Source organism: Gobio gobio (assembly GCF_949357685.1).
Source record: "Gobio gobio genome assembly, chromosome: 24".
Taxonomy (NCBI): domain Eukaryota; kingdom Metazoa; phylum Chordata; class Actinopteri; order Cypriniformes; family Gobionidae; genus Gobio; species Gobio gobio.
In genome coordinates, this window is record NC_137120.1 from 10,985,858 (window position 1) to 11,130,036 (window position 144,179).

Here is a 144,179-nt window from a genome sequence, read left to right on the forward strand (position 1 = left end):
CTGTCTGCTGAGTGTGTGTCCACATCCACAAACTTTTCTGTCTGAGTAGTTCGTACAGCGGCTGGCTGACTGTGGAGAGGTTGGGAATGAACCATCCCAAGTAATTCACCATGCCTAGCACCCTTTTCAGTTCCTGCACGTTTAGTGGTGGTGGCAGCTGTCTGATGGCATCCACCTTTTCTGGATCTGGCCGCACCCCAGTCTCATCACTAAGGTGACCCAGGAACCGAAGTTGGCTTTGTCTGTATGTGCATTTCTCAGGATTCTGTTTTAACCCTGTAGACTCGTGGGGCACACCTACGTGGCTCTGTAGGTGTGATAAAGGTGGTAAGTCTGCAGCTATTGGGTGGAGAGGGATCTGCCAGAATCCGCTGGCTGCGTCCAAGGAAGAGAAAACTTTTGCACCGCTCAGTTTGGCAATTATCTCGTCTGCAGTAGGCAACACGAAATGTTCTCGTTTTACTGCTTCATTCAGTCTTTTGAGATCCACGCATATGCGTGCTTTGCCGTTTTTCTTCAGAACAGGAACCATCGGCGCACACCATTCAGTTGGTTGTCACCTGCTCTATGACGTCATTTTTCTCCATCCTCTGCAACTCCTCTTTCACCTTTTGCAGCATTGGAATTGGAGCACGCCTCACAGTGTGTACTGCACATGGCTGCGCTGAGTCTTTTAACTGAATTTTGACAGGGTCGGTTTGTAGCGTGCCATGCTCACCAAACGCATCATAATTTTCAAGGGCCACTCTGTTCGCCTCCTCCACTCTCCTTACAAGGTTCATGTCAGCAGAGTAAGACTCAGCAGGTTATTTAAATTGTATCCACGGACCACATATGCAGAAAATGGGTATGACTGTCCTTTGTACACTACAGTGGTTTGGAACTGACCCAGGCAGGCTAGCTTCCCCCCAGGGCTATCCAGTGTAACATTAGTTGGCTCTAGTGCATTTGCTGGGACTAATTTTGTGAAAGTCTCCTCTGCCACAATGTTTACATCGGCCCCTGTGTCTATTTTGAATTTTACAGGGGTCGCTCCAATCAGGAGCTGCACCATCCACTGCTCTTCCAGTTTATTTACATTATAAACGGAGCCCAGAAAATATGATGGTTGGTCTAGACATTCTGTGACTTCTCTCACTGACCTGTTACTGTGGCAAACTCTGGCCCAGTGTCCGGTTTTGTGGCATTTGTGGCATTTACCTTTATTTGCAGGGCAGCGCTCATCACTTGCATGCGCAGCATTTCCACAATAGCCACATTTTCCATGACTGTCAGCTCGGATTTTGTCTTTAGGCTTGCGCTGTCCTTTCGCAAGTTGCTTACTTGTGTTGACAACTGCTCTGACCATGCTCACCGTCTCGCCTTGCATGCTGACTTGTGTGGCCACTTCCTCCGATTGACGAACAGTCTGGATTGTTTGTGCTAATGTGAGATCAGTGATTAACTGCAGCCTCCGAGAGAGATCTTTATCCAAGATGCCGTCCACGATGCGAAAGCGAACCTCAGGAATCCCCCGTGACACAGAAGGATGGAACATGGAAGTATGTGTCCTCTTTAGATCCACCGTGACAGACCAGTCCTCAGACTGGATCTGAATCACGACACTCGAGCATCTTGAATCTGAATCTCCTTGGAGAAAGATCCAAGTTCCTCCGATCTAAAGTTGGACGCAACTGGCCATCCTTCTTAGGAACTATGAAGTACCGGCTGTAGAACCCGGACTCCCTGACTGGCGGAGGAATACGTTCAAAGCCTCCTTAACCCACAGGGAGTGTACTTCCTGTTCCATTACCCACACCTGCTCTGGGCCGACCACAATCCAGACCGCCCCGTTAGACTTCGGGGGAGGGAACTGAACTGCGGCCTGTAACCCCGTTCTACAGTACGCAGGGCCCATGCAGATATATTCGGAGGCATAACCATGCGCCGAGATAATCTGCTAAGGGAATCGGCCTCTCGAGGCCGGCCTCGGGTGTCAACCGAGCCTCCTCCCCGACCCCCTGAAGCGGATAACCGGCAGGGCAAAATCGAGGAAGATTTTCGGTGTGCGTGCGCGTTTGCTGGACCGCAGGTCTTGCTAGAGGCGGCTGGTGCAGCACACGTGCGCTGAGAAACGATGTGGCCCGAAGCGTACTAGATGGTAGGAGCACAACATCGATTCCCAAAAGCTCCACAGGGGAGGCAACCTCGATCGCTCCAATCCCGGGAGAGGGGGCCGGCCAGCAGGGGCCTCATCTAAGGGAGCAGCTCGACAGGGCCGCAACCTCCAATCTTAGATGATATCCAGACGAGTCAAACACGCTTGGGCGACAGACTGATTAAAGTATCTAACTTAACACAGTCAGATAACATGACACTCGATTCCTCAGAATTAAATGTCATCATAATCACCCAACCCGTGCAACCTGGTCTGAATGATAGGCTGTATATCTAACTCCTCAAAGTCAGATTTTATTTAATTCCTCAGAATTAAATGCAGCCATAATCATCAGATGATACTGTTTTATTGTATTATATACGGCTAGAAATCACACGTTGCCTCAGCACCGTGGCTTAAGCAGTTATAATGCAATTGGCCTTCATCCCTCGAGAAGAAAGCCAAACAGTATCACATTCCACAAATACGGTGAAACATGGTCTGAATGATACGCTGAATATCTAACTCCTCAAAGTCAGATCATATTTCATTTAATTCCTCAGAATAAAACGCAGCCACAATCATCAGATGATACTGCTTTATTGTATTATATACGGCTTGTAAACCACACGTTGCCTCAACAACGTGGCTCAAGCCGTTATAATACAATTGGCTTTCACCACTCGAGAAGAAAGCCAAACAGTATCACATTTCACAAATATGGTAAAACATGATCTGAATGATAGGCTGAATGTCTAACTCCTCAAAGTCAGATCATATTTCATTTAATTCCTCAGAATTAAATGCAGCCACAATCATCAGACGATACTGTTTTATTGTATTTAAACGAACTCATAAACCACACGTTGCCTCAGCAACACGTAATACAACTGGCTTTCATCCCTCGAGAAAAAAGCCAAACAGGCGCGAGGCTGAAACACCCGAAAGGCGCACGGCAGTACGCGTCGAGATATTTCTGAATGAAAAACAGCCCACCCCATCAGGACCTGACTGCATGCCTCGCACCCACAGTATCCCTTCTCACCGTGTCACGTTGTATAACTCTAATAACAGAACCAAACCTGCGCGCCGCCTCGGCAGCGCGAGGTTGAAAACTGCATTAGAAAAGGCGAGCCTCGATATGGAGCCCATCCAATTCCTCAGAATTAGACAGCTCACGCATCGGGTCCTCCACTCCGGGGGAAGAAGCCGCAGCGCGGGCTTCCACGCGGGGAAGGAGAACAATGGAGCTGTCACCAGGAAGGAGACGATGCCTTAAGCACTCTCAAGTTCCCTTGACAGACCCATCTGCGAGTCCATGATAGATCAACCGTGCTGCCTCAACAGCACGGGATCGGCCATGGAATTCGCAAGCCCTGCATGCTTGAGAAAACAACGTTGGTAGATAACAACACCAAATACTCACAGACTGGTAACACAGAGCGCTAACGCTGAAGAGCAAAAAGCTATCTCTGTTGTGTTCAGGACGTCTCTTTGTATCTTCCGGGTATGCCGTCACATACTACGTCATCATGCAACACCAATCGGATTGGGCTGATTCTACTGTTTCTTCAGACGCTTGACGCGAAGGGGCGTTCCCCAAAGTGTCATCACGATGACGCAGTTCGAGTTCCCTCGAAGGGGAACAAAATATATGCACACATGTATACAACTAAATTAACGATCTCTTAAATATTTCCTAATTTCACTAAACATTTTCATTTAGTTTTGTGATTTTTTTGTCTATTTTTTCTACAAGCGTTCATTCTTGTGGTTGCTAGATGTGAAGCCTTTAAATCCACCCAATTATGCATTTTTTGCTCTGTTTTACTTAATCTTTGCAATCTGGCAACCATGTGCACATACTCTCTACACTGTAGAAGAAGCACTGATTATCATAAAAAACTGGCAAACATGTACAGTAAGTAGAAGTATAGTAATCTCCATTGAGATATTCTGCTTTAATGATAATGTCATACAGTAATCTATTTCTTCACAAGCTACTTGTGCCTTTTGCTGCGACTAAATCTGCCATCAAACGTGATCAATCCAAAAACTTACTGTAAAGGATTTTTTTGAAATTTCAGCTTGAATTGGGTGCTTACTACGGGACGTTAATTAATAAAAGGGTTGATCTTTTTCCCACTTTGCCTTTCTTTATATTTAGAGGCCTGCCAAAAGATCCACCCGACAACTCTGCAAAAAACAATTGAAAACCGTGTAGCTGATACACTGAGATATGCTCCTCACAGAGTGACTCAGGTCAGTGTTAAAGGGTTAGTTCACCCAAAAATGAAAATTCTGTCATTAATTACTCACCCTCATGTCGTTGGACACCCGTAAGACCTCCGTTCATATTCGGAACACAAATGAAGATATTTTAGTTGAAAGCTGATGGCTGAGAAAGGCTTCACACAGGCCTCCATTGGCATTCAGTACATTGACACTTCCAAGATCCATGAAAGGCACTTAAAACGTCGTTACAAAGTCTATCTCACCACAGTGGCTCTACAATAATCATACAATGCGACGACAATAGTTTTTGTGCGCAAAAAAAAATCAAAATAACACCTTTATCCAACTTGTTCTCGACTTCCGTGTATGCCTCCACGACGCATGCGCGAGAATATGACGCAGATCCGGCGTTCGGACATATGACCCAGAAGCGATTTGTTTACGAGCAGAGGAAGACGCGCGTGTCTAAGCTGTTGGATTCTACATTGATCGTGCTTTAGGTCTCGGCGTAGTGCTCAAAATGGGGCTTAAGTGTTTATTTCATCGATTCCCGAACACCGGCGCTACGTCATATTCTCGCGCATGCGTCGTGGAGGCACACACAGAAGTCGAGAACAAGTTGGATAAAGGTGTTATTTTGATTTTTTTTTTGCGCACAAAAACTATTGTCGTCGCATTGTATGATTATTGTAGAGCCACTGTGGTGAGATAGACTTTGTAACGACGTTTTAAGTGCCTTTCATGGATCTTGGAAGTGTCAATGTACTGAATGCCAATGGAGGCCTGTGTGAAGCCTTTCTCAGCCATCAGCTTTCAACTAAAATATCTTCATTTGTGTTCCGAATATGAACGGAGGTCTTACGGGTGTCCAACGACATGAGGGTGAGTAATTAATGACAGAATTTTCATTTTTGGGTGAACTAACCCTTTAAGCGTTTGTTCAAAAGACAAGGATGTAAAGTATTCGCTATTCAACGAATTATGCTTTTTTCACATACTTTAGGTGACTTTATTTTTTATAAGCATTATATAGAAATTAGTAATTCCACTATCGTGACAACACTAACTTGATTAGATCAAAGATGAAAATGTATTAGCTTTAAGGCCTGTTCACACCGGGACAATTTTCGCACGCGTTTATCGCCAATGTTTAACGCCTCGTGACTAAACAAAGGGCGCCAATGTGAGTGTGCACACCGACGCGCAAAACGCCAGACGTAAAAGCGTAATTTAAAAAAAAACACCCTGGGTTCGTTTTTTTATTTTGACGCGGCGCGTTAAAAACTGGCCAATGAGAAACCAATGAGATCGGCGCTTTTGTTCACGTGCCTGGAGCTGCTGAAGTGACATTAAAACACGACTTGTAGGAGCTCAATCACAAAACAGTCTTGCCGAGCACGCATTGATACGACGAAGAAGAAGTAAATAGACAAAGAAGAAGATGAGCTTGCCATTTAGCAAAAAGTGTGTGTGAATGGTTTTGGCCATAGACATAATATGTCTATGTTTTGGCAAGCACATAAATACTGTCTCTCTTCTTCTTCTGTGTGACAAGCGAGTGTCAGAAGCACAAAGTGCCGCAGCACCACCTTGTGTACCGGTAGTGCATCTACTGAATGTGCACGTTCACTCGGCGCATCGCCAGTGGAAATCGATTGGGTTTGAACACTCAAGACGCGCCAAAAAAGGTCACGAAAAACGCTGGCGATAAGCGCGTGCGATATTCGTCCTGGTGTGTACAGGCCTTTAGAGGGTAGGCATAGCAACATTTTCTGGCTAAGCAAGAAAGCCATGTTCGGTGAACTTGAAAAAAGTAACTGACACACTGCATTACAGTTTACGGTGTCATTGTAGCTGACATGTAGCTAGATTTTAGTGACAGGGTGGTTTGAGAAGGTAATGCAAATTTCCAAATCACGTTTTTGTCGTTACCTGTTTTTAGTAGTTTAGTTCATTTATCCATCTTTGTTTTATAAATCAATTAATTTCATAATAGGAAAATATATGAATATAAATAAACAAATGATAAATGATTTGCAAAAAAAAAAAAAAAAAAGTTGTATCTAACTATTGTTTTACTTTATTTTTTATTTCTATATTTACTTAATTGTAATGCATTAATTTGTATTCATTTCCCTATTTATTTTTACATGCATGAAAGACAAGAGCATCTACTTTTTAAGAAATCCTAAATTATTCTGATTTTAATTCATGCAATTAATGCGTAAAGAACATGCAGCAGCACCAGAGGGGAGTGACCTGTTTGAATCTGCTGACTAAAGAACCGTTAACAAATACAAAATGTATAAAAATGTAAATTTTTGTTATTTAATCATAGTTGTTTCTTGAACAGTTTTTTTTTGTGAATGTGTAAAGAGAACACAGCTTAACCACTTTCTTTCTGTTAAAGCTAATGAAGTTTAAAATGTTACACAACATTTGCATGTTATTGAAGCATGAAGTTCGACTCTAAATAAAACTGTCTGAGAACATTTAACAAACTAGAAAAAAAAACTTTATAACAATGTTAGGGCATAATGTTCCAACAATGTTATCACTAAAAACGTGTTTTTAAAGTACATTATTGTATCTTTTAGGAGAACATTCTGGAAACGTTTTAAGACTGTTGGGGTAGACAATGTTCTAAAAATATTATCACTTAACATTTTAACAAGGATATTCCCAAACCGTTTAAGAATATATTTTATAGAACGTTATCATACATCTTAGGAGAACATTCTGTGAACTACAATAAAACTTACCACTTTATAAAATGTTAGAGGATAATGTTCTAAAAAATGTTATGTCTAAACATTTAAGGAATATCAAAAAACATCACAAAACAAAACTTATATAGAATGTTATCCTAACTTTCAAAAGAACATTCTAAGAACAAGACTAAAACTACCCACTGAAAACGTTATAAGAACGTTAGGGAATAATGTTATAAGAATGTTACTACTAAAATTTTTTAGAATGTTTTCAAAAGAATGTTATCCTAACTTTTAAAAGAATATTCTGGGAACAAAAATAAAACTACCCGCTCAAAACGTTATAAGAACGTTAGGGAATAATGTTATAAGAATGTTACTACTAAACATTTTTAGAATGTTTTCAAAAGAATGTTATCCTAACTTTTAAAAGAACATTCTGGGAACAAAAATAAAACTACCCGCTCAAAACGCTATAAGAACGTTAGGGAATAATGTTATAAGAATGTTACTACTAAACATTTTTAGAATGTTTTCAAAAGAATGTTATCCTAACTTTTAAAAGAATATTCTGGGAACAAAAATAAAACTGCCCGCTGAAAACATTTATAGAACAATGCATGGTAATGTTCTCAGAACATTCTTATAACAAAAAAAATTATAGCTGGGTTGGCCCTGCAATATGATAATTTCCCCTCAAACAACTGAAAATAACATCCTTTCTCTCGCAGAAAGACAGGAAAGGAAGGAAGGAAGATTTTAGCTTTAATCACATGATAATAAAACTTTAGAAGAGGCCATATGGCTAACTTTTAATTGTTTGATATGCGGCAACACATCGTAAACCAGGATACATTTTCTATGACGCTCTGGTCTTCCTTTGATGTTATTGGCCATGCAAGGAGTTCTGCCTGGCAACAAGAGAACTATTGCACTGATTGGTGGATATTTGCAAAAGGCAGTCCTTTTCGCCTCGTAGTCTGTTGCTGCTGTTTCTAATCAAGATGGGTCTGTTCCATCGTGTGAATCTTAAGCTTGGTAAGTAAAAATATGAAGATATAAAGATATTTGGGTGTGATTTTTAATAGTGAAATGTTTGTTTAAATCTTAATGGTGCGTTGCTATAGTAAAACACATTGCTGCCATGATTACAAATGTGAAACGTTGCTAGCGTAGCCATTAATTAACAATATTTTTATTGATGGGTTTGTGATGGTATAACTAAGATTTCAAATGATTCTTTATTTGATTTGTAATATTGAAACATGTTAGTTAATACACTTAACCATAGTGTAATCGTGCATTTCTGTGAGAAAGGACATTGGACTATTTCTGAGGCCAGTTAGTGATGTTGTGCCTTCAAAATAACAACGATATTTTCATGATTTTGTTGACTTTATGATTGAGAAATCAATGTGTACTGATGTCAATGGGGCAGAATGCCCTCAAGCTGAAAGTACAGTCTTTGGCAAACTTATTGTTGCAGACTTGGTGTAAATAATTAGTATATTTTTCTTACTCCATTATCCATTAATGAAGGATAAAAGTACGTTAATTAAGTGCACAGAGTCAATTGATATAGTTAGTAGTTGTGGTTGAACCCAGTTACATTACCATTAGAGTAAAGTGTGTACTGTAATTTTTGTCAAAGACATAGAAAATGTTGTTCAGTATGTTTTATTTCAGCTCAGTATGATGAGCCCGGCCACACAAAAATACGTCTAACGTGTGCAATGTAGTGGAATGTATACAGCAAAATGAGTTTTGCCGTGCATATGGTACGTAAAAGAATATGAAAAGAGTTGAAAAAGTATGAAAGAGTTGATAAGCTCAAATTTGCAGACAGCATTATGACACCAGTATTGAGAAAAATTGTGTGCTTTTGGATGCATTTTATTTTACAGCATGTGCACTTTATAGTGTACTTGCGCATGAAAGTACTTAAATATTGTAAGGTAACTACATGAGTTAAGGTTAGGTTCATTGTTTACCCAGTTACTGTCATTACTACAATAAGTACTAGTATGTACATGCGAAACAGGACTGTATAGTGAAGTGCTACAGTGCATTTTTTTTAATGATGACTCACTTGATTACAATCAAATCAACATTTATTGCAGCTTACAATAACATCCACATAAATATTAGCAGAGGGCCGGCAAGTTTTGATTGGAGTAGGACCTCACACAGTAGGATTGGTAATCTTGCCCATGAAGAGGATGCTCTTGGTGCTACTCTCTACAATCAGTACCATGAAAGGCCGGTTGAGCGTCACCTCTTCTGAGAAGGACCTAATACCAATTTCTACCGTGGTTACAGCTACTGCCTCTGTGCCCTTCTCGTCCACGCTGAGGACTGCCTGATGGTCAACCTGGAGATTGGGTTCAAAATGTGAACATGACTGTATAGAGTTTTCAAATTCTTTAGGTCTATCAACCATTGGTGGTGCTTCAAAAGGTAAAAACAAGTCCACATTTACCCGTGACACCTTGACTTCGTCCTCTTCTGTGATCCCGGAGAAATCTGCTGTGTCACTGAATGCATCGGTTATTCCCATCTCCTGCAGAATGCCGTCCAGGTTGAATTTTGCAGAGATGGAGAACTTGGGCAGACACAGGTCCACAGGTCTGAAGGATAGAAATGTAAGATATGATATATCAGCTACTATGGCCATTTTCAAGTTCCCACATTTCTGTGCAACTAAACAACCATCAAATGTCAGGTCAGAAGTCAACTAGTACATGAAAAAAAAATCTGGAGGTATTGACGGTATTACGTTTCGAAGAGTTTCTCGTGCCAGTTCTTAATATGTTTACTGGAGATGTATTCTTCAACCTCCTCCATCTTTCCATCAGCAGGAAGAACGATCATCATGGAAGTAGTTCCTTTGTACGGTACCATCATGACCGTAGTTTGGTTGACAGGGTCTTGATAGATCTTATAGGAGCCGGTTCTTTGCATCATGTCAACTTTCACGGTAGTGTCCTTGTCCACTTGGAAGTCAGCTTTGTGGGTCAGGTTTGCATTAAACTGCTCTACCCAATTCCCTATAAAGACAAATTGCAAAAATTTCAGGTCAGATCAAAGAAATTATTATTACAGGAATATCGCTGAATGAAACAGAAAGTTTATTTAGTACCTATGAAGTACATATAGGTAATCAGCATCATCACTGTATCTTTATCCAGGTCCTTCACCATGTCGGTTATCTTGTTATGGGTTTTCTTGGCAATATACTTGTTAATCTCCTCTGCAGCAATTTCAGGCTTGGAGAAGTCAACACTGAAGGCTTCACTGTTGTAGTAGTGCTTAGAATCATTCAGGAACTTGTCCACCACTTTGAGGCCTTCTCCGATGGCCACACCAGATCCTGCCTCCAGCTGCATGGCTCCCTGGCTGTGATTCAGCATGTGGAACAAGTGTTCATAACCCTCATTGACCTGCCCTGGCGGCAACTCACCATAACCCAGAGTGCTGTATATCTGTGAATGAGTGCTGCCCTTGGCACCTAGAGCCAGCATGCTCAAAGCCATTGAGATCCCGATCGGGGAGAAGAAAATGTTCTTGCCCTGGGCTTTAGGATGGGATGCAAGTTTCTTGTAGAGAGAGAAGGCGAAGTCAGCGTTGGGTAGAGCAATGTCCCTGGCCTCCTTGTGGCTGGGGTGGGGTTCGTCCTTCCCATGGTGGAGATGGTGGTGGTGCTCGACTGTGTGACCACCGTGGTCGTGACCTTCGTGGGGTGCGGCCCAGGCCGTTGCTACCAGCAGGGCAGCAATCACACAGCAATAAATCTTTGCCAACATTTTATCACCTGTTTTATGACCAGAGGGCACAGCATTGTACAAACTTTGTGATTTTGCACTAATCCCAGCTAGCAATTTTGCATTTAAAAGACGTCTAATAGCCATCCAAACACAGCCCTGACATCTAGGCTAAAACAAGGCAAAATTTGAGCTGTCAATGAAAATGTATTAGATTTCTAACCATAGCCCTAGAATAGACTAGTCATTTAGAACATATGTCAAAGAAATGAAGCCAAATGCCTTGTAATCACTGTTGACTTTGCTTACATGATGGAATATCATACATCTTGCAAGTTATTTTGGCAAAAAATGGGTTACTCATAGCTGAACTATATCAGGTATGTAGTTAACTGAGATGGCTAACAGAGTAGATATTTAAAATTTAGTTAAATCATCATTTAGCAAAACAATTGTAACTTACCATCAAAGTCCTCTTGACTGTTCAGATGGAGTGGCGTCAATTTATAGTCCTTCAAGCATCGGCAGAGTAACATTTTTAAACATTAACCTGTTTCCACCCCCATTCTGTGAACAGAATCACTCATGATGAACTGTTGCTCTGTATTTAGTGATGCAACACAGTTTTAGACTTCAGTGTCAGGGGTTTTCAGTACTTAAAGTGTGTGTGTGTGTGTGTGTGTGTGTGTGTGTGTGTGTGTGTGTGTGTGTGTGTGTGTGTGTGTGTGTGTGTGTGTGTGTGTGTGTGTGTGTGTGTGTGTGTGTGTGTGTGTGTGTGTGTGTGTGTGTGTGTGTGTGTGCGCGCATGTTTTTGTGAAATATCAGGACAAAAATGTGTATAATGACATGGGTATGACATAGGTATTACAAAAAAAGGGTGAAATATGAGGACATTCCCCATGTCTTCCCTTTTCAAAATGCTTATAAATCATACAGGATTAGGTTTTTTTCACAGAAAGTAAACTGCGCAGTCTCCTGTGATGGGTAGGTTTAGGGGCAGGGGCAGTGTAAGGGGATAGAAAATACGGTTTGTACGGTATAAAAACCATTACGCCTATGGAATGTCCCCACATTTCACAAAAAAACCCTAAGTGTGTGTGTGTTAGGGTGACCAGACGTCCCCATTTTCCGGGGACAGTCCCGGTTTTTGGTGTTCTGTCCCCTACTGGAGCTGTCCCCAGAAATGTTCCCGTTTTACATCGCGTTCAAAAAAACCCGCAGATATATTGCAAAAAAGCGCCCAACAAACATACAGCAGCTGCTGGTTATAGGAGCAGTTGTGTAGTGATTGTTTTCACCAGCAGATGGAGCTGTGAGCTACGCTGACTCTACTTGGTCGCGCACACGCTGCTAGCCAGCTACTACTTCATGAAGAACGTAACCGAGGGCAGTGTGCCATTATCGTCAAATATCAAAAGAAACATCATTATCGCTTTCAAGGTAGTAACATACTAACTATTCATGTTAAACTAAAGTAAAACTGTTTGTATGCAGTGTTGGGGGTAACGAGTTACAAAATAACGGATTACAGTAACGATATTACTTTTTTGGGTAACAAACTAAAGTAACGCATTACACTAAAATGACTGGTATTCGAACATACTGCAGCACTATATGCATTGAACAAAGTTTACAAAGAGAGAATTTGAAGGACTTTTACACGGCACTCCTGCTCTTGTCAGACGGCACCTCGGTTGGGAAACACTGCTCTATGGCAACGGTGCACGCAGCACTTAAACATATCGGATCTTTACACACAGGCAAACACGGCTTGAGTAACGCAGGAAAGCGCGTTCCTATAAGTAGTGTAGTTACCAATATTTTTAGTGTAATGCGTTACTTTAGTTTGTGTGTATTGTCCCCGTTTTTTAATTAAAATATAATACATGAGATTTGAGTGGTGTTTTGACTACTCAAATAGGAAATGTCCCCTGTTTCCATTTCAGAAATCTGGTCACCTTTGTGTGTGTTGTGTGTGTTTATGTTTGTGTTTGTGTGTGTGTTTGTGTTTGTGTGTGTCTTTGTGTGTGGATTGAATTTAGTTTTTAAAAGTAGGCAATCAGTAATTTAGGATTGATGACTGTCTTCACATCTTAAGATACCGTGGTAGCTTGTGCCTTTTTTCTGTGATGGTCAATTGAAGCACAGCTATAATTCTCTAAATCTTAGCAGTCCCTAATTAGTAGTTAGTTTAAAATTAAGGTTATTTAAGGTTAATTTACTGTTTACACTCCATTTATTCATAAATCCTATAACGGACTCAGTAATTGTTTACTTATTCATTATTATTATTATTATTATTATTATTATTATTATTATTATTATTATTATGATTATTATTATGATTATTATTATTATTATTATTATTATTATTATTATTATTATTATTATTATTATTATTATTATTATTATTATTATTATTATTATACACCTTTTTTATATTAGGCTTGCATCCACAATCAGTTCATTACATACAGAGCTTGCAGAGAGAGACACTATCAATCAACCAGTGATATACTGTACTGTTAGCCTGGTTAAAACCAGACCATTCTCAGTTGTAACTGAGTTATGGTCTGGCAAAGCTTCATAGACAAATCATTTCCAAAGGGGCGTCACCAACGGACGACGCTCAAATGCCTCTCGGCGCAATTGGATAGACCTCAAACCAATCAGAGCGATGAGGGAGATGACGTATGCAGAGCGACGGAGAAACATCTGACTGGCCGTTTCTCAATATGCGTTCTTGTCTGTACTTGTGTTCTCAAATAGGAAATGTCCCCGGTTTCCATTTCAGAAATCTGGTCACCTTACCTAAACCACATATTAATGTTTAATATATTATTTTTAAAATGTAAACAAAAAGAGGCAGAGTGTTTTATACTTCGTTTTATTATAAATATATAAGATAACCAATGTAGGCCTAGCTACGCGTTGCCTGAACCACATTCGTGTGGCTATTATTATTATGTTTAATTTTTATTTTATTTTTTTTATGAAATGAGGCAGTGGTGTTTTATGACATATTTCGTACGCGAACTTCTGACTTGCGTCCGTGACTTCCCAAGTTTGACTCCGGAGAACGAACTCCCGAGGACGGGAGGACACTAGTCCGCCTACTATGCTCTTGACAGCATCACTCAGTATATATTTGTATATGTAGTGCAAGCAATGCATATTATCTTCAATGCATGTTTATAACAAAACGAAATATAAAAAACCCAGCCTCGTTTCGTTTACATTAAAAAAAACACATACACATAATATAGGCTATTATTATCACTGTAATAAATTAAATATGACACAAAACACAACCCAGTCTCTTTTTGTTAAATGTCAGTTTATGTGTGATCATCAATAGCAATTATACAAGTATAAGTAAAAGGTATAAGAAGCTATACAATAAATAAAGCAATTCAGTCAAAGTCAGCGCCAGGAGACTAACGGTTAAGTTTAATATCTTAAAAATATAAAGTTGTGAAACTTCACTTTGCCCTCAGATAAAACGATCTGTCTAGGAACAAATTATAGATTAATGAGAGCAAAGATCAGCCGTTAGATCTACACAAGACGAGACGGTTTAACCACTACAGAGACATCAGAGCCAGCGGCAGACGGCAGAAGGACTGGCCGAGGAAAGGCGCCTCTCGACGGGCTCAATAATCGTTTGAGCGCCGCTGAACCACTGGAGCTCACAACTCCGAAAACGGCAGATCAAATTTTAAAAAAGGCGCTCTCTTTATAAATAAACCACAGATTTGAGCTTTAAACAACTTCATTCACTCCTGAAAAGGACTTAAAACTATATTTTGTAAAACATTAACACTACCAGAGGACTCTTGCTAAGACCCATTCGTTTTTCCACACGACTTTTGCCGAATCCAGTCGGTAAAACAGCGATAACATCTTTTTTAGATATAAAGGCTTCGAGTGTTGTTCTTTGCTCGGGTTTTAACGAAAAGGAGAAGTTTAAATCGCTTAAAACAGACGCGATAGCTGATTCGAACGAGTGCTGCTCCACAGCAGCTGCAAATCTGCTTCAACGTCGCTGCGCTGTCGTCATCGTGTAAAGCCCGCCCCAACGTTTCTGATTGGTGCCCCGATTTCTGGGGTTTAGAAATGGGTTTGAATGTGCTCTTTGCCAGACTACTTGCAGAGCAAATCTAAATTTGCCGGAAGTTGTCTGGGTTTTCCCAGGCTACTGTACTGTGATAGATTTTTATAATTAATACCATCACAAGAGTCAACACCAGATCGTACACCTTTGAGGGCTTTGTACAACTGGCTGATCTGGAGAACATAGACTGAACACCGTACCGTCTCTGAAGTATGTTTTTTCCAAAGCAAACTTTGGGAGTCGGATCTCTGCAAACCTGTCGAAGGCGGAAAGAAAATCAATGTTTTAGACAGTGTGAAATGTCACTTTCTCTCCATTTTATTGGCATATTTACAAATTCAGAATGACGCTTGTTGTTTAGAGCTGCAGTTGGCCACAAACAGAATGTCTGGCTTAAATCTCTCAAGATCTCAGCAGAGGAGAATTTAGTGTTGGGTCCGAGTCCACCTTTGTCGAGTTCGAGTCAAGTCCAAGTCTTAAACAATCAAGTCCGAGTCCAAGTCCGAGTCGAGTCCGCCCGAGTCCAGAGTGTAAATAAATTGAAAAAAGATTAGAAATTGCTATTGAAAATTTGTATCTTCTATTAATATTTTAACCTTTCAACCCATTAAACCAATGGCAATATAAAATGTAACAAAAAATACCACTATTACAGCCATTGCCATTTAACATTTTTATTTTGTCAACAGATCAACTAGTTTCCAATCAAAAATGGTTTCAAACCATTAGAATGGACATAGATATACTGTATGTAGAACTTTTATAATTACAAGTGCAAGAAAAACACAAATTAACCTGTTTTATTGTATTTAAATTGTTTAATGCCTCTGGTATCACCAAATTCTTATGTTTAGGGGTGGGCGATATTAAAATCTTATTTCACGATAATGATATATTTTCTCAAGTAGGATTATTCAAGTAAGAATAAATACTATAGAAATTGAATAAAACAATTACATGTAAAATAAAACAAACTTCACTGTATTACATGTACAGTGATTCTTATTAAATTTACTAAAGTTAGTCAGGAGTGAGTGAGTGAGTGAGTGAGTGATTTTCTCTTTGTCTTTTGTTGTTTTATTAACATTAAAGGGATAGTTAACTCAAAAATGTAAATTCTGTCATCGATTACTCGCGCTCAAGTTGTTTTACACCTGAATAAAGTTCTTTCTTCAGTTGGACATAAAATATATTTTGGAGAATGTCGGAAACCAACCAGTTGGTCCCATTGTAGGAAATAATAATATGGATGTCAATGGCTACCATTCAACTGTTTGTGTTAAACAGAAGAAATTAATACAGGTTTGGAACAAAATTAGAGTGAGTAAATAATGACATAATTTTAGAGGTGAACTGTCCCTTTAAGGACAAGCGGCAGCGTGTTCACTATAGGCTGCGCTGCTGTCAATTTAAGACCTCTACACATCTAATATACAGACACACGCTGATTTTACTTAACTGACTGTGTTTATGTTAACCTTGTGTGTATTTGACAGTATTAGTGCAGTAAGACTACTTAGTCCAGTAATCACGTGTGTTTGACAGGCTTTTAGTGCGCGCGCTCAGCGCATGTTAACACAGTGCACAAGCATGCGCATGAAACGTTTAACCAGCAGGCTCATATCAGCGCGTAGACTCACAGGCAAACTCAAACAGAGCCAAAATAAACTGAGAGAAATATTTCAAACGGAAAAAAAATTAAAAATAATTCATTAAATGCAAAAACGAAAAGAAAAAAAACGCTATTCCCAAGCGTGTATTCAAGATATTCAACCATGCCGAACGGTTCAATATTATATTAAGAATTGTGACGTCCATAGTATGCACACAAAAATCCCATATATATCGTCATATCACCCAGCCCTAAGTTATTTGGATTTAAGTTGGTATTAAAATTTATAATAAGCAACTTACATTTCTCTAGGTTTTCTTTGAACATGTCGGTAGAAAGTCGTGCCAGACACATCAGTTGATTTGCAATCCGCAGAGTGCTTCTTTTTACTGGATTTCTTGCAAAAAAATTCTTTATGATTTTCAAAAGCAAAACAAATTATTGCTGACTCTGAAGACATTGTCCTAGCCACACATTGCATCTGTGTGATGTGTGTATTGTCTGCAAGCATAAGATGATGCTACTGCTGCCTGCCGGTGTGGTGCAGTAAAATCACAAGCGGGGAGACGTTCATTCATTTCTTATCTTAGTTTTATGGCGGTTTTGTTGTTACACATGACTCGGACTCGACTGCACTCGGGATATTTTCCGAGTCCAAAATGTCCAAGTCAGTGTCAAGTCCGAGTACAAATTCACCCGAGTGCGTGACAAGTCCGAGTTCATTCAAAATTGGACTCAAGTCCGAGTCCAAGTCCGAGTACCCCAACTCTAGGAGAATTAAACAACTCCACAAACAGCATTACCATTACGTTACTCATTTTGTAGTATTCATAATAATAGCAATGTGATTCTACAGCACAAGATCCAGGACGGTTGTGGTAATATAATAATATGCAGATTATGCAGATTTAAAAAAAAGTGCACAAAGATTTTAATCTACAGCATTCCTTAGATACACACAGACGTTAAGAATCAATGTATGAATCTCAACAATGGTGACAATAGATGAAAAGCTTCATGCTGCAGTGCTGGGTACCACCAATCTGCATAATCTGCATATTATTTGATTACCACAACCGTCCTGGATATTGTGCTGTAGAATCACATGACTATTATTATAAATACTACAAAATTAATAACACATTATCTCTATAACCAGAGCATTAGACTCAGCAGTGATTCAGGCCACTACAAATAGTCAACATCCCCTGATAATATTTTCTCTTAGCTTACCTTGCCATATCAAACATGCTTTATAAACACAGATAAAGCAGCCAGAGAAAAACTAAAGTTAAAGAGTAAAGGGTCAAGAGCCCAACTAAAGCAGACACTGATCTCCAGCATGGTGACGAAACTATTATTGACAGAAATAAAGTCAGTCTGGTTAGTAATGTGTGAAGCTGGTAATGCTGTGTGTGGAGTTTTTTAATTCTCCTCTGCTGAGATCTTGAGAGATTTAATGTCTTATTTTATCTTCAGTTGGTTTCATCTAAGGCAGGGGTCTCCACACTCGGTCCTGGAGGGCCGCTGTCCTGCAGAGTTTAGCTCCAACCCCAATTAAACACACCTGAACCAGCTAATCAATGTCTAACTAGGGCCTTGTAAGACACTGATTAGCAGGTTCAGGTGTGTTTATTTGAGGTTGGAGCTAAACTCTGCAGGACAGCGGCCCTCCAGGACCGAGTGTGGAGACCCCTGATCTAAGGCTTTGGCTGAAGTCAGTTGTAGTTCTTGTGTTTCTCTTTCCTTCAGTGATTCTTCTCATTATCATCATCAGGTGTTCATCATTAATGCTCAATCATCCCTCAATTATCCCATTCACTTCAACACTGCTTCAATGGTACTTTAACTCAGTAGTGAGCACACACATGAACACTAGGACGTGTTAATGACACATTCAGTTTATCAATACAATTACATAAATCATACATTTATGTATGACTTACGTATATGAATCACATTAAGTTGATTAATTTGTTTATGTTAAAATTATGTAATCCAAATGCATGGAAAATGTATATGTAATTCAAATACATAAATCTTATGTTTAGACATGAAATTAGTTTTTGAGTGCAACAGGCTGAGCTTCATCGTCCGAGCTACGTATGATGTATTGCCCTCTCCCACAAACCTGAAGCTATGGTTTGGAAAGGACCCATCCTGCCCCCTGTGTACAATCCCTGCAACACTCAAGCACATCCTGGTTTAAAATAAATAAAATGTAAATATTTGTTATAAATTGCAACATGTTTATACATCTGATAAAGTGTTAAACATTTGAACTACTGTTCAAATGAGATTATTACTGCAAATAGGCCTCTCCATTATATTAAAGGTGGGGTAGGTAAGAATGATCTAAAACACTTTTGTCCAAATTTGTTTAAACTTTCTTTATATGTCAATACATAATTCAAATTGAAGTACTCTGAAAAAGAGAGTATACAAATCAAGTGACTCTAGACGTTTTAATCTGCAATAAACACTGCTCATTATTTTCGTTCGGGCCGAAACAAGTGATTGGCTTGGGCGACTGTCACTCTCTCTCGCTACCATGGCTACCGCCGCTTTTGCTCCAGGATCTGCCCACATGCGCGCGCCCCAGTGTTGCCAAGACGGGCTACTTCAAACACTGTTGCCGCGGGATGTTTTTCATGTCCGCGGGTTGAAGCGACCCCAATTGTGTGATATTTTGCCCCGGGATTTGTGAATTTTAGCAGGCAGCCCTACCAAAAAGACACATATTTAACCCCCCAAACGTGATTTTTACCGGAGAAACACGATTGGGCTTGTTTTGGGCTAGTTTTGAGTAGCAATTGAGCGGATTTTGTTGTGAAAACCTGGCAACCCTGGCGCACCCGTTTGATTTGAGTTCAAGAGGCTGTATTTCTGCTGGACAGGTAATCTTTCATTTTGATTATACATTTTTTTGGTTTATGTTTTCATGAAGCATGTCTCACTAGCACACGTAGCTGCCTAATATAGCTAACATAACATTACTTAGCATAAAGTTACAATGTTATACACTAAGCGAGCCATTAGTAGAGATGATAAATACTCAATATGCCTAGCTCAAGTTGATCGCTGTCGTGTTGAATTTCGCAAAATGTAACTTTAGATAAAATGCATGTGTAAAAGCTAGTAGACCGCATCCAGGAACTTTTTTTAGAACTAAGTTAGCTTTAGCTACTACCCTCTGTCTAAACTCTTTTACCATGTTCACCGGGAACTTTACCTGCACGTTTATTTCGGCCCTTGGTTTGTTTTTATATACTCTACCAATGTTTATGTTGATGTTTTTATCTTGTATCTGTGTGTGTTGTAGACACTGTGTTGTGTGTGTATTTTAAACTTTACCAGTATCGTTATTCTAGCTTGATAGTGAGTACTAAAAGGCATCTTATTTGTTTATATTCATAATGATAAAGTTAGATTTTTTATTACATGTGATTCTGACATGATGTCACTACATGCACTTCTTCTCCGCTCGCCTCAGGTAAATAATGCGTCTTTCAGCTGAGCTGATCGTGGTCGGCGTAGCGCGTTCATGTGTTTTGGGGGCGTGGCTTTGGAAAGAGCCCAGAAGGGAGAAGGTGGAGTGAATGGTAATAATGAGCTGTCTTTAGGTCTACAGACACTCAATTTTTATACTTTCTTTTTCTGAGTACTAACATTTTAATTATGTGTTGATATATAAAGAAAGTTTCAACAAATTTGGAAAAAAAGTTTTTTAACCAAATCCTACCTACCCAACCTGATCTCACAGAAATACGTGAAATGAACACGACCCCTTAACCCCGATCAGGTTGACCTACCCTACCTTTAAGCTTCAATAATGAAGCATTCAGCTTTCAAGTGACAAAATATTTCTATTAAATTACCATCTTGGGGTTGACAATGAGTGTCAAAATAAATAGTTTTATTATGTTATTCTTTAATGTTTTTCAATATTGTGCAACATTATGCATGTGAGACTAAGGTTGTATTATTTGCTATTGTAGTTAATGAAACTGTGACAAAGAGGCTGAGGCATTCGGATCCATCTGCAGTAATTTATTAACACAGGTAAGCCAACAGAGATAGGCAGTCATACAGATTAAACAGAACACATGAAGGGCAATCCAGGAAACGTAAGTCAAACAGGCATGGGTCAGAGGCAGGCGGCTTAGGTACAAAAACGAGATCAGAGTCCAAGTCAGAAATACAAGAGCAAACACGAGTAAAAGGCTAGAGGCAGAGTATAGGTGAAACAAGACTTCACAAATGAACAATGAGCAGAGCAGTCCAGATAAAGGTGAGCTAAGGGTCCACAGGTGATAATGATGCAATGATAATGAGCAGAGGAGGAAAGAGGGGAAATGCAGTTCTAATACGCAGGAGAGAGGGATCTGGTGAAACCAGGAGGAGGCGTTGTCGAGCGTTCCGTGAGAGAAACAAAATAAATTAATAAACTTAATTCCCATTTTCTCAAAAAATCCAAAAGCCAAAGGTAAAAAAACCTATTGGCTTTTTGCTAAGAGAACCAGAATGATACTAACTGCTGGGATGGCCTACAAAATTATGTCATCCCTGAAGCATTCTATTTCTAAAAGTAATGTAAAAAAAAAAAAATGTTTTGGTAAAAGAAACCTAATAATATCAGTGAACCAAAACAAACAAAATCCATATACAATCGATATAACCTTTTTCAAAGTTTAAACACTCCTTAAGACCTTTGACATTCTCTCGCAATGTGATACTGAAAATACACTGTCTACTGTAAGTCTGTAAAGGCCCTGATATACTTCAAACTTCAAACAAAATCAGGCCAAAATGAAGTTTGTTTGGAGTTCAAAACAGCCTGCCAAAGCGAACTTTCTGGAAACCTTCGGGATGTTCGCTAACAGGCTACCGCTGGACATGTATTTCGAACTTCGTTTTACCCCTAATCGAAGAACGAAAAATAACTTTGCCGTGAGTGTATCGGGGGCTTTACTCTTCAACGGGATTGCAATCTTCTACTCTTAAATACAGTATGTGATCTAAACCACTTTATTTAGAGGACAAGTTTTAGCACTGATCCTGAATTACAAACAGTGAGAAGGAGGGAGATAAACTGAATTTGCGTCACAGTATACTGTATACAGTAAACTTGTACAACTCTCCTTGTAATTATATAGCTCTAGTATTGCTAGTTATTACTTAATAGACTGAAGATATCCAGGTGAGGATATATAAGGCAGCAGTAGGCGATCATCCAGACTCTGGAGGAACAGAAGCACATGTAGCTCTTCCACCTCATAACTAGTTCGGCCACAACCCCCATTCCTAGAACACAGAAGAAGGCGGTTATTGGTTAGTTTCAAAGCAAACAGGCTCATTGGAAAAAACTTGCCTGCGCCAACATTTCTGCAGAATTATGTTACGCTTATTGCATGTTTCAAATGTAAATGTCCAGTGAGTGCCATTTAAAACATGTTCAGTTTTGTATCATGATTTGTGTTTCAACACCATCCTGGGAATCTGAGTAAATACATCTGAGTGAATACTCTCCTTCATTTTGAATGAACAGTCGAAGCACAAACATTAATCATCAGATGATCTGGCAGTCTTTTCTGTGTTGTCTATACCCGTTTGATTCATCATCATAGAGTCACAGTCCCTTTGGGACACATGGATGTCCTTGACTTGTCCCAGTGTGCTGTTGTCTGTACCTTTGCTGTCACCTGATATCAATACATCCGTGGGTTTTTAATGATTCTTTGTATCACACAGATGACTCAATGAGTTTATTTCACTTCCTTGAGATTGTGTACTGACAACATTTGAATCAAACTCTATTCCCTGTGCATCCATAACTGTTTTGAATTCAAAGTTGACATTTGACTCTATTCCAGCTTCTTTATGGTCCAGCTCTAAGATGTAGCTGTATATATTATTTATACACATAATAAAATGATTTATTTATTAAAAAATAAATAATTTTTAATAAAAATTAACTAGATATATCACACATTTTTCTGTGATTAATTATGAATAATCGCCACTAAAAACACTAAATATTTTAATATATTTTATAATGTTATAATTTCAGTTAATCCTCAAATTGATGTAGAAACAACATAAGGAAAGAATATTTTAAATACTTGTTTATATTTTTATGAATGAAGGCCAGTATCACTGATACTAATTCTGATGTCTCTATGAAAAAATTTAATAGACATTTCAATGAAATAACACATTAACATTTAACTGTGTTGACAGGTATGGATGGGAACCATGTGGAAAACAGGCTGCCAATCATAATGTGGTTTTGCGTTTTCAAGTGGACAGAGATTTTTTTTTTAACCATGCTTGTGTGGACGTGATTGTTTTTTTAAAACGGAGGAGGAAAAACTCTGGTTAGAAAAATACAGGTGTACGTGTGGACTAGGCCTTAATGCTGTTTATATAACAGAACAGGAAGAAGCCCTTCACCCTGTGCTCTGAATACCCATTTCAAATCACATGTCTGAAGAAAACCAACCACAGGAGGTTTCAGTTTGACTCAGATGAATGGTACTGTGAGATCATACGTAGTTTTAACTTTGTTCTTACTTATAAACACTAAAATTGAGAACTTAATAAATGTACACAAATTTTACATCAGTTACATTCGATTTTACCATGAATTGTAGTTTATACACAATTCACACAATATTCTTCAGGCAACTTTTAAAAAAGTAGTTTAAATGATAAGAATAAAGAATATGTTCACCCATTAAGACCAGTTAAACTCTTAAAAAGGGCCAGATCAACTATGACATATGATATGCAAATACAGCTTGTGAAACTAGGAGCGTGTCGGGGGAGGATTCACACCAGCTTGAGTGTATTCAGCAGATTCAGCAGTTTCATCCGACACCGAACAACTGAAGGAAATGTTTCACATGTTTGTTTTGTTCTGTTTGAGCCGCTGGAGTCTGATTGGTAAGTTATAAACACATTTTTTTTCCATTTGGGAGTAATAAAGTGGCTTCTATACTGTTTCAATGAGACTTTTATCTGCTGTAATGAAGTTTATCAAGCGTCAATCTAGATTAAATCAAGTTTTATGTGTAATAGTTACTGTGCACTTTCAACTCTGAAATAAGCAGACTTGAATTTAAAGCATTTTTTTTTCCTCTGAAAGTTTCTGGTAGACAGTGAAAAAGAGAAAATTGTATTTCCGTATTATCATATGTCACAGTTTCACTCAGTTTGGACTTTGTTTTCCTGTTTCCCGCCACTAATTTGTTGTGTAATTTGAGTCTTCATCACTGTCAGCTGTGTTGACATTAATCACACCATTTGCACCTGTATTTAAGTTCCATTGTGTCTTTTCATTGTTGTCGGGTCTTGTGTATGTTTGGATGTATGATATGCGACTTTCTTTATGTGGATTTTCCTGTGAATTTATTAAAGACTGCCTTATTACCTTCACCTTAGAGCGTGTTCTAGCTACACAATCTGTGACCCGACCTGAAAATGTGTTTAGCGGTGAAAGTTTTGTTTTTTCTCACCATGGACCTCCCTGCAGTTCGCCTCTTGTGCTTTGAGCAGGGAAACTGCTCCCTCGGGGAACACTTAAATAAGTTTTTCGACCTGGCCCATCAGACAACCTTCCTGGACAATTGCCTGTGCTCATTTCTGAACGCCACCCTGAACACCACCACAAAAGCACAGTTGTGGGGGGAGGGTCCTCGAGGGAGCTTCAGCGTGTTTGTGGAGTGGGTGCTGAGCTTAACAAAGGCGATGATGCCAGCCCCACTCCCAACCCAGTGCCCAGCCAAAAACCATCAGACTGCGAGGAGCTGCAGCATGAGCCCACCGCAGACTATGAGCCCATCAATCAAGGGAGTGTGTATGGAGTATGGAAGTGAGCCCACTCTCCCACCACTGGGAGTGAGTCTCTGGCCGTTTCCCAATATGCAGTTGTAGTTGTTTAAAGCTCAAATCTGTGGATTATTTATAAAGAGAGCGCCTATTTGAAAATTTTATCTGACGATTTTGGAGGTGTGAGATCCTGTCGATCAGCGGGCGCTCGTTAACCCCAACGAGAGCAGCCTTTCCTCGGCTAGTCCTTCTGGCGTTTGTAGGGTTACCAGAGGAGATTGGCTGAAATTCGGAATGGGGGGGCCCCGTCTGCGGTCTGGGGTGACGGGATGGAGGGCTTCTATGATATTAGACTGCGTGCCTATAATAAAAGATAATGAATTTCAAACCTGAACCAAACATATTTTTATTCAAAGATCAACAGTCAGATGCGAGGGGTACCAGGACATTTGTGACCAGTGCTTCAGCTTTTGTGCGACCGCAGGTGACGAGTTTAGCTATAGCCGAATCAGACTACAGTTTTGGTGTTAACTTCATCGCACAGTCAAGCGATCTGTATGATTGTTGGTGGGCCACACAGTGGAACACGGAGGTCAGCTCAGCAGCAGCTATTTTATTATACATGGAATCATCCTGCTTCTAAAAGAAGGACGAGACCAACGTGTTGGTCTGTACTATTGCGGTGTTGGTACAGTGTAGTTTGCTTCTAGCATGCAGCCTAACATCTGCCTCCCCTCCGTGAGAAACACCAAACTCTTTCCTACACACTTTGCAGAACGCTTAACTTTCATCGCTTAAGGCTGTGGCAACCCATGGATACTTCCCCACCCACTCCTCCTGGTACCTGCAGAGGAGTTTTTGCTTTTTAGCAGCGTGTTGGGGTTCCGGTACACCAGCCATGCCAACGAATGAATGAAAATTAGCTTATCAATGCATATCTAAATTCGTGCCTAGCCGTCTACGGTATTTTTTTAGAACTTAGAAAAAAGATGCTGCAGCCAAAGAGCAGCCGGCGGGGGCTGGTTGCAGGACGGCTCAACCTCCGCAGACAGTTTTTAATGTTTATCAGACAATAACTACTCAAGATTTTGCTTTACTATAATTTTGGGACAATTAGGGCCAGATTCGGGATTCTGGACAACAGTTTAGATTTCGGGACTGTCCCGAATTTTTCGGGACGTCTGGTCACCCTAGGCATTTGCAGCTGGCTCTGATGTCCTGTGGTGGATTTTTTATTATTTTTTTTTATGAAAATGAAAAGAGGCAGGGTAGTGTTTTATGACATCTTTTGTTTAATTGTAGCCCAAAATATACATGCAGAGATAACCAGAGTAACCAGAGTGAGCTGAGTGAGGCTATCAAGAACGCTGCTGTTCTATTTGCAGAATCACTGGACTCGCGTCCTCCCGTCCTCAGGAGTTCGTTCTTTGGAGGTGAACTTGGCAAGTATACGGCCAAGGCTCATTGATGCACGTGGGAGTGAAGACTGGCTCGTGTGGTCCGATCAAACAGACGAGCTACTGTAGCTCAAATTGCTCAAGAAGTTAATTCTGGTTCTGATAGAAAGGTGTCAGAATACACAGTGCATTGCAGTTTGTTGCATATGTGGCTGCGTAGCCGCAGACCAGTCAGCCCATGCTGACCCCTGTCCACAGCCGAAAGCGTCAACAGTGGGCACAGTAGGCTCCTCCCTCCAGCAACGTAGTCATGGCTGTGGCCTGGGTCAATTCCTGCCTGTCCATGCTAAAGGCCATTCCCTGGATCACACCTGCACCACCCTGGAGTTTGTTGTGCTTCATCACTGTCAGCTGTTTTATCACCTCATGTGCCCCTGTATATAAGTTCAATTGTGTCTTCAATTTTGTCTCTCTTTATGTGGATTTACCTGTGGATTTATTAAAGATTAAAGACTTATTAACTTCGTCTTTGTGTTTCTGCTGCTGCTCTGAATGTTCTCAACTTCAAGTCTAAAGCTTCAGCTGATTTTAAGCTTTGTAAACCATCAGAAACCTTCATCTATCTGTGTGTTCATCAGGTGTGTTTGGTGTGTCAGTGATGGAGGGAGATTCTGTCACTCTAAACACTGATGTTACTGAAATACGTGAAGATGACATAACGTGGACATTTGGAGCTGAAAAGTATCTCATAGCTAAAAAAAAGAAGCAAATCTTTTCCATATATAACGATACTGATGGGAGATTCAGAGACAGATTGAAGCTGGATCATCAAACTGGATCTCTGACCATCACAAACATCACAACTGAACATGAGGGACATTATGAACTACAGATACGGACACAACAAACAAGATCAAAAACATTCAATGTTTCTGTCTATGGTGAGTAGAGATGTAATTTGTCCAAATGTTCACATATTCTGTTTACATATTCAAATGTTTAATTTTTATACTTTGAAAGAGTGGCATGCACAGATCTTTGTGGGGCAGGGGCAATATTGTGGTCGTTTGAAATTACGATTGAAAAGGGAACTTTCTCTTTCAAGATTGCAGGTTAAGGGCTCAAGCAGCCCATCCACCAGACCCCCCATCACCCCCTGTGCACGCCACTGGTTTGAGATGACAGACACATTCAGTGACCATCAACACACTAAGCCCTCACTAAACACACAAGATATTAGACTGATTCACTACAATTCACAACACTGAAAATAGGCAGATTGTTGTTCATATTTCTGTTTATTCACGCATGTTTTCCAGTTCGCCTGCCTGTTCCTGTCATCAGCAGTAACTCTTCACAATGTTCTTCGTCATCATCATCAAATTGTTCACTGGTGTGTTCAGTGTTGAATGTGGGTCATGTGACTCTCTCCTGGTACAAAAGAAACAGTTTATTGTCCAGCATCAGTGTGTCTGATCTCAGCATCAGTCTCTCTCTACCTCTGGAGGTGGAAAATCAGGATAAAAACACCTACAGCTGTGTGCTCAACAATCCCATCAGCAACCAGACCAGACATCCCAACATCACTCAACTCTGTCACACATGTGCAGGTACAGCCGTGGTTTATTCATTGAGCTGATCTTCTGATGAAGATCGGACTGAGTCAATCACTCACACTAAAGACTGTCTCTCTTTTCCTCTCCTTCTCCTCCTCCAGTCTCAGTCTCTCTGATAGTCTCGCTGATCTCTGCTGGATCTCTGTTGATTGTAGCAGGATTTGGGATATTCTGTATCTGCAGGAAATGTACAAAAATTTACAAAGAAAGTGAGTGTTACCTAAACTGTTACTGATAAACACTCTTTTAGGAAATTTTGTGTGTGGAAAAAGTTATAGGCCTAATGGCAAATTAAGATTATAAATGCAATTTTTAAAAACTACTGTGTTGACTTCGAAAGGCCTAAAAAGCCCTTGTGAAGAACCAGATCTAGTTAAGTTAAAATCTTGCAGTTTTAATGCATTTATTATCATTGAAACAGATGAGACTCGTGCAGAAGAGGTCACTTACGCTGAGACGACATTCTACAAAAGAAACACACAGGAATCGGTAAGGCAATTTATTGTTCATTTGTTAAGTATTTGCATAATTTCAGCAGTGATTCAGATGTAGATCAGTGTGCGCTTGTGTTTTTGTCTGTATAATATGGAAGCCCATTTCTACCAGATAAGAGAAAAAAAATAATGCTTTGGTAAATCATAATCAAATCATAATCAAAATTTTTTTCGAAATTGTGAGATTATAAAGTCAAAATTATGACTTAAAAAGTAATCAATATCACATACAATGTTGAAATTATGAGAATAAAAAGTTGAAATTGTGACTGTAGATGCAGAAATTATTATTCCATAACATCCAGAGCATAACTTCCATATTATAATGATCTATCACATAAATCACAAACACAACAACACCATCAGATGTTTATAAAAGCTTTTTTTTTTTTAACTATATCACATCACATTTAGCCTATTATTATTATTACTATTTCATCTCGTGCATTTTTTACAGAAAGCTGAAGAGGTGGATTGTGTGGATTATGCATCAATCACAATGAGAAGATGATCAAACCTCAAACTCTTTCTGAGTACAAGATTGAGTGATCATTTTCACTATGAAACCCCTGCAACGACCTCAGACTCATAGTCAGTTGTTGAGTTTTGGGATTGTGAGAACCGCCCGTTTCATCAGGAAATCACAGCGGACATAGAGCAGGATCATCCTGAGAGGGTTTAAAGGTCCCGTTTTCCCTCTGTTTTTTAAGCTTTGATTGTGTTTACAGTGTGCAATATAACATGTGTTCATGTTTCGCAAGTAAAAAAACAGTATTTTTCACACAATTTACTTATCTATATACCGCTGTTTTCACGGTCCTAAAAACGGCCTGATGATTTCCTTGTTGAAGTCCCTCCTTCAGAAATACGTAACGAGTTCTGATTGTGTGTGTATAGTTCTGATTGTAATTCCCAAATTATTCAGAAACTTTCAAATTAATAAAACATACATCAACTGTAGCAAATATCTTTGAATCTTTTAATTCTGAGTTGCAAGAACGTTTAATAATGCATAGCAGGGCTTTATTCCTTGAGTGTGTACATTAATACAGTAACAATGCATGACTTTAAACCTCTTGTTGAAACAACAGTCAAAATGGATGGCATGCAACATGAGTGTTTTGAAAGAATTACAGTAGGAATGGTAAGGTCAAGGTACTGGTTGTCTCTGCAACTTCATACATCATCTGTCTTGTAAATCTGAAACAATAAAACTGTATACATGCAGTTTAAAACAAAGCATAGATGAAACGTACATGGTCTCCAATGTATGCACTTCATTCCATAAATGATCATCATCAGTTGAATGTGTGGTGGACATGACATTCAGGTACAAACACACTGCTGTGACTATATCTATTTATATACACCATCTCTCATCATTCAAACCATTGTTATGCTTTCTATGGAGACAATCCTAGCATTGTATGGTATGCATATGAATAATTCTTTATTAAGTAAACATAAGAATCCATCAATAGGCTACATAAATGTTTATTTTCACACAGCAGTTAATAAACTATCACTTCAACTGATCTGTAATTTCTTCGTTTCAGTAAACACAGAAATGAACCGATCACACTGCACATAGCCTACCTCTGCTTGTGGTCGAAAGCTAATGACGTAATAGCAGGTGGGCCCGGGCCCGCCCCCACGCGATAATGATTGGCCGATTGATAAGCTTAAATCTGATTGGCTAAAGCGTTCGACTGATCCGGGTGGGAGGAGAGTCCTGCCAGGAAAGTCTCAAAAACACACACGCACAAATCCAAAGCAATTCACACGTGAATGACGATTTGCACATTCGCATTACAGGATGAACGTGTACATTTTAAACATTCAGAAGTTTTTGTGCACAGTTGTAAATCTACGAATTGTGTTTTGAATTTGTGAAATGTATTTTATGAATGTATAATTTTAATTTGCGCACGTGAATTTTGTTTTATGCATGTGAAATTGGCTACACATGTGTGCATCTTGTTTTTTGCGTGAATTATTAATGAGACTAATCTGTCTCCATAGAGGTTAGTCAACAAACTGTTCAATTGACGTCATTAAAGCAGGAAGTACAGGGATGTAGTACAAACCGGCCGTTCGCTGTAGGCTTTGAAAGGGAACTTCTGTTAAATAAAATATCTCGCTTGGCATTGAACCAAGAGCTTTATTATTTTACAGGTATTATTTATTCTCTAACAGCAACATTACACACTAACTAAAGTTTGAAAAATGGGATCACAAAGAACAGGACCTGATGATAACAGATAGAATGATAACAATGGATTAATGAAAAGATCTCCTAAAAAGGTCATTTTACTGCTCCTAATCAAGCGTGCCACACGAGTCATGAAAAGTGAAGCCAAAGCGTCTCGATCGCCCCCAGGTGACTGGATGCAGTATAGGTCATAAGCTCCGCCCCTCCATGTAATGTAATGGGGCCAAACCTGCAGCACTCCTCTCAGAAACTGCCAGCCCCCTGGTGGTTGGTCCCAGTATAGGTCATAACTACCGCCCCCCCTGTATTGAAATGGACGTGATACAAACTAAACAATCAAATTACCCGTCAAATAATTTTTTCACAAAGTTGGTTTCTGTCATTGTAGGCAGTTTTTATCACGCTGATTTCATTTCAAGTGTTAGTTTTTTAAATAAGTTTAGTCTTAGTTAGTTATTTGATGCTATAAAAATGGGGTGTGTGACATTATGATTGACAGCTGTGATTGACGGCTAATCTGAGTGAAGTATTCACTGAGGCATCAACTGACTTTTTTCGGGAACTTCGGGAGGAGAGTTTTAACTTTAATTTCTACATTTCCATAACTGTTTATTTCACAAAAAGTTCAGGGGCGTGTGATTGATTAGGCGGGAGTGTGGGCGGGACCTTGATATCGCGGCTTCACTTCACACTCACTACTGCATAGACTCGAGACCCAAGATATTTGGACACTGGTGGGGTCACTTACAGCAAGAGAGTGAATATGTGCGTCTGTGTGTCATCTAGCTTTTTTTAAAGTCTATGCTCCTAAACCACGGAACTCACTACCCCTCACTCTCCATAACTTTCATGACCCAGCTATGTCTGTTTGATATGTGTGTTCAATAATGTGGCTGCATGTGGCCTTATGAGTGTGTGATATATATGCAATATGCATATTTATAATGTACTATGTAAAGTGACCTTGAGCAAGGGAAAGGCACTATATACTGTAAATAAAATTCTTCAAGAGACAAATTTTGTAAGTCTTATAGTCCATTGGAGCATTTAAGAGAGAAAAGTGTAGATGCAAACTACTCAGAACAGAAATGTGGTTTGCTGAACATCTTGTGCGTGTGCACATGTCTGCTGCTGGACGCTTGTAGTTTGATGTCTGTTTGTGATTGCGTCTGAGGTGTGAAAAGTGTGTCTGCGTCAATAGCGTGTGGTTGAAGGTGTTTTTTCCATTCCTGCTCACACGGAAACATTTGACTTCTGCTCAACAGAGAAACCACTTTACAACACAACATCTGAACCCATCAATGCTGATGTTTGACAAAAGGTCTCAAATCAAGCAGAGATATTATTGTGAAATATGAAAATGTATACTGTAGCTTTCCGCGACTATAATAACCAGGCTTGTTCGATATTGTTCAAATACATTATTAATGAACTGCTGGGTTACTGTTCTGGCCGCAAACCCACGCCGTACACAACATGAGTTATCACGCAGCGCTCTCAGTCCGAACTACCCGCTTCCTCCCTCAACTCTCCTTCTAGCCCCCCCAACCTGACTTTAACTCCACCCCTTAAAGTGAACAAGCACTAACAGTTAGAACCCCTTCTTACTAAATTAACAATGTGAACATCAACACTTTAACTAATGTCTTTCAGCATTTGAAATGACATTACAATACTTTGTGTGCAAATGCATTATGATTCTGTATACATCGATCAGGCATAACATTATGGCCTAATATTGGGTTGGTCCCCCTTTTGCTGCCAAAACAGCCCTGACCGGTCGAGATGATTCAATGTTTTTTTCTATTATCAGATCCAGCTGTCCTGCTACGAGTCTATGGTATTAATATTAAGATTGATATTCAAGGGAATATGCATGTGATCTTATACATTTACATTTATGCATTTGGCAGACGCTTTTATCCAAAGCGACTTACGAGGTGACCACTGGGATTGAACCAGCAACCTTCTGTGTATCAGTTCCATGGTTTAACATGGTTTAACCCACTGGACCACCATCTCACTTATAGCCACTCATGCTTTGATACGCAGTGCTGGTTTCAGTTGTTATTTCCAGCAAGAGTATAGAAGAATTATTCACACCGTATTTTTATAAAGATCATATCCTGTTTTGGTCAATTTTAGAATTAAATCAATGTATAAACTCTGTCATTTATAGATTCAACGATTCACTGTTGTAATATGGTATCATGCAAATGTCATGTGACGGATGACGTAATTTTAAACCTCCAGCCAGCAGCAAAAAACACAAGTCCATTTAAAAGGCTCCAAAAAGTCCCTATAGTGCTTTAGTGTTCAATCTAGTGTTCAAAATCAGTCTTCACGTCTGGAACAATAATACTAGGGCGCTTTCAGTGACTGTTTACAGGACAAAAGAGCCCATCTCAAGTATCTGTGATCTTCTGCTCTTGGATATGGCTTGGGTTGCTCCTTCAATGCAAGTGTGTGGGATTTTTCACCTGTTTGTCGTCCAGCAAGTGGAAATGGTGCGTCTGAGATGTACACAATCAATGATAATATAGTGTGCATACTACAGCATCTAGTATCATAAGCAGGAATCAGCTCCACCATCTAATATAAGCATATAATAAATGTTATTTACACACTGGGTTCATGTTAAGGACTGAATTGAACTGCTAGTTGGCTTGAGTAAAGGTCAGAAGTTGAATCCTTTGATTTTTACACATCATCAGTGGTATGATATTAATTGAACTGATAAATGGCTCCATCTGGTGGCTCCATCTCATCACTTTGAGCTCAACAGGAAACAGACTATTATCCTGCCGGTGTTTTGACTATATTACAGTTGTGACCCATCAGTTTTACCTGGGCGTAGCAGTTAATTTCACATTCACAATGCACTAAAACTACCACAACACTTCATTCATGTCTCAAATCAACTCATGTTTTCATAACACTAGCAAAGGTTTTCAACCAACAAACACACTGTCCATCATGAAACACAGACCTAAAAAACGCAAATCAAGAATGAATTTATAATTTACTGCAGTAACATAGTCTGTGCTTACATTATTTGTTTGTTTTTTTGTATACATTTCAATATGTTATTACTGTATAAATGTTTTGCATTTAATTTATTGTTTTACTCATCTATTATTTGTAATTGGCCCAATGACGTGACGTGCAATTTTGATGTCCAAACCCCTTTATGAAGTCAAAATAAGGAAATGTTTAATAAAAAGCACATTTATTGAATATATTGGTCTCTGTTTATCAAATGATATGAACATATATTGAGGGTATTACAAAGTGTAAGACGTATTAGATATTATTAGACACAGGTCGCCTACTTTAACCCTTTACATTATTTATGAATATTGATGTAGATGAATACTATGATCATCTATAAAATGGTTCAAGGTACTTTTCAGTACTAAATTAAACCTAATGTTGAAAAGTTGTGCTGTTTTGATATTCATAAACATAAAAAAAGGGAAGAAACCACACTGAGTTTGTGTGTAACAGTTTACACACTGAAAACCACATCAGTATTTATTTACAGTGGAGCCTAATTAATTTCCTTGGGAAAAAATTGCATAACATAAACATTAATTATTTATGAACATTATTATGTGTAAGTGTTGTAAAAATGACAATTCATGTGTTAACTCATATGGTGTCATACCGAGTAACAATTTAAGTCAGACGGGATAACGCTGTTTTGTTCCATTGAAATGCATAATTTCACTTCATGGAGTTGAGGAAACAATAATAACGTGATACCAAGTCCTGTAAAATATTTTCAGACATTTTGCATTTTAAATCACATTGCAGTGTTAAAATGTGAGTAAAGAACTTGAACAAGTAGGGTCACGTTTAGAGAAATCTCAATATAATGAGGAAAAAAATATATTTTTCTGAGCTCTACATATTGTTTACTGCATCACTTTATATATTCGTTAAGTATTATTGATTTAAAAAGTTTTAATATCATAATATTTAGAAAATGCATTAACGTTATCCCCTTAGACATTTTGACTGGTGTCGTCACATGATTCTCAGTTAAACTGCTTAAAATACATTGTTTAAAATTTAGATTTTAGTAATAAGTTAAAAAAAACCTCCCATAAATATAATAACTACTTTGATGTGCAGTTTTAACCTATTTGAATTTTTTGTCAGTTGAAAACCTTATTTGTCATTGGCCCAATTATTTGTAGAATGTAGCCATTTCTGAGTGAAAATAGTTTCAATGCCAATATCGACAAATACAGCATTAATTTAAAAATAATATTTTAACATTACTTAAAGGAAAATGCAGTGAAGGACTACTTACTATCGACACTGAAGCTCTTTATGATTTTGCTGATGATGATAAAGCGTCTGTGTTTCTGGTGTTTGTGATGCTCAGAGATCCAGTCTGATGATCCAGCTTAAGTCTGTAAATGTAACGCATGCAAACAAACAGTAGAAGAACATCATTGATTTACACATTCACACATGGAAGATCTTCAACAACTTAAAGAACATCATACAAACCACATCCTGCCTGCATATATGCATTCATACAACTAAGAGATCATTGCACATTTATTATAGTCCCTTAAACCCCTGATGAATATCACCACTTCAAAATGTCATGTTTTAATTAAAAATACAGCATATATTTTCATATTTACAGTTTGACTATCCAATAATTATTTTAATGATATCAATGTCTCTGGTTTTGCATGCAGGACTGGCTAAATCAAACCTGTAGTCATTCACTACCGTGGGATTCTACTAAATAAACCAAATGTCTTATATTTATAACACAAACAGCCATTAAATCAATGGAACAAAAGTGTCTTTTTAACAATGAGTGTAAATTTCACACAGTCCCTTATTTACTACAGCTGAGAATTTGCCAACAGCTCTCATTATACAGATAAAGTATTCAATTATTTTACAATAAAATCTGAAACAAATGTGTAAAATAGCTGTATGCATATAAGGGGAGCTGTTTTCACCTGTAATAAAGCACCAGTGGAAACTGAGAACAAGAATGTGATATAAAAGTATCAATTTCCAAAACAAAAAATAATCACTTTTACAAGCTAAACTTGCTTTTCTCCCTTAGTTTCTTAACATGTTTTTTTTCTTTTGAGGCTGACAGGAAGAAACTCTTCACCTACAAACTAAACACACACGCTCTGGATGCCTGTTCTCTCACACACAAGATGTTTGTCCACCCAACAGATCACACCACATCTCTGAAGAAAACCGACCGCAGCAGGTTTCAGTTTGACTCAGAGGCCAAACTTCACTAAAACTGCTACTGTGAGATCAGACACGCTTTTAACTTTCTACTTTTTACTAAAATTGAGAGCTGAATAAATAAACTCCAGTTTTAAAATCACTAGAGTTTACAGCACTCGCAGTGACCACATCATTCATTTGTGCAAGCTGGACAACTGACTACCAGAAAGGATTTCTAAAATCATTTTTAATCTTCTGTGAATGTAAAAAGGACATAAGAACATAGTTTAACAATGTATTCAGTCAGTTAGTTGTCTTTGCTTATATAGTTCATGCTTATGATTTATAATTACATTTAAATATGCTGTATATAAAAAGCACTGATTAATTTGATTGATATCTGTAGATCAAGATTAATTAATAATGTTGGTTTAACTTTACATTTTATACTATATGGACTGAATATATATATATATGTGTGTGTGTGTGTGTGTGTGTGTGTGTGTGTGTGTGTGTGTGTGTGTGTGTGTGTGTGTGTGTGTGTGTGTGTGTGTGTGTGTGTGTGTGTGTGTGTGTGTGTGTGTAGGGTCAGACTTTGTCGGGGGAGGACTGACATGTCATTACTTCTGTTGTGTTTGTTTAGATCAGTTGTGCTACTGTTAATACATCAGAAAATGTTTTGCGTGTTTGTTTTTTTCTGTTTGAGCTGCTGCCGTCTGATCGGTAAGTTATCATTTCTGTAATTTATTCACGTCTCGGAGTAATAAACTCCTGCTGCGTTTCAAGTTAGATTCTTTTCATCCACTGTGATCAAAAAGGATCACTGATCCTCACAAATCTTGTTGTTTTAGGTATTTTCATTTCAATAATTATAAATGCAAATCCTCCTGGAAATTTCTAAAAAAATAATTTTAATAATTTTAAATATTCTGCAGTAATCGTAGACAACTACAAAAGTCATGGAAATTCAGTAATAAACAGTGTTGACTATATCCAGCATATTTAAACATGTACATTCAAGCTGTAATTAATTTATCATATCATTTTTATTTTGCTCTACAGCAGATCATTTTAAAACACATTAAAGATCAAATTATTTTATTTTATTTGGTGGTGTATCTGCTGCTGTTAAAGGTTACAAACTGATCTCAGGCTTTCTAAACCAACATGAGCATTAATCTGAAAACCTCTTCATGTTCTCCAGGTGTGTTTGCTGCTGAAACAAATGAAACACAGTCAGTGTCAGTGATGGAGGGAGATTCTGTCACTTTATACACCGATGTTACTGAAAGACATGAAGACAACAACATAGTGTGGCAATATGGAGCTAAAAAGTACATTTTAGTGGAAATCATTAAAAATTATGGATTCTTCTCCACATATGATGATGTTCCTGATGGGAGATTCAGAGACAGACTGAAGCTGGATCATCAAACTGGATCTCTGACCATCACAAACACCAGAACTGAACATGCTGGAGTTTATGAAGTGAAGATGAGGGGAGCAAAACTGACATCAAAAATATTCAGTGTTTCTGTCAATGGTGAGTAGAGATGTAACTCATCCTGTGCTTCTTGTTTTATTAGCTTTTTACATATTGAAATATTGAATTATGTAATGTAAGGGATAATGTACATGTAGCCAGTTGATATCGCAGAATAAACCCCAACAGGGTGATCAGGATCAGGTCTCGCATCACTACGAAGGGGTTTATTCTGTGATAACAACCGGCTACATGTACATTATCTGCTTATTTACACAGCTACTTGCCACATAAGTAAATAATTAGACTTGAAATATTTTATTAGCTCTTTAAACGCAAGCTTCCATGGAGAAAGCAGTCGCTAGCAAGCGCAAGTTCAAACTAGACAAACATTTAAGGGATGGGTTACAGTCATAGCACTGTCAAAAGACTGAAAAAAAATATTGCATAACTCACTGTGAGTGCAGATGTGAACTCTAGTGATTTTAAAACTGTTGAGTTATTCATTTATATGTTTTTACCAGTCGTTTCCGGGGAATAACATACAACACTGCTCATCATCAACACAATCAACCAAAAATAACACTGTAGACGTATTCATACTTCTGCTTATAAATCTCATCTTTCTCAGCTCGACTGCCTGTTCCTGTCATCAGCAGAAACTGTTCATCATCATCATCATCATCATCATCATCATCATCATCATCAAATTGTTCACTGGTGTGTTCAGTGGTGAATGTGAGTCATGTGACTCTCTCCTGGTACAAAGGAAACAGTTTATTGTCCAGCATCAGTGTGTCTGATCTCAGCATCAGTCTCTCTCTACCTCTGGAGGTGGAATATCAGGATAAAAACACCTACAGCTGTGTGCTCAACAATCCCATCAGCAACCAGACTCAACATCTGGACATCACTCAACTCTGTCACACATGTGCAGGTACAGCAGCACGGCTGGTATATGTGTTTATTTACTGACCTGATCTCTGTCTTCTGTTGTAGATCAGACGGATGCAGTCACTTCTTTCTTTATCATTACAGCACTGGACACACAGTCTCCTTCTCCTCCTCTAGTCTCTCTGATAGTGCTGATCTCTGCTGGATCTCTGATGACTGTAGCAGGATTTGGGATCTTCTGGATCTGCAAATATCAAAGAAAAACAGACCAAGAAGGCAAGTGTTACAAACTGACTTTAATAAGTATTATAACAAGCAGTACTTCAAAAGTATACTCTAAATCGTCACTAAAATGCCCTATTAGCCCTAAATGTTTGTTACCTTTAGTCTATGAAAACCTTATAGGCTTAACTTCAAATTAAATTTGCCATTTTAAACTGCAGTGTTAAACATATTATGAAATGTGTGATGCTTTATCTCTGACCGTCCTAATAATAACACATATGCTGTGAAGAATCAGATCTAGTTAGTATTCAGTTGTTTTAATGAATCTATTATTATCATTGAAACAGTTGAGACGGGTGAAGATGAGATCACTTACGCTGAACCAGGGTTCTACAAAAGAAATGCACACAAAACGGTAAGAGAATTTATTGTGTTGGTTGTCTTTGAATCATTTCAGCTTTGAGGCAGATGTAGATCACTGTGTGCTTGTGTTTTTGTCTGTATAATCCACCACATCACAGACATAATAGCACCATATCAGATATTTATAAAAGCAATAAGAGCATAATTCAACTCTTAACTCAACTTATGTTAGAAAAAAAACCTATACAGAACGCCCACCACACACCAGATGATTGGTGGAGAGGAGACAGAGTAATGAAGCCAATCAGTATATAGGGATGATTAGGAGGCCATGATGGACAGGGGCCAATGGGCAAATTTGGGATTTTCAATGACCACAGAGAGTCAGGACCTCGGTTTAATGTCTCATCCGAAGGACGGTGCTTGTTACAGTATAGTGTCCCCATCACGTTAGGACCCACACAGACCACAGGGTGAGCACCCCCTGATGGCCTCACTAACACCTCTACCAGCAGCTACCTAGTTTTCCCAGTTGGTCTCCCATCCAGGTACTGACCAGGCTCAGCCCTGCTTAGCTTCAGTGGGAAACCAGTCTTGGGCTACAGGGCGATATGGCTGCTGGCTAATTATCAAAAAAAGTGGAAATTGGTGGTGCCAAAACGTTTGAAGAGGGCAGAGACACTTTTACTACAATGGCTATAACTCTTAAAAGAATTAGATATTTCCACCAAACTTGGTATAAATATGTATGAGCTCAATCTGAGGTCACAGTAGTAGTTTGGCCACTTGGTACAACAGGTACAAAAAAAAACATGAAAACGGCTATAGTCCAAATGACTTGAGAATTGGCATGCAGTGTCTTTGTCCAATGTGCCATGACTGTCTATGAGGACATTTGTATATCTTGAAAAACATGGCCGCCATGGACCAATCAAATTTGAGCACCTATCAGACAAGGTTAACGGAGGCCGATTGAAACTAAATTTCTGTGAGAAATTTGAAAGAAATCGGCCACCGGGTGCTAACAAGTTTTATGCCTCTATCCACTTTATTTTTCAAGTAAGAGTGGGCAAAGCCATTTGTAAATTAAATGTGTCTGGCTTCTGTTGTCATCCTCGTTTAGTTATTTTTAGCTGTCCAACAAAGCTTGTTATGCTGCTTGATATTGCAAAATTGTATTTTTTTACCCTATTATTTTAATTAATTGGTGTTATTATAAACACATTTATAATGTTATAATGTTTAGTTTTACCAAATACAGCACTTTCTTAATCGTCTTTGTTTTTCACACATACACACAATATTCATATCCATATCATATGGCGTGGACAAACATACCCAAAAGCCTACAAATCCTAAACGATTTTTTCCAGTGGCTAGAGCTGACAGAGGAGGTAGCAGTTAATTTTTACATTCAAGACACATAAATACATATGGACATAACATATTTTAAAAAATACCAGTAAAAATGGTTGTGTGGCAGGGCACCTTTAAAGGCCTTACAGCACTTGAACCTGATAATTGCTGCTAGCAGCTATTTTTATTATCTTCTGTTATGTGTTTTTTTTTTTTTACAGAAAGTTAAAGAGGAGGATTATGTGGTGTATGCACCTATGACAATGAGAAGATGATCAAACTTCAGTCTTTTTCTAAGTGCTAGATCAAACTGACCTGCGACAAGACAACCATCGAGTCTATGGTTGGGTTTTTGGTAAGAATCAATCATCCTGAGGGGTTTAAAGTGTGATACTTAAATGTTGATTCATGAAACAAACTTCAAAAGAACTTACCTTGGAATTCAAGGACATTTAAGAAATTATCTAAACCATATGGCCGATTGGAGAATTTTCATGTTTGACACTTAAAGTCTTGAAGGGACCATGTGTGTAAATCTCAAGAAAAAAAGTGCAACATATAACACTGGAGTGGAGAACATGCTGTGGTCTCATTTATTCACATCTGTACAGAAAGTGGTTTGATCTGTTGGCTGGAAGTGTGTGTCTGGTCTGTGAATAGCGTGTGGTTGAAGGTGTTTTTTTCCATTCCTGCTCGCATGAAACTGTTTATCTTCTGATCTACAGAAAACACACTTTAAAAATAAGTCGCATATTTTTTCAGTAGCATAACAGTGCTGCTTTTCAAAGGTAAAACATAAATTGTAAATTTATAATGTAAAAATTCCCATGAATTCAATCAGAACTAAAAAAAATCTAAATGGCATTTACATCTTTATGATTTCCAGTGTTGGCAGTGTTTTTGTCTTTGCCATGTGAACTATTTGTCACTATATTAAAATTCCTTCATCGGGGAAAACACACAAATGTCTATTTTACCTTTTTACAAGACTTCAAAAATGTGTCGCTGGTGAAACATCTACTATACTACAATGACCGAATGAACATTAGATTATTTATACCCAACTAATGGTGTAGTAACAACATATAACATCACTGGTCGTGTTGGCCAGACAAACCTTGACATTTTGTTATGTGATTAAACAATTAATATCTCAGTTGAACAAAGGCCCCAAAAATCAGATATACATAGGCCTACTGTAGGACTTGACTTAAGGATTGTGGGGAAAAAAAAATCTAGCCCTTGGGGTTCCAAAGTTATGACTCAAAATGCAATTGCCTGTGCTGCAATTGCAACAGGGTTCCAGCAACTTTAGTTCTTGGACCTCTAATTAGTGTTAGACCGATATATCGGCCGGCCGATATATCGGGCCGATATTTGTGATTTTCACATGTATCGGCATCGGCCGATACAAGGCTGCTGCGTTCGCCGATATTTTTTTCAAGAGATTAAGTTAAGTGCACCTAAGCATTAAATGACTAGTAGGTTGTAAATAGTTAAAGTATAAAAGTTTTAAGTATAGTACAGTCAGTGTGCACTTTATTATGATGCTTGCTTGTTGATACTGTGTGCAATTGTCACAGTGTCTGGTTTGTGTTCCCCGGGGGTCCACTAGAGGTCTCTCTCTTATTGTCACCGTTCATTCTGGAACTGCATTTCCCACAATCCTTGTCTGCACTCATCACTGTCATTGTTCCCAGCTGTTCCCCATCATGATTGTTAGTTCTGTGTGTATTTATACCATGTCTGTTTTAGTGTTTGTTACGGAGTCCTTGTATTTATCACGCCACTTCTGTGTTCTGTTTTCTTACCTGTTCTGGTCTTGTATTTTGGATTGCTTTATTGGATGTTGACCCCTGCTTGGACTGGATTACGTTACGGAATATCCCAAAAAAAATGCTATTGGATCTAACCCCTGTTTCCCGTGTGTGGTTCGTGACAGAAGGACTCCGTCATGCAAAGATCCAGCGGTATGGGTTTTCGTGTCTCTTCCCCAGCCACCGAGAGGGAGAGGAGGCAGCAGAGGGGGAATTCTCCATCAGGAGAGCTTCTACCTCGTATGAACATTTTCCAGTGTTTTGCCTTATGGGCTCGTAGAACTGAGGACAACATGGCGGCCAACTCCCCTCTCTTCAGCCCCGAACCAGAGCCGTCCAGCCCAGAGCCTGCACCTCCCCATCATGAACGGAGGAGAAGGAGGAGGAGGAGGAAGCAGGCGTCCACTGTTCCCGTGCAGCCCGTTGTAGTCCCGGAGGTCGTCCCCTTGCAGCCCACGGTGGTTCCGGTGGTCCGTGCTCTGGTGGTCTCTGTTCCGGTGGTCTCTGTTCCGGTGGTCCCTGCTCCGGTGGTCCCTGCTCCGGTGGTCCCTGTTCCGGTGGTGGTCCCTGTTCCGGTGGTGGACCCTGTTCCGGTGGTGGACCCTGTTCCGGTGGTGGACCCTGTTCCGGTGGTGGACCCTGTTCCGGTGGTGGACCCTGTTCCGGTGGTGGACCCTGTTCCGGTGGTGGACCCTGTTCCGGTGGTGGACCCTGTTCCGGTGGTGGACCCTGTTCCGGTTGTCCTTGCTCTGGTGGTCCCGAGTCCGGACACGGCCTGGAGGGCTGTGATGGGATGTTACGTGGTGGCAGTCCTGCGTGCTTGGGAGGAGCACAGAGCTTTCTCCAAAGCTCCGGAGGTTGTTCCGGTGGATCGTGTTCCGGTGGTCCCAGTTCCGGGGGACCCAGTTCCGGTGGTCCCAGTTCCGGTGGATCACGTTCCGGGGGACCCAGTTCCGGTGGTCCCAGTTCCGGTGGATCACGTTCCGGTGGTCCCAGTTCCGGCGGATCGTGTTCCGGTGGTCCCAGTTCTGGTGGTTCCAGTTCTGGTGGTGGATCGTGTTCCGGTGGTCTCCATTCCAGTGGATACAGTTCTGGAGGTCGTTCCCGTGCAGCCCGCTGTCGTCCCAGAGGTCGTCCCCATGCAGCCCACCATCAGTCCTGCCATGGCCAAGAGGACTGTCTTCCTCTTTTATGCAGTCGCGGTACTGCATGCGTGGAGGAGGCACAGCATGTCTGCCGATCCAGAGACGGTTGGGTCTTGGAGCGTCTGGTAGCCGCTCCGTAGAAGGGGGGGTTATGTCACAGTGTCTGGTTTGTGTTCCCCGGGGGTCCACTAGAGGTCTCTCTCTTATTGTCACCGTTCATTCTGGAACTGCATTTCCCACAATCCTTGTCTGCACTCATCACTGTCATTGTTCCCAGCTGTTCCCCATCATGATTGTTAGTTCTGTGTGTATTTATACCATGTCTGTTTTAGTGTTTGTTACGGAGTCCTTGTATTTATCACGCCACTTCTGTGTTCTGTTTTCTTACCTGTTCTGGTCTTGTATTTTGGATTGCTTTATTGGATGTTGACCCCTGCTTGGACTGGATTACATTACGGAATATCCTAATAAAACTGCTATTGGATCTAACCCCTGTTTCCCGTGTGTGGTTCATGACAGCAATAATGTAATTATTTTATTTATGCTTAAATATTTATTTTCAGAATTTAGTTTCACCACTGAACTCTTTTTTTTTTTCTTGTTCTACCTCACCTGTTTTTACTATTTGTTAAATATTGTTTTTTTTTTAGTTCAATAAATGTTCCTTTTTTAATTTTTAAATTGTTATATCATCATGATCATTGTGTCATTTTTATGATGTAAATTGAGGGAGCAAAAGCAGTATCGGCTCAAAAAAATCGGCAGCCCGTATCGGTCATCGGCTAAGGCTGATGAAAAAAAATCGGTATGGGCATCGGCACTAAACCATATCGGTCGATCCCTACCTCTAATAACATTGTTCATTACGCCATCAACAATAATGTGTTTTGGTGAACTATTCAACAACTAACTCTCAAGAGAAGGACAAAGTTGAACCCCAAGATCAAGATCAGAGAAAATGTGGACAAAGATGTCACCTGTTCCAGCTCTGTAACCACCCCCTGAGGATGTCCGAAGGGGTGTTAATTCTACAAACAAGACAAACCACTTGGTGTTTAATTAGAGAGGGGGAAAAACTATTTGGTAATATTAATAGGCATACAATTAGCAGAAATGTAGTTAGAATGGTGTTCTGGTGTATTTTAGTACCTTTTTAGTTCCTATGTGGTTGCTTTCAAGTCACAAAAGGCCACATCTCTGTGATATTCTCAGTGCCTGTGATCTTCTGGTTTGATATGGCTTGGGTCAACCCTTCAATGTGCATTCAAAAGGGTCCCTATGCACTGTTCACTGCTCCCTACTCCCTGAGCACGGTATGTCAGGTTAAAGGGTTAGTTCACCCAAAAATGAAAATTCTGTCATTAATTACTTACCCTCATGTCGTTTGACACCCGTCAGACCTCCGTTCATCTTCGGAACAGAAATTAAGATATTTTAGTTGAAATCTGATGGCTCTGAAAGGCCTCCATTGACACAATGGCACGTTACACTCTCAAGACCCTTAAAAGGTACTAAAGACGTCGTTACAAAGTCCATCTCACTACAGTGGTTCTAAAATAACTTTATGAATCGGCGACAATAGTTTTTGTGCGCAAAAAACCCCTAAATAACGACTTACATAGTGATGACGATTTCAAAACACGGCCTCATGAAGCTTCGAAGCGTTATGAATCAGATTATGATATAACATAAATTAATATTGTAATTTACTTTACTTTCAAATTCAAAACCATATAATAAGCATACATTTACAAAACACACAGTATCTAAAAAATATTATCAAAACATTGTCCATTAGTTTTATTAGTTTACTTATAAGTTACCTGTATTGACTATGAACAGATTTGAAGCTGCACCTGTCATTCAATATGAAAATACATTTTGATTTGGTTATGTATAAATGTAGGCTATTCTTAATCAATGGTCTTTGTAGCGGTCTCATCTCATGCGCTTTCTTTCCCAAGTGCAGCTGCATATGACAACATTCCTGAGGTAAATAAAGTAAAATATAAAAAATGACAGCCCTCAGGTGCTTCTCAACACTTAATTTGTTTACATATTCATAAAATATAATATACGAATGTAACAGTTATTGCCATAACCATTCATAAATACTCTTTGTTAACGATTCAAATGTAAACTCCTCCATCGCAGAGCTGTTTAAAAACTATTCCAACCAACGGCTCTGCACCATCATTTGTTCAGACAGGTGATGCATGCGACGCGCAAAGACAGTTGGATGATTTTCACTCTCTACTTCATGTGAAGTGTATCGATGTTCCCTTCTTCCCTACGCCGTTCGCTCCCTTTGGATTGGAATCTCACTTGAGATAGCGGAATACCCTCTGAAGTCCACTTCGCAGTCCACTTACGGTCGAATGGAACGCACCTAGGGATTTTTCTCCTCATTCATCATCCAACAGGTGAACGTCATAAATCTGGTCCCCTCACAACGCGCATGCGGAAGTATAACGATGACGAGATGATGTCACGCGAACATGGCAGCAAACAGGGAGATCATGTTCACGTAAAAACACTGAAAGTGCATCAAATTAGATGAAGTTAGCTATATGGTAATAAAACCCATGTATAAACGTTTGAAGTGACACTAAATGAGCCTCTCTGTTGATAATCGTACACCCGGGCTGCAACACGAGCTGCGTTTCCGTTGTGATTGACTCGAACTGAATTTGGAAGCACGCTCGCATACTACTACTTTTACCACATCTAAGGCAGAAATAGTAACCGCTGAGCTAGTATGCGGTTCCGAATTCAGCATTAGCCTATTGTGTGCTGACAATGGACAACTGCAAAGCTATACATACATGTTAAACTTATCTCCTACGTAAATGATCCCTTCGCAAACTGATGTGTGATTCCTCCTAATGTTTCTGTATTGTAAACCTATAACCTCCCTTCCATCTTTTGTGTAATCACAAATATTCTGCCTATTCATATCATTGATAGTTGCCGTTGCTTTTAACTACAGAAAACTGAAAATGAAACTAAAGCATCGTTTGACCACTAGAGTCATTCCCATTTCCCACAGGATAGCTAAATGTTTTTTCTTTGTCAAGCATATTGCTAAATATTATTCCTTATATTAGGGTTACAATACGGATAAAAAAAGAAAAACAGTTGCACTGCTAATTAGCAGCAGCTAATTGACCATGATAATCATATTTCTCCACATTAGGCTATATTTTATTGTTCCTTCCCTCTTTCATAATTTGAGATCCTCAAAGAGTGTACGATCAATTGCGTCATTAAAAGACAGTGGTGTCTGATATCACATGACCACAGTTGTACTGTAGTAACAATCTCTAACTGTTACTACTGTTTGCCGGCTGCTTCATCATTTATTTAGTTATTTATTTATTGCAAGAACAGCATCCCACACAGTTTACCCTTGTTATAAAGTGCATGCCATTTCATTACAGTTTTTTACAATCGCTATGACATTTTTTTCAATACTTTTAACAAATTTCCTAAACTCTTAACGCACCAACACACCTACATCACGCTGTGGCGAGCAGCGAGGCCGAGGGACCGTGAGGGCGGGACGAGGCGGCGCTCATCAGAGAGGATGAGCGCCAGCTGCGAGCCGCAGCGATCTCGGCCCTTGCGGAGGAGTGAGGGAGTATAAAGGAGGAGCAACGACAGTGAGGGACGAGAGAGGACCAGGCCTGGATTTTGTGTTATGTTTTATTTTGTGTTCGCTGCAGTCGTCCGTGAGGGGCTGCAGCTTTTTATTTTCATTTTGTGTTTGTTTGTATGTAGGCGGCAGTCCACCGCGAGGGGCTGTCGCCGCCATTTTATTTTGATTAAATGTTTTGAATGTCCGCCGGTTCCCGCCTCCTTCTTCCCGTACAAACAACGTTTTTACTACACACGCAATTGCCAAAACGGTTAATTTTATGCTCAAAATCACACATTGTAAACTAAACTCCAAAACTAATTTTCAAAATACAATAATTCACTAACACAATACACTATGTCTACCAAAACACTAACACATATTCTCTTCCAACAGGAACATTTAGTCAATCATAGCACAATGTCATAAAAACACTAACATTAGATGGAATTACAGAAACTGCATTATTTTGTGTCAGGTCTGCCCTTATACAATAGACAGTATATTTGATTGATCATAGATTGTGTGTCTTTTGAAGAATCTCCACATTTTTGTTTGTCGGGTTTAGTAAATGCATGCATTTTGTTTCTTTTGCTGCAGAAATTCAATACACAAAATGAATGACCCATCTCAGGGTAGCTTTATAAAATGCCCTTCAGTTTTATTCCATTATCAGCAATCACAATGTTGACAATAACAAGTTCCTGTTCCTGTTCATTTAGGAGCTTTCCTCTGCCCCCTGAGGGAGGTAGATGTTGAATCCTTAGATAGACAAAATACAGTTAGGGACCAGAGGAATACAGTCACTGTAATACATTGTAAAATGATTTACACTTTGCAGTATAGGAGAAGCCCTTATACAGTACAATATCCTACCTGCTGGTTTCTTGAAAAATCTGGATAATGGATGCCACTGTGTCCCGGCTGAGATTTGACTGTACTCGTTCACCAGCCCCTCTGTATGATAGCCTGTGGTTTATGACATGGTCTATGATAGTAGCTCTTATTTCATCAGTTACCCAAATTCTGGCCCTTCTTTGAGTGCCACCATGCATTCTACAGGGATGTGATTTTTCCAGATTAATGTCGGATTTTCCGACATAAAAATGTGACCTACGTGAATCATGCAGATCTGTAAAAAAAAAAAAGGGGGGAGTTGAGGGGATTGGCCGTCATCTCACAGCCGTCACCTCACAGCCGTCACCATGGTAACCCGGGACGGAACCACAATCGCGGGATGCGCAACAAGGACTGTATCGCGACAAGAACATCGCCGAACCGGATAATCTGGGTATGTATTATTGCTTGTGTCTATATATAACCTATAAGTTACTAATTTGACTTTGTTGTCGATTGATTAGATGATCGATTTTGACTGATTTTCCACTATGGCAGGATGTTTAAGCTGCATTTAACATTAATTTAGCAGCTAACGTTACTTGTATTTGCTAGCACTAGCTATAGGGATGCAAACAGCGCGCTTTTCGGCCCCCCCGCTTTTTCACGTCAGTTTGGGTGACAAAGTCATCTGAAGCCATTCCATAGCTTAACCCTTAAATGCATGTTTCGCCAAACATTCTTACATATTGGGGTCGTTAGCGACCCGGATCTATATTTAACATGGATAGACCTCTACCTGTCGCGATAATATATAAAACTCCTGATGTTAGAGTAACAGCTACAGGAGAATAAAATAAAACGTATTTCGTTACCTTTTGGAGCTTGGAAGGGTTCAGTTTGAGCAGATGTTTAATACCATCATCATATGTCCTCGTCAGAGCTCGTTTACCAGTAACAGTTACATTCAGCATCTGCCTCATATTCGCGATCTCACGCTTATTCTCCAACTCATTTTCAACGTCTTCAAAATCAATATTTTGCTCACTGACAGCTTCTTGACCACATCCATCATCAGAGACAGTGATACTAATATTTGATTGTGTTCAGTACTTGCTCTCTGCAGTAAATCACTAAGCCATTTCAAGTTTTGCAGATTATAATTATTATTTTTCTGTCAGAGGTAACTATGAGTTAAACGTCACTTCATCATTGTGAATCAGACATCGCCACCCTGTGGAATAAAGGTGAATTGCACCTATTTCATCATTATAGATTAATTTATCATTGTGCAAAAAAAATATACGTACAATCCTACACACCTCGGATCGTTAGCGACCCTATACATTTTGACAAAAAACTAGTGAAAAAACAGGCATTCAATTATAATTCTATTATTTTTTTCTTGTTATATTGTTTAAAATGGATTGATTGAGGAATACTAAGAAAGTTGATGTCTAACTTTAAAAAATGAAGCAGGAGGAGCAGGGTAGTGAATGACATCTCGGGTCGCTCGGGTCGCTGAAGACCCGAGGTATGCATTTAAGGGTTAATGTGAGGGACATAAGTCTATTTGGTGTTTTAGTTTAATCGCGCAGCACTTCTGTGCCTGTCTGTTCACATGAGGAGCCCATTGACCCTGTGGATCCAATATGTTTAATGGCAGAGCAGACATGGAAAGTATTAACTTTCTAAGCTATAGCAAGTGTTATTCCATTCTGCGCTCGTGCACCTCTGCTCTAGTTTTCAACCTTTCTGAAGAGCGGATAGACATACAGTACATAGTCAAACATGTAAAAATGTATATATTTTCTGATATGGATTCTTACATTCTAATGAAAATTTTCCATTATTTTTGATTTCCAGCATACACAGACTCATGGCCAAGCTAGCACTGAACAGCCCTGAATTAAAGTCTATCGAACAGGGGGTCAAGAATCGGTTCAAATGGAGCTGGTTGCTGGAGACTGTCCAAGTTGAGGGAAACACTTTCTCACTCAATTGCTTTAGCAAAATTAGAGAACCAGGCAAAGCTATTTGCAACATTTGCAACCACCCTATTAACTATGGCACAAGTGGGAAGATTGCACTCCGGAAACATATGATGCATCCAAAACATGTGAAACTGTGGAAGATCCAACAGCAGAACATGCACATTGAGATCGCACGAGCTGATAACATCATTGTTGCGGCTCCGCACAACAACTCGGCGCAACCAAGATCAATTCCTCCTCTATGCAACCATGTTGCTCAGGATCAAGTAAGTGTTTTCTGATTTTGTAGAAACTCTTTTTCAGTCAACTCTTCTTTTCTTTTTTACAATGTTTGAAACTTAGTTTATTAACTTAGACATAACTAGAAGTGGACTGAATTTAAACAAATCTACCAATTTGCTATCAAAAGCAGCAAATAAGATTGCTTCCAATGGGGAGAATACTCAAAAACAAATACTCCTACTACTCCTTTAAAATAATTGTTTTGACTACATTATAATCAGTGAAGATATTATAAACCTGTTCATTTAATTATTAAAAATGATTTTATTTAGGATGTATGGTGTTTAATCAAATTCTGTTTTGCAGGCACTCATTCTTGGATTCATTGCTGAAAATTCTCTTCCCCTGTCAGTCACGTCCGGGATTATTAAATTGGCTCAAGAGTTGGCCAAAGATCCAAAAGCACTTGCTGAACTGTCAATGGACAGGACATCTGCCTCATACAAGCTCACCCATGGTGTGAAGAAGACTATCCTGGATGAAGTACTTGAGGAAATCAGAAATGTCCCCTTCTCTCTCAACATAGATGAGGCCACAAGCAAGACAAACAAAAGAGTATTAGGTGTGCTTGTCAGCTACTGGTCCGAGAAACACGAGAGGATGGTTGTCCAACACCTTGCAGCTTTGGAGCTCATATCTGTAACGGCAGAATCTCTCTTCAGTGCACTGGATGGGCTTTTTGAAAGGATGAATCTCCCATGGGATAATCTGGTGTCAATTCTCATGGACTCCTGTGCTGTTATGAGGGGCTCTAAAAATGGCTTGGAAAAGAAGATCAGAGACCGCCGTGCCCCTCATCTCCTTGACATCGATGGTGACTCATGTCACCACCTTCATAATGCCAGCAAGAAATTGTGCTGTCCTTTTGAGCGTTGGGTTGAGTCTTTGCTGTCAGACCTGCACACAGACCACAAATGGTCAGCTGACATGAAAGATGGCCTCAGAGAAATTTGCAGCATATTTGGAATCCATTTCTCGCGGCCAGAGTGCTATATTCCACACCGGTGGCTCTCAGTCTTGGATGTCAGTCTGGAAACACTGCGAATGTGGGATGCACTGGTCATGTTTTACTATGCCTTCCTGAGCAATGAAGATAAGTGTACATACAAGGACATTGTCAGTGCTATTCTACAGAAGCGTGAAGTACAGGGAACAGGCAGGGCCCGGATCAAGGAGTTGTGGAAGGAGTTGGGGAACAGGTCCAAGAACTTCACAAACGAGGGGAAGATGAGGAAAGTCAGGATTTGCAAGAAGGTGAGAAAAACGCCCTAGACATCAGCTAAAGCTATATTGGTGGGGGGAGTGGGCAAAATTAAAAAATTCAAACATTACATTTACTTATTGGTTATTATCATTATTATTAATAAGATTATTATTATTATTATTATTATAATAGAGAATTGTAGCGATGGAGCAGTGGTCATGACACTTGCCTTTGATTCCCACTACGACACGTTTACTAATATGTCCCTGAGCAAGACACTTAACCCCTAGTTGCTCCAGAGGTGTGCAACCTCTAACTTATAAGTAAATTTTGATAAAAGCGTTGTAACAATTCGTCTAGTATTCACACTCAGACCAATTGCCACAAGATTCATATTAGGGAGGGAACCACCGGCTATGGTCTGTATTAGTTCAAATACTCAGAAAGACAGGCAATATGCAAAAGTGAGTATTATTCACAAAACAAGAGGTAAAGAATACATACGACCGTCATTACATGATAGGAAATCACACATATCATAACATTATTTACAAAAGTAGCACAAAAGTTATTATCTGGATAGGCAGAAATGAAAGTCCTTCAAAGTCCTTTCTGCCGTACTCAAGTGCACGGAAGTCTGTAACTCACAAGGCCGGAACCAATCCACTATAATCCGTCATCAAGCAACGAAACATTTGTCCTTGTACATCGACCCAGAGGCTAACGAGGAGAATAGAAGTAAGGTGTCCTGGGGTTAAACAGTCCTTTTGTGGTACAATCCTCCTGGATATTATCAGGAAGGACTAAAGAGTCCTTCTACAAACAAATAAACACAAATCAACATCATATCATTTGTGAATCCACACAAGCCCAAAATAACCATGAATAAAACAAACAAAATAACAAATCTTACATTGACTGAGCAGAAAATCCCATAGATTCCCAGTCTGGACTCTAAGGGCGTTTTCACACCTGAAAGTCCGCACCAAGGTCCGAACCGAAGTTCATGTTTTGATACTTTTTATATATTCGGTTAGTTTTGGTTTGGTTTCACATTGCAATTATGTGAGCGGACTAAAGAACTTTACATGACGCACTTGCGTCCACTCGTCATCATCTATGTGGGCTGCATCTGGACATTGATTGGTTTGTAAACGGACGTGCGTCTGACGTCAGCGTCTTTGACAAGTTGAATGAACGGACGCATATCGTTGCCACAGAACAGTGCACATTGCTTGACTATTTTTTTATTCGTTACGTTTAAAAAATGACATTTCAAGCTTTATATACACATATTTCTCATGTTTGTGAGGCAAGTAGCCTGCTGAGTTTGGGTTTATTTGAGACGCGGTCCAGTTCATGTGCAAAGCATGTGATCGCTCCCGTGATTATTGCTATAGACTATTTGCTTCTTATTTATTAAATCCAGGCAATTATCTGATTAAACGTTGATTAAAATTAAGATACAATTTATACAGAACGAAATTCCCATTAAAGAAATGCTTTCTAAGCAAAATCATACAAAATTTTGTTCAAAATTATTTCTGACTTTCTGTCTACTGACATTGCGCATATTTTCACTTTTCATAATCAATGTAGCCTAGATTGAATTTAAAAATAACGTTATAATATTTAAACATAAACAGGAACTTCCTGTAAATGGTCTGAAAGTCCGAACCATACAGAAAATTCTTTCACACTAACAACGAACCGAACCTTTGATCAGTTTGATCCGGACCGAGACCACCTCTTTTCGCCGGACCAAATTTCGTCTGTTTGGTCCGGACCGTGGTACGGGGGAGGTTTCACACCTGAAAATTTTATTCGGACCAAACTGAAAAGTCCGAAAATCCGGACCAAACAAGGTAGGTGTGAAAACGCCCTAAGAGTGTCACGCCATGCTGTTAGTCCCCCAACATCTCTCTCTCCTTCTATCATTGCCTTACTGATATCCTAGAGCAATAGGCCCACTACCTCCCCCTAGTGTCAGGTAGTAGCCTTACATACCAAAGGGAAACTAATGTGACAGGCCAAGACTGTTACAGCGTCAGATTAATGTTTACATTACATTCAGCTGACTCTTTAATCCAAAGCGACTTACAATTGCAATAGATGTCAGAGGTTGCACGCCTCTGTAGCAACTAGGGGTTAAGTGTCTTGCTCAGGAACACAATAGTGTCTCAGTGGATTCGAACCTCGAATCTCTCACACCAAAGGCATGTGTCTTATTCACTGTGTCATCGCCACATTTAAAAAGTAAATATTTATTTATTTATTCAAGGTGCTTGTTAGATGTACATTGCTGTGATTGGTGCAGAGAGAAAATATGTTTCTATGTTTTAACAGGTGCTATTTGAGGACAAGAAAACCCTCCTTGAGCTCCACTTCTATTCAGCAGTCCTTCCCATGCTGAAACATTACGTCCTGCTTTTTCAGTCCAAGGACCCGAAGGTTCATAAACTCCATGATGAGCAGGAGAAACTTGTCAGGGAGTTTTTATCTTGCTTCATCAAGCCAGAAAAATTAATTAACAGCAAAGGAAGGAATCTGTCTGGGCCAAAGATGAAGTTGCTTGACCTGACATCGACAGAGGCCCATCTCGCAGCATCTTTTGTTGGCTCTGAGGCCTCATCCCTCCTTGACCAACTAGGGAGGGAACACCCTGTGGTGAAGGCTTTCAAAACTAAGGTATGGTATGGCTTTATTTAGGTAAAACATTGAAACATGTCATCGTAAGATGAGAATAGCCTGTGAAAGCGAATTAAACACTTATTTCCAACATGGTCCTCAATATTAGACACGACATAATGACATCACACCATAACTATACACATTTAATTCATTTAAAAGAAAAACACTTCCTAAGCAATTTATCTTGGAGCAGGCTCCACATATACAGTATGTCTTTACTTGTTTCTTAAACTGTACTCTATTTATAAAAGGTAATCCAAGCCTACACCAGCTGTGCAGGTGACCTTCAAACAAAGCTACCTCTTGACAGTCCAACCCTAAGGACTCTGTCATGCTTGGACCCAGATGCACGGGGAAGCCATCACATTCTTCCTCATCTCCAGAAGTTGCCGAACATGTTTCCATATGTGAAGCTTAATGAACTGGAGAGAGCTGGATTTCAACATGAAATACACAGGTGTATATAATTGTTGGAATGCCATTTACACAGATTCTTAATAAGTCCAATGTTTGATTATTTTGCAAGTAATTGTATAATGTAGTCTGTTGTTTGTAAGGAATTATTTTATTGTCAAATAATGAGCTTAAACTGTTGTTTCCCATCCTAGATATGCAAGTGACATGACACTACCTCAGATGACAGACGAGGCAAGAGTTGATTTATGGTGGAATGTTGTGAGAAAGACTCAGAGGTACCCAGAGCTCTGCAAGCTTGCACTGTCTGCACTATGTCCATTTCATGGTCCACAGGTGGAATCAGCATTCAGTGTAATGTCCAACATCCTGCAAGCCAAAGCTGCAAACCTAAGTGTTGAGACATATGAGTCCTATCAAGTGGTCAAATACAACCTGAAGGCCATGCAGGTGTCGGCCATTCAGCACTACTCCCGGAAGACAAAGGAGAGTCCTGTTAATGTACAGCTGTGCAGAAATATAAAACGATCGAGCCAAAGGTACAGAGCTCTGCTCAGAGATAAAGAAGAACTGAACAAAAGGCCTTATCACTCTGAGAAGCCAACGGCCGGCAAGAAAATGGCAAAAGATGCCATCGTGGCAGCAGCTGTGAGTGCCAGGCGCAAATTCCAAAAGAAACGTGTAGAGGCTCTAAAAAAGCTTGCCACAAAGGCTAAAGAGTCGTACAAAAATTGAGGCCTTCTTTTGACATGAAAATGTGCATGTTGCACATTTAGCTGTTAAAGTTGGGTAAAAATGCATCCACCAAATAATTTGTTTTTTCATACTGTACAAAAAAGTTGCACATTGCACATCTAGCTATAAAATTAAATTTATTTTTTTGTTCAAATAAGTTGTTTTGGGTCCTGCTTTACTGTCCATATTGATCCGCCACCAGTGTGATCGGCGCGGCGGGGGTGGGGTGGGGTGGGGGGGGGGGGGGTCTCAGTATATTTTCCTGCTTTTTTGTCCTTGGCCAATCACATGCCTGATTCTAACTCCTCAATCTCTACCTTGCCCTTGTCCAGGCATTCCTCTCCCTTGCCCTTGTCCAGGCATTCCTCTCCCTTGCCCTTGTCCAGGCATTCCTCTCCCTTGCCCTTGTCCCACTCCTCTCCCTTGTCCTGGTACTCATCTCCCTCTCCCTCATGCAGGCCTTTTTCTGACTTTCTTTGTGTTGCTCTATATTGTTCCTTTTTCACACAAGATCAGCCCAAATAGGCCCTCTTTTATGGTCATGTGATTGAAAGAACATCGACACCTGAACAATTCCTAGATGGGAATCAGCTGTGATATATATATTTGCACACATTCAATCAGCTGTTTATCAGTACCAATGGAATAAAATACAGGGGAAATATTTGTGTTTCAATTCTCAATATAAACAGCTGTTTACCTTGACTTTAGCCTATAAGGTTAGGGTTTAGAACAAGGTGCCATCTGTTCTGACATACAGTGTTAAAGCATTGGTAAATTTGGCAGTAAAATCCATTGTTTTCGTCTTGGTTAAGCTTGTGTGTAAAAGAAGTTCAAGCATTTAAAATGTTTGTTAACTGTATGCATTTTGTGTAAAAGCAACAATAAATGTGTTAATTGTATAGCCTATACAGACAGATGTTGTGCTAACTGTGTTAAGAGTTTAGGAAATGTGTTAAAAGTATTGAAAAAATGGTCATAGCCATTGTAAAAAGCTGTAATATATAGAGTGTGTATAATACAAACAGTGCATACTGTATTAGAGCGCCATCTAGTGTCATAACTAGGAATTCATCATTCAAAGATTCCAGCTGTTATGAGTGAATCAGATGTTTTTAATGGCATTTATCACATAAACATATCTTTCAGTAAATAAATAAGCACAGGATTTCTTCACAAAATAATACCTATTCATATGCACAGATTATCTACAATATTTATATAAAAATCATCTATGGCCAAAATTAGCCTTTTAACTCTGACATGACAAAATATTTACATGATGATAGTCACCAAACTGATGTCAAACCAGATCAGTGCATATGCTCTTATGATATTATAATGTAAATTACAAGAAACAGACGTTTTTTTAAAGCAATATTTACGTAATTGAAAATGACAGTTTGAACGATAATAAACTCAAGTAAGCGCAGATGACCTTGCCCAGTTACAATGAAAATACATAGTTCCACATCTTTTTTGCACAATAAAAATCTCATATTTCCATGTTGTTCAATCAGTGTGATACTGACCTTTATCATAGCAGAAGAAAACCAGCATAATTATAATGATAAAATTACTCAATTAAGTTGAAATGGAGATCTATAAATTGGTGAAGTCCATGTACACAATACATATTTTTAAAAAATCTGTAAAATTCACAGTGCAGGTGCTTAATTACTTCACAGCCACTAAATGAGTACATTATTATATACATGAACATGTGTAGTACACTGTAATACAAATTATTTTATGGCTAAGTAAATAAAATTATCTTTTGCTAAGAATAACCTCCTGGACCCAGGAATAGACTTTTGTCCACTGTAGTGGACACTATATTTTAGTGAATTTCTCTGACATCATACATGTCACATGTCACAGTCTGGATGTCCTTTAAAAAGCACATTCGGAGCTTTACAGAGATACCAAATGTTTGGAGGTTTCACCAGGACAACAACTTCTTATTGGTCTTTAAAAATGGTTGACATTAATGTTTAGCACTAGAATATTAAGTAAAATCTAATATACTCAATTTTTACTAGTAAATATTAAGCCTAGACATCAAACAGACAAGTACATTTGACTTATGACTCTCTGACACAAATTAATAAAGTATATCATATAAAATGTGTCTTGGAGGAAGGGATCTGCGCATGCGCGGAAAGAAGAAAACCCGCAATCAAGACAAGTAACAGTAGAAACAGAATGACTGAACGAACATTTTATGGTTCTACGCCTTCCACAGGCGATATATATATATTTATAAAAATAGATTTAGACCACTTAACATAGTGATTGCTATCAGGATATGAGGAGACTTTCAACCAGCATAACAAAAAAAACTGTTTTGTAGAGAATCACCTATTGCACCTTTAACAAAATTCTGTTAGAAAACAAAATTATCAGATTCATTACATGTCATTACATTTTATGTAAGTGCAATAATTTACAGTAATACATCATATAATTTACAGATATCAGAATATAAATTAACCCAAAGGCAAAATAAATACACTAAAATAATGTAAACTTGCAGATTTCTGCCATGAATGGAGAAATGTTGAATTTGACCTTATGGTCAAATATGTTTTTATTATGTTTAAGCTGATGAAAGGCTATTCAGCAAAATAATGCTTGTCTCCTCTGATTTAGCTCTTCTGTTTGCAGTGTAACTGTAAGAATGGATTTCACCTAGGCCCAATCTTATTTCCTCAAATCATCCTGTCAGGGCAGATCATACCGAGGACCCAATGAATGGAGCATGGAGCACATCATTTGGGGGAATCCGATTTCTGACTGTCACTGTTATTAACAAGTTGTAGCTTTCGCGACTAATAGGAAACTAATATTATACTTGTTACGAGTAAGCATGTGCGACCTGGCAAGTTAAATTATTCGCTCTGCCTCCTCTGTAATATCAGAACTGGCTCATTTGTGTCCGTGAGCTAATGTAATTCCGCGAGTATTAAGTCTCTGTGCGACCTCATGGTGGAACAAATATTTATAAATAAGAGATACTAAGAAAAATCAACAATCTAAATTAAATCACAAATAATCTTATGATCAGCTGTTAAGTTATAAACGTAACAAATTTAATGAAGTCACATACAATTGGAGTCAGATTAAATTATTCATGGAGTTAAAAAATGGATTCCCACATTGTAATAAAATAAAGTGATTTTCTCCAGAAGCGCCAGAAAAGACACGCAGAATCCCTTCAACCACGCTGCTGGATTCCGCCGTTGGGCCAGTGGGTGGAGCTTACCTAACCTAGAAGAAAACACACAAGACCGTGAAATAGAAAACAGACATAAGAAAAGGAGCAGTGCTTTTGAATGTATAATGTGTTGCACAAATAACAGTGAAGAGTTTACTCAGAGAAATGACTGATAAATGAGGATAAATTACAAAAATGTAAATTCTGTCATTAATTCCCCACCCTCATGTCGTTCCAAACCCGTAAGACCTTCGTTCATCTTCAGAACACAAATTAAGTTATTTTTAATGAAATCCGAGAGCTTTCTGACCACTCCATAGACAGCAACTTAATGAACACTTTCAAGGGTCAGAAAGGTAGTCCAGTTAAAATAGTCCAGTGGTTTAACCTCAATGTTATGAAGTGACGAGAATACAATTTTGTCTGTTTCAGTCTCCTACGCAGTTTATGCAACAGTGCAGCGCTCTCGAGTTGTACAGCCGATGCGGTTCACGTGAGCACCACAAAGCATGCGTGTGATGATGATACAGGAGCTGCACTGTATTTACAGCAAAAACTGCATAGGAGACAAAATGGAATTTTTTAATAAAGTCGATATTTTTGTTTGTTTTTGCGCACAAACTGTATTCTCGTCACTTCATAACATTAAGGTTGAACCACTGGAGTCCCATTGACTATTGTTATGATGTCTTTATCTTTCTGGACCTTGATAGTGTTTATTAAATTGCTGTCTATGGAGGGGTCAGAGAGCTCTCGGATTTCATCAAAAATGTCTTCATTTGTGTTCAGAAAATGAACGGGTTTGGAACGACATGAGGGTGAGGAATTACTGACAGCAGTACCGTCGCTCCCACCACGCGCATCACGCGCTGCGCATAGAGCACCAAGTGCTGAGGTCTCAGATTTGGGACCGAGTCTGCGCAGCAGAGAGCAGGAAGTAGAACCGTGATATCAAAAACCCGCCCACACTCTCGCAGATGCAGAACAATTCATTATGTTGGTGTGAAATAAACAGTTATGGAAATGTAGAAATCAAAGCTAAAGCTCCAATCTCCTCCCGAAAATCCCGAAAAAGTCTGTTGGTGCCTCAGTGACAACTTTACTCAGAGAAGCCGTCAATCTCAGCTGTCAATCATGACGTCACACCCCCCGTTTTTATAGCATCAAATAACTAACTAAAACTGCACCTATTTAAAAAACGAACACTTGAAATGAAATCATCGTGATAAAAAAACTGCCTAAAATGACAGAAACCTAGCCTGACAAGCCAGACCCACATCAAGATGTTGGGTCTGGAAACTCACCATTGATAGGGCTCAATCCGAGGGGCGGGATAAACAGTTGTTTTTCAAATTCCCTCTGCACGCAATTGGATAGCGCCATGAGCGCCACAACCAACCAGAGCAAAGAAGAAGGTGAAGCTGAGCTAACGTTAGTTGATAGATTTTCGCCGTATCCGGTCGGCAAAATTTTGTACATATCTTCTTTTCTTAAGAATAACGTCAGTGCGGTTCTTTGTTCTTTTCTCATAGAAAAGCTTAACTCCAAGTTGTCCAGAGTCGCGGCCAAAGCCAATTCAAAAGGCCGCTGTTCGTCAGCTTCTTTGTTTACGAGTAGCACGCAGAACCTCCTCAACTCAGCCGTGACGGAGTGACGTGCCGTCATTATGTTAAGCCCGCCCACCGACTCTACACACGCTGTGAATGGCCTGACCAGAGTTCGTTTTTTCCAGCTCTCAGGTCTACCGAGAGTTGCTAGACTACACTCGCGGCAAAATACATTTTCTGCCGCTAGGGTGCGTCTAGATTTCTAGGCTAACAGAAACCAACTTTGGGAAAAAATGATGTGTAATTTGATTGTTTAGTTTGTCTCACGTCCATTAGAATACATGGAGGGGCGGGGGTTATGACCCCCTGGGACAATAACACATACAATCTATTTGTGTACATCACACACATAAAATCGCACAAAATGCTGCAAAGCATGCAACGTTTGAAAAATGATTATGCAAAATGAAATACTTACACTTTAGTCGTTTTTGTTTAGACTTAGAGTAAATCACACCAGCAGCAGCAGCAGCTACCATGGTAAGCAGCAGTGAGTATATGAGAACAAGTTTTTCTGCTTTACCACCCGAGGGTGCTGGAGTTTCTACATGTGAATCTGTAGTGAATAGAGGGAATCTTTAGACAAGACAAACAATATATAATATAATATACCACATTTCACAGATTCATACACAATGGCAATACTTGTAAAAGATGCATACAAGCAATACAAAAATAACAGTAACAAATTTAAAATGTATTTAAAATTAAATTAAGCAAAAAGTGCATACAGTGCAATCAGTAATATGCTGCACAGCGCTCAGTCAGAAAATGCACAGCTCTACATAAATGGCCATGGAGGAAACAGTCACAGTTATGTTTAGTCTTCAGTGTCTTGTTTGGTTTTAGGGTACGTTGTCAAAACGATCCCCGTTCACACGGATCTGAGAAAACTGTTAAAAACGCTGTTATGCTGCTAGGCCAGCAGATGACGATGTCACTTTGTAAAGAAACACCACGCCTATAGACTGAACACGTAAAACACGTGTGCATGACGTCATTGATTTAATTGTTTCTACGAACTGCTTTTGGGGGAACTAAATTAGCTTCAGGGTCTAACTCAACACAATAGGAACTACCAGTGACGTAAGTGTATGCTGACTGGCCGAACGCACGCAAAACACCAGCACCCACCATTTTAAAAAGAACAGTGTATGCATATACTCTACAAATAATTCTGCGGACATGGAAAACAGTGATAGATGGACATCTCAGCCTTTATGCTAAGGAGCAATCCAACGCAACTTTGAAGGACCCAAGCGAAACATGATTATGGCTCAATTTGAAATCGCCCCCTAAACCCTCAATTACTTTTCTTTACTTTAGTCTACTAATACAGTTCACTTAAAAGGAGTGAATGAAAACGAGTGAGTGAATTCGGACAGCCGTTGTGCGTACATCGGCTGTACACTCGTTTTTGCCGTGCATTGTGGGATGCACTCTATAACGTCCACTATGGTTTCGGACACCACTACAAATGTGAGCGCTGTGTGCTCGGGCGTTCTCATCGGCATCTAAATAAATGTCTGCTGCTCCGTCAAAATAAAAGTCACAACAACAAACGTGGCTTACGTCACTATAGAGTTCCTACTGGTGGTGCGAATGCAACCAGGAAAAGGTTCCTATGGGAACATTTAGTTCTCGGGGAACCACCCTGGAGGCTAGTTCATATACAGTTCCTAGAACTACCCGGTGTGAAAATGGCTCAAGTTTGCATTTTCAGGCCCCCAAAACGTGTAACAGCCAAAACGAATAAAACGTTTTCTGGTTTTAGTTGAAAATGGTGTTGTGTAAAGGCCCATTAGTCTCAGTTTGTCTTTGTCATTGTCATTGATTTGTTATCATAGTGCCCAATTAGTCCTCACCTGTTCCTAATTCTTTTGATACCTTCCTCATGTATTTAATCCTTCAGTTCCCTCAGTTCTAGGTCTTGAATTAAAGGTTATGGTTTGTTGTGTAGTCTTTTTAGTTGTTTAGAGTTTATTAAAAGTATACATTTTTTTAATTATTGAAGGACAGTATGTGATGTGGGAGAGAGAGGGGAGACAGGATCAGGAATCACTGCCCACGAGGCTATTGGCTCAGACATTAAAAGTAGTCATTTAGTCATTTAGTCATTTGGTTATCAATGTGATTGTTCTGAGGTTTAGTGTCCTTACACTTTCTGACCAAATCAAGAATTTTTCAAATCATTTTATAGGAATTACACATACAACTGAAAATGAACCAGCGACAGGGTCATGGGCGGCCAAGGCTCATTGATACACGTGGGAAGCAAAAGCTGGCCCGTGTGGTCCGATCAAACAGACAAGCTACTGTAGCTCAAATTGCTCAAGAAGGTAATGCTGGTTCTGATAGAAATGAGAATACATAATGCACCGCAGTTTGTTGTGTATGGGGCTGCATATCCGCAGACCAGTCAGGGTGCCCATGCTGACCCCTGTCCACTGCCCGAAAGCGTCAATAGTGGCATGTAAGCATCAGAAATGGACCATGGAGCAATGGAAGATGGTGGCCTGGTCTGATGAAACACATTTTCTTTTACATCACATGGATGGCCGGGTGCGTGTGCATTGCTTACCCGGGGAACACATGGCACCAGGATGCACTATGGGAAGAAGGCAAGCCGGTGGAGGCAGTGTGATGCTTTGGGCAATGTTCTGCTGGGAAACCTTGGGTCCTGCCATCCATGTGGATGTTACTTTGACAAGTACCACCTACCTAAGCATTGTTGCAGACCATGCACACCCTTTCATGGAAACAGTATTCCCTGGTGTCTGTGCCTGGCTCTTTCAGCAGATAATGCACCACCACAAAGCAAAAATGGTTCAGGAATGTTTTGAGGAGCACAACGTTTGAGGTGTTGACTTGGCCTCCAAATTCCCCAGATCTCAATCCATTCGAGCATCTGTCGGATGTGCTGAACAAATAAGTCAGATCCATGGAGGCCACACTTCACAATTTACTGGACTTAAAGGATCTGCTGCTAAGATCTTGGTGCCAGAGATACCACAGCACACCTTCAGGGGTCTAGTGGAGTCCATGCCTCAACGGGCAGGGCTGTTTTGGCAGCAAAGTGACAAAAATACAAAAAGAAAATGCTACAGAACTTTACATCTTGTAATATTAATCTCCAGTCATGATTTGAAAATAATATTTAAAATAAGCCATATATTTTTGACATCATGGAGATACATTTAGGTTAATGTTAATGGAAAAATATATAAATATAGGCCTACTTTTTCCCCAACACAAATCATTGCTAGTCAGTGAAAGTGTTAATACAATCCGAAGAGAGGCACTGACCTGATGGTACCAGTAGAAAAACTTTATAATTAAAGCCATTAATAACTAAATTATACTCACCATTAAGAGCAACATCGAAGCTCTTTGTTATGCTGAATCTGTCTCTGTTGATCAGTAGTTTATAGAGTCCAGTGTCTGTGTTTGTTATGTTTGTGATGGTCAGAGATCCAGTCTGACGATCCAGCTTCAGTCTCTCTCTGAATCTCTCAGGACACTGAACGTCTTTACAGTTATAACTGAGATCTCCAGTGATTTTTGCAATACAAGTATCATTAAAATACCACATTATCACATAATTTGGTTTTTTTATTTCACCGGGATCAAAAGTGACAGATTCTCCCTCCTTCACCGACCTTGTCTTCATTTTCTTCATCTCTGCATCAGGAACACCTGAAAACACAAATAAACAGCAGGCTGAAGGATCTTCCTGGTTGAATAAACTGTCAAAATTAATATACATATTAATTTCAAAGATTTTGAGAAATTCACTCAAAACAAGATTAACTGCAAAATTGCTAAACAATTGTGGTTAAAAAAAACAAGGTAACCACAAGGTTACAAATGTAACCCCCATTCCCCGAAGCATCTAGGTTACTAATGTAAGGGTACAGAGACGTGCTGCAAGGAAGAGTACAGTACTCAACCATTCAAGTTCAAATTCAACCCATTCAATCACAACATACGGGCACCGAGCCTAGCACAGGGGCTGACGAACCATGCATGCACACAAGCACTAGACCTGATGTCAGACGCCTTTGCCAGTGTTCACCAGCTGGGGAACTCACCTGAGGAGTGAATAGAGCACAAATGAGTCCTAGGGAATGGTGCTGCAAGCGGTATACTGAGCCAGCCTCTCCATACATCACATGCTTGTAGACAACATATGGGAAGAAACAGTCTCTGCTCGGAGATTATAGAATCTCACAAATGTTTCAGGTGTCACTCAGCCAGCAGCTCTGCAAATGTCTGCCTGCATAGTGCCTTGTGCCAATGCTCAGGAGGCAATTGATATGCCACTGCAGTTGAGGTCCTGTCTAGGAGACCGAGGCAGCATGCCCATTGTACCCCAGCTGGTGGTGGAGGCATCTGTTGAGACAACAACATGCCTGCAAGGTCTGACAGTGCCATGGCCATCTCGGGACTCTGTCATGTAACCAGTGCTGAAGCGGTCTCAATCGGTGTGACTGTGTCTGCGGATGCCATATGCCCCAGGAGCCTCTGGAAACTTTTCAGTGGAACTGTTGTCATGCCCTTGAATGAATTGAAGCTGTTCAGCACTGACTGAGGACGCTTGTTCGTGAGATGAGCCGTCATGTTGACAGAGTCCAACTCCATACCGTCAAAAGAGATCATTTGCACGGGAGAGTTCACTGTTTTCCCAGTTGATCTGAAGCCCCAGATAGCTGAGGTGACTGAGCGCCAGGTCCTTGTGTTCGCCCCAACTGATCTCACAAGTGGGCCTGAATGAGCCAGACATCGAGATGCTTTCAGGATGCAAACACCCACTTCCCGTAGAGCAGGGGTCTCAAACTCGCGGGCCACTTGAGGCCCGCAGGATGATATTTTGTGGCCCCCTACTTGACATCAAAGTTTAGTGTTAGTGCGGCCCACGCGTTGTTCTGAAAAGCACCTTTTTGCTGAGTCGTTACGTGTGCAGCACTTGCCACGCTTGCTGCCTCCTTTGTGTGTGTGTGTGTGTGTGTGTGTGTGTGAGAGAGAGTTGGCTCGCCCCTCCCTCATGCAGTATAATTGGTTGACACCGCGTGATTGACAGGAACAGACGAACGAAGCTGATCAGACAGTCGAAACTAATGTGGTCTAACCATAGACTGTAAAAAAATCGAACAGCGCTGGTCAATGTCAAAATGATTGAGATGGCCAAACAAATCAAGGTTTACGTTCTCTTTTGGCTCGTGCACACTGTACAGTCTTCACACACAGACGAGCGCATCAATCTATCGCTTAATGCCGTTACTGAGAGAGACTATTCTTTCCGGTGAAATCACAAAACAAAATGCACATAAACGTGTCCATGCTCTTAATATACAATCATTGAGGTCTCGACCCTAACCCTAACCCTAACCCTAACCTCAACAATCATTGATCTTTGACACGGTTGACAAAAATTCTACCACCAGACCTCTAGAGAATTCGAAAGTTGATCGCGGATCTATATATTTATTCACTCATGCTAAGAATATCGGGACTAATAATATATTTGATGCAAATTAATGCAAATATTGTTTACAAATAGTCCCAAAAAGAGTATTTCCCAACTAGAATTAGACCTAGAATTTCGTTCACTGTTCTGTTTGACCTGGTTACAGCCTTGCTTTGAATTAGTCTATTATTTAAAATAAAATTAAAATATTAAAATATTAAAATTCATTATTTCATTTTACATGATTTAATTTCTATAGGCAATATTTAAAAAAATAGAGTAGGCAAGAGAAGCCTATGTTCTGAAGAACCGTTCATGTTCAGAAGGAAAGTTAAAATTTAGAGGAACCGTTCATGTTCAGAAGAAACATTCATGTTGAAGAACTGTTAATAATAAAGATTGAGAATTGTGCTCCTTTTTTTTTGGAATACTTGAAACAATTTTTATGTGTAATACTTGACGCGGCCCAGCCTGACCCAGAGTCTACCTCCAGCGGGCCGGGTAAAATGAGTTTGAGACCCCTGCCGTAGAGGGATAAGGGTGGCCTCCACAACCTTCGTAAAGCTGTAAAGACATTGTACTGGTATGCAAGGACTGCAATCTCCGCATATAGGACAGGGGCCTCTACATTCGTCACTGAGGTGAAATGGATGCTACTGAACCTGGGGAGACACCGGGCGAACTGAATTGCATAGCTGAGTCTCATCGTTCGAATGTGCCAGCGGCTGGGAAGCGCTAGCCAGGCTCCCGGACACCGAACAAGCGGGACCAGAGACGTAGTAGTGTGGTGGGGCAGCGGGGCATTTCTTTTCTTCACGGGGTACAGATGTCCTTGGCGATGAATAGACTGAGGGGCAGCTTGTGACCGTCTCGTAGCAGAGCATCGGGGACAGGCTTTTTTTCTACTGGACTGCCAAGAACTACTGGGTATAGTCCTCGACAGTGTTGCCAAAGAGGCCACCTTGCAGGATGGAAGCATGAAGGAAGTGCACTTCGTCAACATCTCGCACCTCTGCAGGGTAGTAGTGTGGTGGGGCAGCGGGGCATTTCTTTTCTTCACGGGGTACAGATGCCCTTGGCGATGAATAGACTGAGGGGCAGCTTGTGACCATCTCGTAGCAGAGCATCGGGGACAGAATTTTTTTCTACTGGACTGCCAAGAACTACTGGGTATAGTCCTCGACAGTGTTGCCAAAGAGGCCACCTTGCAGGATGGGAGCATGAAGGAAGTGCACTTCATCAACATCTCGCACCTCTGCAGGGTAACCAGAGATGGCGCTTCTGGACCACCAAGGTGGACATCATCTGGCCAAGGGTCTGAATTGCATCGCCCGGAGGGCGAGGTCCATCACTGAATGCAGTTCCTGCATCAACCCTAGCTCAGAGCTACTCTAGTGCATTCTGAGTGCTTTGGCTTAGTAGACCTGCAGGGTGCCATTGCACACAGGGCAGAGGCAGCCTGTCCAGCAGCACTGTAAGCCTCAGCAGCGAGAGCTGCTGTGGTCTCACAGGTGCTCGACAGGAGTCGCGGATGACTCCACTGCAACTGCACACTCCACCTGGGGAATCCCCACAAACCTCCTGACTGCCCCATCATGGAGGATATAATAACGGAACAAAATAATTTAAAACAAAAACCAGATCATTTACATTGTATTGACATTTTTATATGAAATGAGATACTAGTAACACTTCCACCGATATTGCGTGTCATCACAACTGAACAAAAAAATGCTGCACTGCCAAAGTGCTCTTCAGCTCCCAGAGCTAAGTGTTTTCAGCAGAGCACCTAGAATTTTCAAACTATTTTTGAAAGCATTTCATATTTTAAACATTCTGTAAATGACTCACCACTGACAGAAACACTGAAGGTCTTATCATTGCTTTCACTGCTGATGATCTGTAGTTTATAAAGTCCAGTGTCTGTGGTGTTGATGTTTGTGATGGTCAGAGATCCAGTCTGATGATCCAGCTTCAGTCTGTCTCTGAATCTCTCAGTACCTTCATTACACTGAACATCTGTACAGATCTTACTTTTATTTCCATTGATTTGAGCGATGCGAATGGCATTAAAATACCATTTAATTCTGTCTTGTTGGTTGGTTTTAACATCAGTGTGTAGAGTGACTGAATCTCCCTCGATCACTGATACTGTTACTCTGTCTGTATAAACATCAGACACACCTGAAGAAGAAATGAACAGTTAATTATAAATCATGTTTGGCACACTGAAACAAAACAACAGGAAAGTGCTGTGAATTTTTTTTTAAATGTATGCAGATCCATAAGGATTGTATGGGTAGTGAGATATAAAGTGATTCATGGTGCAGATTCAAAACACAATATATTCCTGACCTGGAGGAGGGGGCTCAGTCCCACTGACGGGAAGGCTCTCCCAAGGGAAAGACACAAGCTTCCTGTAGGAGCGACCGTGGAAAGATATATGGGATCCCCGCAGGGTCACTCACATAACCCGAGCCCAATACCGGTTCTCAAGGATTCCGCGGCAAGGGGCCTGATGCCAGACGTTCCGCCACGTCCGGCACAGAGGGTGATGGAAGACTCACAGTGTTTGCTTCTGGAGAATAAGAGTGCCGGAGCGCAGCAAGCCGACAAGAGCCGGGGCCTCTCAGTGCTTCTACCCGTTTGAGGTGAGAACACAGGAGGAGACCGGCTCTACACGTAGGCTAAAGAATTTAGCGAACGTGTTGGGTGTCGCCCAGCCTGCAGCTCTACAGATGTCTGACAGCGAGGCGCCACGTGCCAGCGCCCAGGAGGATGCAACACTTCTAGTAGAGTGTGCTCGCACCCTGAGCGGACAGGGCACACCTTGTGCTTGGTAAGCCAAGGTGATGGCATCCACTATCCAGTGGGCCATCCTCTGCTTGGAGACAGCCTTTCCCTTCTGCTGGCCTCCGTGACAGACAAAGAGCTGATCTGAGGTTCTGAAGCTTTGAGTTCTATCCACGTAAATCCGCAGAGCGCGGACGGGACAGAGCAAAGCTAGGGCTGGGTCTGCCTCCTCCGGGGGCAGCGCTTGCAGGTTCACCACCTGGTAGGTGGTAGGAGTGGTAGGAACTTTGGGCACATAGCCAGGCCGGGGTCTCAGCACCACGTGGGTATCACCCGGCCCGAACTCTAGGCACGATTAGTCGACCGAAAATGCCTGCAGGTCCCCTACCCTCTTGATGGAGGCCAATGCAGCCAACAGCAAAGTCTTCATAGACAGAATCTTTAGCTCTGCTGACTGCAAAGGCTCAAATGGGGAATTCTGAAGTGCTCAGAGCACCAGAGCAAGATCCCAAGAGGGTATGGAGAGAGGGCGAGGAGGATTTAACCATCTCTCGCCCCCCTAAGGAACCTGACGACCAGGTCGTGCTTCCCAACCGTCTTGCCTTCTACATGGTCGTGATTGGCGGATATTGCAGCAACATAAACCTTGAGGGTGCAGGGCGACAGCCAACGCTCCAACCCCTGTTGCAGGAAGGAAAGCACAGACGCGATCGAACATCTTCGGGGGTCTTCTTGGCGAAAAGAACACCACTGGACAAACAGGTTCCACTTCAAGACGTAAGCCTGTCTTGTAGACGGTGCTCGTGCCGAAGTGATGGTGTTAACTACCTCTTGGGGTAAGTCACCAAGAACCGCCGCGTCCTGTCAAGGGGCCAGACATGAAGCTTCCACAGGTCTGGACGCGGCAGCCAAAGGGTGCCCCGTCTCTGAGTCAGATGGTCCTTCCTCAGAGGAATCGGCCAAGGAGGGGCTGTCGCGAGGAGCATAAGTTCTGGGAACCAGGTCCGGTTGGGCCACTATGGGGCCACCAGCAGGACCTGCTCCTCGTCCTCCCTGACCTTGCACAGAGTCTGTGCAAGTAGGCTCACTGGGGGAAACGCATATTTGCGCAGCCCCTGGGGCCAGCTGTGCGCAAGGGCATCCGTGCCGAGTGTACCCTCGGTCAGCGAATAGATCCACTGGCATTTGGACGTTTCTGGGGAGGCAAACAGGTCAACCTGTACCACCCCGAACTGTCTCCAAATCAGCGAACCACCTAGGGGTGGAGTCGCCACTCGCCTGGGAGCGCAGCTCGTGAAAGCTCGTCGGCCACACGGTTGTGCACACCAGGGACATGAATGGCCCGGAGCGACCTCAGACACTTCTGACTCCAGAGGAGGAGATGGCGGGTGAGTTGCGACATGCGATGGGGACGCAGACCACCTTGTCGGTTGATATACGCAACGGTCGCAGTGTTGTCCGTGCGGACCAGTACATCTTTGCCCCGTAACCGCGCTTTGAGGCGGCTCAGAGCAAGATGCACTGCTAGCAACTCGAGGCAATTGATATGCCAATGTAGGTGTGCCCGTCTGTGCCCGTCCAAACCCCTGACACTGCATGCCCATTGTACGTGGCTCCCCAGCCCATGGCAGAGGCATTCGTGAAAACCACAGCGTGCCTGGACACCTGTTCCAGGGGAACTCCGGCCCGAAGGAACAAGGGGTCTGACCATGGACTGAAGGACTGGCCTGCAGGCTGGTGTGATGCTCACCCGGTGAGTGCCGCGTTGCCATGCCCACCTCGGGAGTCGGCCGTGTAGCCAATGCTGAAGCGGTCTCATATGAAGCAGGCAGAGCGGTGTTACTGTCGCAGCGGCTGCCATATGCCCCAGGAGCCTCTGAAACTGTTTCAGTGGAACAGCCATCCTGCCTTGAAATGTGTTCAGGCAGTTCAGCATCGACTGGACATGCTCCTCCGTGAGGCGCACTGTCCGTTTGACCGAATCCAACTCCATACCGAGAAAAGAGATCCTCTGCACGGGGGCGAGTTTGCTCTTTTCCCAGTTGACCCGAAGACCCAACTAGCTGAGGTGTCTGAGCACCAGGTCCCTGTGTTCGCACAACTGATCCCTGGACTGTGCTAGAATGAGCCAGTCGTCGAGATAGTTGTGGATGCGAACGCCCTGTTCTCTCATGGGCACAAGGGCCCCCTCCGTGACTTTTGTGAAGACACAGGGGGACAGGGACAACCCGAAGGGCAGAACTCTGCACTGATATGCTCGACCCTCGAACGCAAATCACAGAAACGGCCTACGTCAAGCGGGACCAGAGGGACCACCGGCGTACCCACCGTGGGGCAGCGAGGTGGAATGCAGGTACCGGGCTGGGGCGGCTGTCTCGTGGAGGCGGCCCGCAGTGAGGTGTGAGTGTGCTGTGCAACACTTACCTGATTCCACAGGTGGGCAGGAGGAACGTGAGAAGGTCGTCCACTGCTGCCTGCTGGCGAAGGGGGAGGATGAGTCTGGCCGGCGTTTGACCGACTGATATTGCTATTTTATTGAAAATTTGGGTACTGCTGAGGTGCACCTCCTCGTGCACCTCCGGGAAGAAAGGAACTGGGGTGGGGCGCTGAGAACCAGCACGGGCCACCCCGAGAAACCAATCGTCCAACCTTGAGGGTTCGGGACACAGTGGAGGGTTTCACACGAGCCCAACTCTCTTTGCGGCCTGGGAAAGCATGGCCATCATTTCTGGATCAGTATCGAGCACAGCGAATCTTCCCGAAGGAGTCCCCTGCGCCGACACGTCATGTCCCGAAATATCTGACCCTCCCTCCGATGCAGCGATGGACATCTGGTCCTCGCACACCTCATTAATGGCCCACCGCGTTCCAACGGCAGCTCTACTGGCTGCGGAGTGCGAGAGGGATGAGGGTTGTTGTTTCCTTGGGGGAAGCGCGCTCACCGTAACCCTCAAATCCCCTGCGCTACTGCCTGAAGTAACCCTCTGTGGAGGGTTAGATTGAGGCAGAGGCACGGGGACTCCACCCCTTGCGAGATGGAGTATAGACCGCAACTCCGAGATGGTCATGTTCCTGCAGTGAGAACATGAGTCATCCACCAGCGCTGCCTCAGCGTGCTGAACGCCCAAACACGAGATACAGCGCTGGTGACCATCCCTCGTTGACAGGTAACCACCGCATCCAGAAACACACAGATAGAATGTCATCTTGAAAAAGACGCAAGCTCTATCTTTGTTTGCTCTTTCAGAAGGACGCTCTCCTTGGTGCTGAAGCACGCAGGGGGCGGGGTCGCGGCGACACAGCCAGGGGGTGGGTGCAGCCTGACGTGCATGCTCTCTCACACGAAGGCACTCTCTTACAAGCCGTAAGAACAGCTTTTCCAGACGTTCGCACCGAACCAGCTTTGAGAACAGCCTTTGTGATTGCTCTAACAAACAACACAGAGAGATGATCCGAAAACCACACGACCCGCTGCATCACACCAACAGAAGAGATAGCTTCCGAAAGGCGGCTTCCGTTTATATCTTGGCGTTACCATGTACCACTCGGCTCCGAAGCAAAAGGTTGATTTGATGCAAACACCTGTGTCTCATTTATACCCGCACGGCGTGGCATGAGCACCTGGTGCAATCATTGCATGCCAGTGTGCATTGGCTCATTTAGTTACACTCGAAGTAGATTGGCTCTCGCGAGCCAGATTCCTATTCGTCGGTACTCCGACGTGGTGTCGAGAGTGACCGACTGAATGGGAACCCCATACTTTCCTGTATGATTTTGGTATTTAAATGATCTTTTTGTACAATAATCTATTAAGAAGCACGCTATAATGAATGTTCTGTGTCAAGTGCATAAGTGCGTGTGTGTGTCCCCTCTTAAGACATTTGTAGATTATTCAGAAAAGCAGTGCTTGACAGTTCTGACTCGTCAGGCATCGGGTATAGCAATACATGGTGCAGACAAAACCAGGATACCAAAAAAGGAAAGAAAAACATGAAAAAGAGGAGAGAGACAAGGAAGACAGCTCGACACCAAGATTTTGTTTTGTTTTCTTTCTTTTTTTTTTCAACATTTTTTTATTTAAGTTCCCTGTTGTAACAAGGATCCACTGGAATTAATGATGTGACGTTGAACCGAGGCATCTGAGCTTGTGTCGAGAATAAATGGGCATGCCAGATGAAGCCCCGATTCAAGGCTTGTGTTGTTAACGGAGAAATCATATGACCAATGACAAACGAGGCCTCGGTTTGTGTGGAATACGTCATCGGTTCGGTCTGAGTGTCGCTTCAGGTTGGAAACTTGCACCTCCTTGTGGTTGTTGTGACGTTTCAGAGAAGTGTCAGGAGTAGTAGAAGTGTGTGTCAGAGAGTTGTGTCATTGTCATTATTGTGGTTCATATGTGTTAGGGCTTTATATTATTACATTATACCCCAGGATACTACATTATTACTTTTAGGTTAGATAGTTTTTCTCTAATAGAGTTTTCCTCTATTATTAGGTGTCCTTTGGCATCTGCTGGATAACACAGTTGATTACAGTAGAAGGAGCTCAAGTGCAACAGATGCTAGTGTTGAAGTGGACCGGCATTTATCGGAAGTAATTCTCACAAGATCTGAGGATCCACTAGTATATTGGACTCAACAGAAGCATCAGTATCCTCACTTAAACCAGTTGGCACTGGCACTTTTATGTTCAACCGCATCCTCTGTTCCATGTGAAAGGATCTTTTCCAAGGCTGAAGAGGTTTTGTCCATGAAGAGGAATCGTCTAACCCCCAACACACTTCAAAAAATTCTGTTCCTCAATAAAAATCAATTATAATCCTTCCTTCACCCACCCCAAACTGCTGTGTAGCAGTTTGCTCCACTATATCCTCAGACCCATAGGCACTACACAAGTGTTGTCAAAAGTACCGACATCTTGTAAATATTCATCAATGATGCTTTTCACAGAGTGCTTACACAGATACACACAGGAGCGTTTGAATGCATGCGTCTATCACTTCTCGCCAGAGAAGCAGTGAGATTTCCTTCTCTCTTCTGCAGAATATGACACGATTGCAAAATATTCAGAATTTAAACAAATTTACACAGGAAGAAGAAAAGAGCCGTCTATGAAAGAGGACAACTTGAATAAAAATCTTACTACTAGTAAGTAAAACTAATCTTAAGTAAAAGTTATGAAGTTAGTTTCGTTGATATATAGAGATAACGTCTCGGGTTATGACTATAACCCTTGTTCCCCGAGAAAGGAACGAGACACTGTGTCATCGTGACAACACTTTGGGGAACGCCCCTCGCGTAAAGCGTCTGAAGAATTAATTAAATCAGCCCAATCCTGATTGGTGTTGCGTGATGACGTAGTATGTGACGGCATACCCGGAAGATACAAAGAGACGTCTGAACACAAAAGAGATAGCATTCTTGCGATGAAGCGAGTGCTCTGTCTGATTGGGTGGACACGAGACGCAGTGTCTCGTTCCCTTCTCGGGGAACAAGGGTTATAGTCATAACCCGAGAAGTTCCCCTTCGAGGGAACTCGAACTGTGTCATCGTGAAGACACTTTGGAGAACGAGTACCCACTATGCCGCACCAATCATACCCAACCCATTGTGAAGCTGGCACAAGGCACAACGTAGGGGGCGAGCACTCTAGTGCCAGGCGTCTCAGGGAGATGCAGACTGTAGTATCTAATGAAGGTGTGCAAAGTGGCCCACCCAGCCGCAGATCTCTTGCATAGAGGCTCCAGAAAGGAGGGCCACCGAGGAGGCCATGCTTCTGGTGGAATGAGCCCTCACGGCTAACGGTGAAGGCAAATTGCGCACCTGATAAGCCGTGGCTATAGCCTGTTTTGAAGCAGGCAGCCCCTTCTTGGGTGAACCAAAACACACCAACAACTGGTCTGACTTTCTCCACTGAGCAGACCTATCCAGGTAAATCCTCAATACACGCAAGGGGCAGAGGAGGTGATGTCTGCTCTCTTCCGCTGTCACGTGAGGTGGAGGATGGAAGGCCTGAAGAACCACTGACCGTGCAACATTAGATGGCACTTTGGGCACATAGCCCGGACTGGGATGCAAGATGGCCTTAACCCCGCCAGGGTCAAACTCCAGGCAGGTTGGTGTGATAGCCACGGCCTGGAGGTCCCCCACTCTCCTCAGAGAAGTGATGGCAAGGAGAAAGGCCACCTTGGAGGTCAGGATTCTCGCCTCAAAGGGGGCCTCAGCCAACCCTCCAAGCACCACTGCCAGGTCCCAGGCCTCATCCTCCGAGCCCCACGGAGGAATCGTACAACCAGATGGTGCCTTCCCAATGGCCCATCACCTAAAGGTGCGTGGAAAGCCCCAATGGCAGCCACATACACCTTAAGTGTGGACGGGGAAAGACCGGCGGAGAAGCGGTCTTGAAGGAACTCCAGCACTGAAGCCCCCGGGCTGATAACTGGGTTCACCTCCCGCTCTCTACACCAAGTGGAAAATACATTCCACTTAAGGCTGTACAACCTCCTGGTGGAAGGAGCTCTGGAGCTGAGTACGGTCTATACGACACCCACCGACAGGCCCTGTCCTAGGTACTGGGCCCCCTCAGGGGCCAGACCCAGAGATCCCACACCTCTGGCAGGGGGTAGAATATCGTGCTACGTATATACGTTGGTAGACAACAACACCAAATAAGACTGACAACACAGAGCGCTAACGCTGAAGAGCAAAAAGCTATCTCTGTTGTGTTCAGACGTCTCTTTGTATCTTCCTGGTATGCCGTCACATACTACGTCATCACGCAACACCAATCAGGATTGGGCTGATTTCATTCATTCTTCAGACGCTTTACACGAGGGGCGTTCCCCTTAGTATTGTCACAATGACGCAGTTCGAGTTCCCTCGAAGGGGAACTGAACATTTAAGCTCACATGTAGTCATTTTTTTATCTTTATTTATTGATTTTAAAGCTTATTTGTATGACATTTAATTAGGCTATTTATATTAATTTTAACTGCCGATTAATGATTAACTAAAATTATACATGTGTAATTGATTAAGGGTATAAAAATTACATAAATGATATCTAAATCATTCAAAATTACTATTATAAATAAGCATTGTTAAAAGCCAGACACTTTAGTTTTTAAAACCATTTGCTATGTAGTGACCTTTAATTTGGAGTAGAAAAAGGGGGAGTGACTTTATTGCATCAGAGGTGTGTCACTTTGCTCACAGCTGATTGGTCCAATTTCAGTTTGAGATGTCTTATCCAGAACATAACCTGCCCTGGAGCAGTTTAGCCATGGAGCGCAAGTTACTATGGATATAAACACTGCTAAAAGCCAAACCACTTTAATGGTACCTAAAACCCAGGATTGATACAAACAAAGCTTAAACATATCTGGCTAGCCAGCTAAACCGGCTTCATGGTATAGGCCCCTGTTTTTGTTCTAATTCTGAAGCTAAACGGCATGAAGCTGTAATAATTATTATAACAAAAAAGAAATTCTATCAATTGGTCACCACAAATGTTTTTCCATGCAATCGTGCAATTGTTTACCAAAACACATAATGTTGCAAAAATGAAACTTATTTATTAAAATTATTAAAAAATTTTATTATAAATTTATTAAAAAACTCCACAAACAGCATTACCAGCTTTACTTATCACTAACCAGTTTGACTTTATTTCTGTCATACATCTAAATAAATTCTTATAGAGAATTAACAGGTTAAAGGCCAGGTTTCATAGACAGGGCTTAGATTAAGCCAACTATTGTTAACTACACTCTAAAAAAAGCTGGGTTATTTTTTTTAACCCAAATGCTGGGTTCAGCCTGCTGGGTCATTTGGGGTTATTCTTACAATTTTTACCCAGTGCTGGGTAGTTTTTCTGTAACTCAGCTGGGTCAATGCAATCCATTGTTAGTTGGTGCCAAACCAGTTAAAACTGAATTAATTTGTCAATGGCCATTTTGTGTTCAATTACATTTTCACTAGTTAAAATGTTAATTCTTGATATCAGTAATTGTATTTTCACTAGTGAAATATCACCATAGGCTGCCATTAAAATTAAATTCTTGATATCATAAATGTTGATTGTTGATATCAGGAATTGAATTGTTGATATCAAGAATTAGCATTTTAACTAGTGAAAATTGAATTGTTGATATCAAGAATTAATATCCTGGGAATGAATAAAAGTTTAAACGGCTTGCCATACACTGACTATAATAGCGTTGATGATCTAGTGCACGGCTGTGGTCCTTTGACGGGTTGAATCTTTTCAAAAATGAATATATACGTCATTTCTGTCACTATCGTCAAAGATTATAGACAATTAGCATTTAGTTTAGATTGGCGGTATGGTTTCTGTTCTGGGCAATAATAGGGATAAACCCCCCTAGAGTAAACAGAACAGAACCAACATAATATATTGCAGATAGCATTAATGTCAATATTAAAATGTACAACCTAATTCGTGAATTTAATCTGATTCAGGGGGAATCAGAATGCCAAATCCTGACTGACGAGTGGAGGAGCTGGGGATGGAGGAGGGTAATTAGCTCCGGAGAAACGCAATAGCAGCTGATGATACTGAAGGAGCCCATGTATGCATAGTTTTCCTATAGACGTGATCAGCTGTGAGCTTGACTAACGTGACCTGCCAGAACTAAAATTACGCATGATTTAAAAAACTGCTTACTGATACCAGGTTTCTTCCCATGGATTCTCATTGGCTGCTGTTGCTGCTCCTGTCACGTCCTATTTAGGCTACTTAATGATTTTTGAGTGTTTTATGACTGTAAAAGACTTACTTGACTTGCCATTGAATACAAATATACAAATATTGTATATGAATAATTCCTGTCCTATATATATATATATATATATATATATATATATACATATATATATAAAAACCAACAAGCTGTGTGAAATTAACTCGGCATGTGTTTTGTCCAAATTTACCCAGCACTGGGTTGCCAAATAACCCAGAAATTGTTGTTTTTAACACAGCATTTTTTAGACTGTAATGAACCGTATTGTAAAGTGTTACCATGTTTCTGTAAATACAAAAAAATCTGTAAAAATAAACATAAAATCTACTTACAGTACAAACTTTTCCATAGGAGGAAGAGATAAATACAAAATGAAAATAATAAATCAATTTATGCCGAATTAGTAATAAAACTCAACTAATAATAATAGATTATGGCCTATATCACTGACCGAAAAAGAGATTATAACAAATAAATGACTTACCACGGTTGAGCAAAACACACGCTGAGATCAAAATAAAAATAAAGTTAATTTTCCCCATGTTTCCTCATGAAAAGATTTGATGAAATGTGCATGTTCTCTTCCTCTTCTTTCATGTAAAATAAAGAAGTGAAAGTGAAGTAAAATGTTGTTACGGTGTCATGAAACCCCCCTGCTGCAGCGGAGTTTTTTCACACCTTCGAGAAGGTCGACTGAAGGAATGATAGGCATTCCATTTCCGACACGCACTGTTCAAGTTTGCTAGTTTCTGTTAGTTCACATGCATTATTTTACACACTAGCAATAACATTTTGAAGTAATTAAGATTTTTTAAATGTTTTTGAAAGGAGAAGGAATTTATTTGATTTAAAATACAGTAAAAACAATATTAAGAAATATTAATACAATTTCTAATAGCTGTTGTGAAAATATTGTAAAATGTTTTTTTATGGTAAATGGTAAAAAATGGTAAATGGACTGGATTTATATATCGCTTTTAACAGACCTACGGCCATCCAAAGCGCTTTACATTTGCCTCACATTCACCCATTCATACACTCATTCACACACCGACGGCGGTGTCAGCCAAGCAAGGCGCCATCCAGCTCGTCGGGAGCAGCTGGGGTTAGGTGTCTTGCTCATGGACACCTCGGCACTTGGTCAGGTGGTTTGTAGACAACCTACATGAACCACTGAGCCACTGTCTATGGGAGTGATCTCACTCCATTTTTCCCCTCTTTTTGAAAGTTGTGAAATCTAAAATGGGGACACAAAAAATATATATATTTAATGTATTCTCTCATTCACCGCTATAATATTTATTCCTGTGATCAAAGCTGAATTTATCATCATTACTCCAGTCTTCAGTGTCACGTGATGATATGATATTTTATAATTAAATAATAATATAATTTTTAAACTTTAATTACCCTGACAAGAAATATCATCATGTTTTAATATCACAAGATCTCGTGGCTCACACCCTTAAGTTTACATTTTTGCAACAAACAAACAAGCAACCAATATATGCTGTATCATTAGTATCGCATGCTGATGTCGCTCCTCCTTATATGTCTCCGGGCTCCCTCATGAGAGGACTCAAGACAGGTGTGACTCGCAGGTGGTTTTTACGTCTGTTGGGTTTTTCAACATCAAAAGACTTTGTATAGTGCATCTCCGCATCTTCCTCGCCTCCTTGATGTTCCTTTAAAATGGCTAACGTTGATTGGTTCAAGGGTCACGGGATGGAAGCTTTGAGTATTGGTAAGTTATAAACATTTATATTGCACTCAGGATTCCTCTGTTTATTTTTACTTAGCCCTTAATCTTGGCTATAATAAGCAATATAAATGTTTATATATAGCTCCCCTTTTTCCGCAGGGGACCGATTGTTTTTTACCAATGCCATTTTGAAAGATTTACACAATATTCCAGTCTCCCATACTTTTCACATCACAGTCAGACATTGATTCTTAAACACACAACATGTCATCAGAGTGTGGGCGTGTAAACTAGGAGGGTCCTCAAACTCTTTTGGGGGAGGATTCACAACCCAGATGAATCATTTTGTTGTGTTTGTCTCATTATTGATCAGACTTTTCACAGCTATTGAAGAAAATGATTCACATGCTTTTTTCGTTCTGTTTGTGTGGTGGTAAGTTATACACATTTATATTGCTTATTGTAGCCAAGATTCAGGTCTAAGTAAAAATAAACAGAGGAATCCTGTGTGCATTTTAAAGGGTTCAGAAGCAGTGAGTTTTATACTGATCTAAATATCTCATAAAATGTATTAAACTTGCAACTTGACACATAACTTCACACTTTTTGTTTGCTCTTTGAATTTGAGTCACATTTAAAGGTTACAAACTAAAATGATTTCACGCTTTGTAAACCAACTGCCTTAACTTGTGACAAAAACCCTTTCGTGCTCTCCAGGTGTGTTTGGTGAGTCAGTGTTAGTAATGCGGGGAGATTCTGTTACTCTAAACATTGATTTTACTGAAATACATGAAGATGATGATTTACTCTGGAAATTTGGAGACGAAAATACTTTAATAGCTGAAATCAATAGAGAAAAAAACTTCTCCACATGTGATAGTCCTGATGGGAGATTCAGAGACAGACTGAAGCTGGACGATCAAACTGGATCTCTGACCATCACAAACATCACAACTGAACATGCTGGAGTTTATCAACTAGATATAACTGGAGAAAAAATGACATCAAAAATATTCAATGTTACTGTCTATGGTAAGAAGAGACGTCTTTTGTTCGGCCCTTTATATTCTTATTTTATTGAAACAATAAATCACAGACACACCCACTGTCATCACCATTCAATTCAATGAAATTAAGAGCCTTGATTAGATTTGTCCTTATTTCCATTTATATTTCAGCTCGTCTGCCTGTTCCTGTCATCAGCAGAGATTGTTCTTCATCTTCATCATCATCATCAAATTGTTCACTGGTGTGTTCAGTGGTGAATGTGGGTCATGTGACTCTCTCCTGGTACAAAGGAAACAGTTTATTGTCCAGCATCAGTGTGTCTGATCTCAGCATCAGTCTCTCTCTACCTCTGGAGGTGGAATATCAGGATAAAAACACCTACAGCTGTGTGCTCAACAATCCCATCAGCAACCAGACCAGACATCCCAACATCACTCAACTCTGCCACACATGTGCAGGTACGGCAGCACGGCTGATATATGTGTTTATTTACTGACCTGATCTCTGTCTTCCATTTTAGATCAGACTGACACATTCACTTCTTTCTTTATCATTATAGAACCTGTCGGACCATCTCCTTCTCCTCCACCAGTCTCTCTGATAGTGCTGATCTCTGCTGGATCTCTGTTGATTGTTGTTGCAGTCGGGATGATCTGGATCTGCAGGAAACACAGAAAAACAGACCCAAGAGGCAAGAGTTATACCTACTGCTTTTAAACAAGTATAAATATACTCTAAATGTTTCACGCTTCTCAAAGTGCATCACAACACACTGGAAATACAAACACAGAAATGCCATCTCAATTAAACCAATAGCATGGGTCATACACTATATTGCCAAAAGTTTTGGGACGCCTGCCTTTACATGCACATGAACTTTAAAGGGATAGTTCACCCAAAAATGAAAATTTGATGTTCATTTGCTTACCCCCAGGGCATCCAAGATGTAGGTGTATTTGTTTCTTTGTGCCAGTCGTATAATGCATGTCAATGGAAACATTTTAGAGTATGAGAGCTATGGGAGTAAAAAAAACAGACATATGAATCCATATTAAACCCTTCATCTCGTGATGATACATTGACGTCTTAAGACACGAAACGATCGGTTTGTGTGAGAAACCGAACAGTATTTATATAATTTTTTACCTCAAATACAACACTATGTACATCAGCCGTCCCGCGCCATCACTGCCTGTAAGTGAGGTCAAAGTACACGATATGGCGTAGAGATACGCGCAAGAGATCACTTCCGCCGCTTGTATCTCATTGAGATACGCCGTATCGTGTACATTTGACCTCACTCGCTGGAAGTGATGCCGTGCTCGCGGCTTTGAACATAGTGTTGTATTTGAGGTAAAAAATGATATAAATACTGTTCGGTTTCTCACACAAACCGATCGTTTCGTGTCTTAAGACATCAATGTATCGTCACGAGCCGCAGGGTTTAATATGGATTCGTATGTCTATGTTTTTTTTTACTCCCATAGCTATCATACTCTAAAATGTTTCCATTGGCATGCATTATACGACTGGCATACTTCAACGGTTGGAGTTAAAAATCTTCATTTGTGTTCTACTGAAAAAACAGAGACACCTACATCTTGGAATGCCCTGGGGGTAAGCAGATAAACATCACATTTTCATTTTTGGGTGAATTATCCCTTTAATGACATCCCATTCTTAATCATTAGGGTTTAATATGGAGTTGGCCCACTCTTTGCAGCTATAACAGCTTCAACTCGTCTGGGAAGGCTTTCCACAAGGTTTAGGAGTGTGTTTATTTTGTGTCATTTTTGACCATTCTTCTAAAAGCGCATTTGTGAGGTCAGGCACTGATGTAGGATGAGAAGGCCTGGCTCGCAGTCTCCTCTCGAATTCATCCCAAACGTGTTCTATTGGGTTGAGGTTAGGACTCTGTGCAGGCCAGTCAAGTTCCTCCACACCAAACTCATCCATGTCTTTATGGACCGACACTTTGTGCACTGGTGCGCAGTCATGTTGGAACAGGAAGGGGCCATCCCCAAACCGTTCCCACAAAGTTGGGAGCATGAAATTGTCCAAAATGTCTAGGTATTAAGGGAACTAAGGGGCCAAGCCCAACCCCTGAAAAACAACCCCACACCATAATCCCCCCTCCACCAAATCTGAAGGCCACACAAAGTTTGGAGATCTGTAGCTTTTGACTCTGCAGAAAGTTGGCGACTTCTGCGCACTGTGCGCCTCAGCATGCGCTGGTCCCGCTCTTTGATTTTACGCGGCCTACCACTTCATGGCTGAGTTGTTGTTCCCAATTGCTTCCACTTTGTTATAATACCACTTACAGTTGACCGTAGAATATTTAGCAGTGAGGAAATTTCATGAATGGACAACCTATCACGGTACTATGCTTGAATTCACTGAGCTCCTGAGAGTGACCCATTCTTTTACAAATGTTTGTAGAAGCGTCTGCATGCCTAGTGCTTGATTTATACACCTGTGGCCATGGAAGAAATTGGAAAACCTGGATTCAGTGATTTGGAGGGGTGTCCCAATACTTTTGGCAATATAGTGTATCATTAACGATGCAACACCATCTTTAGTTTGCATCATAAATGTTTCCCCCTAAAAGCAAGTACTGTCCAAACCAAGTCATAGATTTATTCATAGATCCATTCGAAGATGTATTTTAGTCATTTCTGCTTTAACTTGAGATCCCTTCCCTTTATTACTCTCTTGTCCTCCGCCATTCCCAAGTTAAACATTGCCTGACCCAATAGCATATCTTGAAAACTAAACAAAAAAGCACCATTTTTGTTCTCAGTGACACCGAATTGGTCAAGTTTGACAACATTTATTTCAGAAGCATTTTTTTTCTAAATTTAAGTGTATTGTTATTGTTGTTCAAACAGTTCAGACTTGTGAAGATGAGATAATTTACACAGAGCCAACGTTCTGCCAACACAAAGCACAGAAATCGGTAAGATCATTTACTACTAATGTATGTTCTGTTTCTCGGAATCACATCAGAAGTAAGAAACACTGCCTCACATCACACAATACTCAATACACTCACTCATCACTTATTATTTCCAGAGCTTAACCTGAGGCACAAATGCTGTTATTTCCTGTGAAGACGTAACTGTCATACCACTGACCGTTTTTGAGAAGAGACAGAAAGAGTGTTTAAGGGAAGCTTAGAATTTACTGTAAAATGTAAAACAAAAGTGAAATAAGAATGTGTGACTTTTTATGGAAAATGCTTAGTCATTTTGAAGTTAGTCACATGATTTTTCTTTTGCTTAACCTTTGATCAACTGCTATAGTTGGCCAGATTACTTCTTAAAGGTCCTGTTCTTCGTGATCCCATTTTTCAAACTTTAGTTAGTGTGTAATGTTGCTGTTAGAGCATTTATAATACCTGTAAAATTATAAAGCTCAAAGTTCAATGCCAAGCGAGATATTTTATTAAACAGAAGTTCCCTTTCAAAGCCTACAGCGAACGGCTGGTTAGGACTACATCCTGGTATTTCCTGCTTTAATTACGTCAGTAGAGCAGTATGTCGACTAACCTCCGCCCACAAGAACACGCGAAAAAGGGGGCGTGGTCTTGTTGCTCCCGCGTGGAGAATAGGAAGTGTTGCGTTCGGTTGCGTTCGTTTAGTTTGTTTGTTGCCATGTCGTCGAGACGCTGTTATTTTCATCCCGGAGTCAAGTCACCTTTGTTTGGCTTTCCCAGGGACGCTGTACTTAGAGATCATTGAGCGCATGCATCCCCGTTATGGTGAGAGGCGTGACCTTTCCGGTAACGTGCGCTCTGCGTGCCCTAAGCTGCTGTCGAATCACAGCACGGGAACCGCTGGCCCAATCAGAACTCGTTACGTATTTCTGAAGGAGGGACTTCATAGAACAGGGAAATCTTTCAAGCCGTTTTGAGGACAGTGAAAACAGCGGTATACAGATAAGTAAATTGTGTGAAAAATACTGTGTTTTTTTACATGCGAAACATGAACACATGTTATATTGCACACTGTAAACACAATCAAAGCTTCAAAAAAACACGAAAAACGGGACCTTTAAGACATACACAGTGCATCTGAAATCGCATACTGTCTGAGTAGGTAATGCATTTGGATTTGAAATTACTTCATGACCGTTACAAAAATAATTTTAATATATCATGGTCAGGCTTATTTTCTTTTGGTCTTTGTCATGGTTTTGTGGTCTAAAGTCCAAAAATGGAAGGAGGTGGCTTGTACAGTATGTCCCAACCAATGTCAAAATCAAACCTGCGCCGTTGCTTGCCAACAATAGCACATGTTATCATACTAAACACAATTTTGCTTGATTTTACATATATTGTATGGTATAAGCAAGTAAGATAAGACAGTACAAGCTTTAGCATTTTCTCACTAATAGTGATGCAACACACAGTATAGTCATTGTAACGGGCCGCAGCCGCTAGTGTCAGTCGCTAGAGCGCCTCTTGAGATCAGGGGAGTGAGGTTTACACTCACTGCTCTTACTAGCCTACAACCTGAGCACAAGCTCCACCCTTTAGCGTGATTAGCAGCAACACAAAAACAATGGAGACTCTTCTAAATTTCCAACTTATCTTCACATTAAAGGACAACTCTGGTTAAAAATAAACCTAGGGGTAATTAACACATGGTTACCGAGTAGATCGTTCTCTGGGATGCGTTTTCATGAAAATCGAATGTAAAGAGTTTTATCTCTAAAAACAGATTAGCTTATAACCAAGTAAATGGGGCACAGAATAAGTAAAATTAAATCGCTAGTTAATACCACTAAGCCATCTTGGAAAACAGTCTCGACAAGTCGAGCCACGAACGCTGTGCTAAGCTGCGATAAATCCTATCGACCAGCTCACTTAGCACAGCGTTCGTGGCTCGACTCGTCGAGACTGTTTTCCAAGATGGCTCCTGTCTGTATACGCATAATGTTCTGTCTTTATAAAGCATCTTCTTATTAAACTGTTTGTACACTTACAAAGTTTTCAATGCTTCGGTTTGCATGTAGGGACCCTCATTATGCTACCGTGTTAGTGTGAGGCTATTTTGAGCCTTGTTAGTGGTATTAACTAGCGATTTAATTTTACTTATTCTGTGCCCCATTTACTAGCATTATAAGCTAATCTGTTTTTAGAGATAAAACTCTTTATATTCGATTTTCATGAAAACGCATCCCAGAGAACGATCTATTCGGTAACCCTGTGTAAATTACCCCTAGGTTCATTTTTCACAGGAGTTGTCCTTTAAACACACGTAAATCTTTCCCTTTACTCAAAAAACACATAAAAAAATTTATTTCAACATTTACTCTGCCGCTGGAGCATCTTCAGTGCCTTAAAGGGATAGTTCACCCAAAAATGAAAATTAGCCCATGATTTACTCACCCTCAAGTCATCCTAGGTGTATATGACATTCTTTTTTCAGATGAATAAAATCGTTGTTATATTAAAAATGTCCTGGCTCTTCCCAGCTTTATAATGGCAGTGACTTGTTGGGTCATTTTTGAAGTCATTAAAGTGCATCTATCCATCATATAACTGCTCCACACGGCTCCAGGGGGTTAATAAAGGCCTTCTGAAGCGAAGTGGCATGTTTGTGTAAGAAAAATATCCATATTTTAAAATAACTAGCTGCCGGCGGTCAGTGTTACGCAAGTCGACTTGCGCTAAAAGAGGGTGAGTAAATCATGAGCTAATTTTCATTTTTGGGTGAACTAACCCTTTAATCACTAATGCCACAAACATTGACCACATTACTTGCACAAGCAGTCTAGATCTCTAGAATCCTGGAAGATAGGAAGATGACCAAAGAAAAGGGTCACAGACTGTTCTAAGAGGGTTACAGACAGCAGGGCAAAATGAATAAAATACAATTAACCAATTGTGCAAAATATAGGACAATAGGCTCATCAACCTCTAAAAGGTAAGGATGCTTTCCATATATTTTGTTGTTGATGTCAAAAGGCTGTGTCCAAACAGTCTAGGCTAAATCAAGCACATTAAAATATTCCCTGTTCTGAATTTATTTCTCTCAATTTTTCTCTCAATTTGAAATATACGAAAAACAAATGTTTTTTTTTTGTTATTATAGCAAGGTGAAACCCATATTTTCCACTGTATTTAGTGAATTATTTCTATTGATTTCAGTCAGTCAGCTATAAATTATCCATCTATAGCCGCGTTTCCACTGCAGGAACTTTCCCCAGGAACTAGAGACTTTGGGGTGGTAATCTGTGTGTTTTGACTGCAGGAACCAGGGTCTAAATGAAGTTACTGTTTCAAAGTTCAGGAACTTTCGGGGTGGGACTTGGGCTCTGAACATGCTGATTGGTTGAGCTCACACAGCATTTTATTTCAACCTAAAAGTCTGTTGTGGTGCGTGCAGTAAGAGTTGTTTACTATTCGAATCAACAATGGAGTTTAAAAAATACAACCGATGGACCGACGATGAGGTTCAGGCTTTATTAAGCTTACTTGCGGAGGACGAAATCCAGTGGGAAGTCCTACGTCAGCGGAATAATCTTCACGGTACTTTAGACCGTGATGGAAACGCAGACAACAGCAGGTCTGGGGGAAAAAGAGCTCCTGGGACTTAATTTTGGTGGAAACAGAGCTTATGTCAAAATGTGTCGATGGAAAGAGGAGTGGATCTGCAGCATTACAACAAAATTAATTTCTGCTCTGTTTTTATGTGTCTTCCAAATACTTGACAAAATTGTCATTAATTGCTGTTTATATTTTCCTATTCTGCTTGTATTATGTTAATCATTAAATCTCTGCAGTTCACGATAATATTGTCAATATTTGATTTTAATGAAATTCCCTTACTTATGAATGATGCAAAAACACAGAGGACATATATATATATATATATATAGGATATATATATATATTTTTTAAAGATTTTAGTATCTTGTGTGATTTTTTTTTATTTATTTTTTTATTTAACAGAATGTTAAAGAAGAGGATCACACAGAGTATGCACCCGAGGATCACACAGAGTATGCAGCTGTCGCCAGGAGAAGTCTTTTAATTTTCTTACCAGATCCAGGTGTGTAATCGGGGACTGCTGTTTTTATTTTCAGCAAGGTATTTAACAATTTTGGACTGGTTTTATTTGAAGTATTATTGAGAAATCCCAGCAGACACAGCAGAATCATTCTGAGGGGTTTGAAGTGAGATATGGATTCATGAAATGCTACAGAATTGTTATCCAATCTTTACCAATTATCCAAATTGTATAGAGATCAATTTAGCATTTTTCAAGTTCGACTCTTAAAGACTCAAAATTCAGACTGTGTGTGTATATCTCCCTTTCTCTCTCTCTCTCTCTACACCTGTACAAAAATGTGGTTTGACCTGATGGGTGGAGAAATAGGCTCTGCATGAAGTAAGTTTAGTAAACTCATGTTTGCATCTTTCCAACAAGACAGAAGAGAACAACATGGCATGTGGGTTTAAATGTAGGCTACTAAAAATGCCAACTTGGGGGTGAGATCACCACTTCAGGAAATATAATAAATATTTTGTTCACAATTTCATGAAAAAAATCCTTGTTGCACATTTCAATAGTGAACATGATAAGTTAGAACCAAAAAATGTTGTCATAATTTCCTCACCCTCGTGTTGTTCCAAACCTGTATGAGTTTCTTTGTTCTGTTGAACACAAAAGAAGATATTTTGAAGAATGTTGGTAACAGTTGACAGTAGGGCACTGACATTCATAGTATTTTCTTTCCTACTATGAAAGTCAACGGCTATCGTCAACTGTCTGATTACCAACATTCTTCAAAATATATACTTTTAGAACAACAAGTGAAGTTATTAAACGTAATTTCGGGAGGAGTACGCCCATCTAATCTTCCAATTAATACCAAGGTATAAAACCAGAAGCTTACCTCTTCCCATTTTTAGTTCCTGCAGCATCCCTCCTCCTCCCCTGCTCCTCCTTTTGTACAATTTTGCCTGTTATAGGGGGGCAATCGGAGCTCGGGTATAATATCCTCTCCGAGCCCCTCTATAGCAGACAGCAAGCCAAATCTGTTTACCACTTTCACTAAGATTATATGGGCACACAAACTAGTGAATTCAGGTTTGGAACAACATGAGGGTGAGAAAAAAGACAACATTTAAATTTTTGTGTGAATTAACCCTTTAACTACGTCGCCATTTCTCTACCTTCCATAAGGAGGCTCCCAGGGAGTATTATTTTAACTAGTGAAAGAACTGCAGTGCCATTAAATCAGAAGAACTGAATATGAATCAGAATCTGCATTCATTTGTCTGAGAGGTAAAGTGGTGAAAACGAAGCTTCTCTTTAATTTGCTGTCGGTAATCTTGTTTTTACTCGACAATGGTAAGAACTTTGTTACAATCCCATACGGAAATGTAATATATGTGCATATATGAAATATCAATGTGTGCAATATTTGCTCATATAAAGTAAAACATTTTACCTATTAGAAATTCCATACATTGACATATAAATGTATCCCATATATCATATAGGTTTATGTATGTATAATACATAATTTGACATACACTAGATTAGGCATAACATTATGACAGGTGACAGGTGAGGTGAATAACACTGATGATCTCTTCATCACGGCACCTGTTAGTGGGTGAGATATATTAGGCAGCAGGTGAACATTTTGTCCTCAAAGTTGATGTGTTAGAAGCAGGAAGCGAAGGAGCGAAGGCTGGCCCGTGTGGTCCGATCAAACAGACAAGCTACTGTAGATCAAATTGCCAACATTAGGCACGTGAGCATCTGAACTGGACCACAAAGCAATGGAAGAAGGTGGCCTGGTCTGATGAATTGCATTTTCTTTTACATCGCGTGGATGGCTGGGTGTGTGTGCGCGTCGCTTACCTGGGGAACACATGGCACCAGGATGCACTATGGGAAGTAGGCAAGCCGGTGGAGGCAGTGTGATGCTTTGGGCAATGTTCTGCTGGGAAACATTGAGTCCTGCCATCCATGTGGATGTTACTTTGACACGTACCACCTACCTAAACATTGTTTCAGACCATGTAACGATATTCCCTGGTGGCTGTGGCTCTTTCAGCAGATAATGCGCCCCCTGCCACGAAGCAAAAATGGTTCAGGCACAAGTTTGAGGTGTTGACTTAGCCTCCAAATTCCCCAGATCCCTATCCAACTGAGCATCTGTGGGATGTGCTGAGCAAACAAGTCCGATCCATGGAGGTCCGATCCCCACCTCACAACTTACAGGGCTTAAAGGATCTGCTGCTAACATCTTGGTGCCAGAGATACCACAGCACACCTTAAGGGGTCTAGTAGAGTCCATGCCTCAACAGGCCAGGGCTGTTTTGGCAGCAAAAGGGGGACCAACACAATATTAGGAAGGTGGTCATGATATCATGCCTGATCGGTGCATTGTAAAAAAAATTCAGGGCTCCAATTGAAAATGTTCTAGTGAGCGATCACATCTAAATTTTTCAGTTGGCCAAATTGAATTTCTGTGAATTGATGCAATTTATTTCAATTAAAATTCAAGAAATTCAATTTGGCCAACTGAAAATTTTAGATGTGATCGCTCACTAGAAAATTTTCAATTGGAGACCTGATTTTTTTTTTAGAGTGTGTGTATCGTGGCCATGACAAAACTAACTGAACCAAACATGTCCCCTCCCTGTCACCGTAGAGATGTTTATATGCATACAGCAACATCTAGTATCATAACCAGGAATCAGCAGCTCCACAATCTAATATACGTATATTATATAAATGTTTTTCAAATGACAGTTTTGATTAGATTAGATTAGATTCAACTTTATTGTCATTACACAAGTACAAGTACAAGGCAACGAAATGCAGTTTAGGTCTAACCAGAAGTGCAATAGCAGCAAGTGCAGGATATACAACGTTTGCATAAGTGCAGGACATGGATATGTACTGAGTATATATAAATATATATATAAATAGAGAGATGGTTATTACTATAAACAGAATTTACAGGTGGATATGTAATATAATTTACAGATGGTTATTACTATAAACAGAATTTTACAGATAGAGGTATACAATGATATGTTAGGCTAAAAAGAGGAATATGGCAGTGGATTAAGGTAGTGCAATAAATTATGGACAGAAGCTATCCGAAAAAAAAAAAAAGTGTAAAAGTGCAGTGGAAAGTGATTGCATATTACAGTTAGAAGTACGGTGCAAAATGCAAATGTAAACAGTAGGTACTGTAAATAACAGTCAGCAATGCAAATTAGCATAATCCAGTTAAGGTATGGTAGTGCAAAATGAATAAGTAAACAGTTGTTACTGTAATAAACAGTCGGTAGTGCAAATAACAAAGTGAAGGCGGATGTGAGGTAGGAGAGTTATCAGTATATGAGGGAAGTGGATCAGCGGGGGTTTGAGTTCAGTAAAGAGACAGCTCTGGGGAAAAAACTGTTCTTTAGTCTGCTGGTCCTGGTCCGGTGGATCCTGAAACGCCTGCCGGAGGGCAGGAGAGAAAACAGTCTGTGGGCTGGGTGAGAGGAGTCCTTGAGGATGCTGCGAGCTCGATGCAGACAGCGTTTCCTCTGGATGTGCTCGATGGCAGGTAGTGGAGTCCCTGTGATGCGCTGGGCAGTTTTCACCACCCGCTGCAGTGCCTTGCGCTCCGCAACAGAGCAGCTCCCATACCACACTGCCACACAGTTGGTCAGGATGCTTTCTATTGCGCAGCGATAGAAGTTCACCAGGATAGCCGAGGAGAGCTGATTCTTCCTCAGTGTCCTCAGGAAGAAGAGGCGCTGGTGAGCCTTCTTGACCAGGCTGGAGGTGTTGGTCGTCCACGACATGTCCGCCGAGATGTGGATCCCCAGGAACTTGAAACTGGAGTCACGTTCAACAGCAATTCCATTGATGTGGATGGTGTCGGTGTGCCTCTTGACTCCTTCCTGAAGTCCACGATGAGCTCCTTCGTTTTGGTGGTGTTGAGGAGCAGGTTATTTTCGGTGCACCATGTGGCCAGGTGCTGGATCTCCTCCCTATAGGCAGTCTCATCGTTGTTGCTGATGAGCCCAATCACCGTAGTGTCGTCCGCAAACTTGACGATAGAATTAGATCCATACACAGGCTTGCAGTCGGCGGTGAAGAGGGAGTAGAGAAACGGGCTTAGCACACAGCCCTGTAGTACACCAGTGTTAAGAGTGATGGATGTGGAGCAGGTGAATCTTGAACGAACATTCTGGGGTCTGTCAGTTAGGGAGTCCAAAATCCAGTTACATATTGAAGTGTTGATGCCCAGGTCTCCAAGTTTGGCTATTAACTTGGTTGGGATGACAGTGTTGAATGATGAGCTGAAGTCAACAAACAGCATGCGTGCGTAAGTGTTTTTATTGTCCAGGTGAGTGAGCACAGAGTGCAGTGCCATGGAAACGGCATCCTCTGTGCTCCTATTGCTGCGGTAGGCAAACTGGTGTGAGTCCAATGTGGATGGTAGAGAGTCTTTTAGGTGTTCCAGGACCTATTGATTACAGTTGATTACACACTGGGTTTATATTTATATTTATATCTGGGTTTATACTTCTAAGGACCGAGTTGAACAGCTAGATATTGATAATAACAGCTGATTTTGATTGAACTGATAAATGGCTCCATCTGGTGTGTTTTTGAAGAACAGCATCATCACTGTGAGCTCAACAGGAAACAGACTATTATCCTCCTGGTGTTCTGACTATATTATATATGTGACCTATCAGGATGTGCGTCCAACACTATATTTGCATGGGTTTACAGTTATTTTACAATCACTAGGACACATTTCTCAATACTTAGGTCACTTTTTCAAAGCTCAGTTCTCCTAACCAACTTTCAATTTGGCACAGCAATTCATTTCACATTCAAAATGCACTAAAAGTACCATTCATGTCTCAAATTAAGTTATTCTTCAATGTAACGCTAGAAGCTATACACTGCTATTTTGAACCAATAATCGGAGCAAAAATCTGTTGAAGGATGACGTCCATAAATCAGTTATTTATCTGACTTCAATAGGTATAATTAATCGGACTCCATTAAAGTTGTTGTTATTCTTCAACCTCTTATTCTTTAAAGGGAAAAGTATTTCTTAGAACTGATAGGATTCAACGTGAACACTTAGATGACGAAAGTTACAATCACTTTAGCTTTCAACATTATCAGTGGAATAGGAAAGACTCTCAAAGCCTTTAAAGCAGACAAAGTTATTTATTAAGTTACATGTTTAAATACACAGACAGTTGAATGGAACAACATTGTACAGAAAACCAAAAGATAATGTACATGGGTGGTGATCAAGAGGGGGATATATTAATGCATGTTTATGCAACAGTACCAAGATTGTACATTAGGACACTTTGGGCCCTATCTTGCACCCAGCGCAATTGACTTTGTACACCGACGCATGTGTCATTCCTATTTTGCACCCGCGCAAAGCGCGCTTTTCCCTCCACAGAAGCACGTCGCTAAACTAGTGAATGAACTTGCGCTACCTGGGCGGTTCAGCGCAAAAAAGGAGGCGTGTTCCGGCGCAAACAATCCCTGGTGCTATTTTGCTGTTCCATTAAACAATTGCGCCACTGACCAGAAAAAACCTAGTCTAAAGTCAGTGGCGCGTTGCGCGTTGTTCATTATGCTATTTTAAGGGCGCATGCTTGACCATAATGTATAGCGTGCACAACGCGCATACACTTTGCTCATGTAATCTACACAGATGCAACAGTTATTTTTGCAAATCATAAATTGTTACACTAAAAAAAATAACACATGAGATGACGGAAATCGTTGTGGTGTGCCACGAAGATGTGAAAAAATAGGCATAAATCTAGCTTACAAATGATTCAGGCTAATTGTAATAATTAAGGATAAGACCTGTTTGCCCAATAGTGGCAAGACATATATGTATATAAGGACATCTGACAAATTGGCTTGTCCGTCAAGAAGCAGGAAAAAAAATCGACTGAAAAACTGAAAGACTGAAAAAAAAAGACTGTGAAATCACCTTTACCATAAAGTACAACATTACAACTTCACTTCTCTGTCTTTCACTGCTCTTACAAGAACATCAGTCTCCTCGGCTGTGAACTGCTCCTGGCGTGCGCCTGGTAAATACGCCATAATAATAGCAATCCATAATGGAACTTGCGCACCTGCTTTTAAAGGAAATGTTGGATGACGCTCGGATTGGTTTATTCACGTTACGCCCAAACCACACCTATGAATAATGAAGCTACTTCAGACCAACCCATTTTAGATTTGCGCCGGGTGCAAGAGCCATTTATCCCGCCGGGAAAATAACAACAGCGCCGAGACCCGCCCACAAAGTTACTTGCGCTTCACGCTTTGACACTTGCGTTTCAGATCGTTAAAATAGGGCCCTTTATCTCTATTCACCACCATTCAGTGCAGTTTATAAGCTGTCAGATGAGACATAGTTACATGTTAGAGCACACTAGCAGATAAACCGTATGTAGTGCTCATATATGTCCTGTGAAGCAAATGGTACAGATGTCCTGGAGAGTAGAGCCTGTGCTTCCTGAAACATTGATAATATGCTGCATGTTGCTTTTATTTAAAAATCAGTAACTGTATTGCAGTGATGTTTAACTACTTTGTTTAGTTGAAGTTTTGTTTAGCGGATATATTTTACTCCATGCAGTGAGTAGAAGCAGAGCTGACACAAATTATGAAATACAGCTCTTATTAAAATGCTGTCATTCTTAAAGTACTGATAAAATGTGGAACTGTACCGTTTTTAATAGCAGGGTATTGCGGAACCTTGAGCATAACACCCAGCATAACACCCAGCAACAATACTATATGCCATTTGACATGCATGTGACTGTAACAACAACAACGAAAGACTTGACTAATGTTTACAACTGACAGAGATATGATATTCAGGGATGATGTGAACGAGTGAATTGTCACCTTTTCACACTGTTACTTTGGATTCATACTTTCAGCCAGAGGTGGACAGTAACTAAGTACATTTACTTAAATACTGTACTTAAGTACACTTTTTGAGTATCTGTACTTTCCTCGAGTAGTATTGTTTCTGGAAACTTACGACTTTTACTTCACTACATTTGAAAGACAAATATTGTACTTTTTACTCCACTACATTTTTATCAAGGCCCTCGAAGTAGAAAGTTGTAGCGGCTTTGAAAGTCAGTGGATGATTTGTTTTCTTCTTTGAAACAGGATTTCTTTTTTTTTTTTTTGCAGACAGCCTTTCAGTAATCACTCTTGTAGGATCACATGAAGTTCAATGATTTCGAACACCAATCAATTGATGGCAAAATAGAAGGCGGCAGTTCCCAGACGCAGTGCGCGCAACCATGGCCATACTTAAAAGTTAAAATTCAGAAGAGCAGACGTGGATAAGTCTGAAGAAGTGCAACAACACTAAAGCGCACACAGAAAGCAGCCTCTCAGACGCCGGACCACAAGTACTGAATTTTAGTCTATTGAATCTACTAAAATCTTATTATAGTCAATTAAAACTAGACTAAAACTAAAACAATTCAGATGCCTAAAATGTTGTAGTCAAAAGTATGATTTTGACTTTGATATGAGCTTTGTAACTTTTAAACAAGTATTTAAATGAGTTCAAGGTATGCTAGCATGTCAGATGGAGCATGACTGGCTTAAACCACCATGATGTAACGATAATAAAATAATGCGTTTACTTTTACTTTTGATACTTAAGTATTTTTAAAAGCAAGTACCTCTGTACTTTTACTTCAGTAAAAATCTATCTTTACAACTTTCACTTGTAATGGAGTAATATTTAACCAATAGTACTTATACTTTTACTCAAGTAATGGAGTGTCCACCTCTGCTTTCAGCATCCATCAAGAGAATCTCAGTCTGTTCAGGGGGCGAGTGTTTTACTTTCACCATTCTGCTGAGGGAAAACACAGATTCACAAAAGGCAAACGAAATGAACAGGATTAGTGATTCAGTTGAACAAACGCAAAAATACTTCTTCTTTTACCTGATCTTTGCAGAATGTACAGAGGGTTTCTTTACTTAAATATTAAACTCAAATGTAAGTGTGTGGATTATTCATATTTGTATTCTTTGTTTTTAATCTCATTCTTGTGTTAATGAATTTGGAGAATTCTAGATAAGCGACTGCATGCTGTATGGGTTGTTCCCACATATTTTTTTGTGTGTAAATTTACAATACATTTTTTGTGTAAACTTTATTAGTGAATCAAGATTTCTTTGAGAAAACACCCATACACAGATTTTACACAATGTGCATATGTATGCTTAGTTAATGAGATGCAGGCCCTGTTTCAAAGACAGGGCTTTAGTTCAATTAGGGCATTTAAGTAGCTTTTATAAGTCTACACTAGAAAAACACATTACTGGTGTGCATCTTGAGACAAAACAATAGCGTTGACATTTTAAAATATGTCAGTAGCTACAAGTTGCTTTCAGTTAAAACAGTTCAAACATGCATTTTAATCTAGCTTAAGTCTTGTTTGTGTCATAAAATGTCATAAAATTGGTATGTCAAGCATGTTCCCTTGACATGCAAGAACCAATGAGGTTCATTCTCGTGTTATGCAGCACGTTTCAGTTTCTGCAGGGGTGTAACGATGCACGTATTCGTACCGAACCGTTTCGGTATAGGGCTTTCGGTTCGGCGCATACGTGTTTCCAAATGCAATCTTTAACAGTTAACAGTCGGCTTGTTTAAAGCGCGGAACACACTTCAATCCGAGTTCCCATACGAACATATTAAGTATTCAGTCCATTTTATCATGAAATTCAAACGATAAATGCCGTTTTGACGCTCTTTAATATGACTGTATAGCCGTTTATAGACGTGTCAGTTCAACTTCAAGCGCTAGCGCGCGAGTGAACGCGATCATCTCTTCCTAAAGAATAAACATAAAGTAACATCTCTTAAGGTATGTTGGGGATACATTACAACTTACTGAAATGTATAATATGTCATGTAATCGCTAAATCGGTGTTTAAACCGCAGAAAGCTTGTAAACAATGTCACGTAGCATCACATTTAACTGTTACCTCAGAAGTCATTCAGTGTCCACAGCTGTTAGTTCACTAGAGAAAAGAACTCTTTCACTAAATATATGCACTATATTAGTCTATATATTCATTATATTCTACTTAACCTGTTAGTGATGTCTTGTTTATTTAATGTATGTTTAAATAAAACTGTCATGAAAATGACAGACACTGTGTATAAATGATTAGATTAAATTGGAAAAAATATAATTAGATTTAGAAGTTAATACAAAAACTTATGAGAAGCTTATGAGTTATGAGTGTTGATGATTATATCTAAAAATAAATAGCAACTGAATTTAGGCTAATAGTTTGGGCTCTGTTGTTAATCTTTAATAGCAATATGTAAGTAAGGGCTCCTTATAAAGTTTACAGCATTTTCTTTAAAAAACTGTTTTATAATTGAATCAATTTAAGGACAGACACAATTTTTTCAGTAAACCATTGTTGAATAAAAATAAATAAAAAGCAATTTTGTAAAACTGCTGTACCGAACTCGTACCGAACCGTGACTTCAAAACTGAGGTACGTTGCCTACCGAACCGTCAGTTTTATGTACCGTTACACCCCTAGTTTCTGCAAGAGGTTTGTTGTGGTGCGTCATGCTCAATTGAGCTTTTGTTTATGTTCGCTAATTAACGTTTATACGTGAATAAAAGCCTAAATTCAATCCGTTCATCATATAATCCGATCGTGTCTCTTTACAAAATTCGGACTACACTGCTCAATTCATATGGATTAGTTTTACGATCTCTTTATGAACGTTATGAAGCGTCAAAGTGTCAGTTGCATAGCTGTCAATGGAGGGACAAGAAAAACTTATGGACACACAAAACTTGACTTTTAAATTCAGGGGGGTTTTTTGCATGCAGACAGATTTAGTGCACATGGTTTCTCACCTGATCACTCTGCTTCTTCCTGATGCCTGTTTGAACAATAATAACACAATATGTATTTATTGTAATTAACTAAGGCCCCATCCACACAGAGACGCGTTTAGCTGTATACATAAAAAAATTGTATCGTATCACACGGATCCGGCGTTTAAGGAGCCTGAAACCGATATTTTTTGAAACCGGGTCCCAGAGTGGATACATCTGAAACCGACACACTTGCGTTTTCGTGTGTACAGCCAATCCGTATATTTTGTGAAACAGTGATGTCATCACACCACGTTCCGCGCGGTAAAGACTAGAAGGGATACAACTACGGCCACTGGGCATGCGCACATCAATAGTGCGTCATTTAATTACTGTATTTGCATTATTGTAAGGGTAGGCGTTAATAAAACACAATCTGGTAAGTAGCACATTTATTTATTGTTATTTTATCGTGAGATTTCCCTTACAAAAAAATACTGCAGTTTTTTTAAGTAATACTGCAGTTGTTACATGTAGAAAATGCAGTTTTTTGGACACGAAAAAACTGCAATATTGCAGATTTACTGCAGTTTTACTTCAATGTACTGCATTTATATTGCATCTATACTTAATTTATACTGCAAATCTACCATTGTACTTCATTGTACTGCAGTTATACTACATTATACTGCAACTTTACTGCAGTTTTACTTCAATGGCCCTGTCCCAAATGGCACCCTATACCCTCACGGTCTTCCTCTGAGTCCGCACTTTCACAACGTAATGCAGAAGTGCACATCGAGGGCGCATATCGACCTCAAAGGGGGCGCTCGCAAGCACCTTTCTGAGACCTAAAATGACAAATGGGACACCCTACCGTCTCGTGGACTTAACGGACATGCGCACGCAGCGGCCATTGTAAGTCCACAAGACCGAAAGTGCACATGAAGAGTGCCATTTGGGACAGGGCCAATGTACTGCAGCTATTTTTTGTAAGGTTTTGCCTTACTTCTGACCGTTGCTGTACCCCTTCTAGCCACAACTCTTCTTCTCCGTTTTTAGTGTATCTCTGTGGCAGAATTACAGCGCCATATACTGGTCTGGCATGTATACTACATGGTTTTGAGTCAGTTTTAGTGCTCTTGTGTGTACGCAGATATTTCTTGAGACGAGGGGGAAAAAAAGATTGGATAGGGAAAGCTCTGGCTTCGTGTGGATGTGCCCTTAATAATATGTTTAATTTTCACATCTCTAAAGATACTTTTTCCACATTAAAAATCTCATATTCCCATCTTGTTAAATCAGCTGTATGTAATACTCACCACTCTTAGCTTGATGCTTGCGAAAGTAAATCAAACCAGCAGCTGCAGCAACGAGCAGAGCACCAACAGCTACCGCAACAGCAGCAACAGCAGCAGCACTTATTCCTGCTTCAGGATCTGAACCTGGAAGAGCTAAAGACAGACAGTCATTATTACTAGAGAACAAATGATAAACCATCCAGTACCAATATTTTTATTTGATATTTACAGCTTTTTACTTTGGTCATCAGTTATATGATATTGATTTCACTGATATATGGCAGCACCTTCTGGAGGAACAGCAGTAAAAACAGCATCACATCACTGTGAGACAATAGTGGAAACAATAGTGTTCACTTCAAAAAGGTTTCATTTTTACACATTTTTCTTGTTAATAACCTTAGACTTGTTTGTTTGAAGTGTTTGTTGTAACAATTGTGTCAATTAAAAAAAAAAAATTGAAATATTCTAAAGTTGCTCAAAGGACACTCACCAGAGACAGACACGCTGAAGCTCTTGACAGTAAAGACGTCGATGCTGCGACGATGACGACGACGGAAACTGGTGATCTCAAGTTTATAGAGTCCAGAGTCGTCAGTTCTGATGTTTGTGATGGTCAAAGATCCAGTCTGATTCACCTTCAGTCTGTCTCTGAATCTCTCATCACACTGAAAATCTGCACAGATCTGACTCTGATCTCCATTTATATTAGCAATAAAAGTACTATTAAAATACCACTTCATCAAATCATTTGGGTTTTTTATTTCACCAGGATCTAAAGTGACAGATTCTCCCTGCTTCACTGACTTTCTCTTCACTTCATCTCGTTCAGCAGCAGAAACACCTGAAACACAAACCAACAGATGATGGAGGAACTTGTTTTTGGTTTTGTTTTGTTTTTCAACCACAAAGAACTGTGAATATACAAACAATTGTGCATTTTAATTTCCTGAAAATCAGTAGAAACAAAATGAGTGACAGAATAAAGAAATAAAAGATGAATTGTGGTCAAAGAAATCACTGTTTAAACAGCCACGGAATGTAAAATGAAGTGGATTAAATGTTGATTATTAGCAAACAGACAAACACACAGAAAAAGACACATTCAGGAGAACAAACACTTTTTGGGAACTAGCTACATTGTATTAGCAATAAGTAAGTAAAGCCACTGTTTTTAAAGTAATCAAACTCACAGCGTCATTATAGTGTGCAACACTATAGATGTAGATGTAAAATTCTATTTATTTTCTACATAGGGGAATTAGTATTTTACTCAGCCCTCTCCTGTGATATATACACTTTTGCCAAACGTTTTGGGACGCCTGCCTTTACATGCACATGAACTTTAATGACATCTCATTCTTAATCCACATGGTTTAAAATGGAGTTGGCCCATCCTTTGCAGCTATAGGCTTTCCACAAGGTTTAGGAGTGTGTTTATGGGAATTTTTGACCATTCTTCTAGAAATGCATTTGTGAGGTCAGGCACTGATGTTGGTCGAGAAGGCCTGGCTCACAGTCTCAACTCTAATTCATCCCAAAAGTGTTCTATTGGGTTGAGGTCAAGACTCTGTGCAGGCCAGTCAAGTTCCTCCACACCACACTCACTCATCTTTGTCTTTATGGACCTTGCTTTGTGCACTGGTGAGCAGTCATGTTGGAACAGGAAGGGGCCATCCCCAAACTGTTCCCACAAAGTTGGGAGCATGAAATTGTCCAAAATGTCTTGGTTTGCTGAACCATTAAGAGTTCCTTTCACTGCCCAACCCCTGACAAACAACCCCACACCATAATCCACCATAAAATGGACTTATTGGACATGGAAACCTATCACAGTACCACGCTTGAGTTCACGGAGTTCCTGAGAGCGACCCATTCTTTCACAAATGTTTGTAGAAGCGTCTGCATGCCTAGTGCTTGATTTATACACCTGTGGCCATGGAAGAGATTGGAACACCTGAATTCAATCATTTGGAGGGGTGTCCCAATACTTCTGGCAATATAGTGTATAGATAATAACATTCTTTTCCAATTGTTATTCACAATGTTTCATGGGATTGTAGTTCACTCACTAAAGCTGTTAGGTAGACAGTCTTGTATCTTTGTTTAACGTAAACATTTATTATGCCTCAAATCAAAGTTTACAATGTGATTCACTTTGTAGCAGGTTGTTTTGGTTAATTGTTTATAACTATTTTAACAAAGACTTTTGATAGAGAAAAATAAGTAAAAAGAAAACGTTTCAGAAAAAAAAATGAGAAAAGGATTCTCAATTGCAACCTGTGTGTGGGTTAGTTCACCCAAAAACGCAAATTGCCCTATAATTTACTCACCCTCAAGCCACCCCAGGTGTATATGACTTTCTTTCAGTTATATAAAAATATCCTGGCTCTTCCAAGCTTTATGATTGGAGTGAATGGTATCCATGCAGTTCCAGGGGGTTAAGAAAGGCCTTCTGAAACTTTGTGACCGGTGTTTTGTTTTGCTTTATCCTTCTGTGTTCATCAATACATCATGTGTCGGGTCAGAGGTCACTCTTCCACTGGAATTATACTCGCGTACGGCTGTTACCGGAAGCCAGTAGACTGGTAATAGCACCAGACAAGACTAGCTGTTGACATGTTTCACTGGTTTTGAACACCAGACACAACAGATATCTATCGACAAGATCTGGCATCCGGGGTTGGATCTGATATTTCTGGCATGCCGTGGGGATTTCATCCAATCGAACAGTAGAGAGATGCTGCACAGATACAGTAATTCACTCTCTCTCTCTCATCATTCTCTCCACTCAAATGTATTCAAATAAATGTCATTTTAATGAACTACTTCTCTGAGTCTGATTTAAAGAATGCAGAATGCTGGATCTAATGACCCATAGCCAAAAATAACAGTAATTTTATGTTGCAAACATACAGTGGGGCAAAAAAGTATTTAGTCAGCCAAAAATTGTGCAAGTTCTCCCACTTAAAAAGATGAGAGAGGCCTGTAATTTTCATCATAGGTACACTTCAACTATGAGAGACAGAATGAGAAAAACAAATCCAGAAAATCACATTGTCTGATTTTTAAAGAAATGATTTGCAAATTATGGTGGAAAACCATATACTGGGGTTAAAATGATCACAAGAACGGTGAGCAAAAATCCCAGAACCACACGGGGGGACCTAGTGAATGACCTGCAGAGAGCTGGGACCAAAGTAACAAAGGCTACCATCAGTAACACACTACGCCGTCAGGGACTCAAATCCTGCAGTGCCCGACGTGTCCCCCTGCTTAAGCCAGTACATGTCCGGGCCCATCTGAAGTTTGCTAGAGAGCATTTGGATGATCCAGAAGAGGATTGGGAGAATGTCATATGGTCAGATGAAACCAAAATAGAATCTTTTTAAGTGGGAGAACTTGCACAATTGGTGGCTGACTAAATACTTTTTTACCCCACTGTAAATGACCGCTTTAATTTGTCAGTGCTAGTGAATGACCATGGTGCATGTGTAATAATCCATAAATAGGTATGCATTGCACGATTTGCTTCGGGTGGTTCTTTGGCTCCATGCCGTGCTTTCAAACAGTGTAATGCACACCTAGCTGATTTGAAACATGAATTAAATTACTCACCGCGGGCAGTAACATTGAAGATCTTTACAATGGTGCCGCTGTTGAACTGTACCTCATAAAGCCCAGTGTCTGAGGTCCTGATTTTTCTGATGGTCAGAGATCCAGTCTGATGATCCAGCTCCAGTCTGTCTCTGAATCTCTCATTACACTGATCATCCGAACAGATCTTACTCTGATCTCCACTGATTAAAGCCATGCGAATCTCATTAAAATACCATCTAATTCTGTCTTGTTTGTCTGCTTTAAGGTCAGTGTTTAGAGTGACTGAATCTCCCTCCATCACTGACACTTCATCAGTATCAGCACCAGACGCACCTGAGGAAGAAATGAACAAATAATCATAGTGGGACAGATTTTTCCTCTTTAATAAAAGAGCTAGTTTCACTAGTTAAACAGCAAATACATTTTTGATATCTCTTCTGGTGTCTGAGATGGTTAATTATAAATAATAGAATGATGTAGCAATTATGGGTGCAGACATAGTTAATGAATCTTCCAAATTATTCGATCAAATTAACATCCCCTTCACAAAGCCCAATTCAGCTACAGACCCCAGGAAATCGACCATCGATCACGAGAGAGATGGGGGCTTGATTCTGCCCGGAGCTACTAGTTGTTGATAACTAACTTCCTATGGACTCGTGACCAAAGCTTAGACAAAGAGGACAGAGGACTCGTTGTTAACACAAGACAAAGAAACAAACCAGATCTCTGTCTTTTTCAATGACCGGTAAATGAACTCCACGTGACAGCTAAAACTCCAAGCAAGCTCACAGAAACTGTTAGCTTATGGAGTGCATCAAATAACTGATTATTGGACTTTCATTCAAATAGCCTTCGACATAGCTTGTAAGTGTGTTTACAACTGATACACGTGACTATTATGCATGTATATAACTCCCAATTCATGCAATTATGTAACTATTGAATGAGCGGATGAAAAGGCATCGTGTTTGATACCGGTGTGTTCGTATGGGTATAATCCAACAGATGAGCTGAATGAAATCTTTATAGAATTGATTATGTCCTTATACGTAGTAAGAAATTAGGTCTAAATTTCCTCTCTGCTTAAGAGCAGGAAACTCAATTACTATAGATGACCCAATTTTATGGGAGGGGTGGAGACACAGTCACCCCTGAAGCCTAATTGGCCAGAACCCATCCAGGGGATGGGCAAATATTTGAGTTTAATCTCAGAACACGAACGAAGAGTTCTGTTCAAAGTTCAGTTGAGTTGAGTTCAAGTCAGCTCAAGTTCGGTTCCAGTTCAGTTCGAGCTGGTTCGCGGCCTGTTCGCAGTTCAGAGATGAGCTAAGTCCTAGCAGTTTGACCCGAGTAGAGTTCTGAACGGAGAGCTCCCAGGAGACGATCTGACGATCATAACAGACCGACATCAGAGAAAATTGGTTAAACAACGATTTAATTCAGGCCATCTGTCTTTCTCTCACTTTCCTTTCTTTTACTTAAAGTTTATTTTATTTCCGTTATGTCTCGGGTTCTGTTAAGTTTCGCTGCAAAAGCTTCTCAACAACGAGTCTCCAACCGCGCGCTTCAACTTCAAACAACGCCCACAAGACTTTCATCCAGCCGCCAACACGCCACGTGATTGGCTTCCCCAGACGTCGACCAGACCTTCAGCGAATCAAAGATCCTGGAAAACCCCTGTCCAGCCAGGAGAAGGGAATCCCCCTTGTCAGACGACACACGAGACATAAACGCAAGTAATGCCTCTTGATTCTGAGCTGAACTGGTGCATTAGATCAAATGTATTAACCCTGCCTAAGAAACGATAGGTTAAATTACTGATCAATGGTTTCTTCAGGTCATGTGTCATAAATGTGTATATTGCTTAGGATTTCATAATTTCTTTCTCTTAGAACTTATTCTTTCCTCACCTTCTTCCTTTCTGCAACGTGTGAATGTGCGAGTGCGTGTGTTTATGTTAGATATTAGTTTGATGTGTTAGAGTAATCAATAAAGTTCCGTTTGTATTCAAAGATAACTGTTCTTGTGTTATGTGCTTATCAATTTAATGTCTTGAACTGCTGATCTAAGTTACCTGGCTGTTAAATAGTGTTTCACTATTGTTCGGATATTAATATCCGCTGCAGAGTTGATATTTACGGCCCGTTCAAATGAACACTGGAAGAGTCATTTGCTCGGCTGTAAAATAGACTCTCAAAATTCCCTATATGAATTCATCAATTCATTCATTTGAGCTAAATATACATGTTTCCCTTTAACAGAGACCCCTTTAAGTTCTTACATATCGGCGGACGACTAAGTTAAGGTGTAAACATTAATTCTGAATTATTAATAAATTATAGTGTCATTCGAGTCTTTCCTTTTAATTCAGTTCCCCGTTGAGTTATTATTTTATCTGACTCATAGTCGCTACAATGATCTAATTATTAACACAGGCAGTGTTAAAGGTGCACTATGTAACTTTTCCGTCCACTAGAGGTCGCCTATTCAAAACAAAGGCATAGTTTGATGACGCCACATTTGAGCGTAGACTCTTGGGACATGTGGTCTTCACCTCACACACACAGCCGGTGGAAAAGAATCGGGATAGGACTCGGGCAGAAATCATGTTCATGAATGCGATTATTAACATAACTGTAGTATGAAGCAGAGCAGGAACGTGTGTTGTGGAGCTGAGCAAGGCCACTGGAGCGATTGTTAATAAGATGAACTTAAAGCAGCACTAGGTAACTTTTCAACCTTTATAATATATTTTCAAGACTCTTGTGATGATACATCGACTTACAAAAGGTTGAATGACACGTCTGCCATAGCCTGACGGGGTCTGTATCGTTTTTAATCGTACTTTTAAACTTCGGGTTTCGGGTAGTAACCCGAGAAAAAAAAGAACTACAAAATTTGACCGCTTTACGGCATATACGTCACTTCCAACACCACCCCCACTTCCTTAAATTCGGACGTTCGAACCCAACTATCGTTTGTTTGCCGAATGTTATAGTCATGGCCGAAGCAGCACAGAAAAATAAGAAAGCAAAGGTTTTGTCGGAGGAAAGCAAAAAGAGGAAACGAGAAAGTCATCGGATTAAAGGCAGGACGAGGATTAACATTGGGCCAGCGTTTGCTCGTTGGCGTGAGCTGAAGGATGAGGGGCTACATTCTTGCAAGTAAATACGTAAGACGTACAAAATCATATTTTAGGATACCTAACATGTCTGTGATATTGGTTTATTTGTCTTGCCTCAAGCTATAATGCAAATCGATTTTTCAAATTTGCAGATTCATCTATGGTAGCTTGATATTATAATATTGACGATATATGGTTATTACCTACCACTCAAACATTGAATTGAAGTATCATATAGATTCTGTAAAATGGGAACCAATAGACTAGGCTACTATAATGACGCTGGCTTGTAAACGTGAGCATCGCGATCATTTGGCGTTTGAAAAAAAATATAACCCATGAAATTATATTCATATGACATGCTGAAACATATGCCACTGTAACGTTACCTGGGATGAAGACATTTCACACGTGACGCAAGCAGAACACCTGCATGTGAACTCCTGCAGTGTTCAGGGCTATCATGGTTGTCATGTCAATAAATGCACGTGCGATGCATCCCCTGATGTAGAATGACAGTTTACGACAGTAGTAGAGGACAATACTGTTTCCCAACTGTAGGGGGACCCCGAGAGCAAAAACTACCTAGTGCTGCTTTAACACATGCCTCGGGAGCAGCGGGACTTTTATTATGCCACAGTCGCAGGCGCCACTGTTCCGTTCAAGAGTATGAGGTAACGCAGCTCTGTTTATCAGATACATCTGAGTGTGTTGAAAATTATGTTATGACGTTACTCTGTGCGTTCGCTCTGCGGCTGCTATGACTCTTGTTGCACACTGCAGTGAGAGCAAAGCGTTCCCTTACGAGAGTACTCTCGTATTGCGTTTTGCTAAAACGCTAGGGGGAATTCCTTTCCTCGAGATATTGAAGCAAATTTTTATCCAAAAATACCATGTACACGCAGTGCAGCTGCACAACTCTCAGCAGGAAGCAGCTGCGTGCTGATTGGCTGTGCCGCTGCAACTGCAGCAACCTATAGCGAGACCGTGGGGCGGGACAGACCAATCAGGTCCTTCCAAATTCCCGCCACAAGGGGCAACAGAATTTGCATAGCCAAGGGTATATAAGACCCACTCTCGCAAGGTTAGTCAGATTAATTATTCTTCAGCGACTTGCAATCGTTGAGCTCCGGATCGAAGCCTGCCGTCGACACGCACCCAGCGGAATTCCCTGCAGCCCTGAGGACGACGGATTCCAACCTGGTCTCCACCTTCAGCCGCCTGCTGTTCCAGCTGAGCCATCCGGCGTTAAAATATCCTTTATACTATGTTTATGTGTGTTTATGATGTGTGCGTTGCTGCCAACGCCACTTCTAAGAGCTTCTAGCTCTCCACCTCTCTTCTCTCGTGCCTGCCGCGTTACGCCGCGAACAGAGAACATTGGTCCTCCGCCGCTTCAAATAAAGCCGAGGACAGACGGAGCGCTCCTCTTCTCTCGTTCCGTCGCGCTGAAATGCGCCGCGGACAGAGAATGGGATACCCCCCGCCGCTCTATGGCGCCGCGGGCATACGGAGCTCTCCCTTTCTCTCGTTCCATCGCGCTGAAATGCGCCGCGGACAGAGAATGTGATACCCCCCGCCGCACTGATGACGCCGCGGACATACAGAGTTTCACTCCTTCCTCTCTCATCCCCACCGCTCTAAAATGGCCGTGGACAGAGAACGTTATATCCCCGCTGCGAACATACAGAGCTCTCCCTTCCTCTCATTCCGTCGCGCTGAAATGCGCCGAGGACCGAGAATGTTATATCCTCGTTGCGCTGATGACGCCGCGGACATATGGAGCTCTCCACGCGCCTCCCTCTCTCTCCTCCGCCGCTCTAAAATGGCCGTGGACAGAGAATATTATTCCCGCCGTACTAATGGCGCCGCGGGCATACGGGGCTTTTCACTCGCTTCTTCTCTTACTCCGCCACCCTGAAATGGCCGCTGACAGAGAATGTGATACTGCCGCCACGCGGATGGAAGATGTGCACTTCTACACACGAGTGAACTCAACATAAGCTCTCCTCACTCTTCCTTCTCTCTCGCCCCGCCGCCCTGATATGCCGCGGGCAGAGAATGCTAGAGGAGAGACATGCGAACTCAGGCTGCTGGATATACCGAGAATGCGCTTACGTCACAGCCGTTCTCGCTGCAGCGCGCGCTTGCTGCCAAAGGTAAACAGCCTTATATGGCAGTGCGCGCTCTCTGCACAGCGCGCATTCGCTGACTAGAGCGCGTCATAACACGCGCTCTCCGTCTAGAGCATAACGATGTCATAAAATGGCTGCCTAGCTTGCGCCTTTTTTCCCTCAAATATCACTTCTCCCAGTTCCCCTATTCAGGCGGCTGGAGTGGTTCAACACTGTAGGTAATGTGTCCACTACATAGTGTGCACTCCTGCATAAGCACTGTTAATTCAGTGCCACAAAATCACTCAATAAACCTGATATTCTCCCAGTTCCCTTAGTTCAGGTGACTGGAGATGTAACATTGCAATAACTAGCCTGTGGCCAAACATGCTCAGTTGCACATTGACGCTGTTATGCGTTTACCTCTGTGAATTCGCTCGCTGGCGTACGCCGCGAATACTCTAATGTAGTGGCGCCCATTATACAGTGCACGCCACCACACATTATTTACAATGAATCAGAGCTTTTCTAGTGGCTAGGTAAACGCGCACCTGCAGAGCACGCGCTATCCATTAGCCCTGCCGCTAACGTGCACGTGGACTAATCCGCAAGAATGCGTCCACTTTAGAGTAACACTATCTAAACACAGTGTTACGAGTTCATCTGTAGGCAGGTGCCAACATCAAAGTTGTACCCCTACACTCAAGCACTTCCCTATGTTCCCCAGCTCCCTGCACTCAGGCGGCTGGAAACATTATTCCTACAATCGAAGAGCCCGCAAACAAACGCGCTCGCCTGTACACATGCACCATTTCCCCGGCGACACAAAGCGTTCGCCGCTATTCTGCGTTCTCCGGCCCCCTGCACTCAGGCGGCTGGGAACACTATTTCCCTATTTACTATTTATGAGCCCGTGAGCAACGTGCCCTTCTGTACACAAACACAATCCCCTTGGTAAGCGCCACTTCCAAGGCGACCCAATAAGGCGTGCGTCACCATTCAGTGCACGCCGCCTCTCACAGTGCTACTAGCACAATGCATCCGGGCTAACAGGTCCCTGTTATTCAGTGACCCGCCCCACAAATTAATTCAACCCTTGGCTTCGATAACAAGGTTACTCGCTACAGTTCGCTCACAGACCACCGTGCTTTCGCACTGTGGATGAGACAGCGATGAGAAGCGACATGAGTCACGTGCTTCGAACCGAAATATCAAACTGTTAAATAAAGGGAGCGGTGGAAACCGTGCACCCCTCACAGAGCGAGTCAGGCTTTTAAAGTCGCTACTTCCTTGTGCCAAAAGAAGGGTGGTGGTCTCAGGCCATTCTAGATTTCAGACATCTGAACAAAGCCCTTATGAAGCGCTCGTTCAGAATGTTGAGAATGAAACAAATCCTGGCGCACATTCGCCCGGGTGATTGGGTTTTCACTGTGGATCTAAAGGATGCCTTTTTCCACATACAAATAGCCCCTCATTACAGGCCATTCTTGAGATTCGCCTTCGAGGGGAAAGTTTACCAATACAAGGTGCTACCTTTTTGGTCTTTCTCTGACTCCCCGCACAAAGTGCATGGAAGCGGCGCTAACCCCGCTGAGGCTTCGGGGAATGAGAATTCTCAATTATCTCGACGACTGGCTCAGAATAGCTCAGTCAGAGATACAGTTGTTAAACCACAGATCTTGGCTTCTCAACCATTTAGAATGCTTGGGACTCAGAATCAACGTGGCAAAGAGTTTATTGTCTCCCACACAGAAAGTTTCGTTTCTGGGAACAGTATTGGACTCACTGCAGATGAGTGCGCGACTGACGTCACAGCGCGCGCTCTCTGTTCAGAACCGAGCGGTTTCCCTCAGGTCCGGTGCACGCATTCCTCTCAAACACTTTCAGAGGATGCTGGGTCTCATGGCCTCGGCAGCGCTAGTTCTCAGACTGGGTCTGTTGCACATGCGCCCCTTACAGCACTGGCTGAATCGCCGCGTTCCAGCTCACGCATGGCTCTCGGGCCGATTGCAAATTAAGGTTGACCACAGCTGTGTGTTGGCTCTGGCTCCTTGGAAAAATCTCGTCTGTTACCAGACGGGCGTGAATTTGGGCACTGTTACGAAGTGGAAAGTTATCTCGACAGTTACATCCAACCTAGGTTGGGGAGCCCTTCACGAGGGCAGGCCAGTCTCCGGTCTCTGGTCAGACTCGGAGAGGAGCCTTTACATAAACTGTCTAGAGATGAAAGCGGTTACGCTATCGCTAAGAGCTTTCCTTCCGTACATAAAGCACCACCATGCCCTGGTCCGAACGGACAGCAGGTCGGTGGTAGCCTATATAAATCGCCAAGGCGGTCTGAAAATTATCGATCTGCACACAATGGCGGAAGAAGTCCTAATATGGGCAGAGCACAATCTGAGCTCGCTGAGAGCGACTCATGTGCCAGGCATTCTGAATTTGGGTCCGGACATGCTGTCCAGGTGCAATTCAGACAATTGGGGCAGTTCTTGGAGAGGCAAAAGTGGATCTTTTCGCCTCAAAAGACTATGCTCAATGCCGAATATAATTCTCCAAGCACAAGGATGCGTTGGCCCACGAATGGCCCAACCTTCCTCTTTATGCTTTTCCCCCAATCTCAATGTTACCTCAGGTCATAGAGAGGATCAGGGAGAGCAAATGCGCTGTGTTTTAATAGCCCTGCTTTGGAGAAATCAACCTTGGTTCTCACTGGCCCATCAACGGGTACATGAGAACCTCTCCGAAAATGTATTGAATACTATTACTGAAGCTAGAGCTCCCGTGACCAGGCGGCTCTATTCAGGCAAATGGTGAAAAAGACTGTGTAAAGCGCGAAGTCTGACCCCACATGATTGTGAAGTGTCAGAAGTGCTTACATTTTTACAAGAGCTTCTGGACGCGGCTCGTTCCCCCTCCACGCTCGAATTTATGTGGCTGCTATAGCAGCGTATCACATTCAAGTGAACGGACTGTCACTAGGAAAGAACGATCTCATTGTTCGCTTCCTTAAAGGGGCTAGAAGGCTTCACCCACCTCGCCCCCCTTCAGTCCCTATATGGGACCTGTCCACGGTCCTGGATGCCATGAAGAGCTCTGCATTGAGCCTCTACATTCGGTGAGCTTAAAGCTCATGTCACTAAAGACCGCTTTTCTGCTGGCGATCGTGTCAGTTAAGCGAGTGGGTGATCTGCACGCGCTCTCTGTGAGCGCCTCGTGTCTGGAATTTGGGCCAAACGACTTCAAGTCGTCCTCAAACCAAGACATGGATATGTACCTAAGTGCTTTCAACTCCGTTCAGAGCACAGGTCATTCTCTCTTCAGCACTTTCATCGTTGTTAGATGAAGAAGATGCTAATTTGCTCTGTCCTGTCAGAGCGCTGAGAATATACATAGAGCGTTCCGCTGCTTAGGCAACTGAACAGCTCTTTGTGTGCTTTGGCGGCTGCACCCGAGGGTACGCGGTTACAAAGCAGACCTTGTCACAATGGATAGTGGATGCTATCTCGCTGGCTTATGAGTCTAAAGATCTCAGCTGCCCTTTAGGCATCAAAGCCCATTGTACTAGAGGCATGACCTCTTCGTGGGCTTGGTCTACTGGCATTTCTCTGTATGATATCTGTGCGGCGGCAGGCTGGGCCTCCCCGTCCACTTTTATCAGATTTATAATTTAGATGTCCTGGCCTTATAGGCTGGGCTTCTTGCTGTGTACAGATTTAACCCCTTAAGGCTCGAAAAGGCCGGTGTGGGTTAAATATTGTATAAGTCATAGCACATTCCTTATACGGCTCGAATTATCTGGCCATTCATTATTCCTGGCCCGACTATGTCTGGTCTATACATTATATTATTACACGTATATCGTGTTCATTCTCATTAAGGGCCCGACTCAGGTCTGGCTCATTCTGAATTATTGATATCATATTACGGGCCCACCTAGGTTGGCCTGGGTTTGGTGTCGTCGGCTTTAGAGCCGTTAAGCAAGCACAGCGTTTTGCATTGGTCCCCCTAGCGTTTTAGCAAAACGCAATACGAGAGTACTCTCGTAAGGGAACGTTTCGGTTACTAACGTAACCTCGGTTACCTAAGAAGAGGGAACGAGTATTGCGTTTTGCTTGCCGTGCTTGCTCACTTGCTCAGGAGTCGCTTCAGTCGATTAACCTGACTAACCTTGCGAGAGTGGGTCTTATATACCCTTGGCTATGCAAATTCTGTTGCCCCTTGTGGCGGGAATTTGGAAGGACCTGATTGGTCCGTCCCACCCCACGGTCTCGCTATAGGTTGCTGCAGTTGCAGCGGCACAGCCAATCAGCACGCAGCTGCTTCCTGCTGAGAGTTGTGCAGCTGCACTGCGTGTACATGGTATTTTTGGATAAAAATTTGCTTCAATATCTCGAGGAAAGGAATTCCCCCTAGCGTTTTAGCAAAACGCAATACTCGTTCCCTCTTCTTAGGGAACCGAGGTTACGTTAGTAACCGAAACGTTTCTGCAAAATAAAACCGGAAACCGAGGGTAATGCAGATATGACGCAATCGACAGGCGACTCCCTCACACGTTCCAGTTCCTTGGTTAAAATAGCAATTATCTCATGATTTACAAATAGTTGGAAACATTTGGGATATTGTAAATTCTCAACTGAACAAAATATATAACACTGGCCTAGCGGTTTTTGGATATTTGACTGAAGAAATGTTACATAGTGCAGCTTTAATCTAAACTGGACCATTGAAAGACTTACTCACCAAAGACAGTAACATTAAATATCTTTGTCGTAGTGTTTTCTCTAGAGATGGTTAGTTTATATTGTCCTGAGTGTCTGATTCTGGCGTTTCTGATGGTGAGAGATCCAGTCTTGTGGTCAACCTGCAATATGCCTCTGAATCCAGAATCATCGGTGACAAAAAATGAGGTCAAATCGGCCATTCTCGTTATTTGAGATATGACAGAGTCTTTCGGTCCAAACCTCCACATTATTTTATCATCATTTTGTATTTCAGTAAGATGAGTGTGTAGAGTGACAGAATCCCCCTCCATCACGGCCTCCGTTTCATTCGTCTCTGAACCAGACACACCTAGAGCAGAAACCATTAGTTTCACAGATCAAACTTTTTCTGCTGTCAGGAATTTTGTTCAAATGATACAATTCATATAAAAAAAGCCATTTTCACTGGGTATAGTAGAATTGGTTGGACCTTTTAAATTAACAAATTCCAGAAGTAATACAGTAGGAATTATAGCAAATGTGTTTTTTATGGATAAACTGTGTAGGGATCATGCTGGATGTCCGTGTGAATGTGATCTTTCAAGCAGGTGTCCGATTAAAATGTGATTTGCCATATAACCTAACAAAATCACATTTGCCACATTATTTGTAAATGTTGGAACAACCACACTTATTTTAAAGGGGTCATGAACTGTGAATTTTTTTTTTACATATAAGAGGTTATCATTCTAAAAGAATATCCTGTATGTTTCAGAACTGAAAATGTCCTTGTTAGTCCAAAAACAGATTTTATTGTAACCCAGCCCAGCAAATGACTCATTGTATGAGGTGAAAGACCGCCTATGCAGAAGAAGATCAACACCTACTTCATCATTTCAACTTTGACCCCGCCCACTGGTGTGTTAGTGAGATGACGAGGAGAGAAGAGCGATACAGGATCACTGGACTAAAAATAACATTCCCTTCCAAAGGATCCTAATGTTAGGAATGAAGTCTCACAGTAGCAAATCACAGCAGTAGGCGTTAACACTGATGTCTCACAGCAGCCAATCACAGCAGTGGGCGTTAATGCTGAAGTCTCACAGCAGCCAATCACAGCAGTGGGCGTTAACACTGAAGTCTCACAGCAGCCAATCACAGCAGTGGGCGTTAAGACTGAAGTCTCACAGTAGCAAATCACAGCAGTAGGCGTTAACACTGATGTCTCACAGCAGCCAATCACAGCAGTGGGCATTAATGCTGAAGTCTCACAGCAGCCAATCACAGCAGTGGGCGTTAACACTGAAGTCTCAGAGCAGCCAATCACAGCAGTGGGCGTTAAGACTGAAGTCTCACAGTAGCAAATCACAGCAGTAGGCGTTAACACTGATGTCTCACAGCAGCCAATCACAGCAGTGGGCGTTAATGCTGAAGTCTCACAGCATGCAATCACAGCAGTGGGCGTTAACACTGAAGTCTCACAGCAGCCAATCACAGCAGTGGGCGTTAACACTGATGTCTCAGCCAATCACAGCAGTGGGCGTTAACACTGAAGTCTCACAGCAGCCAATCACAGCAGTGGGCGTTAACACTGAAGTCTCACAGCATGCAATCACAGCGGTGGGCGTTAACGCTGAAGTCTCACAGCAGCCAATCACAGCAGTGGGCGTTAACACTGAAGTCTCACAGCATGCAATCACAGCAGTGGGCGTTTACACTGATGTCCCACAGCAGCCAATCACAGCAGTGGGCGTTAACACTGATGTCTCAGCCAATCACAGCAGTGGGCGTTAACACTGAAGTCTCACAGCAGCCAATCACAGCAGTGGGCGTTAACAGTGATGTCTCACAGCAGCCAATCACAGCAGTGGGCGTTAACACTGATGTCTCACAGCAGACATGCCCCTTCAAACCTAGCGTTAAAAAATCTGAGGCTAAAATCAGGGTAGGAAAAATGCCTTAATTAAGCCAATTTTTTAATTTAAAAATCATACTAACATTATAAGCGCACCACAGGAAACATTATAAAACAATACAACAATGCAGTTCATGACCCATTTAATGTGTCGCTAAATAACAGAAGACAAAAAAAATCCCAGTTGCGCAGATGGGGAATGTTCTAACACTGGGTGCCTCGCTAATACAACTGTGCTTTTCCATACAGTTACTGATGCAGTTGGCATAATTCCATTTTATGAATTTCTATTGAGAAACCACAGGTGAATAAAGACTGAGAGGAATAACCTGAATATTCAGAAATTTGTATTGTTAAAAATGTACAGCATACTGGCTGGTCTATGTGTCTCCTGTTATGCTTGATGTGCTATCTTGGGATGCTAGAGGGAGGGGAGGGGAGTGTTGTGTTCAGCTCTGTGTTTTTCTGAATGTTTGAATGTGTTTCTTCATCTATTTGCCTGCATTGTTTTGACCTATGATGTAGGCCTACAGCTGTGTTTTGCAGTTTGTTTATTGTCATACTCTAAAATTATTTTATTTTGAATTTCTAAACGAAGAAATGCTAATATTTTCTATGTAAAAAAACTGGTCTTTTATTAGACCAGATAACATAAGATGCCTTATTGTTATAATGTGCCCCTCCTCATATGTCACAACATTGTCACATTTCAATTCCATTCTTTTGCCATACATAATGAAAGAAGTAGGCCTATACACTGTATTAATGAAACAATATTCGTACCAGACGTGTGAAATTAATTGGGGTGGGGGAAATACTCTGAACCCTAGATTTACACACTGAGAAAGAATAAAAGCGTCAGGATGTGCTCTTTCCTAATGTTGGAAAAAGCACATTATTTATAAATGTTGGTAATCATTATTAGACGTATGTGTCTGTTTCTACGACATTTCCCGTGGTTTTAACGACTGCGTAGGTAATGCGGTGTCTGAAATGAAACCGAAAGATAAACAGAAATCCATTACTCACCGTCCATGAACAAGCACAGAAAGAGCAATATCATGTTCTGCATGTTAGAGCTGTGTAGAGTCTGAATGAATAAAGATGATCTAGATTATTGTTTTTGAACAGATGTCGAGCCGAATTTCGAACCCCTCCCTGACAGAATTCCGAACCCCTCCCTGACAGAATTCGACCGTATGCCCCCCGCGTGCACGCGCATGACGTTATTTGTTTACATCGCTGCGACAACTTTTGCGTCTTAAAAAAATGATGCTGGTCGCTGTTCACAGCCATTGAGATGAATGGTGAAAAGTCTCAATCAATCTGAAGGTTTTTTTTTTTTTTTTTTCAAAATCTCCTTTTGTGGTCCGAAAATAGAAGTATATGCCCTGATGCCAGCTGGGCGAGTAAATGATTACTTAATTTTCATTTTTGGGGGAACTACCAGTAGGCCTATTTGTCCTTTTATACATTGTATAATGAAACTAATGATACATTTCAGGACCCTGCCTCACACATTTTGTTTTTAAACATTTATTTTCTGCCAGAATTTCTTTGACTGTTTGTTTTCACTCTTCGGAATTTATGCACGCCCATATTGTTATTGTATTGTTTGACATGTTGTTGCTCTGTATTAGTTTTGTTTAGCCTATTGGTTCACAAATAGCAATTCAGAAACTCAACTGAATGTTTTATTTTTATGTTATCATATGGAAATGTTTCTACCTTTCTTTATTAAACATTGATCCTTCTATGCGCTCCATATAAATTACTATTGTCTGTTGTTGTTTTTTTATTGTTTTTTTTTTTTTTTAACAATATATCATTATACAATTATATACAATATCACACATATGATTGGCTGGATATGGTAAATGTATCACAAATCACATCAGCGCTCTGTAGTGTCCAAAGGATGATCACATCTCTCTCTAAAAATTTTATCTCCATTTTCCCGATAGATGGCGCCATACACACGAGTCTCATAGAAGATGCAATACCCCTTGCAACCCCTTGAACAGGGGTGATTCACAGATATTTTACTTGTGTTTTCTTTACTTTTATATAGGTATCTTTGCATGCTTTTTTCCTTTTTTCTCTCTTTTTTTCCTCTGGCTGTTGTTCGTGTTCTTGTTCTCCCTATTGGTGCTATTCATCATGTTTCTATTGCTTCTCTCTCTCTCTCTCTCTCCTCTCTCTCTCTCTCTCTCTCTCTCTCTCTCTCTCTCTCTCTCTCTCTCTCTCTCTCTCTCTCTCTCTCTCTCTCTCTCTCTCTCTCTCTGTTAAATGCAGTTCCTCGTCATGGTCAATAGACCCTTTTCACATTTCCGGGTTTCTCAGAGCGGAAGTCGTCATAGTTGGTTAACTTTTATAGTTGTGAATGAGAGAATACATTAAATATTATTTTTTTTTGTGTGTCCACATTTGCTCAAATAGCAAAAGAAAAACTCCACAATAGTGATTTTACAACTTTCAAAAAGAGGGAAAAAATAGAGTGAGATTGATAATGATAGTGAAAAGAGAGAAAGATGTTGAGCGGGTCCAGGACAGGAAGAAGCTCTTCACCCACAAACTAAACACACTCTGAATGTCCACTCTCACCTACAAGATGTCTGTCCACCCGACAGGTGGAACCCTGTTTCTGAAGAACACCGACCGCAGCAGCTTTCAGTCTGACTCAGAAACTGAGCGCCAGTAAAACTGGCACTGTGAGATGGCGGACAGTTTTAACTTTGTACGGTTTCCTCATACGCTAAAACTGAGAGCTGAATAAATACACACAACCATTTTATAATATCTAGAGTTATGCTCCATATTACCATTTTATGAAAAATATTCAATCTAATATTCTTCTACTTTTACATACTTAACAAAACTATAATGTTAAATGATATAAATGAAGGGTGCTTCCCACATTAAGAATAGTTGAAAGTTGTACTAAACATCTTTATTATGTTGGCTTGAGAAAGTTTAAAATGCTCAAGCTCTTTAAAGCAGGATGGATTCTGATTGGCTGTCAATGTTCATCAGCTGAAAAAAAACATCTATCTATCTATCTATCTATCTATCTATCTATCTATCTATCTATCTATCTATCTATCTATCTATCTATCTATCTATCTATCTATCTATCTATCTATCTATCTATCTATCTATCTATCTATCTATCTATCTATCCACCCATCTATCCACCCATCCATCCATTCATGCACCCACCCATCCATTCATCCATCCACCCATCTATCCATCCATCTATTCATCCATCTATCCATCCACCCACCTACCCATCCACCCGTCCACCCATTCATCCATCCACCCACCCATCCTCTCATCCATCCATCTATCCATCCATCCATCCATCCCTCCACCCACCCACCCATCCATCCATCCATCCATCCATTCATCCACCCATCCATCCATCTATCCATCGACCCACCAACCCACCCATCCATCTATCCACCCATCCATCCATCCATCCATCCATCCATCTATTCATCCATCTATCCATCGACCCACCAACCCACCCATCCATCCATCCACCCATCCATCCATCTATCCATCTATCCATCCATCTATCCATCCATCTATTCATCCATCCATCCACCAATTCATCCATCTATCCACCCACCCATCCATCCATCCACCCACCCACTCACCCATCTATCTATCTATCCATCCATCCATGCACCCACCCATCCATCAATCCATCCATCCATCTATCCATCCACCTACCAACACACCCACCCACCCATCCATCCATCCATCCATCCACCCATTCATCCATCTATCCATCCATCCATCCCCCCTTCCATCCACCCACCCATCCATCCATCCATCCATCGAAAATACATCCATCCATCTATCCATCCATCCATCCATCTATTCATCCATCCATCCATCCATCCACCCACCAACCCACCCACCCACCCATCTATCAATCCATCCACCCATTCATCCATCTATCCATCCATCCACCCACCCATCCATCCATCCATCCATCCATCCAAAATCCATCCATCCACCCACCCATCCATCTATCCATCCATCTATTCATCCATCTATCCTTCCACCCACCAACCCACCCATCCATCCATCGACCCATCCATCTATCCATCCATCTATTCATCCATCCACCAATTTATCCACCAATTCATCCATCTATCCACCTATCCATCCATCTATGCATCCAACTATCCATCCATCTATCCATCCACCCACCCATCAATCCATCTATCTATCCATCCATCTTTCCATATATCATCCATCTATGCCTCCATCCATCCATCCATCCATCCATCCATCTATCTATATATCCATCTATCCACTCATCTTTTCATCCATCTATCTATCTATCCATCCATCTATGCATCCAACTATCCATCCATCCATCCATCCATCTATCCACCCATCTATCTATCTATCTATCTATCTATCTATCTATCTATCTATCTATCTATCTATCTATCTATCTATCTATCTATCTATCTATCTATCTATCTATCTATCTATCTATCTATCTATCTATCTATCTATCTATCTATCTATCTATCTATCTATCTATCTATCTATCTATCCATCCATCCATCCATCCATCCATCCATCCATCCATCCATCCATCTATCATCCATCTTTCCATTTATCCATCCATCAATGCATCCATCCATCTATCCATCTATTTCTGACTGCATGGCCTAAAGTTTCAAATATCTATATCTCAGACAACTACTTTTAACCTCAAGCCAACATCAAAGTTTTTCTTGACAAACTTTAATCTATTATTATGTAACTATATATAACATCCGTACAGAGCGCATGTGCGTGTGCATTAGGAGGGTCCAACTCTGTCAGGGGAGGACATGCTCACATGCAACATTGTGTTTGTTTAAATCAGTTGTGCTTTTATTGATTATTAGATTAGACGTTTCACGGAACAAATAAAGGAAATGCTTCACGTGTTTGTTTTGTTCTGTTTGTGCTGCTGGCATCTGACTGGTAAGTTATTCATATATTTATATATTCATATAGTCATTTATATACATTTCGGAGTATTAAGCTCCTGCTGCAGTTCAAATTAGATTATTTTCCTCTACTGTGTTGAAATCTTTTTTAAGAATCTTAATTTCAATGATTACAAAGCATTTCTTAAAAATACTTATACATTTTAAATACTTTGGCAGTGGTTAAACAGCTGTAAACATCCTACAAATTCAGTAATAAAATTAATTATTGAATACATTCATCTATTTAAACGTGTACTTTCAATCTGTGATTATAATGAAACTTTACACATTTATATTGCTCTACAGCAGATCATTTTAAAACACTATTGCCTGGTTTCACAGACAAGGCTTTGGTCTAGTCCCCGACAAAAATGCCATGTTTGAGCTGTTTAACTGAAAGAAACTTGCACTGACATATCTTAAAATATGTCAGTGCCATTGTTTTGTCTCAAGATGCACACCATCTTGTTTTTTTTACAAAGTGTAACTAGTTCTACTCAACCCGCTCCGAGCGGGGTTCAAACCAGGGTCTCTGCCGTGGGAGGCGGGCAAGCTAACAAGGACGCACGTCAAAGACCACAGCCTCTAACATTAGTTAAAGGTTCTAATTGAACTAAGGCCTAATCCTGGCTTTATCTAAGCCCTGTCTGTTAAACCAGACATTAAAGATCAAATTATTGATTCACTCACATCTGTCTGTTCATATATGTGACTTTTCATTTTATGTGTCTCGGCTGCTGTTCTTCAATTCTTTCTAAAATAATCTGTATGTTCTCCAGGTGTGTTTGGTCAGTTATTATCAGTGATGGATGGAGATTCTGTCACTCTAAACACTGATGTTACTGAAATATATGAAGACGACGAGATACTGTGGAGATTTGGATATGAAAAGTCTCTCATAGCTAAAATCAGTAGAGATTCTGGAATCTTCTCCACATATGATGATGTTCTTGATGAGAGATTCAGAGACAGACTGAAGCTGGACGATCAAACTGGATCTCTGACCATCACAAACATCACAACTGAACATGCTGGAGATTATAAACTACAGATAAATGGAGCTAAACGATCATCAAAAACATTCAGTGTTTCTGTCTATGGTGAGCAGAGATCATTTGTCCTTTCATTTAAGATTTCACTGTCTGAGACGACAAACACAAAACTGTCATTTGACCAAACATTCACTCACTACATTAAGCCAAGCCTTTTATTAGATCTATCCAGTGCTGGACCTACACTTCTGGGGGCCCAAAGGAAAACATTCCATTTTAGGAAAACATTCCAATCTGTTCTTTTAGAGCATTTTCACTGTCAACAAATAACTTACAGTGAGTTGAATTTCAATAAAAATTAGTATTAATGACAATATGCAAGCTGCAAATCTAAATATGTAAAGGAAAACCCTTTAAAAACACATTAAACTGGCAGTACGGACAAGTAGCCTGACGTTGTCATACTCAAATCTAGTCAGAATATGAGTCTGATACTGCTCCGTTGGGCTGTGATTATGGGGCGTGTTTCAACCGAATAGACCTACAACCAATTAGACCTTCAACCAATCAGAGCAATGAAGCGACGCATATTGTAGTTGTCAAAAGTCAAGAGAACTCGACTGCACACAGTGTTGCCAAGTCCATGGTTTTCCCGCGGGCTGTTTTTCCATGTCCACGGGTTGAAGCGACCCCAATTATGTGATATTTAGACCCAGGAATCCAGGCAACCCTGCCAAATAAACACATGTTTTACCCCCCCAAACGCCATTTTTTCCGGAGAAGAGTTAAGGAGTCAAGCTTTTGGAGTTAAGCTTTTCTTTGAGAAAAGAACAAAGAACGGCACTGAATCATTCTTAAGAAAGGAAGATGTGATCAGGGTTTTGCCGAACGGATATAGCAAAAGTTTAAAGGGTTAGTTCACCCAAAAATGAAAATTCTGTCATTAATTACTTACCCTAATGTCGTTCGACACCCGTAAGACCTCCGTTCATCTTCGGAACACAAATGAAGATATTTTAGTTGAAATCTGATGGCTCTGAAAGGCCTCCATTGGCACAATGCACTTAACACTCTCAAGACCCTTAAAAGGTACTAAAGACGTTGTTACAAAGTCCATCTCACTACAGTGGTTCTAAAATAACTTTATGAAGTGACGATAATAGTTTTTGTGCGCAAAAAAACCCTCAATAACGACTTATATAGTGATGACGATTTCAAAACACGGAAGCTTCGAAGCGTTATGAATCAGTGAGTCGAATCATGATTCGGATCGCGTGTCAAACCGCCAAACTGCTGAAATTTGGCGATCCAAACTGCTGAATCGACTCACTGATTCATAACGCTTCGAAGCTTCATGATGCCGTGTTTTGAAATCGTCATCACTATATAAGTCGTTATTTAGGGTTTTTTTGCGCACAAAAACTATTATCGTCACTCCATAAAGTTATTGTAGAACCACTGTAGTGAGATGGACTTTGTAACAACGTCTTTAGTACCTTTTAAGGGTCTTGAGAGTGTACAGTGCATTGTGCCAATGGAGGCCTTTCAGAGCCATCAGATTTCAACTAAAATATCTTCATTTGTGTTCCGAAGATGAACGGAGGTCTTACGGGTGTCGAACGACATGAGGGTAAGTAATTAATGACAATTTTCATTTTTGGGTGAACTAACCCTTTAATCTATCAACTAGCTCCCTTTGCACCTTCTTCGTTGCTCTGGTTGGTTGTAGCGCTATCCTATTGCGTGCAGAGGGAATCTGAAAGACAACCGTTTATCCCGCCCCTCGGATTGAGCCCTGCCAATGGTGAGTTCCCAGACCAACATCTTGATGTGGGTCTGGCTTGTCAGGCTAAACCATATGTCAAGACCATATATCATATCTGCCACACTGCATGATGTCCGAGTCCAAAACAGTTATTAAATAAACACAAACATAAATCTCTCATGTTCGAAATAAAGATATCAAATCAAAAAATCAAATACTTAATAGAACGTATTAGAGAGAAACAAAATCCACATGGCTCTGCTACAGTTGAATCCACATTTATATTTGCATGTTTAAAAAAGGTTTGAATTATATAGTGATATGCTACCACAATAGTTTTTGAGAGCAAGTGGGCCCCCTAGTTAGGGGGTCCTAGATAAAGGGAGGACCAGCACTGGATTTATCCATATTCCTTGCCATTCTCTCATGTTTTCCAGCTCGTCTGCCTGTTCCTGTCATCAGCAGAGACTGTTCATCATCTTCATCAAATTGTTCACTGGTGTGTTCAGTGGTGAATGTGGGTCATGTGACTCTCGCCTGGTACAAAGGAAACAGTTTATTGTCCAGCATCAGTGTGTCTGATCTCAGCATCAGTCTCTCTCTACCTCTGGAGGTGGAATATCAGGATAAAAACACCTACAGCTGTGTGCTGAACAATCCCATCAGCAACCAGACCAGACATCCCAACATCACTCAACTCTGTCACACATGTGCAGGTACGCCAGTGCTGACAGCATTAAATTCACTCACACTAAAGACTGTCTCTCTTTTACTCTCGTTTTCATCCTCCAGTCTCAGTCTTTCTGATAGTGCTGATCTCTGCTGGATCTCTGTTGACTGTTGCTGGATTTGGGATCTTCCGGATCTGCAGGAAATGTAGAAAAATTGACCAAGAAGGCAAGTGTTACATACAGCTTTTAAACAAGTATTATAATAAATAACTATTTAATTTGTATTTAGTTTTGTTGTTTTAATGCATTTATTATAATTGAAACAGTGGAGACTCATGAAGAAGAGATCACTTACGCTGATCCAACGTTCTACAAAAGAAACGTACATAAATCGGTAAGATAATTTATTAATGTGTCGTGTGATGTCATTTCAGCAGTGAGTCAGATGGAGATCTGTTTTTATAAACAATGGAGTCACATGACTTTAATATTGTCTTTACTACCTTTCTGGGGCTTGAAAGTGGCAGTTGTGTAGCTGTCAATGGAGGAACAGAAATCTCTCAGATTTCATTAACTCTTTCCCCACCATTGATGGAAATGTTCGCCATTAGTGAGAAAACGCTTCTCCACCATTGACAGAATTGTCCGGCTTTCTGTGTTTGCACTGTTATACGGTAGGGGGCGCTATTACACATCTTCTGAAAGAGTACTGAATCTCTTGATCAAAACACAGGCTAAGATGATGCAGAAACAAGTGATCTCATATGCAATCATATGCATATGTAAAATAATGAGATCATCAACATTACAACTTTGTCGTGCTGATGGACTTTTGATCCATCATTCTGAATTCAATCTGGTTTAGCCTTTTTTTTTTCAAAAACATGATTTTCTTTAGCCTGACGTAGTCATACTCAATTCTAGTCAGAATATGAGTCTGATACTGTTCCTTTGGGCTGTGATTATGGGCCGTGTTTCAACCGAACCAGGAAAGACCTCACCCTACAACCAATCAGAGCAACGGAGCGATGCATAACGTTAGTTGTTAAATGTCAACAGAACTCAACTGCACTGTATTGCCAAGTCTGCAGGTTGTTTTCCATGTCCGCGGGTTGAAGCGACCCCAATTATGTGATATACAGACCCAGGAATGCAAATTTTTAATCCTGCCAAAATAACACATATTTTACCCCCCAAATGCCATTTTTTCCAGAATTAATAAATACGTTTGTAACTACTTTTACAATGTTAGCAAAACCACACTGTTAGACATTTCTGTAATTTGTACAGTTATTTACTATATATCACCCAGTATAATACTGTAAATTCTCTTTACAGTAAATAACTGTAATTCCTGTTGCATCATGGGTATTTTCTATGACGTCAAAGACCAAATACAGTGATTTCCTGTATTTTTAAAAAATAAAGTATAATGCTGTATTTACCACAACGGCCTATTTGGCACAATTGGGATCGACAGGATTTGCTTTAGATTTATATTAGGAACCATCAGTGCAGCGTTGAAAGTTTCACCCGAGGAGAGAGCTCACGGTTCCAGAGAACATATGAGCTGTGTCCGGACACCCTGCGAAGATTTTTCATCCCCCGTGAGAACGGCAAACAAGCAAGGTAAGTGTGATTTGTACTAGCCGCGGTTGTCTGCACCCCAATTTTAGCTTGTCAGCATTGGTGCTAAAAACTGAGGTAAACCTAACGTTTTATGAATTTATTGAATTAGATTAGGAACCGGTGCAGCGTTGTAAGTTTTGCCCGAGGAGAGAGCTCACAGTCCGGACAACATACTTTACATAACGTTAGGTTATCATTTTCTTAAACTTTGCTGCTAACAACTGAGGCAAACCTAACGTTTTATTAAAAAAAAATGAGTTTATTGAATTAGATTAGGAACCAGTGCAGCCAGCGTCGTGTGTAACGTTACTGCCCGAGGAGAGAGCTCCCGGCCCGGACAACATACTTTACATAACGTTAGGTTATCATTTGCTTCAGCTTTGGTACTATAAACCTAACGTTTTATTTTTAAAAAGACTTAACGTTAGTGAGTTTATAGAATTAACTTTATAAATACAATGAAGATTTTGTTTATCGAGCATATTAAGCGTACATTAGGACGACGTTAGTTAGTAAATTAGCGTTGGCCACTAGTTGCAAAAATAATGTCGTTAACAAGCAAAGTTTACATTTGGATTGACATTATTTATTTTACATTTTAGATAAGAATACCAGGAGCCTGCCTGTGCTGTGCGACACTGGAACTCGGTAAGTAACGTTACTCTTTGTTTCTCCACATATTACTGATAATTCAAAGTTTTTCTTGTATGTTTTAGTCGGGTCTGTTTAACAGAATCACAAAATTATTTAGTTTTTCCACCTCTTTTTAGCTGTAACTAGCCAAGTACCATGTTTTTTTTTCATAAATTATATTATACTAAAATAATCCAGGACTGACAGATTATAATTTTATTTTCTGGAATTTAAGCAGTCCTGGACAATTTTTGGATGATTTTGGCAGATGAAATATAATTTATGAAAAAAAACATGGCAAAACTTTAGAATAATGTTGCTCAAGTGCAAACCTGAATACATTTCTGAACACAAAAGAAGATGAAGAATGTTTGTAACCTAACAGATTGAGGCACCATTCACTTCTATAGTAATTTTTTCCTACTATGGAAGTGAATGGTGCCTCAAAATTGTCTGGTTACAAACATTCTTTAAAAGGTTTAGAACAACAGGGCGAGTAAATGACAGAATTTACTTCTTTTTTTTTTGGTGAACTATCTGTTTAATGACGGACCATTATTCTAAAGTGTTTCCAAAAACATTTAAAGCAAAGGCACTAAGGGTGATGAAATTTAAAATATCTTTATTCTCTTAATTAGGGCCCAAGCCCAAAGGGCGCAGAGCCCTATTGTTCCCCTAAGGATTATTCTTTGTTTTTTTTTTTATTTTTTTTTTTCGACTTCTCGGGTACTTTTGGGGCACTTAACATGCTCGAAAACTCTTGAAACTTTGCACACACGTCGGAATCCGCGGCCATCAGAGCCGGGCTGAAGCTGGTACCCGGGCGTGGCAGGGGGGCTCAACAGCGCCACCTAAAGTGGGGTCTGAAAACTTGGTCTATATATCAAACACACTTGCACGTACATGTATGAAACTCGGTACACATATAGACCTCATCGGGCCGAACAACTTTCGTGCTCATAGTTATGCGTCAGCCCAACAGGAAGTGAGCTATTATGGGTTGTTCGGAAAACGCATGCTCTGGAATTTAATATACTCCTCCGAGGCCATTGTTTCAATCATTGCCAAACTCGGTCAGCATGAAGAGAACATATCCAGGATGCTAAATTGCGAACGGATTTTTGATATCTCAAATGGTTTGGCCGTGGCGAAGCAACGAATTTATGGCGAGAAAAGGGAAACAGGAAGTGTGTAATAACTTGTGCAAACATTGACTGATTTGGATGAAACTTCAGCTGTGTGTTCGTTGTAAGAAGCCGATCGCATGGATATGACTTTTGTGAGTCAAAGTTATAGCGCCACCAACTGGCAGCAGGAAGTGTGTCACTTTCAAAAATGCTTTGAATCACCATCTTATTTTCACACGATTGACTTCAAACTTCATCAGTATAATGTGAAAACATGACAGATAGAGACATATGAATGAATTCCTGATATTTCAAATAATGTTGCCATGGCCACATGTCAAAGTTTAATAATGTTTTTGGCTGTGTGTGTGCCCTCCCCTCTATCACCAAAAGGGGGCAGTGTTGTATTATTTTTGAAACTCCCTTTCTCTGTATGTGTGCTTGTTAATGTGATTCATGAGGACACAAATGTGTATGATGACATGGGTATTACACTGGTATTACAACGTAGTGGTTAATGTGGACATGAACTATGACACTATATCACTACTCATACAGGACTAATTTTCTAAATGACATTTGAGTTACAATTCTTTTCACCTGACAGCCGTTATTTCATATACACATTCAGACAGAACTCTTTTTTTAAAACCGAGGAGAGTGTGTTTTCTATACATGTGCTTTACAGAAGGTCATGTGCTGTGTTTGCAAAGATCACTTTTGACACATTTGTCTTTAAATTCATTATTTACTGACATAGTTCAAATTTATATTAAAAAAAAATTCACATTATTTTCTACAAGTGTCTGTTTATAAGTGTCTTTTTTCACAGAAAGTTTGTTTGAACGTGAATATTTGTATAATTCAGGGTCTGAGTTTTTACGTTCTCCTCGTAGGCAATTTATTCAATCTCCACCAAACTCGGTCAACGTGAAACGGAAGCTTAACGCATTAAAAATATTTAACGCAAATAACGCAGCGTCCGTTTTTATATCCATTTTTGCTTAGCGTTACATGATCACGCTCCTATTCATGTAAATGCTTCCAAGCGCGACAAGACACAAGAGAACACGCTGTATGCCAATGTCCTGTGTGTGTGTGTGTGTGTGTGTGTGTGTCATGGCGGCGGCGGCATGCTCGCACGCTTCACGCTGACATGCTGCACTAAGAAAGTTAACATCTACACCCGTCGTAGCTGCCGGCGAAAACGCAGAAAGAGCTTGAACATGTTAATATCAGGACTACTTACAATGTGCGTGGTTTCAACCCTGAAGTTTGCAACCAAAGCTGCTTTAAGAAGCGGTAAGATCCGTAATATCGGATGGCGAATCCATGACCCGACAAATGTTTGTCCTGAAAGTAACCATCTGCACGCCACTTGGCCGAACTTTGAACAGTACAATCGCCCACTTTCTGATCAAGAGTGGATGCACTTTCAGGTACAGGAGAGAGAGTTCAGGAAAACCCTGGATGTGAAACTAATTAATGACAGACAAACAGTACAATTCACCGGAAACAACCCGCGTCACTGGACTAAACTTATAACCATCCTATGTGGAGTATACTACAGGAATGGATCCTACACACCAACTCATAAAGATGGGAGACCATTAGGAATACCTTTGCTAAAGTACACCGTAAGAATTCTTCGGAAATTCCCCCTCTGTAGAACGCTCTCACCGAGGCCCGATCCAGAGACGCTCACTGAATGGATAAATCAGCAGCTGCGCTTCGTACGGGAAACCATCCAGCCGGTGCTCAATAAAGCGACGAATTCCAGCAGCACGAGAGAAACCAGAGTGGTGAGCGGAAACGAACTAGCTTATCTTTGGGATCACCGTAGGAGTAAGGCAATTGATATCATTCTAAATAACAGCACTTACCCAGATCCCCCACCTGCGATAAACGACGCCAATAACGTTTATGAGTATTATGTTGCGAAATGCCAACCAGCACAGATACACCAGCAGACCAGCAGTCCTCCGTGGAGCGGCGCTCTTGACCTGGAAGACCCGAGGTGTTATCCCGTAAGCTCGGATTTCACCGCGGAGGAGATTTCAGCCGTGCTCTGCAGCCTCCCGAATAACAAAGCATGCGGCGCAGACGGTGTCACCTATGAAGTACTTAAGGCAACAAAACAATTCTCAATAGTGACACTCACTCAGATTTTTAATGTCTGTTTAAACAACCGGAAAGTTCCCGATTCCTGGAAGGGGGCTATTATATACAGGATCCCCAAGAAAAACAACGTTCCAGAAGATCCCTCCACCTGGAGGGATATATCGCTGCTCCCCGCTATATACAAGGTATTTATGAAGTGCATTTTATGCAGGATTTTACCTTGGCTAGTGGAATCAGGAACATTGTCACCCAAACAGAAAGCATATATAGAGAGGCAGGGAATGAATGAGCACGTATTCTGCTTGAAAACTGCCATTGATGATTTTAAACATGAATCCTCCCGCTTCTATGCGGTATTCCTCGATTTTCGAGACGCCTTTGGTTCCCTACCACATAGCGTAATGCTTCACTCCCTTGAAGAAATAAAGCTGCCGGAACAGTATATACATATAATCAAGAATGTGTACGATAATTCATTTTTACAAGTGATTTGCGGACATCAACTAACGAAACCGGTTAAACTCGAAGTTGGCATTAAGACGGGGTGTCCGTGGAGTGCCGTGAATTTCGTACTGGCCTTAAACCAATGGCTGAAGTGGTTATGTTCTCTTGCCCCGCTTGACATTACATCTCCAAACCCAGTTCAGGCTTTTGCCGATGACGTCCTCATAGTATCAAGAGAGGAGAATGTCATTACACACATGCTGTCATACACCGATCGCTTCCTGCAATGGTCTGGACTTGGAGTTAAGAACAACAAATGTGCGGTGTTCTATGAGCGACGCAGCGGGGGCAATAGATGGTATAGGGCCAAGTATGATCAGCCTCCATCATTTACAATCGCCGGAAGCACAATTAGAGTCTATTCAAGACATGAATCGTACAGTTATCTAGGACATTTGTTTAATGTTGCAGGAGAATGGCAAGAGCAAGTGAGCGATATCTGTAAAGAATACTGCAGCAGACTGGACCTGATAGACCAGTGTCCTCTACCGATCTGCATGAAACTCCAGGCCATTCGGGACATAGCACTATCTAAGATCCAACATCTGTTTGCCAACGTCCACATCGCTAAAAAACATCTGACGGAGCTGAACAATAAGACCGTGCAACTGGTAAGAAAATGGTTAAATCTCAATACACACACGACAAGAAGTATTCTCTTTATCAGCAAATCCGAAGGGGGACTGGGGATTCCCAACATTGAATGGATTTATACAGCGACCAGAGTACAGCATCTACTGCATATGTTGAATAACGACGACCTTACAGTTCGTGAAGTTGCCCGGCGCTCATTGGTGCTGGATCTGAGCAAACGTAAGGTCCCCTTTTCTGCAGTCGGAGAATCGGGCTTCCTCGGCTTCCGAAAGAAACCTAGCGGAAAGCTGGACACCAGGGCTACGGGATTCGGAGTACGTTCGGATTGGCCCGATCTGAATGACTTGTGCAGCAACAATAATATACAGTTGAACTGGGCACATACTGGCGGGGAGCAGGTGAACATCAGCCATGCACAGATTATGGATCTTAATGTGTATGCTGAGGCGACTCTTCATCACGGTAAGAAGCTGAACAGCCGGACGTGCAGGTATGAAATCCTTCAGTACTTTCAAACACAACAGCGCGATTACTGGCTTAACCTGCGCCTTCAAGGAAAGCTGGCATGCTTGCAGAGCGCGGACCATACAGTCTCTCACTCTGCGTTACAAAACTCAGCCGTAAACGACGGTATCCTAAAGTTTGTTATTAAAGCCAGGCTACAAACACTCCCGACCAAATACAATCTTTCCCTGTGGTTTCCAAAACATCACGAACCATTCTGCTTACTACACCGAGATAAGATCATGGAATCTACAGCGCACATAATGAACGGATGCCCTGCGTTCAAAGGACTTTACATCGCGCGCCACGATCGCATCGTAAACACAATAGCTCAAGAACTGCGCAAAGTTTCTGGACAAAGTGCAATACACGTAAATAAGACTGTTCAAACCAGCTGGTTCTCAAACCTGAACGATAATATCAACTTTCTTAAAAGTGCTCTAAGTGAACACCCAAATACTCCAGACATTGTAGTCATTGATGAACTTTCTAAAGATATCGTGATTCTAGAAGTGGGCTGTTGTTTTGATGCTTACATGGACTTGTGTTTTTCTGAGAAAATGTTAAAGTACCAGCCGTTAACAAATGCTATGGCAGTGTGTGGCTACAGGACCAAACTAACTGTTCTTATCTTGGGTAGCTTAGGGCATGTGCACAGATTATGTGTCCGAGGCTTGCAGATTGCTGGACTGAGTAAAAAGAGCTCTAAGCAAATAGCCAGATATTGCTCTGTTTCAGCAATCATAGGCAGTCTGCATGTTTGGAGAAGACGATGTTATCTTTACCCATAGCCCATTGACTGATGTGGTCGGGACTGTTTACATTGTCTGTATTGCCAGGTTAAACATGATAAGCTCTTTATGAATATTTGGATGCTGTGTTGCTTTAATCAGTATTTGTCATTCCAAATAAAATAATTAAATGTGTGTGTGTGTGTGTGTGTGTGTGTGTGTGTGTGTGTCAGTGTCCTGTCTGTGTGTGTGTGTGTGTGTGTGTGTGTGTGTGTGTGTGTGTGTGTGTGTGTGTGTGTGTGTGTGTGTGTGTGTGTGTGTGTGTGTGTGTGTGTGTGTGCGGGCCCGTCGCGACAAGGCAGGCAAACCAAGCAATTGCTTGGGGCCTCGAGCTGGCCTGGGGCCCCAAGACAGCGACAGGTTAAGAATAAAATGAAACGACAAACTGTGTGAGCTAGGGCTGTCAACGAATATTCTAAATTCGAATATATATTCGAATAGTTTTTAAAAAACGAATTTCGAAGGTGAAAATTAATATTCGAATAAATAAAAAATGTGGGGGAAAAAACGCCCGCGGTAGTAGAGGCGTGGCTGTCTGCTTTGCGAGTGGGCGCTAGCGCGCCTGAAGCCTTGTGTACTTTGGCCCGTCTCCAGAGCGCGAGCCTCCGCTGACTGCGCGCGCTCCTCCCCAAACGGACGAGGTGTTTATATTTGACGCGCTCGCCGTTGTGCTTTTCTTTGAAACGACAGATGGCGACTCGGAGTAATTGTTCTATAAACTATCAGGAAAAGCGTCGAGAAGAAGTGGGCTAATGTACACAGGTGACGATATTTATTTTAGTACACTTCACCGAAAACCACACCACAAAAGAATCATGTAAAACAGATCAAAATAAACCTTGATATCACTTGTGACATGAGAACAAAATGTATGTAGAAATGTAACGTTAACTTATACAACTCAATTTATGATATCTAAATGTTTCCTAATTTCACTAAACACTTTAGTGAGTTTTCACTTAGTTTCGTGAACTTTTCTTTAATAAACGGGCTTTTTTATGCTTTTGTAGGCTCGTTTTGTAAATATAAGCAACTAATTTGTATGTGCAAACTGGACCAGCCTTACTTTGCATCGCCCGCCACAAGTTCTCTGTCTGCAACACGCGAGGCCATAACGGAGAAATTAATTTTGTTCATTTGTAAGGACATGAGAGCGATCAGTGTCGTGGATGAGGCGGCTTCAGGGAGTTCTGTCAAGCAATGGAGCCGAGGTACTGACTGAATAGATATTGCATGAATGAAGGATAAATGCACGGCTTCCACTGGTTTGATTATTTTCCGTTTCATGTCAAGGAAAAGTTCCATGTTTACCACAGCACAGCTCGCTCGGAGCGTTCAATAATATGCGGTAAAACTTATATTAATATTTGTTTCAATCACTGAATGAAGCCTGCTATATTTGGGACAAGAGTCGCGACCTTAAATTGCTTGCACAAAACTCTTGATCAGCCTCAAAATGTGTGTGTTCATTTAAGCCGTTATACGCAGAGAGCGTGAGGGCGAGAGAGTGAGGTCTGCGGTCTTTAGCCATTAGTTGATTTACTTGTTTTTGTGTAGGTAATACGTTGTCAAATATGTTTAAACTTAAATAGACTACCTATATAAGTAGTTATGTCTCTTTGTATTCATGTGTCCTGTTATTGACGTAATGCGCGTCATTGATAAAATGCGCAACCAGATGTTTGAATAGTTCGAATATTCGTGCTTTTTTTAGAGGGAATATTCGAACGTCATTTTTGAGCAATTTTGACAGCCCTAGTGTGAGCGCCCCATTGATAGTCAATGCAGTAAAGTGCAATGACACTGTTATCGGGATCCCCCTTAAGGGGCCCCTCTCAGAAGTCGCTGACAGCAGCCAGCCAACCACGCGATCTCTGCTGTCGGCAAAATACAAAATCTTCGGATTTGAAGCGGAATTTTATGCTTCAGGAAGCCAGAAAAGAAAAAAGAGAAAGGAAGAGGAGGATAAGAAAAAACAAGATAGTGGTATGTGATAAATTACACTGGATAAAATAGCTCTACTTGTCTTGTACGAAAAAAGTGTAAGTTTGCAGCAGGTAGGCTAGCAAAAATATGTTTATGTTAGCTATCGTTACCTGCCTGACGGCAAATGCTGCTTGTAACGAACAGTTAGTGCAACTTTTTTTCCGAACAGACGGAATGACATGAGATTGCTATAGCTTTGTAATATGTTTTGATGAAAGTGGCATAGCATGCTATACTAACTATTATTTATGCTATGCATAAATAACCTGGAATAGTTAATATAGCATGCTATATTAACAATTATTATAAACATTATTTAACCAGAAAGAGGCAGAGGAACATGATTTTTTTCATAGCTTATCTTAATGTGCTAGTGTCGGGATATATACGGTAGTGACAGTTTATGCAAATATGACATTATTTTTATGAGTTACCAATAGATCTTGAACAATTACTTTATTCTGTGGCAATTTTTACACTATTACATTTTCAGGACAGGACAACCCAGTATCAGGACAACCCACATGTTTTACTGGTACTGCCCACGTTTTACTGGTACTGTTTATTAAACTATTTAACAAGGTATTATAGTCATCGGTTGCAACTTTACAATAACCATCCAGATAATGTTTATAGACAGTTTACAAAACAACTAGTAACCCTTAAGTATTCCCAAAGTGTTAGGAATATCTGGTCCGTCTATCTATGTAAATGTGATGTTTATAGATGTTTAAAAAATGGTTACTTAAAGGTTTAAAAAAAAAAATTATGATACAGTGGTGTTTTTTGCAAATGTTTTCAAATTTTATGCACAGTATATGCAACAACAGTATTTGCACTGTAAACCTTTTTATTAATATAAAGTGTGGGTGAACTTAAACTGTATGGCTATGCTGCGGTATGCTGTGTGTGTGTGTGTGTGTGTGTGTGTGTGTGTGTGTGTGTGTGTGTGTGTGTGTGTGTGTGTGTGTGTGTGTGTGTGTGTGTGTGTGTGTGTGTGTGTGTGTGTGTGTGTGTGTGTGTGTGTGTGTGTGTGTGTGTGTGTGTGTGTCTGTCAGTGTCCTATCTGTGTGGATGCGTCTCATGTCAGCTAATCAAGGGACACTGACACACACACACACACACACACACACTCGACGCATAGATAGACTCGCGTCAGTTTCCTGCTCACATCGAGTTCTCTTTTGCTCTTGAACAAACAATAACACAGAGGATTTTGAGTATTCTCATATTAGAGTCTTAAATTAGTTAAATAACGTCTTAAATGAACTTTAAAGAGTTGTGAGGAAATGAGATGCGCGGGACCGCGCGTGAGATCCGCGGTTGTTCTTAAAGTGACAGGAGCACTGATGATGCCTGTCATTAATGTTCATCAAAGAACAACGGGAACAGAGAAAATTGTAGCTTTAATGATGATTCATCTATATTTCATTTATTATTTATGCAGTTAAGGAAGGTTTGATAACTATTACATTTCTGTATAACAGGGAAGGCCATGGGTAAATATAACATTTATTATTTTGGGTTTATGTAAAGATTTTTTTAAAGCTACACTGTGTAACTTTTTTAGTCTATTCTTAGCTAAAAACACTTAGTTCTTTCAAAAATATATGTGCTCATTAATGTATATTTACTTCTTTCAAGTAATAAAGTATTCTCGTAAGTTTATAATATGCCATTGAAAATACATAAGGTAATGGGATCTAACAATGGTCGCCATGTTGCCCCTCCATCTCGAAAGTACATTAGCCAAAGAGGGACATACCCGTAAATTCAAGCTTCGCCTTTCGCGTTTTAACCGGTTTTAACACTGTGCGCGTCAACTTGTTCAGACTTGTCTGGTGCATGCGCAGAGAGTTTTCATCTCAGCAGCTCCAGTAACAGAGTTATACAGAGTTTTCCTGGCTTGTTTATTCCTCAAAAGTCTGTTTTTCCTTGTGTGGTATTTCTGTGCGTTAATAACTCCGTAAGTAATAATAGTTATTGTCATTGTGGATGTGTTTCAGAGTGTGTCATCGCGTAATTCAGTTGATGTCACCTCAGAAGTATTTTTGTGTCAACATACAATAGCGTAATGCTCACCTATTTGAATAATCATTCAGTTATTAACAATGTTTATTCGTTTATAGAAAATATTTGCTTGTAATGTATGTTGATGGAAAAATGTATCATGTCTGATCGGCATATTAACACTTGTTATATAGAGCTAAACCTGGGCACACACTTTTGTAACCGGACACCGCTTGTTAGCAGCGGCAGCTCCGCTCCTTTTAATGCAGCTGCATTTAGCGCCTATATATGGTACAATAAGCTCTGGTTTACGGTTACATTATACAAATGTAACTTATAAGTATAGTTATACAGTTCTTAACTGTGTATATTCCGTCATGTCATTATCATGTATATTTAGTGTAGTGTAGGGGGATAGCATGTACAGTTTGTACAGTATAAAAACCATTAAGTCTATGCAATGTCCTCTGCCTTTCCTCCCCCCCCCCCCCCCCTCACTCTCACTTTCTCACTGTGTGTGTGTGTGTGTGTGTGTGTGTGTGTGTGTGTGTGTGTGGCCACCAACTGGCAGCAGGAAGTGTGTAACTTTCAAAAATGTTAAATCACTGTCTTGTTTTCCCCCGATTTACTTCAAACTTCATCAGTATAATGACAAAACATGGCAGATATAGACATACGAATGGATTCCTGATATTTTAAATACTTTCTACTTTACAGTCATTAGCTCTGACCAACAGGAAGTCAGATATTTTGGTTTGAACGTGAATATTTGTATAATTCCTCTTAGCATGCTTGAAATTGCTTGAAACTCAACACACACATCAGAGATGTCCGTCAGTGGAAATGGGCAAAGCCTCAGAAATGGGTGTGTTGGAGGGGTGTTTATTACAACATAATCATGGTTTATGAAGACATTTCATGTATCCCCGTAAATCAAAATAGCTTTAACAGCATACTAAATAATTTTTTAATAAAAATGTAAAAATGCAGAATGTTTTCTGTGATGGTAGGTTTAGGGGTAGTGTGTGTGTGTGTGCGATATGTAGGCTTAGGGGTAGTGTAGGGGGATAGAATGTACAGTTTGTACAGTATACAAACCATTAAGTCTATGGAATGCCATCTGCCTGTCTTTCCTCTTCCCCCTCTCTATCTGTGTGTGTGTGGGGGGGGGTCTCTCTCTCACCCTGTGAGTTTGTGTGTGTGTGTCTTTATCTCAGTCCTTCCCCTCCCCCTCACTCTCACTCTATCATTGTGTGTGTGTGTGTGTGTGTGTGTGTGTGTGTGTGTGTGTGTGTGTGTGTGTGTGTGTGTGTGTGTGTGTGTGTGTGTGTGTGTGTGTGTGTGTGTGTGTGTGTGTGTGTGTGTGTGTGTGTGTGTGTGTGTGTGTGTGTGTGTGTGTGTGTGTGTGTGTGTGACTTTCTCTCTTGATGATCATAATTTAACCCTTTCATATAGGCTATCACAAATAACTATCACTTGAAATAAAAACGTCATGTGATGTGTTTGCCAAGATCACGTATGATGCACATGTCTTTAAATTAATTATTTACTGATATAATATAAATGTATTAAAACATAAATTTCACATGATTTTATAAAAGTGGCTATTTATAATAAACTTCCATAAAATGTAGACACGCATCTTACTCTTACCTGACACTGATATTAAAATCATCTTTGCAGTTTCTGTGATTTGGCTCCATTTATACATTTTTTATTAAAAAAAAATTTATTGGACCACCCATATTGAAATGAAAGCATGTTTTATGGTGCATAAGATTGGTGCACAAACGGTAGCTAAGGTAGCTCAAAAACACATGAAGAGAAGTGTTAGAATAAAACAACATCAGCATTCGAATGGTATTCTGAACTCATTCCAATTTGACCTTTGACATAATCTGACATGAAATTCATATAAATGTAATTGATCTCATAGATGTGGCTGTTGTGGTTTGTGGTCATAGCAGCACCAACAGCTGCAGTTAATGTGGTGAATTCAGATGACTTTGACATAGACCTTTAATGTTTTCCCATTTTAAATGCCTATTGCCTGCCGTGCACAGTTAAACTGATGCCACCGGCGTGGCGGTGCCACCGGCTTGGGCCCGTCATCGCTGCTCGCAGCTTTAATTTTCTCTTGTTTTTTTCGTGAGGAAAAACCCAGAGGAGGGAACAAGATGCACCACCAAAACCGGAGTGAGTCGGAAGACCGGGGAAGTTGTGAACAGGAAGACAACTGTAATCAACAACAGAGTGTCATCCTTCCTTCGCCACCTAATGGAGTTTGAATGGAAAAACTTGGACTAGGTGAGACACTTTTTTAATAGGATATGTAATGTACACAGACACTTACGCTGCATTCACACAGGGCGTCATGCCGGTTAGAAATGTTGTCTGACTTGAGACAGTGCCGACGCCACGTGACAGTGACGTATGGCATCAAAGTACCGCGAGAGCGATTCGAGAGCAGTCGGCTAATACAGCCGGTGCAGTTTCTCCAGAGCGACTGCACGGACTTTGATGATGACACAGCTGTTCCACGATTGGCCAGATTCTCCGCATGACAGCGATCACATGTGTTTCGTGTTTATTCTAAAACCTTCAGTTCCTCTAATGCGCACAAATCTGTTTTTTATAACAGTTAAACCTCTTTTCATGTAGTTGCGACATTATATTGTCATGTTTATCAAAATAAAACAGATGAAAAACGTAGACCCCCACTTCATTGATAGTTTAGGCTTGTATGTTAACTTTATTCTTGTACAAACACAAGCTGTATTAAGTAGTGCATAAAGTATTACATGACAAAAAATGTCTCTGAAACATCTGTATATTGACAAATATTGCATTTATTTCACTTCAGCTGATAAAGTGTGCAAACACAGCGAGAGCGTCACTGCGGGAAGCAGAAAGTGTTCGACTTCACGTCTCCGTTTGCAGCTCCTCCCCGCCTGCACGCGGCTACTCTCGCCGATTGGTTGCATCCGGCCGCAGCTGATGTCCAACACACCTTTCAACTTCTGCCGCTTGCAACGTGAGTAAAGCGACGCGCGCGATGGAACCGACAATTCAGTTCAGCAACGCATGACGTCACCCATTCAAAGTAAATGAGAAGCGTTAACGCCGGCGCCCCGTGTGAATGTAGCATTAAGTTTGAGGATACCTTACTAAAGCTAATGCAGTATACATGTAATCCATCCTGCAATAAAAGGTTACATTGTTGTTTTTGATTAAATAGTTTGTGAAATCATGTTGAGGTGATTCAGTAATATTACTTTTTTGGAGCATGTAGTTTGTGCTGCTGCTACTATTATGTACTGACAGTTTTCTTTAGTTTTTTACTCAAGATCAATTTTGTTAAGCTAAATAACAGAGACACCTCTCTAATATGCAATCAGGTTCAGCATCACTACAAAGTACATTCTTCAAAATATTCATAACATTGAATCACCAGATAAAACAAAAACTGAACATTTCATTTCACATCTTCATGAAGGCATTGTAGGACTGGATTAGACTAGACAGCATACGTTTAGCTAGGTGTACCTCAAAGTGTTAACTGTCTATAAAATAGTATTTTACCATTATGATGAATTGTAATGGGATTATTATTCTTTATTAAATTCCAACAGTGTAAAATGTTTGTGTATACTCAAATTGTATGACTAACTTCATATCATTCTTATCTAGAGGGACTTATTGCCATAATGGAGCAGAATCCTGGTTCCTGTTTGAAATCATCCAATGTGGAAGATGGCACAGATCGGTACAGACATGAAACTTGTGTTTGTGTTGTGTTGTAATAACTTGTTTCAGAATTAATTTGCTCTTTGTTTATATTTTATTCATGTATATGTGTATTTTGCACCAAAGTTACAGTATTCTTCAACCAACTATTTAAAGTATTCTACCAACTATTTTCTGCAGAGTTTTTAAAATTGTAGCTCAAACAGTGTGTGGCACTAGCAAGGTCATGGGTTCAATTCCCAGGGAAAGCAAGAACTGACAAAATGTAAAATGTGTATCTTGAATGCAATGCAAGTCGTCTGCCAAATGCATAAATGTAAATTAAATGTAAAATAAGTGATATTGAATGCACTCTGATTACTTTTATACATGATTTTCTGAAAAGATTTGATTCGAGGATGTTTTAAAGTGAACTTTTTCCACACATTTACATGTTTAAGTTAAAGCACTTAAAATGTTTTAAATAAAGAATTTTATATTTCATAATAACTGTGTCTGTTTGGATTACTTCTGTAGGATAGATTAATGTAAGAATTAATGTAATTCGGTAAGTATTAATGATTGAAGAGGAAGAGGTATTAATGATTGAATAGGATTAGGATTAATGCACTGTTAACCTAGGTTTACAGTAACGGTACTGTATTACAAAATTACAGTAACATGTAGTTACTGTAAACTGAAATGCGGTTATTGTACTGTAAATCTCAAATACAGTAACTTACTGGCAACAGTGTTGCCAGTAAGTTACTGTAAAATCTCTTATAAATGTCTAACAGTGCAGTTGAGAACAACTGATATAGAAGATGTTTGTTAGATGTAATTTCCTCAAGATGCTTTATAAGTGATTATAAATGTTATTAGAAAAAACTATATATCACACAAGTGCTCAATCAGGATGAATCTAACATTTATTATTATCACTATATCTTGTGTTGTGTTACAGAAAGTAAAAGAGGAGGATCATGTGGTGTATGCACCTATCACAATGAGAAGATGAACAAACTTCAACTGTGTGACCTGCGACGGATTTAAAGTATTATTTAAGATGTATTCATGAAATGGTCTCCAAACAAACTTGCCTTGTAATACAAGGACTTTCAACAAATTATCCAAACCGTATGTCCCATTGGAGAGTTTTGTTTGTCATGTGTTTAAATCTTGTGAAAAAAGTGCACAATGTAGATGCAAAACGCTCATCAAAAGGAGTGGAGACTCTGCTGGGGTCTCATTTATTACCTCTGTACACAAATGTTGTCTTGATCTGTTGTGCTTGAGCTATTTATGTGTGAGTGTCTGTGAATAGCATGTCGTCGAAAGGCTTTTTCCGTTCCTGCTTACATGAAACCATTTGACCTCTGCTTTACAAAAGGCTGAACTCACCAATGCAAGTCTTAAATCATACAGAGATATTACTGTGAAATAAGAATATTCTTTGTGCATATGCATCATGATCTTACAGTGCCTATATAGAAAGTCATCCTACCCTGTGGAAATCATCACCTTTTGTCACATTACACTCATTAAATCAAGCCTAACTTTTTTGACTGTTGTCGCTTGCGAAAACAAAATAGCGGTGCCAAGGGGGGAAACGTGCAGATTAAGGGGTGGTAATATTATAATAAGATCCCTTTCCTACGTCAGAAGGGGAGAGAAATCTGAGGCTCCATTTTTCACGTGCTTGCAGAGAACAACAACAAAGTTAATGTTTTCTGGGTTGGTAGATGCACCGTGGACCCGATTATAGCACTTAAACACAGAAAAAGTCAGATTTTCATGAAATGTCCCCTTTAAATCCCAACAAAACATTAAACTAACAGATCACTCAAGTTCTCAGCAGAGGAGGATTAAACAACAAAAACAGCATAACCAGCTTCACTTAGTTTGACCAGTTTGACTTTATAGCTACATCTACAGAAATTATTTTTGAGAATTAGGTTTATATGTTGATTTTTTTATTGAAAATAATTGTTTGCTTTGAAGTCACCATTATGGTGATCAGTGTTGCATACTTTCTGGAATACCCCCTTGATTCTGTAGTAATAAAGACAGACAATTCATAGAAGATCGGATAGGAGGTAGGAGATCTTAAAATCGGTTTTACTGATATTTTTGACTGATATTTATACCGTGCTTTGGTCATCACTTTTATGATATTGATTTAACTGATCAATGGCGACATCTCTTGGATTTTTGACAAACAGCAGTTAAACCAGCACCAGCAGATTGGGCACTGTGGAAGCACTCAACAGGAAACATCAGTGTCCACTGGAGAACTGACTACTATTTTATACATTTTTCTTTCTTGTTACAACATTAAACTTAAAAGTCGGAAAATTCATGTGACATGAAAACTTCCGTCATGAAAGAGTCACTGACAGTGACATAAAAATGGCAATAGAGTTTGAGAGCAAATAAAATCTGATGGAGCGTGAAAAAAAAAAAAACAGACTAATGGTTCTCATGCGCTGTCCGCCTTAAAAAGCATTGTAATGTGTGTTGTGCTTTCGAGTCTAGTCATGTGTTTCTTTTGAGGGAGATTGTGGGGGTGGCTGAAACGGAAGTTGAGGTGATCAAGGGGAAACTGAGAGGTGCCTTTTGCAGGGATGTTGAGCTATTTTAAAATGAGCTTGAATTGTCACACTGTAGTGTACTTTATTGTGTCACCATTGAAGTGATCAGAGTGCAGAGAGATCACCACGCCGTAGCCCTGGTCTAAAAATGTGCAGGTTTTGTGGTAGTCTGTCCTCTAAGTCCCTTCTGTTTAATAAATATATTTATTTTCTTTATTTGAGGTTGTGGTGGTGTGTTATCTCCTTGTGCCAGACCATACTGGCTTTAAGAATTAAAGAAAATATATTAAAGCATCATTAAACAGTGGCAATAACTCAGTAGCCTAGCATACTTGAAACAGAAAACATATAATAGGCTATTCCCTCTGCACTTCAGAATCTGTGAGCTTCCACACATATGTATGGTTCATGTTTTATATGGACTTTCCATAGACATAATGTTTTTTATACTGTACAAACTGTATATTCTATCCCCTAACTCTTAAACTTACCCATCAGAATAAAACATCTAGATAGGTGTCACAATTCACTAGTGTGAGTGCCCGTGATAACCACCAGAGGGCACTCCAACCCGGACTGTCATTCTATCATAGACTACATTACCCATAATCCATGGCCCGGACTCATTAGCACTCACTGTTTACACCTGTCTTATTACCCTGTTTACCTCACCCTATATAAGGTTATCTTAATCATTCATTGCAAAGTCTTGTCTAGAGTAACACTGCAATTCTGAGTGTTCGTCCCGGTTTCATGTCTTTTGGATTTCTTGCCTGTTTCTGGATTACTGTTTGCTGTGTTCCCTGCCTTGTTGTGTTCGTTTGTTCGGACTGCCTGCCTTGCCTGTACTTTTGACTATGATTGTGGATTACCCTCTTAATAAAGCTGCGTTTGGATCCTCAACCTTTGTCTCTCAGAGCAGTTCCGTTACAATAAGACCCTATTCCTCATCTGGGATCGTGCAGAGTCTCTGAAGCCCTTCCTTTGAAAGTGCATTGATTTGGACCTTCAACATTTTGGTTGCAATTGAAATCTATTATATGGAGAAAAATCCTGGAATGTTTTCCTCAAACTTAAAGGGATCGTTCACCCAAAAATGAAAATTAGCCCATAATTTCCTCACCCTCAAGTCATCCTAGGTGTATATGACATTCTTCTTTCAGACGAATAAAATCTGAGTTATATTACAAAAGTCCAGGCTAATCCAAGCATTAGAATTCTATTCATAGTTGCTCTGTTTTTGAAGTCCATAAAAAGTGCATCTGCCCATCAAATAACGTGCTCCACGCGGCTCTGGGGTGTTAATAAAGGCCTTCTGAAGTGAATCGATGCGTTTGTGTAAGAAAAATATCCATATTTAAAACTTTATCAAGTAAACTTTCGGCCGACCGCCTTCCCTGTTCAATTTATGGAAAAATTGTTGAAAGTTCCCCTGCCGATCGAAAGACTAACTCGACCAGGTTCGCTCGTCATGACGTCACATACGCATCTTGAGTTTCACTTTCAACATTCAACACTTTTCCACGGAAGGCTGTCGGCCGAAAGTTTATTTTTTGTTATTTTTTGTTTATTTGAAGTTTTAAATATGAATATTTATCTCACACAAACACGTCGATTTGCTTCAAAAGGCCTTTATTAACACCCCAGAGCCACGTGGAGCACGTTATTTGATGGGCAGATGCACTTTTTATGGACTTCAAAAACAGAGCAACTATGAATCAAATTCTAATGCTTGGATTAGCCTGGACTTTTGTAATATAACTCCGATTTTATTCGTCTGAAAGAAGAATGTCATATACACCTAGGATGACTGACTTGAGGGTGAGTAAATGATGGGCTAATTTAAATTTTTGGGTGAACTATCCCTTTAATTTCTTTTCGATTGAAGAAAGACAGACATGAAAAGTAAATTATCAGGAAATTTTCATTTTGAAGTGAGCTAATCCTTTAATATAAAAGTATTGTTTTCTAAAAAATAAAAATAAAAATAAAAAAATAGTAATTTTTACAAACTAAACTTTTGAATGGCAGTGTTTAATCATTGTGTATCTATTGTTTTCCTCCCTGTGTTAACCACAGTAATTCATGTCAGGACAGGAAGACCCTTCACTTACAAACTAAACACACATGCATTAAATGCTCACGATGTTTGACCAAACAACAGATCAAACCACATTTCTTTAAAAAAAAGAAAAAAAGGCCGCATCAGGTTTCAGTTTGACTCGGAACGGAAGGTGAACTGCATTAAGCTGATTCTGTAAGACCAAATGGTTGTAAATTTGTATTTATTTCTATATTCTAAATTGAGAATTGAATAAATATATACCATTTGAAATCAGTGGAGTTAGGCTCCCTTTGTCCATGAAATGTAGTTTATCCAAAATGTAGACCGTATTCATCAACACTGTCAGGCAACTAGCTTTTAAAAACTATCAATGTTAAATTATAAAAATAAAGGGTGTTTTCCACAATTATGAACAGTTAAAATCTTACCAAAAGGCTGAAGAACATTACATATGTAACTAGAGCATGCACAATTGCACATGTGCATTAGGAGGGTCAGACTCTGTCGGGGGAGGAGTCACATGCCACATTACTTCTGTAGTGTTCGTCTAGACCAGTGCTTTCGTCGATGATATTAGAACAGACGTTTCACTGAATAGCTGGAAATGTTTCACGTGATTGTTTTGTTCTGTTTGAGCTGCTGGCATCTGATCAGTAAGTTATAAACTTATTTGTGTCATTTATTTAGAGCAATAAACTCCTGCTGTGGTTCAAATTAGATTCTTTTCCTCTACTGTGTTCAAATCTCTCTTGTTTTAAAAATATTCCTTTCAATGATTTTTCCCAAGCAATCTCTAAAAAATCATTTAAATCATTTGAAATACTTGTGCAATAATTATAACCACTAACATAATCGAAATTAAGAAATGCAATTGTGTTAAATATATACCCTGCATGTTTAAACGTGTTCTTTGTCTCTGCTGCTGTTCTTCAATACTATCTGTGTAAAATCTGTGTGTTCATCAGGTGTGTTTGGTGATTCAGTGTCAGTGATGGAGGGAGATTCTGTCACTCTACAAACTAATATTACTAAAATACATCAAGAAAACATTCGGTGGAACTTTAGAGAAAATGTTACTATAGCTGAAATTAGTAAAGGTGCTAAAATCTTCTCAGCAAATAATGATCCTGACGGGAGATTCAGAGACAGACTGAAACAGGATCATCAAACTGGATCTCTGACCATCACAAACATCACAACTGAACATGCTGGAGATTATCAACTACTGATCAACAGTGTGAGAAAGAGTTTCAGTGTTGCTGTCTATTGTGAGTTTAATGTTTGTTTCACCTGTTTTTAGCTTTAAAGTAGATCCATCTTAATTATTAAAATGACTAAATCATTTCAATTAAGAAAGAATTAACCATGTTTTTTCTTCTGATATTTATTTTATAAATAATATGGAGAATGGAGATGAATGAAGATTATGTGAGACACTCACTGACAGACTGACACTTCAATAAACACTTTTTGAACTATTTATCTTTTTTACAGCTCGTCTGCCTGTTCCTGTCATCATCAGTAGCTCTTCACAATGTTCTTCGTCATCATCATCATCAAATTGTTCACTGGTGTGTTCTGTGGTGAATGTGGGTCATGTGACTCTCTCCTGGTACAAAGGAAACAGTTTATTGTCCAGCATCAGTGTGTCTGATCTCAGCATCAGTCTCTCTCTACCTCTGGAGGTGGAATATCAGGATAAAAACACCTACAGCTGTGTGCTCAACAATCCCATCAGCAACCAGACCAGACATCCCAACATCACTCAACTCTGTCACACATGTGCGGGTACGGCAGCACGTCTGATATATGTGTGTTTATTTACTGAGCTGATCTCTTTTATTGTAGATCTGATAAATTCACTCACAATAATGACTGTCTCTCTTTAGCTGTTACAGCACCGGTCCCACAGACTCTTTCACAGTCTCCTTCTCATCCTCCAGCCTCTCAGATAGTGTTGATCTCTGTTGCTGCTGGATCTCTGTTGATTGTATTTGCAGTCATTGGGATCTTCTGCATCTTCAGGAAACAAAGAAAAATTGACAGAGAAGGCAAGTGTTGCGTCCTGCTTTTAAACAAGTATATAATAATAATAATAATAATAATAATAATAATAATAATAATAATAATAATAAAGAAGTAATATTTTGAAAATAGCGTTATATATCATTATATTATCATTCAATCATAATTATTCTCATAATTGTTGATAACACCATCTAGTTCCTTTTAATTTTATAATATGTCAAGTTTCAGCTAATGCTCAAATGAAAGTCTCAAGTTTCAGTGATGATTAAATGGTTAGTTCACCCAAAAATGAAAATGATCCCATTATTTACTCACCCTCAAGTCATCCTAGGTAGCCTGACGTCGTCATACTCAATTCTTGTCAGAATATGAGTCTGATACTGCTCCGTTGGGCTGTGATTATGGGGCGTGTTTCAACCGAACCAGGAAAGACCTCAAATGACCTATCGGTAAGCCCCGCCCCCCTTAGTTACTGTTGCTAACTCGGACAAACAAACGGATTTGCTATATCTTACAATGACAGCTGTCAGAGTGAAAACCTTATCCCAAGATGTTTTTGGACACAGAATGTAGCGTATATCCCTTCTGAATGATGGCCAAACTTAACTGATGGTTTATCAAGTTTATTATGTCCTTTTTCACTCCAAAAAATAATCGTAAGAGCTGAACAAACAAAGCATAAGAAGTGCGTATTAACGTCTCATTCACAATTCTCTCTCTGTTACACAGCAAACACAGAAAATTACACAAAAACACTCATACAACTAACAGTAAACAAACATACACAGAC

General features: G+C 40.5%; 7 protein-coding genes across 20 annotated transcripts in view; 4 read left to right on the top strand and 3 right to left on the bottom strand.

The window, feature by feature from the left end:
• Nucleotides 1–8,052: 8,052 nt before the first annotated feature.
• LOC307120375 (SLAM family member 9-like) lies at nucleotides 8,053–29,141 on the top strand. 3 transcript variants are annotated; one of them, XM_079807393.1, is made up of 7 exons: nucleotides 8,059–8,121; nucleotides 22,811–24,469; nucleotides 26,436–26,738; nucleotides 27,117–27,407; nucleotides 27,515–27,622; nucleotides 27,835–27,902; nucleotides 28,365–28,866. In XM_079807393.1, the coding sequence occupies exons 3-7, from the start codon at nucleotides 26,456–26,458 to the stop codon at nucleotides 28,416–28,418; spliced, it is 804 nt and encodes a 267-aa protein (XP_079663519.1). In that variant the 5' UTR covers nucleotides 8,059–8,121; nucleotides 22,811–24,469; nucleotides 26,436–26,455; the 3' UTR covers nucleotides 28,419–28,866. The 3 variants fall into 3 exon arrangements, with proteins under 3 accessions (XP_079663518.1, XP_079663519.1, XP_079663517.1); XM_079807391.1 differs by having other exon boundaries at nucleotides 8,066–8,121; nucleotides 22,811–23,515; nucleotides 28,365–28,873; XM_079807392.1 differs by lacking the exon at nucleotides 22,811–24,469 and having other exon boundaries at nucleotides 8,053–8,121; nucleotides 28,365–29,141.
• Nucleotides 8,958–11,464, bottom strand: LOC307120350 (alpha-1-antitrypsin homolog). Its single transcript, XM_079807357.1, has 5 exons — nucleotides 11,308–11,464; nucleotides 10,223–10,894; nucleotides 9,860–10,130; nucleotides 9,563–9,710; nucleotides 8,958–9,454 (listed from the first exon to the last, which is right to left on the bottom strand). Exons 1-5 carry the CDS (start codon nucleotides 11,378–11,380, stop codon nucleotides 9,266–9,268), a joined length of 1,353 nt encoding a protein of 450 aa, XP_079663483.1. The 5' UTR covers nucleotides 11,381–11,464; the 3' UTR covers nucleotides 8,958–9,265.
• A 6,795-nt stretch (nucleotides 29,142–35,936) lies between the features above and the next one.
• LOC307120363 (CD48 antigen-like) lies at nucleotides 35,937–40,613 on the top strand. The gene is made up of 6 exons (XM_079807375.1): nucleotides 35,937–36,062; nucleotides 36,544–36,882; nucleotides 37,454–37,759; nucleotides 37,861–37,992; nucleotides 38,289–38,356; nucleotides 39,882–40,613. Exons 1-6 carry the CDS (start codon nucleotides 35,954–35,956, stop codon nucleotides 39,933–39,935), a joined length of 1,008 nt encoding a protein of 335 aa, XP_079663501.1. The 5' UTR covers nucleotides 35,937–35,953; the 3' UTR covers nucleotides 39,936–40,613.
• An 8,362-nt stretch (nucleotides 40,614–48,975) lies between these two features.
• Nucleotides 48,976–54,567, top strand: LOC307120790 (uncharacterized protein; the record flags this gene model as incomplete). The annotated part of the gene is made up of 5 exons (XM_079807967.1): nucleotides 48,976–49,356; nucleotides 49,679–50,626; nucleotides 52,923–53,264; nucleotides 53,519–53,724; nucleotides 53,876–54,567. 5 exons carry the CDS (start codon nucleotides 48,976–48,978, stop codon nucleotides 54,414–54,416), a joined length of 2,418 nt encoding a protein of 805 aa, XP_079664093.1. The 3' UTR covers nucleotides 54,417–54,567.
• A 945-nt stretch (nucleotides 54,568–55,512) lies between these two features.
• Nucleotides 55,513–76,873, bottom strand: LOC307120676 (uncharacterized protein). Its single transcript, XM_079807802.1, has 5 exons — nucleotides 76,746–76,873; nucleotides 66,559–66,891; nucleotides 62,607–62,936; nucleotides 59,659–59,796; nucleotides 55,513–57,686 (listed from the first exon to the last, which is right to left on the bottom strand). Exons 1-5 carry the CDS (start codon nucleotides 76,801–76,803, stop codon nucleotides 57,682–57,684), a joined length of 864 nt encoding a protein of 287 aa, XP_079663928.1. The 5' UTR covers nucleotides 76,804–76,873; the 3' UTR covers nucleotides 55,513–57,681.
• Nucleotides 76,874–79,468: 2,595 nt separating this feature from the next.
• Nucleotides 79,469–114,014, bottom strand: LOC307120609 (uncharacterized protein). 12 transcript variants are annotated; one of them, XM_079807731.1, is made up of 8 exons: nucleotides 113,679–113,848; nucleotides 110,775–111,104; nucleotides 100,812–101,126; nucleotides 97,687–98,037; nucleotides 97,215–97,346; nucleotides 95,932–95,957; nucleotides 93,823–93,890; nucleotides 79,469–79,630 (listed from the first exon to the last, which is right to left on the bottom strand). In XM_079807731.1, the coding sequence occupies exons 1-7, from the start codon at nucleotides 113,719–113,721 to the stop codon at nucleotides 93,861–93,863; spliced, it is 1,227 nt and encodes a 408-aa protein (XP_079663857.1). In that variant the 5' UTR covers nucleotides 113,722–113,848; the 3' UTR covers nucleotides 79,469–79,630; nucleotides 93,823–93,860. The 12 variants fall into 12 exon arrangements, 7 of the variants coding, with proteins under 7 accessions (XP_079663857.1, XP_079663852.1, XP_079663855.1 ...); XM_079807726.1 differs by having other exon boundaries at nucleotides 79,547–79,630; nucleotides 93,823–93,893; nucleotides 113,679–113,812; XM_079807729.1 differs by lacking the exon at nucleotides 79,469–79,630 and adding an exon at nucleotides 90,438–90,470 and having other exon boundaries at nucleotides 113,679–113,812.
• Nucleotides 114,015–141,915: 27,901 nt separating this feature from the next.
• Nucleotides 141,916–144,179, top strand: part of LOC307120362 (SLAM family member 9-like) — a 20,988-nt gene continuing 18,724 nt past the window's right edge. The window contains exons 1-4 of the mRNA XM_079807374.1: nucleotides 141,916–142,014; nucleotides 142,327–142,629; nucleotides 142,856–143,149; nucleotides 143,251–143,412. Coding sequence (XP_079663500.1) covers nucleotides 141,966–142,014; nucleotides 142,327–142,629; nucleotides 142,856–143,149; nucleotides 143,251–143,412 — 808 coding nt within the window. The 5' untranslated portion in view covers nucleotides 141,916–141,965. The remainder of the gene's footprint in view (nucleotides 142,015–142,326; nucleotides 142,630–142,855; nucleotides 143,150–143,250; nucleotides 143,413–144,179) is intronic.

Excerpts from the sequence above, each read along its gene's own strand:
- LOC307120350 (XM_079807357.1), bottom strand. The coding sequence starts at position 11,380 with ATGTTACTCTGCCGATGCTTGAAGGACTATAAATTGACGCCACTCCAT. Across the intron at positions 10,895-11,307 it reads CAGTCAAGAGGACTTTGATG|GTGATAAAATGTTGGCAAAG; the intron begins GTAAGTTACAAT and ends GTCATAAAACAG. Across the intron at positions 9,711-9,859 it reads CACGAGAAACTCTTCGAAAC|ACCTGTGGACCTGTGTCTGC; the intron begins GTAATACCGTCA and ends TCTATCCTTCAG.
- LOC307120375 (XM_079807391.1), top strand. The coding sequence starts at position 23,467 with ATGTTTCACATGTTTGTTTTGTTCTGTTTGAGCCGCTGGAGTCTGATT. Across the intron at positions 26,739-27,116 it reads ATTCAATGTTTCTGTCTATG|TTCGCCTGCCTGTTCCTGTC; the intron begins GTGAGTAGAGAT and ends CATGTTTTCCAG. Across the intron at positions 27,408-27,514 it reads ACTCTGTCACACATGTGCAG|TCTCAGTCTCTCTGATAGTC; the intron begins GTACAGCCGTGG and ends CTCCTCCTCCAG.
- LOC307120363 (XM_079807375.1), top strand. The coding sequence starts at position 35,954 with ATGTCATTACTTCTGTTGTGTTTGTTTAGATCAGTTGTGCTACTGTTA. Across the intron at positions 36,063-36,543 it reads GAGCTGCTGCCGTCTGATCG|GTGTGTTTGCTGCTGAAACA; the intron begins GTAAGTTATCAT and ends CATGTTCTCCAG. Across the intron at positions 37,760-37,860 it reads ACTCTGTCACACATGTGCAG|CACTGGACACACAGTCTCCT; the intron begins GTACAGCAGCAC and ends TTATCATTACAG.
- LOC307120676 (XM_079807802.1), bottom strand. The coding sequence starts at position 76,803 with ATGGGGAAAATTAACTTTATTTTTATTTTGATCTCAGCGTGTGTTTTG. Across the intron at positions 66,892-76,745 it reads GTGTGTTTTGCTCAACCGTG|GTGTGTCTGATGTTTATACA; the intron begins GTAAGTCATTTA and ends TTTCTTCTTCAG. Across the intron at positions 62,937-66,558 it reads CTTCAGTGTTTCTGTCAGTG|GTGTTCCTGATGCAGAGATG; the intron begins GTGAGTCATTTA and ends TTGTGTTTTCAG.
- LOC307120609 (XM_079807726.1), bottom strand. The coding sequence starts at position 113,721 with ATGCAGAACATGATATTGCTCTTTCTGTGCTTGTTCATGGACG. Across the intron at positions 111,105-113,678 it reads TCTGTGCTTGTTCATGGACG|GTGTGTCTGGTTCAGAGACG; the intron begins GTGAGTAATGGA and ends TTTCTGCTCTAG. Across the intron at positions 101,127-110,774 it reads ATTTAATGTTACTGTCTTTG|GTGCGTCTGGTGCTGATACT; the intron begins GTGAGTAAGTCT and ends TTTCTTCCTCAG.